Genomic DNA, 144179 nt, shown 5'->3' on the forward strand with positions numbered 1-144179 from the left:
AAATATCATTTATTGTACATTTTAATTTTTGGTTTCTCAGTTAGTAACATGTGGGTTTTCTGTGTGCCTGGAATTGATAATCAATGCGTCTGCATTTCTATAGCCATGGTGATTAACTCTAAAATAGTTTTAGAGTCTTAGCTTTAAAATTAATTGTTTTTTTTTGTCTACATTGGTAGGATTTATGACTGAACAAGATGAACATTAGAAGGTCGCGAGAGGATATATTAAGCTCAACGGAAACACCCATAGCTTAGAGAGGGAGTTGTTTTTAGGAGTTGAGATCTAATTCTGGTATGTCTGTCGTGCAAAATAGACTGGTAATACACTGGCAGAGTGTCAAATGCCAACCTTGTTATTATGTTCCATTCACTTGGAAAATATTGACAAGATCTTACATTTACAACCAAGTCATAGTCACAGGAGTGGCTGTGTCAGTCTCGAATGCCAACAAACACCAAAGCAAAAGCAGACTCTACAAAAGGTTTGTATTGTCATGGAACAGAAGAACAGAAGGAACAGGAGCAAGTCACTTGGCTCCTCAAGTCTGCCCCGTAAGTCAATAAGATCATGGCTGATCTGATTTGGGTCTTACTTCCATCTCCCAGTCTGTCACCCAGTAACATTAACTCCCTTGATGATCAAGAATCTATCTATCTCGTGTTTAGTGTCCGATTCATACAACACGGAAAAGGCCCTTCGGCCCATCGAATCTGCACCAAATTACCTACACCAACTACTCAATGACCCAGCCTCCACAGCTTGGGAAAGAAAACAATTCCAAAGAGGTGTGACCCTTTTGGTGCTGCAGTCACCCAGTTGTTAGCACTGCTGCCTCACAGCGCTAGGGACTCGGGTTCGATTCCAGCCTTAGGCGACTCACTGTGTAGAGTTTTGCACATAATCCCCTTATCTGCATGGTTTCCTCCTGGGTGCTCTGGTTTCCTCCAACAGTCCAAAGATGTGCAGGTTAGGTGGAGTGTCTATAGTGTCCAGGGATGTGCAGGCTAGGTGGATTAGCCATGGAAAATACAGGCTTACAGAAGTGGGGTGTGTCTGGCTGGGATGCTCTTTGGAGGGTTGGCGTGGACTCAATGGGCCAAATGGTCTGTTTTCCACTTAAGGGATTCTATGAAATCAGGAATCCTTCTAATAAACCTTCTCTAAACTGATTCCAATGCAAACTTGTCTCTCTTTCAGTAACATGACCAAAACTATACATCACATTCTGGGTGCAGTCTCACTAATGCTCAAACACAGTTATTATCAGCCCATTGCTAATTTCACCTTCAATGAGTCTCTTTCACTGCAAATAGGCTAGGAAGCTCAGCGTTTTGTAATTATCACACAAAGTGATCAAAACAAGAGTGGAAAGTCCTGTCGAAGGCAAGGAGGGGTCAGGAAAACCAAAAAAGGAGCCTGTGCAGTTTTGGTGTTAATCTCTGCCTGTCAGAATGAAGCAGGTGAAATTATCAACATATTGATACTGTACTTGTAATGACAGTAGCTCAGGATGATATTGCACATTTGATTCAAAGAAGTGCCCCAAGACACTTCACATTATAAACCAAGACTTGGAGCCAAGCCACCCAAAGCAATACTCAGCCGACAGACCAGCAAAGAGGTATGTGATAAGGAGTAAAACAAAAACAGAAGTTGCTGGAAAAGCTCAGCAGGTCTGGCAGTATCTGTGAAGAGAAATCAGAGTTAATGCTGCAGGCTCAGCGACCCTTCTTTCAAAACTGATGGTTGGCAGGAAAATTATTTTTATGCAGAAAGTAGGGTGGGGGAAGGGGTTAAGGAGTCAACGATAGGTGGGGACAGAGCTCAACTGAGCTATGGAGAGAGGCTGAACAGGCTGGGGCTGTTTTCCCTGGAGTGTCAGAGGTTGAGAGGTGACCTTATAGAGGTTTACAAAGTCATGAGGGGCATGGATAGGATAAATAGACAAACTCTTTTCCCTGAGGTGGGGAGTCCAGAACAAGAGGGCATAGGTTCAGGGTGAGAGGGGAAAGATATGAAAGGGACCTAAGGGACAACGTTTTCTCACAGAGGGTGGTACGTGTATGGAATGAGTTCCCAGAGGAAGTGGCGGAGGCTGGTACAATTGCAACATTTAAAAGGCAATTGGATGGGTATAAAATAGGAAGGGTTTGGAGGGAAATGGGGTACTGGTAGGTGGGACTAGATTGGGTTGGGATATCTTTTCAGCATGGACTGAAGGGTTTCCATGCTGTACATCTCTATGACTCTATGACTCTAAGACAGACGGGAGCAGTTGGTCAGACAAAGGAGTGGATAATGGTCAGCCTGGGACAATTAAAGGATGCTAATGGGGACAATTAGTGGCTAACAGTGGGTTGTGTGTAACAACAGACCACGTGATAACAAGGTGTGGGCGTTGGGGTAAGGATATGGGAGAAAGTGCTTCAAGCCCTAAAATTGTCCAACTCGATGTTGAGTCCAGAAAACTACAGAATTCCCAAATGGAAAATGAGGTGCTGTTGTTCCAGCTTGTGAGATTCATTAACACTACCCAGTGTTACCCATTCCAAGCGGCCTCTTTGAGTTGATTTGCCGTGATACTAATACCAGCACTGTCCATATGAAGCCCGCCCCAATGGAGCAGTTCCACCTTTCCCAATGATTAACGGCAGAACTGGGTTGTCCCACACTAACGATGAGTCCTGATCTCATGTGGCCTCTGAGGAGTTAACAAAACCTCCTTCTGTTGCAAGGAGAGAGAGCACCCTGTGTTCAGCAGCTGGCATTCATCCAACCATCTGGATTGGCTTCTCAGCCAAGGTCCTGTCCTGAGTCTGGTGCTGCTGCCCCTGCTCAGATTGGCCATAATACATAGTGCATTCAAAAACTAATAAAATTTCATTGCTTTTAACATCCTCTGCTTTGAATTAGCTCCTGCCATTACTTCCACCCAAACGTGGTTATAAAATAATAGCCATTTACTCGGCTCCGAGTTGACTGTGCGCTAATCCTGTTTCCCTGGCTGAAATCTCAACGCCTTCCGTTTTTCTATCATCCTCTGATCGGCTTATTAAATGATCTTGTTTTCCCAGTGCACAGCAGAACACAAGAAAACGATCTCATATATGGAAAAAATATATATATATAAAGAGACAGAAAGGACCTAATGGATTTTTACAAAGCAGGGAAACTGAGACGAGGCCTAATAAAAACAGATGCCCCTGGGATGTGTTGAAAGGATGAGCTAAAAATGTATAATTTAATAGAGAGCACAACTCTGCTGAGTGATAGATGTGGAGATTTATTTTTATATTAAAAAAAACTGCATTGAAAAAAATATACAGTTCAGTGCTGGGGCTTCCTGAGTCAGCCATTTTGTTTTTCTGTTTACTTCATAATGTTTTTTAAAAAAATTATGTGGTAATTGCAGTAATAAAGAAGCAGGAAATAGTGTCTTTCTGAACCTTGGCACTTTACAGCTAACCGTGCTTTTTTTTTGCAGTCACTGTTACAATGGAGGGACTCCCTACAATGCCAGGATGTGTTCTCTTCAGTAAGGGAACCAAAACTGTTTTCAGTATTCCAGTTGTGGCTTGATTAGTGCTTTATACAGTTTTACCGAAATCTCCCCACGTTTACAAAAGGACAGTTGGGCTCCTTGTCTAAGGAAAACATATACCGTCATTGGAGGAAATCCAGAGAATGTTCACTAGAATGTTCCCAAGTGTGCTTTACGATGAAAGATTGAGCAGATTAGGCCTCTACTCATTTGAATTTATAAGAATGAGAGGTGACCTTGATGAAACATACAAGACTCTTACAGAACTTGTCAGGGTAGATGTGGAATGATTGTTTCCCACCCGTGGGAGAGTCTAGGACCAGAGGGCATAATCTCAGAAAAAAGGGGTTTATGACAGAGATAAGGAGGAATTTCTTCCTTCAGAGGGGTTGTAAATACATTAAGTTTTTAAAACACAGAGGACGATCAAGGCTGGGGCATAAAGCTTATTCAATGCCGAGATACACAGATCTTTAATCTGGAAGGGAATCAAAGATTATAGGGAAAAGGCAGGAAAGCAGAGTTGTGGGATTATCAGATGACCCATGATGTCATTGACAGGTGGAGCAGACCTGATGGGCTGAATGGCCTGAATCTATTCCTATACCTTCTGATGTATGCTGGTCTTTATATCTAGAAGACTGGAAGTTATACTGCAGTTATACAAAACTCCTAGTTAGACTCCACTTGGAGTACAGTGAGCAGATCTGAGCACTACACCTCAGGAAGGAGCTATTGGCTTTGAAAGAGTACACCCAAAGGATTGGAGAGATTTGGACCTCTATTTCACAAATGGCAGTAATGTTGGGTGGATTGTTAATTTTAAATCTAAGATAGGTAGCATTTGTTAAGCGAAGATATTAAGGGATGTGGTCCAAAGGCAAATATTGCCACAGATCAGCCATGATCTCATGGAATGGTGGAATATTTTCGAGGGGCTGAATGGCCTATATCTGCTCCTATGATCTTAAGGTCTAGGGACACATGGCAGCCAAACTGTGCATAGAAAGCTCTTGTGAACAGCTTCTAAATTTGTGATCTGGTCTTTCAAATTGGTGTTATTTAAGGGTTAAATGTTGGGCAGGACATCTGGGAGAACTCTTAGTTTTCTTCAAACTAGTGGGATGGGATCCATCTTCACTGAGATTGCAAGTGGGGCATTGATTTGATATTTGCATCTGGAAGATGACATGAGAATACCAAGTAAAGGGAAACAAAATCAACAAAATAGTGAGGAAGGATATTGACAGGAAAATCATGATGTAGGATCTCTCTGGTTGGAAATAAGGAACACTAAGGGCAGAAAACATTGATGGGGGCTGGCAACACACCCCCAACCAGTAGGGGAGAAGTAAAGGAAAACATGACATAGGAGAGTCGGGACACATGCAATAATGGCACTACCAAAATCATGACTGACTTTAATCTACCTGCAGATTGGACAAACTAGCAATTATACTGTGGAGGAAGATTCCCTGCAATATACATGTGGCAGTATATTTTTAGATCATTACATGAGCTTCCCTAGATTGGGTACTGCGCAACGAGAAATGATTAATTATCAATCTTGTGTGGGGTTAATTTGGGAAGAGCAATCATAAAATGATAGATTATTTTCATTAAGATGGAAAATGTATTAAGTGAAGCTGAACTTATAGTCGTGAATCTAAATAAAGGGCACAATGTGAGTGTGAGGTATAATGATGGATTGTGGAATATTACCAAAAAGGGTTGACATTGGAAAGGCAATGATTAATATTGATGGAGCATAAGCATGAATTATAATTTATTTATTTTTATTTTTTCAAAGCAGAACAGGAACGGTGGCTCAATCATGTTTGACAAAATGATTTAGGTACTAGATCCAAAGAGGAGAGATGTAAAGTTGCCAGAAACAGCAGCAAGCCTGAGGACTGGGAGCAGCGTAGAATTCAGCAAAAGAGGAAAAGAAGATTGATCAAAGTGGAACAGAATATAGGTAAACTTGACAGTTTATCATGCAGAGAGTGGTAGGGGCCTGGAATGCACTGCCAGAAGAGGTGGGAGAAGCAGGCACATTGGTGACATTTAGGGGACATCATGGATGGGTACATGAATAGGGTGGGAATAGAGCGATACAGATAGAATAAGGGCGGAAGGTTTCTTTTTTAGTTTAATTAGGGCATGGTGATCAGCACAGGCAAACAATGTGATAATGGCCACCAATTAGGGGCTCAATGGTGCAGTAGTAGTGTCATTACCTCTTATCTAGGAGGCTTGGGTTCAACTCCTGCCCTCCTCCAGAACATCCCTGAACAGGTTATCAATGGATCTTTGTGATTTTGATTGGGGGGATAAATAGTGGTCTGGAAATCAGAGATAACTCTCCAGTTCTATTTCAAAATAATGCCACAGAATCTTTCAAATTTACCCGGGGCAGCCAGCTGGGCTTAGTTTAACGTCTGATCCAAGAGACAGCACTGCACTCCTTCAGCTCTGCACTGGATGGTCAGCCCTTGTGTTAGTGCACTCAAGCCCCAGAGGAGAATCTTGAACCCTGGACTGTGTGGTTCAGAGGTGGGAGTGCTATCAACTGAGCTGCAGCTGATATATAGATTAGATTCCCCTACAGTGTGGAAACAGGCCCTTCGGCCCAACAAGTGCACACCAGCCCTCCGAAGAGTCACCCACCCAAACCCATTTCCCTCTGACTAATGCATTTAACACTATGGGCAATTTAGCATGGGCAATTCACCTGACCTGCACATCTTTGGACTGTGGGAGGAAACCCAGGCAGAGACAAGGAGAATATGCAAACTCCGAACAGACAGTTGCCCGAGGCTAGAATCGAACCTGGGTCCCTGGCGCTGTGAGACAGCAGTGCTAACCACTGAGCCACCGTGTCACCCCAAATATTCAGTGAGGTGATACAGCACTGGACCAGTTGTGTGAATTCAGCCTTCTGTAAAATACAGTGGGGTGTGTTTGACAAAAAAAAACTACCACAACTCAACAAAGTTGTTGTTGTCATCACAGTCCTGTAGCGCAGTGGCACACAAGAGGCGCTAGAAAAATTCCACCAGAAATGATTCCACCACATTCACAGAACCACAGAACGTGATTCCCTCCCAAAGGGTATTATGGATCTACCTACAGAGGTGGACTGCAGCGGTTCAAGGTGGTAGCTCACCACTACCTTCTCAAGGGGCAACAAGGGATGAGCAATAATTGCTGGGCCCAGCCAGCGACACCCGCTTCCCACAAGTGAATATAAAAAAAACAACGCCAAGCCAACAACCTTTCACTCCCTCCTTAGCCCCCAGCAGCTTCTTTAGAACTTTAGCAGTTCCCCTGGCTTCTCCTGAGGCCTAACCCTGATTCTTCGCTTCACTCGATAGTTTCCAGGGTTTCTCTCAGCCCTCATGACCCAGAGGTGGGGAGTGAATATTTGTGGTAGGTAAAAACAATGACTGCAGATGCTGGAAACCAGGTGGGGCTGGAAGAGCACAGCAGTTCAGGCAGCATCCAAGGAGCAGGAAAATCGACGTTTCGGAATAAAGGCAGAGAGCCTGAAGCGTTTGTGGATGTGATGCTAACCAATCAGGCTGCTTCCTCATGGGTTGTGTCAAGGTTCTTGAGCTTTGTTCAACAGTGATGGCTCCTCTAAAGGACTACCTGAGTGAGTTTCACATGGAGATGGTGGATTGGGCTACTGTGGTGAAGAGCAGCAAAACAGGGGACTGCACGTACTGACTGAGCCACAGGATGGAGCCAATGGACCATCAAGGCCATGTCAAACACACTCAGTCTGAGTGGGCCTTGGCTCAGTTGGTAACACGGCTGAAAATGTGTTGCTGGTTAAAGCACAGCAGATCGGGCAGCATCCAAGGAACAGGAAATTCGACGTTTTGGGCCAGAGCCCTTCATCAGGAATGATGAAGGGCTCTGGCCCGAAACGTCGAATTTCCTGTTCCTTGGATGCTGCCCGACCTGCTGTGCTTTAACCAGCAACACATTTTCAGCTCTGATCTCCAGCATCTGCAGACCTCACTTTTTACACTCAGTTGGTAACACCCGCAACATTCCCATTCTGAGGTTGTGGGGTTTGTCCACCACATGGAACAAAGCACAATCTCTAACCTGACTTTCCAGTTCAGTACTCAACAAATATGTGGCCTGACCTGCCGTGCATTTCCAGCACCACTCTAATCTTGACTCTAATCTTCAGCATCTGCAGTCCTCACTTTCGCCAAATATGCCTCACGCCAAGATTCACCCCCTCAACCAAATTCCTCCAAAACAGATTAACTCATAATTTCGCTCATTTATTGCTTGTAGGAGCTTGCTTTGTACAGATTGCTGCATTTCTCCAGACTGTAACAGTGGTGACACTTCAAAAGTACTTCACATGGGATTTGGGATTTTTAAAATTCAGTTGTGGGACGTGGTCATTACTGGCTGGCCAGTATTGATTGCCAATCCCTTGAAAAGATGGTGATGAGCTGCCTTTTATTTTACCGTTACTGTTCTTGTGGTGAAGATTCACCTACATTTCAGTTAGGGATGGAGTCTGATTGAGGTCATTCCTTATTCTTCTAAACATCAGACTTTACAGGCCCAGTTTATTTAATCTCTTCACCATCCCAGGAATTAGTTTGGCAAATCTTCCATTGAAGTGCTGGTGGGAGATGGTATTACGTACTGGAACAGTGCTTGCATTTCTCCATCCAGCGCACTGTGTTCTTGTTAAGAGTGAACTAATTTGCAGAAATAGCTGATTGCAGATTTGTGTCATTTAGCTCCCTTTAGTGCAGATGAGACTTATCGGCCACCTCAGAAACCATCAAACCCGACTGGAACAGCAGGTCATCCTCAATCCTGGAAGATTGAGTTTGGAAGGTGCCGTCTGAGGAACCTTGAGAATTTCTGGTGGAGCATCAGTGGAGGAGATTTAGATTACTTACAGTGTGGAAACAGGCTCTTCCGCCCAACAAGTCCACACCGATTGTCCAAAGAGCAACCTACCCAGACCCATTCCCCTACATTTACCTCTTCACCTAACATTATGGGCAGTTTAGCATAGCAATTCACCTGATGAAGGACTTTTGCCCGAAACATCGATTTCACTGCTCGTTGGATGCTGCCTGAACTGCTGTGCTCTTCCAGCACCACTGATCCAGAATTCACCTAACCTGCACATCGTTGGATTGTGGGAGGAAACCCACACAGACACGGTGAGAATGTGCAAACTCCACACAGACAGCTGCCTGAGGCAGGAATTGAACCCGGGTCTCTGGCGCTGTGAGACAGCAGTGCTAACCACTGTGCCACCATGCCACCAACTAAGTGGATGTTTCTGAATGTGGCGCCAATCAAACAGACTGATTTCTCCTGGCTGACGTCAAGGTTCTTGAGCGTTGTTGGAATTGCACTCATCCAGTCAAGCAGGGAGTATTCCATCACATTCCTGACTTGTGCTTGCAGTTGGTGGACAGGGAGTCAGGAGGTGAACAACTTGCTGCAGAATTCTGACCTGCTCTTGTAGTCATTGTATTTATATAGTTAGTCCAGTTCAATTTCTGATCAATGTTAACACCCAAGTTGTTGATGGTGGGTATTGTGTGATAGTAATACCATTGAACAAGGGGTGATGGTCAAATTGTCTCTTGTTGGAGATGGTCACTGTTGGGCATTCATGCAGTGCCGTGTTACATGTCACTTATGAACCCAACCTGGATATTGGCTGGGACTTGCTCCATTTAAACATGGGCTGCTTCAATATCTGAGAAGTTGTGAATGAGTGTAAAGTGGCTTTGAATTTCCTCAGAGGCCAACCTGATACATGCAAAGCTTATTTGTAGAATCCCTAGTGTGGAAACAGGCTATTTGGCCCAACAAGTCCACACCGACCCTCCAAAGAGTAACCCACCCAGACCCACTCCCCTACCCTATTACTCTACATTTACCCCTAACCAATGCATCTAACCTACACATCCCTGAACAAAATGGACAATTTAGCATAGCCAATTCAACTAACCTGCACTTCTCGGATTATGGGAGGACACCGGAACACCCGAAGGGAACCCATGCAGACATGGGGAGAATGTGCAAACTCCACACAGTCGCCCGAGGCTGGAATTGAACACTGGTCCCGAGCGCTGTGAGGCAGCAGTGCTAACCAATGTGGCACTGTGCCACCCTCAAGATCCAACTGCGCTGGCATTGTGAAAGTCACTGACTCTTTCTCTTCAATCCCATGCATTATGACAAAAAATTACTGTCCACAAGACATTGAATGTGATCATGCCAAATTTGTTTCTCCTCTATTTTAGTAGTGTTAACCAGTCTGATGGTACACCGATCACTGAAAGTAACTATGCAGGCAGTGAAGAAGGTAAATGGCATGTGGACCCTCAGAGCCCATGGTATTGGAAATAGTACGTAGGCTTAGATAGATAATTGGCTAGAGGGCAAGAAACAATGAGTGTGCACAAGGGAATCTTTTTCAGGTCAGTAACCCATGGTCAGTGGAGTTTCACAGGAATCACTGCTGTGACTGCAGGTGCTTTATACTATACATTAACAATTTGGAGAGTAGAAGTGAACATACTGTAGCCAAATTTGAAGACAACACTAAAGTAGGTGGAAAGGTAGGTTCTGAGTAGGATACAAAAGGTTAACAGAAAGATATCGATGGGTACTCAGAGAGTGGTAAGGGCGTGGGATGCCCTACCTGCCAATGTAGTTAACTCAGCCACATTAGAGAGATTTAAGCAATTCTTGGATAGGCACATGGATGATGATTGGATAGTGTAGGGGGACGAGCTGAGAATAGTTCACAGGTTGGCGCAACACTGAGGGACTGTTCTGCGCTGTATTGTTCTATGTTATGTAAGTGGCCAAAATTCTGGTAAATTGAACGAGTGGAAATGAAAAAAAGTTGCTTAGTTCGGAAGAGAGAACGAAAGAAAATAATATGGTTTAAGTGGAGAAAAGCCACAGAAATCTGCAACACAAAGGGACTTAGGGGGCACTTGTGCACAAAACACAGAAAGCTAGCACACAGGTGCAGCAGGTAATCAGGAAGGCTATTGGAATGTTGGCTCTTATTTTAATGGAATTGGAGTATAATAGCAAGGAAATCTTAATGCAGCTGTACAAAACGCTGGTGAGACCACATCTGGAATACTGCGAGCTATTTGGTTCTCTTATTTAAGGAAAGATATCATTTCATTGGAGGCAGTTCAGAAAAGGTTCAGTAGGATGATGCTTGGCCTGGAGGGATTGGCTTATTAGCAAGGCTAAACAGGTTGGGACTCTATGCACTGGAATTCAGAAGATTGAGAGGTGGTCTCAATAAAACATTTTGGCTTCTTAGGGGCTTGACAGGACAAATGCCAAGAGGATGTTTCACCTCACAAGAGCTTCTAGAACCAGACAGCACAGTCTCAGAATTAGTGGGGCAGGGGGGGACAATTTATGACTATGAGGAAGAATTTATTATCTCAAGAGGATAGGGAGTCTTTGGAATTCCTTGCCACGGAGAGCTGTGGGAAAGAGTCCTTGTGCATAAGGCTGAGATAAACAGATTCTTAATCAGTCAAGGGATGAAGGGTTACAGGGTAAGGGTAGGAAATGAGGAGCATTTGATCAATCATTGAATAGGGCAGAGCAGGCTTGAGAGGGTGAATGGCATTCCCCTGTTTCTATCTCTTGTGGTCTTGGAGAGAGAAGATTCGAATACAGGAGCAGGGATGTCTTGCTGCAATTGCACAGACCTTAGTGAGACCACACCTGGAGTACTACGTGCAGTTTTGGTCTCCTTATCTGAGGAAGGATGCAATGAAGGTTTGCCAGACTGATTTCTGGGATGGCAGGACTGATGTAAGAAGTGAGGAGAAAGTGAGGTCTGCAGATGCTGGAGATCAGAGCTGAAAATGTGTTGCTGGAAAAGCGCAGCAGGTCAGGCAGCATCCAAGGAACAGGAGATTCGACGTTTCAGGCATAAGCCCTTCTTCAGGAATCATTGAAGAAGGGCTTATGCCCGAAACGTCGAATCTCCTGTTCCTTGGATGCTGCCTGAACTGCTGCGCTTTTCCAGCAACACATTTTCAGCTCTGATGTAAGAAGTGAGTTTGGATTGGTTAGGATTACATTCAGTGGATCTAGAAAAATGGGGGATGGGGGTGAGCAGAATTGTAAAGAAATCTTTAAAATTCTAACAAGAATAGATAGGTAAACACAGGAGGAGTGTTCACTATGAATGACTAAACACTAAATGAGGAGACATTTCCTCGAGCGAGTGGTGAGTCCAAGGAATTTTCCACCACAGAAAGTGGTTGAGGCCAAAACATTAAATATTTTCACAAAATAGTTAGTTACAGTTCTTGGGGCTAAAGGGATCAAAGGGAAAATGGGAGTAAAGCACTGAATTGGATGCTTGGGCCATGATCATATGGAATGGTGGTGCGGACCCGAACGCCCCATCCCTGTCCCTATTTTCTATGTTTCTAATCAGAATTGAAACAGCCTTCGTGAAAGTTGGGAATTTGATGCAAACATTGATCATAACATTCCTGCCAGTCATTTAATCTCAGGTGGGAAATATCAAAATGCAAATAAAGCTTTAGTTTTCCACTGTTCTACCCCTTGCTGGCCAGCTGTTTGCACATCTCCCAGATCCCAGGCTCTGGAGCTCAGGTAACCAAGCCCTTGATGCTGGTCATTCCAGTCAGTTCCCAGGAGAACAATTTGGGTCTAAAGTGAAGCAGGGTGGGCAGGTGTGTGTGTGTGTGTGTGTTGGGGGGGGGGGGGGGTGGGGGGGGGGGGTGGTGATTGCTGTCTGAAGAAAGGTTTTCAGTCAAGGCTCCAAACTCTATTTACTGGAGTTAATGCAGCTACCAGTTGAGCAGAGGAATCAAATCTAATGCTGGACTGAGCGAGTGGAGCAGAGCTAATCATTGCTGCCTGATATGATTTGACTGCTTTGAGGAGGAGTAAATGGCAGTTAATGGAATGAGGATGATCTCAGGGAATACGACGGGGGGAAGGAAACACAATTCATTTCTGGCAGAGAGCGATCTGTTCGAGCAGTGCTAATGGAGTGCAGTTTCATTAGAGGCCTATGCTTAATGCCCGCGTGCCAGACAATGGATAGGAGCAGCTTGCGAGAGGCAATGTGGTCAATACATAACTGCATTACAGCCATCGTTCACCATGAACATTCCCACTGGGGAAGAATTCACTTTCACACATGCACATACAGAAGGAAAGAAACAACTTGAATTTACATAGCACCCTTGCAACCTAAGGCCACCCCAAAATGTGACCGGACTAATTCCTGAGGTGGCAGATTGATGAATGATAAGGGACTGGATTGCTTAGGACTATATTAACTGGAGTTCACAATATGGTGAGAGTGGGGATCTTGTAGAACCTAAGAAAGAACTTCTAAAGATCTAATAGGACTTTATAATGTAGACACAAGAAGGATGTTCCTGATACTCAGGGAGTCCAGATCCAGGGGTAATCTAAAGATACAGGTTAAGCCAGTTAGGTTGAAGATAAGGAGGGACTGATGAGCTGTGGAATTCTCTGTCACAGAAAGCCATTAAGGCCAGAGTACTGAATGTTTTCAAGGAGGGGTTGGATATAGTTCCAAGGGCTAAAGGGATCAATGGGAATGGGAAGAAAGTGGGTACAGCAGAGTTAGGAGCTAGATGATCATCTGTGACCATATTGAATGGTAGAACAGGTTTGAAGGACTGAATGGCCTACTCCTGCCGCTATATTCCATGCTTCTATACCTCACAGCCAAACAGGTATTTGTGAAAGGCGTCATTATTGAAATACAATCACGAATGTCATGTCCAACAGCCAATTTCCACACAGCAAGATTAACAATCAGCAATAATGTGTGTTTGATGAGACAAAGTAAACACTATGGATATATTCAGCAGTGTGGTAGTATCAGTGAAGACAGAAATAGAGTTAACAATTCAACTCACTGACCTTTCATCACCCCTGTCCTGAAATGTTCACTGTTTCTCCTCCACAGATACTTCCAGATTGGCACAGTTCTTCCAAAACTTTCTATTATTGCGCCAATTTAGTTTGAGGAATAACTAATCACCAAGGCTCCAGCAAGAAAACTGGCATTCCTCTTTGAAACAATGTCAGGCCAACAGTTATAACCATATGAGAAAGGGCAAATGTCATGCAAGATCTTTGCTCTCTCCACACACTTTTTCCCCTGCTCTTCTTGACCACCTACTCTCCCCTCACGCCTGCTCCCTCCATGCTCCTGTTCTCTCTTCTTGACCTCCAGCTCTCCCCTTGTTCCTACTCTCCCTGTGCTCTTCACGCTCTCCCTTCTTGTCCTCCTGTTCTTCCTCTTTGCGACCTTCTGCTCTCCCCTCCAGCTCTTTGTGCTCCCTTTATGACCTCCTGCTCTCTTCATGCTTCTGTTTTCTGTTCTTGACCTCCCGTTCTCCCCTCCGTGTTTCTGCTCTCTCTGTGCTCCCTTTTTGACCTCCAGGCCTCCCCTTGCTCCCGCTCTTCCTTTGCTGGAACATAGTTCCATGCCCGCATTGGTAATGAGTCGATGCACCATTTCAAAAGGAAATTGTATTGCATCCCGAGGGAAGTGTATTTGCAGGTCTGCAAGGATACGGCAGAGGAATGGGATAGATTCAATTACTCTGAAGAGGGCTGGCACAGACTGGATGGGCTAAATAGCTACCATCTGTGACAATATGACCTTAAGATTGAATTGTGCTAAAACTGACATTTCCTAAAGGGGCTAGCTGAGGTTACTTGAAGGCCAATTGAACATTGAGAAAGAAAAATCACACCCTCGGCCACAATGACTGGAACTGGAAATGGAGTGCGTATTTCATTTTGAGAAATTCTTTGTTGGTGCTTCTTCCTATAGGAGCACATCACAGCCTTCATTATGAGAGGATTTAATAGGAATATTAATTAGGTTGCCTTCTACCCACAGTGAATGACCTCACCCTCTATCTCTGAGATGGCATTGGCCGCAGAGTTCTTATTTGAATAGATTAGTACTTCAGAGACTTAGCTGAATTGTTCATGTACCAAAGTTTAAACCTCATCAAAGGTGCTGGGTAATTTAAATTCTGTTAACAAATCTGGAATTAAAATCTAGTCTTAGGTTCAACATGCAAGTATATTCGAATAAAACAAATCAGGATGGAAATCCACCATCCTGTGTTGGTCTGGCATACACGCGATTTCAGACCCACAGCAATGCGGTCTTAATTGCCTGTGGAGATGGTCTGGCAAATGGTCACTCATATGCATTAAAGGTAACAGTTCACCACCTTTTCAAAGGCACAAATAGAACATGCAGGAATACCCACATCCTGTAAATGAATTAAAACAGACCCCTTCAGTTGTGTGACTTCTGGGATATTAGGGATTCTCTAGTTCTGTCCTTTTGAACATGTCTATCTTGACCACTCGCAGCCATGATTTCAACTGCCTAAGGCTTTACATTCTGGAATTCTCAACTTCACCAGCTCCGTAACAGCTTCCTTAAAAACAGTGTTTTGAAACTACACACCTTATGTCTTAAAATCATCTTTGGTTTTTGCTTCTACCTACTGCTGTCTCATTAAACTCCTACAATGTGCCTTCAACATAGTAACGAGGAACAGGAGAATGACATCCCGCCCATTGAGAATATAATCCTCTATCTGAAAAGCCACATTCCCACTTCTTATCCACACCATTGCTGCGTTTAATATCTAAACATTTATCAGTCTCTTTCTTATATATTCAGTGATTAGGCCTCCCTAGCCTTCTGTGATAGTAAATTCATTAGGCTGACTACCCTCTGAGTTAAGAAATGTTTTAGCCTTGCTAAATTGCCTACCCTATATCATTCGACTGTGACCCTGGTTTTTTTTAGATTACTTACAATGTGGAAACAGGTCCTTCGGCCCAACAAGTCCACACCAACCTGCCGAAGCGCAACCCACCCAGACCCACTCCCCTACATTTCACCCCTTCACTACGGGCAATTTAGCATGACCAATTCACCTAACCTGCACATTTTTGGATTGTGGGAGGAAACCCACACAGTCAGTCACCTGAGGTGGGAATTGAACCCGGGTTTCTGGTGCTGTGAGGCAACAGTACTAACCACTGTGCCACCATGCCACCCAGGTTCCCCAACCAGCGGGGAAACATCCTCCTTGCATTTAGTCCATCTAGCCCTGTTAGAATTTTATATATGCGAATTAGATCCCCTCTCATCCTTCTAAACTCCAGTAATACTCGCCCAGTTGAACCAACGTGTCCTCATACGACAGTCCTGCCATCCTCAGTATCAGCCGTGAACATTCGCTGAATTCCCCCTATGATAGGTACAGCCTCTCCTAGGTAGAGAGATCAAACTTGCAAGATTAGAGTAGTGCTGAAAAAGTGCAGCAGGTCAGGCAGCATCTGAGGAGCAGGAAAAATCGACGTTTCGGGCAGGAGCCTTTCATCAGGAAAGACCCCTGAACTGTCGATTTTCCTGCTCCTCAGATGCTGCCTGACCTGCTGTGCTTTTCCAGCACCATTCTAATCTTGACTCTAATCTGCAGCCCTCACTTTCGCCTAGATCAAACTTGCATGCAATACTCTTGCTGTGGTCTCACTAAGGCCATGCATAACTGCAGCAAGACATCAGAACTTCTGGCTCAAATCCCCTTGCAATGAAGGCCAATACACCACCTTCCCATTTGCTTGTTGCATCTGTCAGCTTTGTTCATCCACACTTGCATTTAAATAATTCATTTTTGTTTCCCACACTGAAAGTACGTAACTTCCCATTTATTCAAGTTATCTGCCATGTTTGTCTGTGCATTTAATTCATCTAATTGTCCTGGTTGAATTCTCCTCACAACCCCACCTTGTTTCGTTTCTACAGCAAATGTGGAAATATTGCATTTTTGTCTGTCATCCAAACTATTTATATATGTTAGAAATAGTTGGGGTCCCAAAACACTGATTCCCTTCAGTACATCATTAGTCACCACCTGGAAAAAGACCAATTTCTCCTCACATTTTGTTTCCAATCTGTCGACCTATTTTCAATCCACATTACTAAATGACACCCAATCTCCGGTGCTTTAGTTTTGCCCATTAGTCTCTTTTATGGGACTTTATCAAAACATGCCAAAACTTTATGTGGGAAAGTTCACTAGACTTGAAATGTTAACTGTCTTTTCTTCACAACTGCCGGTAGACCTACTGAGTTTCTTCAACAATGTTTTTTTTTGTTTCAGATCTCCAGCATCCACAGTTCTTTATTTCACCAGATCCACTGGTGCTTCCTTATCTATTCATGAAGGGGAGGTCATGCCTGATAAATTAGTTAGCATTCTTTGAGGAGGTCATGAGGAGGTTTTGAAAGGTGCTGCAGAACAGTCTGCTAAAAATGAGCCCATGTTGTTAAGGGCAAGGTACTGGCATGAATAGAGATTTGGCTGACTGGAAGAAGGCAGAGAGTGGGGATAAGGGAGTCTTTTTCAGGATGGCAGCCATTTGCTAGCACAGTACGCAGGCTCAGTACCAAGATTACAAACAAAGAACAAAATAAAGAACAAAGAAAAATTATAGCCCAGGAACAGGTCCTTCGGCCCTCCAAGCCTGAGCCGATCCAAATGTACCGTCTACACTTGTCGGTCAATTCTTAAGCACCTGCATCCCTCTGCTCCCCACCTACTCATGCATCTGTCCAGACGCATCTTAAATGAATCTACCGTGCCGGACTCTATTACCTCTGCAATGCATCTCAAACGCCCACCACCCTGTATGAAGTACTTGCCGCGTGTATCCCCCTTAAACTTTCCACCTCTCACTATTCACGTTACACATTAGGGTCTTGATGAAGGGACTGAAGGTATTGTTGCTAAGTTAACAGATGACACAAAGATGGGTGTAGGGATAGATAGTGTTGAGGAAGTGCGAGGGTGCAGGTGGACTTGGACAGGCTGGGAGAGTGGGCAAAGAAGTGGCAGGTAGAATATAATGTGGGCAAGCATGAGGTAGGAAAAATAGGAAAAACTTTGCTTCGAAGAATAGACATAAGAAAACTTTCTAAATGGGGAAAAACTTCTGCAATCTGAAGCACAAATAGTTTGGAAGTCATAGTTCAGGAATCTCTTAAAGGTTAGCATGCAGCTTCAGTTGGCAGGGAGAAAGTGACAACTGCAGATACTGGAGATCAGAGTCAAAAGTGCTGGAAAAGCACAGCAGGTCAGGCAGCATCCGAGAAGCAAGGGAGTCAACATTCCAGGCATAAGCCCTTCATAAGCTTCACCTGGTGGTAAGGAAAGACAAATGCAATGTTAGCATTCATTTCAAGAGAGCTAGAATAGCAAAGATGTACTGCTGACATTGTACACTGATCCAGTCATACATTCAGAACATTAAGATTCATTTTGGACCGCATATTTCAGGGAGGTTGGCTTTGGGGGATCCAGAGTAGATTTACAAGCATGATCCCAGAAATGAAGGGCCTGTCACGAGGAGCATTTGAGGACTCTGGATCTGTATTCTGAGTTTAGAAGGATGAGGTGGGATCTTATTGAAACTTACAGAATATTAAGATATCTGTATAGAGTGGATGAGGAGATGTTTCCGCTAGTAGGAAAGACTAGGACCGGAGGGCACAGCCTCAGAGTGAAGGGATGTCCCTGTAGAACTGAGATGAGGAGGAATGTCATCAGCCAGAGAGTGGGGAATCTGTGGAACTCATTACCGCAGAGGGCTGGGGAGGCCAAGTCATTGAGTGTATTTAAGACAGAGATAGATAGCTTATTGATTAATAAGGGAATCAAGGGTCACAGGGAGGAAAATGAGTTTGAGAAACATCAGCCAGGATTGAATGGTGGAGCAGACTTGATGGGCTGAAAAGCCTAATTCTGCTCCTATACCTTATGGTCTTATTATCTTGGTTACATCTTCTGAAAACTCCAGTAGATTAGTTAAAAGTTTTCATTTCATAAACTTGTTGACTTGATCTAATTATGCTTTCCACCAAGTTTTGCATCATTTGCAAATGTGGTAATATTACAAGTGTGCCCACACTCAAATCATTGATATCATTTTGGGACTTTTACACATTTAGACATAGCTGTGATTATGTCTTGAGTGTCGGCTTCCCACAGCTGAACTTGAGGCTGTCCAAGCACTCACAAGTTGATCAAACATATAAAAAGTGTCTTGTATAAAGTTGACATGAACTAAAGGGCTTACTATCATCCCTTGAGGGTGAGGCGGAAGCAGCATAGTTACAGAGAACAAAGGCTCGAGATCCATGTAATTGAAAGAGGAACAACAAACAGAGGAAAAGGATTGAGAATCTGCAGACTACGGAATTGGCTTGTGGCCATATTTGAACATCTAATAAACACACTTAGCTGCCTTTTCTGGCCCTGCTTTATATTCATTGTAAGGATCTAAAGAAATACAAAATTGCAAGCAAACAAAAGGCTTTCATTGGACACGACAATGAAGGGAGGACAGAAATCAGTTGTAAGATCTTTATAAAGACTCCAAAAAAGGGACACAATCTCTTTTCAGAATATTCGAAATATCCAACAGATGAACATGCATGATTGCCATGCAGACCACTCTGCACTCTCCATCCTCCCTCCCCTCGATTATTTTAGTTGTAAAGTTTACCCATGAAACATCTTAAAAATCAGACCCATATTGCTGGAGAAATTTTTTCAAACAAAATAAACCAAAAAAAAGAAAAAAAATTGTTCAGGTGCCATTTACACAGAGCTATGAACAGGAAACGAAGGGTGACATCTTGAATGCTGAGTTCCCCGCAGCTGAACTCAAGGCTCTTCTGCCTGGCTCTCTTCAGTGTCGAGCTGCAATCCGTGCTTCTCTATGTACTGTCTGTCTCAGGAAGGGAGAAGGTGGTCAGATTACACAAAAACAACACTTGGGCCAGGCCACTGATAGACAGGGCTGCTCTGAAAAATGAACTACTTTTTCTGATCTCCAGCAGCACAGCAATTTATACTGTAAACTTACCTACCAACCACCATACACTACGCCCAATCGCTGCTGATTTATGTGCAGCAACTAATGCTATGCTTCCCACCATATTAAGCACTGAGGTTATTTCTGCCAGTCGGCTGTTTAGCTAACAAGCTCATGCAGTTAAAGGACAGTGAGAGCCTTTTTCCTCAGATAGTGATGGCTTGCATGAGGGGACTTCGCTTTAAATTGAAGGGTGATAGATATAGGACAGATGGCAGAGGTAGTTTCTTTACTCGGAGTAGTAGGGGTACAGAATGTGCTGCCTGCAACAGTAGTAGGCTCACCAACTTTAAGGTCATTTAAGTGGCTGTGGATAAACATTTGGTTGAAAATGTAATAGTGTAGGTTAGATTGGCTTCAGACTGATTTCACAGGTGGGCACAACATTGAGGGCCAAAGGACCTGCACTACGCTGTAACATTCAGTGTTCATTACCACAGCAAATTAGCCCAAAACCCAACTTTTTGGGAGATGGGTGCGCAGCAGGGCAAAATATTTTAACCAGACAACGGCATGACCTGAAATTAACAGTACTTTTTTTTTTAAATTCATGGGGTGTTGGTATTTAAAAGCAAATTACTAAGGATGCTGGAATCTGAAACCAAAAGAGAAAATGCTGGAAAATCTCAGCAGGTCTGGCAGCATCTGTAAGGAGAGAAAAGAGCTGACGTTTCGAGTCTAACTGACCCTTTGTCAAAGCTTGGTATTTATTGCCTGCATCGAACTGCTATTGGCAAGGTGATGGTGAGCTGCCTTCTTGAACCACTGCTGTACATGGGTTGTAGGCTGACCCATAATGCCATTAGGGAGGAATGCCAGGATTTTGATAGCGACAATGTAGGAACAGCAATATATTTGCTGCATATATTTCCAAGTCAGGATGGTGAGTGGCTTGGAGGAGAACTTGCAGGTAGCGTGTTCCCATGTATCTGCTGCTTTGAGATGGAATAGTCATGGGCTTGATAGATAGTAATGTCATTGCTGAATTTCTGCGATGTCCCTAGACAGTACACACTGCCGTGACTGAGTGTCAACGGTGGAAGGTGTGGACACTAGACAAATGGGCTGGATGGTATCAAGCTCTGAGTGCTGTTGGAGCTGCACCCATCCAATCAAGTAGGGAGTATTGCATTCCTGGCTTATACTTTGTAGATGGTTTATGGAGTCAGCGAGTGAGCTACTTGCTGCTGTATTTCAAGACTCTGACCTGTTCTTGCACCCACTGTGTTGATGCGGTGAGACCAGCTGAGTTTCTGGTCAATGGTAACCCCAAAGGTGTTGATAGTAGGTGATTCAGTGATGGTAATGCCATGAGATTTTAAGTGTGACACTTAAAAACAGTGGCAAAAGATCATCCTGAGGTTTAATATCTGCTGTGGTGGGAACTGCAAAGTCCAGAGTTAGGTGGGGATGGCGATGTAGCGACAATGTCATGGGGCTAATAATCTCGAGATCAAGATGATGCTCGGAGAATGTGGGTCCATAGCAGCTGGTGGAGTCCTGGAATCAGAGAGGTCTACAGCACAGAGGAAGGTCATTTTGCCTGAGGAATTTAAATTCAATTCATAAGTCTGGAACTGAAAGCTAATTTTAATGGTCACCATGACAACTATTGTTGTAAAAGCCCATCAATTCACTGACGTCCAATAGGAAAAGAAATCAGCCACCCTTAAGGAACCTGGTTTACATGCGACTTCAGGTGGATTGTAATGTGGTTACCTTTGAAATGGTAGTACAGGGGGAATTAGAAATGGACAACAAATGTTGGCCATACCGGTCATGTCTACATCCTATGAAATAACTGAAGACACATACTTTAATGTATACAGACTGGAGTGGCGAAAAGTTGGAAGGTTGTGTTTGGCTTTTTCAGTCAAGGGTGTATTAAATAAAGTTTGTGAAAACGGATTTATTATTTTATCTGGTGATTTGGGGCGAAGTCTGGAATGCACAAGTTCAAGAAGTACCCATTACCCACAGCGACATGAAGTGTACGGTAGAAGGTGTGAACAAGCAAGCGAAGGCTATTGTACTTTGTAAAACCGGTACTGACCTCCTTGCGTAGGCATATAGAGCTTCTTTCCTTTCCTGTAGGGATAGGTGTCTGTCAACTGGTGATTTCTCAAATCTCGTTTTAGCGACAGGCTTTGGAAAATACGACAAAAAAAAATGACAATGAGATTCAAGGGATGGGCATTCTGTCCATCACAGTTACCGTACCCTGCACAATCTAGATTCAACTCCAACTGCTATCAGAGATTTCCTTACCTGCAAATTAAGTCAATATTGTTCTTTCTGAAATGTGGTAGTTTTTGAAGTAGATGTGGTTTAAACATATAGATTAATAGGAACAGACAGATCCTTTCATACAATAACACAAATTGTGGAAAGGATACTGATGATACTAGGGTAGGTTGATGCAATACTGGACTGTATTGATGGCCAAGGTGAAGCCTATCCAAAATGCAGTTTGCACTAAGTTTCTTTCGCCTATCATCCCTCCCACTGAGCTACTCCGAGATGTTGCCAGGTCAAAGTCATTTTAAAAATTCTCATCCTTGTTTTTCAAATGCCTCTATTCTCCCATTTCTTTCAATTTTTACAATCTCTTCAAGTCCCTGAAGCATCTAAGATCTCTACATCCAGCTTCATGCACCCTCCCCAATTAACATCAATGACTTTGGCTGTTCAGTCTTAACTTTGGAATTCCTTCCATGAACCATGCTCTTCCTTTAAACCACCCCACCTCCCTGATTCCAATTCACCTCCATGGCCCAGCTTTCAGCATTTGCCTTAGCGTGACTCACTGTCAAACTGGTCAAATCACATCCCCCTCTGAAGTGTAACTAGATGTTTCACCATTTCATGGTTGCTGTACATTAACCATACTGTCATAGGTATGCTGATCTCTGATAAAAATCAGTGGGCTTGTTAAGCCTCAAGAGCACTCCCTGGTGTGGAAACTCACACAGCAAATGTGAGGAGGAATGGCATCTGACTGTCCTGCCACTGTGGAAGAGGTCTGCAATCCATCTCCAGCCTCCTCCCCTTCATTTTCAAGAGCCCTGAAAATATTTTGTTTCTCATGATTTAACTAACTCACTTTAACTGTTACAGTCCAGATTATAAACAGCTGCATAACAAATTTCACTGTCTTCTTGGATTCTTTTGCCAGTTATCTTAAACCTACCCATTCTGGTTACCAGCCTCGCTGCCATTAGAAACAAGTTTTGCTTATTTATTTGACCAATCCCTCATAATTACAACCTTCATTAATTAAACTTGCCCTTAGTCGTCTCTGATCCAAAGCAAACAATTGCAGCTTCTGCAGAAAAGAAGCTCCTGAATCTTTGGTACCATTCTGGCAAATTTTGCCTTTGTCATCTTTTTGGAATCATTGCACTGCCAAATCCAATTGTTTTTTTTTTAAAAAGTGTTTCCAGAGTTTTTGGTTTCACAACTCTATCCAGGAGTCCATTCCACTATAAGTGTAAAGAGCTATTCTTGATATTTTATTATCAGGCCTAAAATAGTCTTTTACTGGTTTGAAACTCTTTCTCCTTGCTCCTTTCTTGCAATCTGAACAATAAAGAAGTCTTGTTGAAATCGTCAGGGGCTTTGCTGAGATTCAAAGTGAAGTACTGTGGACAGTTTTGGTCTCTTTAATTAGAGAAGGACATGTTTGCTTTAAGGGCAAGGTGGAGGTGAGGAGAATCCCTTGCCACCCATCAATGATCCATCCTTAACTCCTCTTGCTGTCAGTATGTTGCCTCTGACCCTCAGCCAAAAATAAAGCCGGTTTCCAAAGGTACATTGATGAAACTGAGTTGCATCTCATCACCACCATGGGCAATCTTTCCACTACTTCAAAGTTGGTCTGAGATCATGTCATGGGGCAGTTGAAAGTTTGGGAAGATCCACATCTTTGGTCCCTGTCACAAACTGTTTCCTTGCCCAACAGCATTACCTCACTTGTTGGCAATTGCCTAAGTCTGAACAGGCTCATTCCAACCTTGGTGAATCAGCTTGCGACCACATACCTGCACCAAGTTTGTCTATATCCACTTCTGGGACATGGCCAAAATCTACCCCATTTTGTCAAATCTGCTACTGAAACCCAACCCACGATCTTAGTACCTTCTTTCTTTCCCACCAACTTCATCACAACTTGCATTATCATAACACCTTGGATGTATTGAAACGTCCAAACTTACATCACAGGAATGTTATCAAACCAGAATGGACATCAAGCCTTATATAGAGATATTACGACAGATGACAAATACTTGGTACAGATTAAAGTTGAGAGAGAGGTAAAGAAGTGAATACGTTTAACAGAGAATTCAAAACCTTAGGACCTCAGTAGCTGAAGATTTAACAGTTAAAACTGAGAATACTCAAGAGGACAGAATGGCAGAGCTTTACATGCCTCTGTTAAGATCACCTTTTGGGGATGCATTGCCAGTCTGAAAATTCGGAAGTCAGATATTGACACTAAGAATCATCTTACAGCCATTTCATGTGGATATAGAAAGTCTCCAGTGAGGGTACACATTAGAAAATAACTTGATAACCCTGCTTTCCTCCTCAAGGCAAGTGAATGAAGAGATTACAGTCCCCCAGGAAGCACTTAACTGTGGGATGAGAACACATCCATTTCTTTTTGTAAAAAAAAGGTGAATTGATAAGCAAAGACAAATAAAAAGTTACATGACTTTTACCAATGCTACCTTTGATTTATGGGGTCCATTCAGTCTAGCTTAAGGTGATGCAAAGATTCCAGAATAGCAGCAGCTCTGGTCAGCAGTAGAAGGAAGCTGGGATTAGCCTGCGGGTAGCACTTCTGTGATGTTAACAGACACAATGGACTGACTGCATCCTTCTACATTTGTTATGATTCTAAGAATGTTTTGTTTTAAATACATTCATGGGATCTGGGGGATAGTAGTCAGGTCAGCATTTGTTGCCCATCCCTAATTGTCCTGGGGAAGGTAGTAATGACCTGCCTTCTTGTACAACTACAGTTCATGTTGTGTCGGTGCACCAATACAGCCATTAGTGAGGCTTCACTAAGATTATGACCTAGCAAGTGTGAAGGAACAGCACATATTTCCATGTCAGGATGGTGTATTGCTTGGACAGAAACCTGCAGGGGTTCCAATGTATCTGCTGCCCTTTTCCTGCTGGGCTGTTGGCATTAAAGGTGCTGTCTGAGAAGCCATGATGAGTTACTGCAGTGTATCTTATAGATAGTACACATTGCTATTGTTAGTGAAGAGAGTGAATGCTGAAGGTGGTGTATTGGAGGCTAACCATGCTGGGTGCCCTGTTCTAGATAGTGTCAAACTTCTTCAGTATTGTTAGAGCTGCAAATAACCCATGCAAGTAGAGAGTATTCCATCACTTGAGTTATGCCTTGGAGGGAGATGGCGGCCAGGCATTAGGGAGATCTTTTGTGGACTTAGTAATCCTACTTGAGTGGTATTTGAGAGATGGGTGTGCAATTGTAATCAGGAGCTGCCTAACTTTAAATGGTTGGATCCAGCACTGACATTTACCTTGGCAGTAGATGCGTCCTTTGGTGCCTTCTTTAGAGAGGTAACTAATTTACAAGACGCCAGTTGAGGCTTATTTGATAATGATATGCTGGAAGGACTGACTGACACTTCTTCTGGCGTGAACTGTACCCTTCCCTCCAGCAGATTCGTGATGGTTGTGTCAACACACTTCGTATTAACTGAGGAAGTGGAAAGGAAAACAAAGTCAATGGGCAAGCTTAGGACATGTAGGCTGGTCACTCAAACTTCAAGTCAATCTTCAAAAAGTTGCATAAAAACTATATCACATCAGGACTTCTAACGAATATTTCAACAGAAGATACACAAAACTTCCAAAATATCAAAGACAGTAAAATAAAGAACTGACATTTATGTTGCACCGAGAGTCATCCCACAGCACTTAACAGTTGTAATGAAGCAAATGAAACAATTGGGAACAGCAATCTCCTGCAAACAGCCGTGCTGTAATGACCAGTTAACTGGCATTTTATTGATATTGGTGGAATAAATGTTACCAGGGAAGAAATCATTTTGCTCATTTTTAAAACAATGCAATAGATTTTTTTAAAGCTTCCAGAGAAGACAGATAGGGCCCCATTTTAAAGGTTAATTCAACAGACTGAACAACCACAAGTGCAGCATTCTTTTCAATACTGCATGGAGTGTCAACTGAGATTCAGGTCAATGCCAAACACTGAATTCTCTTCAAAGTAAATATTTATCTTCACTCATCTAGGTTATAAACTAGAGGATTAGCTCACTCATCCTTCAAATAATCTAATATTTTCATCAGAACAAAAAAGGTACAGGTTCTTTAAAGAATGGGCAATCTGTCCGACCAAACTATCACCCAGACTCTGAAGGCAAGAATCAACACTGACGTGAACTAATATTTTTTAGATGTCAAATTCTCTTTCACTTTTGGACTTTAGTTTCAGAATGGCAACCTGTAACTAGTGGAATGCCAAAAGGATCAGAGGTGGACCGCAATTATTTGCATTAATGACTTGGATGTTGAAGATACATAGTACTATAGCAAAACTTTGGATTACATAAAATAGGTGGGAAAGCAAAGGGTAAAGATGACACAAGTTTGCAGAGGGACATAGACAAGTTAGGTGAGTGGGCAAAATCTTGACAAATTGAATAAAATGTGAAAATGTGAGGTCTGCACTTTAACAGGATTAATTCATGAGCTGAATGAAAATGTAAATGAAGAAAAATTGGAGTAAGTTTCAGCACAGAGGGATTTCGGGTCGTCACAATCTAGCATTGTGATTCCATGAGTAAAAGGGAAGGCAAATGGACAGATGGCCTTTTTTTAAAAAAAGGTGGGGATAGAGTGCAAAAACAGGGAGGTCTAAATCTATATAAGACACTTGTAAGACTATATTTGGAATACTGTGGATAGCTTTGGTCCTCTTATCTAAGGAAAGATATCCTGGCATTGGGGACAGTCCAGAGAAAGTTCACCAGATTGAACCCAGGTACGGAAAGATTTTCTTTTGAGGAGAGGTTGTGTACATTGGGCCTACACTTTTAACACTGGAGTTTAGAGGAATCAGAGGTGACCTCACCGAAACATAGAAGATTCTTGGGGAGCGTGAAAGGGGAAATGTTGACAAGTTGTTTCCTCTGGGGGGAGAGGGCATAATCTGAGTAAGGGGTCATCTATTTAAGAAAGAAATGAGGAAGATTTAATTGTCTCAGAGAATAGTAAACCTGGAAATCTTACATGCAAAAGGCTTTAGATTTTGAGTTATTGAGTATATTCAAGGCTGAGACAGACAGATTTTTAATCAGCATGGGCATCAAGAGCAATGGATAATAGGTAGGAAAACTGGAACTGAGGGTGATCAGATTAGTTGTGATCTCACTGAATGGTGGAACAGACTCATAGGACAGAATGGCCTACTTCTGCACCTACATCTTATGGTCTTCATGCTATTGTAATGGTTTAACAAGTTCGAGAACAGAATCCTATCTTCCACGCTTCATGAACTTAAGTAGAGGCAAAATTCGGCTGCCTGTGTCCTAACCTACACCAAATCCTGTTTACTTATCATTCACTGACATTGGAGGCCAGTTTGACTGAGGCTCGATTTAAAAAATATCTTGCTTTTCAAAGCCATCTATGGTATTGTCCATTCCTATTATCATAACCTTGGAGAAAGTGAGGATGACAGATGCTGGAAATCAGAGTTGAGTGTGGGGTGCTGGAAAGGCACATGAGGTCAGGCAGCATCTGAGGAGCAGGAGAGTCGATGTTTCAGGCATGAAGTGATGATGGGCCAATCCTGAAACGTCAACTCTCCTGCTCCTCGAATGCTGCCTGACCCACTGTGCCTTTCCAATACCGCAGTCTCACTATTATTATAATCACCATCACCTACAATCCTCTGAGATCTCTGCACTTCTCCGATTCTGCCCGTTTGACATTTCCAATCGCTTCACTAAAACCTTCAGTAGCTGAGGTTCTCAGCTCTTCAATTCCCTCTCAAAACCTCTCCACCCCTCTCTCTCTCTCGCGCTCTCAGCTTCAGGATGCTCCTTAAAATTCAGGTTTTTGATTAATGGCCATGGCACTTAATATCTCCCAATGTTAAATGTTGCCTGATAGTGTCACTGTTAAGGATACCTTACTACATTGAAGACCCATATAAGTACTGCAGTTATTGGTATTGGAAAATGATGGCACAGTGGTAATATCACTCAACATAATCCAGTGGCAGGGAGGTGAATCCAAATCCTACCATGGAGTTTGAATTTAATTCATAATTTGGAATGGAAAGCTGGTCTCAGTAATAGTGGCTGTGAAACTAACAGCAATTGCTGGCTCACCAATGATCATTTAGAAAGCAAATCTGCCCCCTTTACCTGTTCTGGCGTAGATGTGACTTGCAATGAGATTGACTCAACTCTGAATAGACTCAGCAATCTGATCACTTCAAGGGCATGCGGAGATGGTAACAAAGGCCACATACCATGCAAACAAAAAAAATGCCTCTTTCTATCTGCTTTGCATTCTTGAAAGAATGCCCTTCCTGAAAAATGAAGCCCAATTAAAGCATACAATATTCTCACTGGAGTTGACCTAGTGTTTCATGCATGTTGAGCACGACCTCTTGCTTTTCTATCCAATGCCTTTCTTTCCAAAGTCCACAATCTTATTTGCTTTTGTTAATCTATTCAGACGCCTTCAAATATTTGTGCACGGAAGAAAAAAAAAGCAAGTCAATGCTTGTGGACTGACTTTCAATGTTGTAGCCTGAGAGGTATCCCTGAGTAGCAATGCAATGAGTGAAGGACCTACATCATTGAAGCAACACAGGCAGCCTCTTCTTCCCACTGATTTTCAAACCACATACGTAAATGTCACACTGCCCTCCAATGGCAGGAAATGGACAGTGAACATTACCAGCAAATGCTGGTCTTCCCAATGACATACATTCCACAAAAATATTTTCAGAAAGTATTTTACAACTGAAGAAGCACTGTCGCAACGAAGGAAATGTTGCAGTCAATCTGTGCACGGCAAAGCATTACAAAGAACAAGGTGACAAAAATAGACCATCTTTGGCTTTTTTGCGATGTTGATAGAGGCATAAATATTGCCGAGAACCCTAGTAGAACTCCCCCACTCTGAGATTGTAGCACATAATCTTAAACCTTACTTCAGTGAGCAGGTAGGACTGTCATGTCTCACTTGAAAGACTGCACTGCCTGAAGTAGTACTCTGGGCATAAGAGCCTGGATTATTTGTCCAGTGCCTGAATTGCAGATGTGAACCTAACATCCAATGATGTTCACCACACCAGTGTTCCCTCTAATTTTCCTTCAGGGTATGAGGACTCCAAGGCTTCTGGAAGTAGAAGTCAATGTCGCAATCAGTGGACTGACAACTTTCGCTGTGCCCAATACCTAGACCTCACAGCTCAGAGGGAATGTTGCTCCTGACTCACGCCTTTTAGATGATGAACAGATTTTGGGGAATTAGGAGGCAAGTTATTTGCGAATGTGTTCCTGGCCTCTGACCTTCTCTTGTCGCACTGAGTTATGTGACTATGATGAAGTGGTGCTGGTGTTGGACTAGGGTGGAGTTTAATTAAAAATCACACAACACCAAGTTATACACAACACCAACAGGTTTAGTTTAAAGTACAAGCTTTCGGAACCCTTCTCATTCATCAGATAGCTATTGGGGGAGAATCATCAGACAGAATTTATAGTAAATGTTCAAAATTCTGGGTTTTGCATATTAATCAATTAAAACCTGCATCCCCATTCTAAGTGATTAAAATCTCAACAGTGATCCAGGCTTGACCAATACTTCGCATCAGTTGTATGACAGCTTGATCTTTTACTATAAATTCTTTGTCCTATAATCCTGCTTCACTAGCTTCCTGACAAAGGAGCAGCACTCAGAAAGCTTGTACTTTCAAATAAATCTGTCGGACGATAACCTAGCATTGTGCGATTTTTAACTTCATTTGACTAGTTCAGCTCAGTTCCTGGTCAATGGTATTGGGATAATAACAATATCGAATGCCATGGGCGGTGATTAATTGTCTCTTTGTCAGAGATGGTCATTACCTGGCATTTGTGAGATGCAAATGTTACTTACCTCTTATCAACTCAAGCTTGGATATTGTCCAGATTTTGTTATATTTGAACACAGGAACAGGAGCAGGTCATTTGGCTCTACGAGGCTGATTCACCATTCAACATCATCAAGGGTGATCATCCAACTCAGTAGTCTATTCTTGGTTTCTTCCATGTCCTTTGATCCCTTTCATCCTAAGAACAATATCTACATCTTTCTTGAAAGTCTTCAGTGTTTTGGCTTCAACAGTTTTCTGTAGCAGAGAACTGCACAAGCCTCACCAGTTGCTGCATAAAGAAATTTCTCCTTATCTCTGGCCTAAAACGCCTATCCTCTGATCCTTAGACTGCGACGCCCGATTCTGGAAACCTCGGTCATCGAGGACACCATTCCTGCATCTCCTCAGGCAAACCCTGTTGGAACTGGAAAGGTTTCTATGGAACCCTCACTTCATTAACCCTAGTGGATATAGTGCTGCTGACCGATCCAGTTTCCTGGTACGTCAGTCCTGCCATACCAGGGATTACTGTCGACATGGACTTGAGGGGAGAGTATTTGAGGAGTCACAAATAGTGGTGCACATTAAGCAATATCAGCAAACATTCCCACTTTGCTGCTAACAATGTGGTCTCCTCTACATTAGGGGGATGAAGTGTCGACTGGACAACTGCAGAATACCAGTGTGCTGTCCACAAAACTGACCAAGCTTTCAGTTGCCAGTCATTTCAACACAGCATTATGTTCCCTTGCTGACATCTGTCTTGAGCTTGCTACAGTGCTCCAGAGAAGCCCAGTGCAAGCTGGAAGAATAACACTTCATTTTCCACTTGGGAACTCAGCAGCATTCTGGACTTGATATTGAATTCAATAATTTTAGGGCCTGAGCACCTTCTCCCACATCCTTACCCCAACTCTCTCACTCCAGGCCTGGTCAGTATATGGGCTTCTCCAACAAAAAAACCCACTGTCAGCTTAATGGCCCCCATCAGCAGCTATTCATTTTCCCAGGCTCACCTTTACCCATTCCTTTGTCTGCTCAAGTGTTGTCTTGCTCTCTCTGGGCTTCATCTCCACTTACCATTTACTCCTCCTCCCTCCCCCACCATCTTTAACACATACCAACATTTCCCTAGCTACAATCAGTTCAGGCAAAGGGTCACTGCGCCTGAAAAGTTAACTCTACTTTCTCTCCACAGATGCTGCCAAACCTACAGAGTTTTTCCAGAGATTTCTGCTTTCACTTCTAACAAAAGCAAAACTGGGCATCAGTGAATAGGTTACTACTGAGCAGATGTTGCATGGTTGCATTGATAATGAAGCATTCTATCACTTGACTGGTGATCAAGAGTATACTGATGGCCTAGACTGGACCTCATTTTTGTGCACCTGGACAATTTTCTACATTGTTGGGTAGATGCCAGTATTGTAGCCATACTAGTATAAATTGGTATCTATGAAGCTGGGAATCTCTGAAGGAGGCCAAAATTGATCATGCATTTGGCACTTCTGGCTAAAGTTAATTGAAAATGCTTTGATTTACCTCTTGCATTGATGTGCAAGGCTCTTTCATCATGGAGGATGGGGATATGTGTGGGGCCTCCTCCACCAGTGAGTGTTTTCATTGTGTAACACCATTCACAACTGGATACGGCAGGATAGCAGAGTTCGGACCTGATCTGTTGGTTATTGGATTGCTTAGCTCTGTCTATCACTTGCTGCTTATGCTGTTTGGCACACATGTAGTCCTGCTTGGTAGTTTCACCACGTTGACACCTCATTTTCAGGTATGCCTGGAGCTGCTCCTGGCACGCTCTCTTGCACTTTCCAGTGAACCAGGGCCGAACCTCTGGATTGATGCTAGTGATAGAGTGGGGAACATGAGGATGCAGATTGTTTTGGTCTACAATTCCGCTGCTGTTGATGGCCCATATTGTTTCATGGGATGTCCATTCTTGAGTTGCTAGATCTGTTCAAAACACGGTGGTAGTACCTGCAACATGGAGGTTATTCTCAAAGGGAATGCAGGACTTCATCTCAAGGACTGTGCACTGGTCACTCATTACTGGTACTGCATCTACAGCTGGCAGATTGGTGAGGATGAGGTCAAGTATGCTTTTCCCTCCTTTTGATTCTCTCACCATCGACAACAGATCCAGTATAGCAGCTGTGCCTTTTAAGACTTAACCAGTTCATTCAGTCGTGCTACTGGTTTTGACTGCTTGAAACTATTGAAATCCCCCACCCAGGGTGCATTCTGCATCCTTGCTGCCATCAGTGCTTTCTCCAAGTGTTGTTCAACAACAGGAGGATGGTACGTGGCAGTCAGGTGATTTGCTTTGTGACTCAGTGTCCAGAGCAAACATTAAGGACTCCCAAGGCAACTCCCTCCCAGCTGCATAGCACTATGCTACCACCTCTGCTGGGTCATTCCTGCTGGTGTGACTATATATCCACAGATGGTAATGATGGTGCATGGAACATAATGAATAATGTATGAGTCCATGAGTCCATATGTCAGGCTGTTAGGAGAAAGTGAGGACTGCAGATGCTGGAGATCAGAGCTTAAAAATGTGTTGCTGGAAAAGTGCAGCAGGTCAGGCAGCATCAAAGGAGCAGGAGAATCGACATTTTGGGCGTTCCTGAAGAAGGGCTTATGCCTAAAATGTCGATTCTCCTACTCCTTTGATGCTGCCTGATCTGCTGCGCTTTTCCAGTAACACATTTTTAAGCTATGTCAGGCTGTTACTTGGCGGATCTGTGAGACAACTCTCTCAATTTTAGATCTAGTCACTAGCTATTAGTAAGGAAGAGCCTGCAAGGTCAATAGGACTATTATTGTTAGTTCTCAGTTCTGGTGCCTAGGTAAATGCCAGGTGGTCCATCTGGTATCATCTTTTTTTTGAGACTTTCTAGCAATTGTTATAGCTGAGTGACTTGCTGGCTATTTAGAGTCATAGAGTCCTACAGCACAGAAACAGGCCCTTTAGTCCAAACTGGTCCATGCTGACCAAAATGTCTGCCTACGCTAACCCCATTTCCCTGCATTTAGCCCCTATCCTTCTACTCCTTCCGATCCATGTATTTGTCCAAATGCCTTTTAAATGTTGTTAATGTACCCGCCTCAACCACTTCCTCTGGCAGTGCATTCCATAGGTGTACCACCCTCTGGTGTAAAAAAAGTTGCCCCTCAGATTCCCTTTTATCCTTTCCCCTCTAGCCTGAAACTGATGCCCTCTCAGGGTTAACTAGATTGCAATGGGTCTGGAGTCACATATAGGCCAGACAAGGTAAGGGTAGCAGTTTCCTTCCTTCAAGGACATTAGTGAACCAGATGGGTTCTTTCTCCCCACAACTGACAATGGTTATCATTACACTTTTAATTCCAATTTTCATCAAATTCAAATTGCACCATCTATCATGGCAAGATTTGAACCCGAGTCCCAGAACATTATCTAGGTCTCTGGTTTAATACTCGAGCAACAATAGCACAAGACAATCATCCCCATTTTACGTCTACTACCTCATTAGGAAAAGCTTTTAAAACAGGTACTGCAGCTCCATCAACTTGTTCAGTACGGGTTCCCTGGAGATGATGATATCACCAAGTTCCTTTCTACTTCTAATTCTCCGATTTATGTATTTTTATCCTTTATCACATTGTTAATCACATCCGCCATTTATTTATTATCTACTATTAACTCCCTGTTCTCACTCCCAAGACGACTCTCTTCGTTTTTAGGTATCTATATAAACTCTCGCTAACTGTTTGACATTTCGAGCTAGCTTCCTCTCATGGTCTAATCTATTTGAATAGATTAACTGTTCAGAATAGCAAAACGAAAAGCCAAAGAACTGCAGACGCTGGATTCAAAAACAAAAACTGAATGCAGCTCATTGGATCCGAAACCTTAACTCTGATTTCGCTCCACAGATGCTGACAGACCTGCTGGGTTTCTCCAGCAACATCTGTTTTTGACCCATTTAAACATTCTCTGCCATTCTTCATATTCTGACCCACTTTATGTTTTTATTTAGATCTGTGACATCTGCATCATTTTGTTTTGAAGTTTCCTGCACTAAAGGATTTTTGTGAAGCATTTCTTTAAATAACAATGTATGAATATTGTCATGGGCACCATTTATATTCCAGATTTATCAACTGAATTTAAATTCCACTGGCTGCAATGGTGGAATATGAACCCATGTAGCCAGACTTCTAGCTTTGGTATCTGGAATATTCACACAGTGACATAAGCACTATCTCTCGTTTACTGCATCCTCCCTTCTCAGGTGGGAGAATGATGGGAAATTTTAATATGGAAATGAGAAAAAATGGGAGAGAAAATGGGGCAAGGGAAAGAAAAATAAACTGATGTCCTACCTAAATCCATTTTAATGACACTGAGTGGGATGTGAGGCAGCACTTCTTTGACTTGCTTGGCCATTCCCGTGATCCGAACATCCTCTGCAGACAAACTGCTAATGCTGAGCCCTGGGAGGAAGGTCCGAGCTCGTGCTCCAGATGGTTGACTGTTGGATGCTGAAATAAAATGATCAGATGTCTTAACTTAAATCTCTCCTCCAGTTGTACTCAAACTCTCTCACACTTCACTATGCTTGGCACTAGCTCTACAACTAAGGCCTGTCACAGGCAGTCTGCTGGTCATAATGTGGCCTACCAAGTAGTTCTGAATATACGTGATGTGGAGATGCCTGTGGACTCACATGGACAAGGTCAGAAGTCACAGGATGCCAGTTTATAGCCCAGCGGGTTTATTTGCTCCTTCAACGGTGAATTCACCAGTGCTCCGAAAGCTTGTGATTTCCAATGAACCTGTTTGACTATAACTTGGTGTCATGTGACTTCTGACTTAAATATACGAAGTAGAAGAGAAGCTTCAGCAAGGAGATGCTTTTCTGACAAGAGACTGTTTTCCTTCTGATGCTGATACATACACTATGAAGCTTAGAGGTGCTGAGGGAAGAGATTCTGAGCTGGACAGTAGGTCAAGCTGTAGACAAGGCTCTCTGTCTTTTCTGTATAGCTGCCAGGCCAGTGAATGAGGCAGTCAAAATGGCTGATCATTGTATCAGGACCCAGTCATTTCAGAGGTCATTTTTATTAATTACTTATTCATTCTTCTGAAATTGGTGTTTTCAGTTGTGTTACATGCAACTTTTCTGAAATTTGCTCATTGGTCTCCCAGGTGAGAGAAAAATTGAAATGTGGCCCCACTCACAGAACTATTTCTTATATCAAAATCACAAAAATACAGCATTTGCATCGAGTTAGCTACTTTAAAGTAGCCCAAGCAACTTCATAAGGGGAAAAGCCAATATCGAGTTGGATCACAGATCAGCCACAATTGCAGTAAATGTGGAATAGTTTCAAAAGGCAAAATAGCTTTCCTTGGTCCTAAGTCCCAACGTCCGCTGATTAAATTGCCACTCTGCCTTTTACAAAGATTATTTTAATGCTGCAGCTTCATCTCTCAGGTATTGAACAACTGATTTTGCGAACTTATCATAACCTAACTTGTGTCTTTTTGTGTACAAGGAATTCTCCTGCAGTATGAAAACAGCCACACATTATGTGCAAATTAATTCAAGCAGCAAGAACACAATCCTGACCTGAGCTGGCCGCTTGTGGTGCCGTGTGTTTCATTCTTTTGAGGTATTCCACTTTATCAGACTTGGTATGCTGAGTCGACACTACACCAAGCTCTGTAGCTAAATGCTAAGAAAAAATTACAATTAGATTTAGCAGCATATAGATGGCGACGAGCTGAATGTTGTTTATAGAACCCGCATTAACAGTATTGAATCAACTCTTTCCAGGAAACAAAACTGTAGAGCAATGAAGCTTGACATTCTAGAGTCACAGAATGATAACCAACACAGAACAAAACCAGTCAACCTATAATGCTGGTACTGAGCTCTCCAGTCTCTTGCTTGTTCCCCACAACTCTTCAAACATTTATCCAATTCTCTATCAAAATTGAATCTGCTTCAAGCCATCTTTCAGGTAGTGTGCTCCAGCAAACAATCTGCTGCATGAATGCTTTTAGCTCTTTATGGTGCTTCTTCCTGAAGAAGGGTTCATGCCCGAAACGTCGACTCTCCTGCTCTTTGAATGCTGCCTGACCTGCTGCGCTTTTCCAGTAGCACATTTTCAGCTCAGGTTCTTTTGCCAATCACCTTCAGCGGAGGGTAAACAGAAGGTCAGAGTTGGAGGAACTAAGAAAGCTAGAGTGAAGGAGATTACAGAGATAGAAAATAAAACAAGGACTCTGGAGGATTTACAAGAAAAATAATCCTGTATATTAGCCACCTGTCGGGGTGCATCTGAACGAATGAAGGTCAGCAAGACACGTACAGCTCGCTATCGGAGGTATCAGCATTAAGTTAATGAAACGGCAAAAGCTTCAGAGTTATCTTCAGACTGAGAGGAATGAGCTAACCTCATATTGTGGCAATATTTGGGGTCAAGACTTGGCTGTGGCAAGAAGAAAAAAAGAAAAATAACCCAAGTTCTGGCTTCCAATCAGTAGCCCCAGCTGTGTGGATGTTCAGCAATATAAGGATTGGACTGGTGTGTGATGTCATAGCGATGTATAGTACCCTTCAGCCCAAGTACACAATCTTCACATGAATAAAGGCAAGTTAGCCTTCACCTCAACTGCTTCAATGAATCTCTGCTTCAGTCAGAGCAGAGATTCATTAAAGTACTCTTTTTTTAAATCAATATGAAATACTTTCATTTCTAATATAGAATATGAAGCATTACAAAGTAACCTTAACAGTGAAGGTGATCATTCCATTCAAAATAGGATATTGGAACTCCCTTTCTAACAGCACTGCAAGTGTCCCTATTCCTCAGTGACTGCAACAGTTCAAGAAGGTAGCTCATCACCATCTACTCCAGGGTAACAAGAGATGGACAAAAACTAGACACACCCACATACAATGAATGAACTTGGAAAAAAAAATCAAATTTGTGGTGTTTCAGATTTGTAGCTCAGGTTGAGGTTCTGGAAGTAGGTGAGCTGGAAGGTTTGTTTTCAGGCATTTCATCACCATACTAAGTAACATCTTCAATGAGCCTCCGAATGAAGCACTGGTGATGTATCCCACTCTCACTAGTATCCTTATATACGAATAAGGAAGGACACCACTTCGACCGGGACAACACATCCATTCCAGAACAAGTCAAATAGAAACACCCACAAGAATTCCTAGAAACATGGCATTCCAACCAGAACTCTATTAACAAACATATTGACTTCAATCCCATTTACCTCCCCCGAGGAAAAGAACAGGGAATGACATCACCATAGGAAATGATGTCACTAACCTTAGGAAATCAAACATACAAATAGAAAGTTGGCTACACTACCAATGCTTCCTTCAGAGGCTCACTGAAGATATTATCTAGTATGGTGACGAAACATCTGAAAACTAACCTTCCAGCTTTGAGAGCAAACCTACATCCAGAGTAATGTCTTTTGCACTATTTCCAATACCTCTAGGTCTTTTATATACAATGGAAATGAGAACTATGCAGTCACTAAGGTTCTGCACAAATTTACATGTATCTTCCTGTATTAATTCTCTCTCCAGCAATGAACCCAGTACCTTGTTTGCTTAAGAAACAGAAAAAAATAGTAACAATAAATCATTCAGTCCACTGAGCCTACTCCACCATTCCTCATGATCAAGGCTTATGCTCTCAACATCACACTCTGTTCTCTCCGAAAGCCTTTCGAAATATATTATTTTCTTAAATCCATTGTGTACCAGCTCCCACAACCCTCTATAGCAGAGAGTTCAACAGGTTGTATGTGAAGAAATTTCTCCTCATTTTTATCCAAAAAGGCTCATTGTGTAACCTGAGAACACAAACCCTTGTTCTGGAAATCCCTCCTGGCCGGGAAAACATTACCTCAGCATGTAGTCTATCCTGCCCTGTTTTAGTTTTACCTGTTCCAACAAGATCCCCTCTCAGTCTTCTAAACGGCAGTGAACAAGGGCCTACACGATCCAATCTCTCTTCAGATACAGATTTATCATCCCAAGAATCAGGCTTGTTAATCTTTGATGCACTCCCTCTGTAGCAAGTATACCTTTTCTCCGGTAAGGTGACCAAAACTGCACAAAGTATGGTCTCACCAAGGCCCTGCACAATTGCATTAAGACTTCCTTGCTTCTGTTTGGACTGATTATTCTAAATCACTACCTCCAGTGAGCAGGTAAAAATATGACAACCTAATTATGCTAAAAGTCAGACTTGACTTAATTGGCAATAGAAAACAAAAAATAAAAAAAAAAGCAAAACAAAGGAACTTCAGAAAGCTTCAATGTATAGCACCATGAACAAACCTGGATAAATATCACCCACAACACACATGGACCAAATACTTAACTTCAGAAGCAATCATACCAACATCCACAAACTGAGCTGCATCAAGACATTATTTCAACGAGCTACATCACACTGCAGCACCCAAGAACTACAAAAAACAGAGGAAAAATATCTATACAATGATTTCAAGAAAAACAGGTACCCAATAAACATAATCCGTCGATTCATCATAAACAAACCCCATCAAGCAGACACAACGCAACCAAAAACTATAGCCACAATAGGCATATCAGAAATGACTTCCAGACTACTCAGACCCCATGGCATCATGGTACTCCACAAACCTACCAACACACTTAAACAGCGACTAATGAACCTAAAGGATCCAATAGATACCACCAGCAAAACTAATGTCATTTACAAGATACCATGCAAGAACGGTAAAAAGCACTAAATTGGACCAACTAGCAGGAAACTTGCCACCAGGTTACATGAAAACCAACTGGCCACCAAAAGACATGAACCACTATCACTAGTTTCTATACATACAGACAAAGAAGGATAACACACTCATCCTAGGACAAGCAAAACAAAGACATGCACAAGAATTCTTAGAGGCATGGCATTCTAACCAGAACTCCCGAAACAAACACATCGATTTAGACCCTATCTACTTTCCCTTGAAAAAAAACAGGAGATGACATCACCCACCATAAGAACCAATAGAGAGGTGGGACATTCCACCAGCATTTCACTGGAGATTCTCACTGATGATGTTTCCTAGTATAGTGACGAAATGTCTGTAAACAACTCTTGAAGCTCAGTGAACTAACTAACTTACATACTTATCACCCACAATTTTTGCAAACCTCTGGGTGCAGGATTGCATGAATTGCTTTATATGTAGCCTTTAGATGAATGGATAAGTATAGTGTCAGCAGTCTTTTTGAATCATAGAAAGGACAAGGATTGATCCAATACTTTCTAATTTTTAAGTTTACATTGTAGGCATTGCTGAAAACACAGCCATTTTCTCAAGCAGCTCGTGGAAGATATTGATCACCAATCAACTCACCTCCTGAACTCTGACTGCAAAATCTTCCACTGATTCTTCATCCATTTGGGACATGCTGGGCAGCCACCTACAAAAAACACCGAGAAACACATAACCGTTAGGAAGGAAAGGAATACAGCAACCAATTACAATGAAATTCATACCAAGTTTTGCTTTTCAACCCAAAATATTTTGGTAGCTGATAATCCTAAAACTTGTTATTATCAAAGCCACTGTTAAGACAGCTGTGTAAAGCAAGATTAAATTGATAACTGATTTGCACATTTCCTCAGGGAGCTCCTTCGACAGGGAAGATCACAATTTTGACTGGTACTGACTTAGCCAATCTCAATTCAAGTGTGTTGGTAATTGGCCTTGGTCCTGGGAAAAGGCAAAATGTGGCAAGGTTCCAACTTCCAACAGCTTTATATCCAGCTTGGCAGCAAACTCTACACATTGGGCAATGAGAGCTGGAATGCAATTGAAACCCACTCATAACTTCTCATCATTCACTGTCAACAACCAACTTCTTAACATTGAAGTAATAGGAAGACAAGTGAAGTCTATATTGGATTAGTGTAACAGAGTACACATATGGAAATAAATACAATCAAAAGGCACTTAATGCAGTTGAAGAGAACTTTTGTTTCATTATGAACTGGTTATTAAAACATTGCTCTTTTTTCTTAACATGAAGTCACCCAAACTAATCAGATGGTGCAGATCTGGAGTGACATGTAGGCTAGAAATGCTAGGAATAGGAGTTCCCTTCTCTGAAGGGCAGAGTTGAACAGTTTTCAACAACCTGGCATAGCCGTGGTCACTAATTTGCAGATTTATCGAATTAAATTCCCTAATTTGCTATTGAAAGATTAACCTCTTGCTTGCAAAGTCCAGGACCATAGCCAATCTGCCACTAGACCAGAAAGGGAGATATAATGCAAAGCATGTTTGGATCTTATAAACCTGGACATATGGTAATCAAGAGCAAGAAGTGACAACTTTGCATAAAACCTGCATCAGGCTATTAGTGAGCACTGGCTTTTCAGACGCTCAATTGCAGAAAAGATTGAAGGCATTGAGCCAGTTCTGTGGCTTGACGGGGAAAACCAGAATTGGAAGAGATATTTTTAAACTTGTGAGCATTTTTATATTGGGAAATTGCCAGAACATGAAGAATACAGAAGAAAGTCGTCAGAAGAAATGTTCACAAACAGCACAAAATGGTTGACTATAGGTGACAATTGAGGCAGTGCCTACTGCATTTTTCAAAAGGAAAATTAAATGCATTTGCAAAAAAATAAGGTAAATATGTAACCACAGGAACAGCATGGAGGATTAGGTTTGCTTTATTCTTACAAGTTGCTAGAGCAGACAGTTAAAGATAGCTTCAATTCAAGCTAGCAATTAGTAGACATTAAAAGATTTTAAGAGACTGATGATGTGGTGCCTCAGCATAGTCAGTGTCTTCAGAAAAGGAAGGAGAAATTTAGAAATTTACAGGCACTTGTTTGTCATCTACAGAGAAATATGAAAATCCTTTAAATGTGTATTATTACGTACTGAATGTCTATGGCTCTAAACTCATATCTGACTGAAGTAGGGAGAAATAATACAAATTCAGTTATTGATGATGGAAAAAACTTTTTAACAATTTAACTTCTTCCATGGCATTACATTAGTGCTTAATTGAGTCAAAGTTTTACAAACAATGATGAGATGAGTGACAATCTATCTTTGATGCACAAGGTAGAGGATTGATCAGGACTCCAAAAGACATCCTTGCTCTTTTCCATTTACTTGAGGGGGATGATAGAGCATCTAAAGATTATAGTTTTAATAGGCTATTGTCAGATACGATCATTCCCTGGAATGGGGCTTGAAGCCACAACACTAACTGTTACCATTGACACTTGATTAGTTGCACAATCCATTCTAACTAGACAGTACTGTTTACTGCTCTATTTGAGATCCTCAAGAAACAACCACATAATGTGGATAGTGGTGATTGGTTCCTTGCCCTAGAGGATATTTGGGAACAAGTTGCAGATTTACAATCACCTGACAGTTTTCACAGTAATTTGCTTGCACAGGGCAACACATGACTGAATGGAATTGGAGTGGATGTCCTGATCAGCCGTGATCTCACTAAGTTGGCAAAACACACCCGAGGAAATGAATGGCCCAAACCTCTTACAATGTACTAAATCAATGGTGCAGTGGGTTCAAGGGACTTAACTACATGTGACTGCAGCATTTAAAATTGCAACATCTGGCTTGCCAGGTCAGCATCATAAACAGCAAATCGACTTCTTCAAGGTCAGAATAAAACAAATAAGATGCGATTAGAACATTTGCACATAGGAGCCAAATTGAATCCCAAACACCCTCTTCCTATGCAATGATTTCAACATCATTAAGTTTTAGCTACAAATTAGTTAAGTGTCGGAAGATTCTCTGGAAGAGTAAGATTTGTCGGCAAGATTAACCCTGTAAATAATGTAGTGTTGTCACACTTCCGGTTTCACCGACCAGTTACTGAAATGGATATTCCTGACCTCTGCCCAAACCTGGAGTATTTAGGAGTACATCCTAAATGTTTGCAATGAAGCTGGGCCAACATTTGTTGGAACGGAATATGGAGTTGCAAGTCAAGAGTGTGGTGCTGGAAAAGCACCGGTCAGGCAGCATTCAAGGAGCAGGACGATTGACGTTTCGGGCATAAACCCTTCATCAGGAATGAAGTTGCAAGTATGAGTGAAATATAGCTCTTAAGGCTAAAGGGTTCAAAGGATATGGGGTAAAAGGTACAGAATATAACAATCAGCCATGAATATCTAATGGTGGAGCAGGCTTGAGGGGTCGAATGGCCTACACTTGCTACCATTTTCTATGTAATTGTGGCTTGGCTGAATTACAAGGATATACATAGCAGAGGAAGTTGGATGGCTGGAATGGCCTCTTCACACTTAGAGTTTTAGGTGATTACATTCAAGTTAGGACACTGGAACAGGCAGCTCTGTTGAAGTTCAAGGGCAGATCCTAAAGCCAAGCAAACAGATGAGGATTCGCAAGCCAACAAGCAGTCTCCCAAGAAACACAACAGTGTTGCGTTCAACATTACCATGGGTCACTGCAATCAGACATGCAATATAGAGGTGGGGGACAGCAATGGGCTTATCATAGAGTCAGCCAAACACGAGCAACTTCACTCAACCTTACCGATTGTACCCCCAGTGATAGTTAGCGACAGTTACTACCTTACTTGGTATACGGTGAAGGGAATAAAAAACATCCACAGCAGCTCGGTAACCCAAGAGGACTCGACGACATTCTAAGGGAGAAAGGGGGGAAAATAATAGCATAACTTTTACAAGTGAGAATCCTTTTTGCTACCTTAACAAGGTTGGAAAGCATCAACTGAGAACCGGGAGGGTTCAAGATAGAGGGATATAACCATGTACAGTTCCATTTCAAATCCAGGTTGCTCTCATTAACAAGGAGAATGGGAATCAGTCCCTTATGCATGAGATCATGAGACAGAATTCACACAAATCGCTTATTTCTAGGCTACCCATCTCCATTTAGTGATACGCTTGTGTGTCCCAATATTCCCCTCTTCTACTCCTTCAGATGCCAACTCCAATGATGGTAATTGCTTGGAATAATGGGAAATAGAAAATAAATTGGGCACTGGAATTAATCAAAGTCTGATGAGACATCGCAAAGGGAAGGAGGTACTGGCATAGACACAGTGGTGGAATAGTACCATTTGTACTTAATGTTTCTCATTTTCCTCACAAGTGCAGGCCATTTAACCCTTCCTGCCCTTTTCATCATGCAATGAGATCATGGCTAATCTGCGACCTAATTTCATGTACAAACTTTATCCCACATCCCTTAATGTCTGGTTAACAAATATCCATCTGTTTGAGATTAAACAACTGACTGAGCATCAACTGCAAACTGTGGACTATCTCTGCCAGCCTTTGCATGTAGATGTGTTGCCTAATTTTATTCCTGAAAGATCTGCTTCTAATGTTTAGGCTGTTCCTCTTAATCTTAGACTGCCCAACCAGCAGAAATAATTATTATCTACTCTATCTTACTCCTTGAAAATTTCTATCAAACCACCAAACCTTTCAAATTTAGGGAACACCACCCACATCTGTGCAATCCCTTATGACACTTTAATCCTTAGAGGCTGGGGATCACCATGATAAATTTACAATGCACCCTGTCCCCATCCAATGTATAGATCCTAAGATGAGGTTTCCAGAACAGCTGTCAGTATCAGTGAGGCCTAAGCAAGGCTTTTCATTAGTGTTGCATGACTTCTACCTCCTTGTGTTCTAGATATAAAGTCCGGCACCTCATATGTTCTCAATATATTTTCCACGAATGTTTCTGCCAATTTTGAACCTAAATAAATCATTTCCAGTTACTGCAATGTTACAATCTTCTTGTCAGGCTTTGGGAAGTTACTTGTACTTTATCCAAGAGGTCATTTTCAGACAGCATTTGAAAACAAGACTTCTTATTCTATTTTAGGGAAAGGATAGACTTGCAGTTAAGCGGATCCTGTAACTATCAGCTACAGCTTATCTCAACTGCATTCATATTCTGCTCTCCCACTGATTCATCTCCCTGTGATTTTGTCACAGGGAGTCATTACTCCAGCCAACTGGCACTAGCATACAGGGTATGCGCTTAAAGTTCTATAACCGACACCATTACGACAAACAACTGCAATGTGTGATGAGGCTGGGCAGCTCTTTATTTGGTAGGCAAAGATCAGATGGACAGAATGGCCTGCAACTTTTTAGTACTTTTATGTAGTCAAGTCCCTGTCAAATTGCCCTTCTACAAGGCATATGTATATATACAACTGAATAGCACCTACTTCACAAGCAAATATTTTACCCTACTTTACAAAACCATATTCTCTCAACAGAAACTGAGAGAAACATAACAGAAATATTCTTATTGTTGTCTTTTAGTTGAGTGTGACTGATAAAATACACATTTTTTTTCCAAAGCTTTACGTCTTGGAGTTCTCTGATGTGCTCATCAAGACAATTCACAAGAAATACCAAACTAAACGGAAAACAACATATATACTGTAGAAGAGGAGAGTGCTGATTGGTTGGCAAATGAACTCTGATGGTAGATGCATTTACCACAATGCACCAGTTAATGATGGTTGACAGTTAACAGTAAACCTTGGCTTCAGTTTTAAATGAGACAGATTGACTGGTTGGTCAAGACACTGCCCTGAGGAACAAACTAGAGATTGGCTGTAACTTATTTTGTTGTATTAAAACAGAACCAATATGTGCACATGTTCTTACTTGGCTGCTGGATAGACACAAACACTGCTTGGGTTCCTACTGTACAGTAGCTGCATGAAGCAGTTCAATCGTTTGAGGCACCTCAACTTCTCAGGGTAATTGGAGGTAGACTAGATACTTTTCAGGACCAAAAGTTAAGACCTTAGGTTTGTTCACTATTTTGTACAACATGCAGACAGAAATGTAATACAAATATAGCAATCTGCACATTGTGGCTGTTTCAGCACAACTAAATAGTTGATGAGCATTCTCTGGCTCATTTTACAGGGCAATACTTTGACCAGAGTCAAACTGCCTTGTTCAAAATTTAAACAAAGTATGGCAGATAACTGTCAGCCATCATTAAGTGGTGCATTCTCCACATAAATGATTCTACCAGAGGCCACATGCCACAACCAATACTCTTGCGTTCAGTCTCTTCACATTGGTATTTCTTGCAAATTGCCCTGATGACTGCAAAGTAAACAGCTTGGATAAAATGCATACTTTTTTAGCAATACTTAAAAACATTGTTATGCAATTCCATCCATGCTTTAAACAGATAAGACTTTTTAAAAATGGTGCTCAGCTGGGATCCAGAGATCCATTTATCTCAGAATACAGCTGTCTTTTCCCACTTTATTTGTCCTTGGGAGGTGACAGCAAGGAGCAGTGGGCTGCTGGGAAGGTGAGTGAAGCCATTTTATTTGGGTAGTGGCTGAACCCGAGTGACTACACAGATAGTTTCTCCCACCCGCACTCCTCCTCTTCTATCCAAAGAAAAGGGACTCCCCCATGGTGAATTGATCACGTAAGGATTTTCTATTTTTTTTAAAAGTTAAAAATCTCATAACACCAGGTTATAGTCCAACAGGTTTAATTGAAAGCACACTAGCTTTCGGAGCAACGCTTGTTCATCAGGTGATAGTGGAGGGCTCAATTTATAGCAAAAATTTACAGTGTGATGTAACTGAAATTATACATTGAAAAACTGATTGTTTGTTAAGCCTTTCATCTGTTAGAATACCATGACAGTTTCACTTCTTCCACGCGTAAAGTCACAAAATCTTTTTTCCAAAATGTTGCATTCTCAGGTTAGCTGTTAACAATGGTGATAGCTAGACAATATGTTGAAGGTGTTAGCCCCCTGTGATCTCTGTCTATGCCGTGATGTTTAGATTGATTCTAATCTAAAAAGTGAGATAACAGACAATCAGCAGACAGGAGTGTTCCCTCCCAGTTGGGGAACACTTCAGTGGTCCAGGACATTCGACCTCGGACTTTTAGGTGACCAACCTCCAAGGCGGACTTCGGGACAGGCAGCAGCAAAATGTGGACGAGCAGAGGCTGATAGCTAAGTTCGGTACCCATAGGGAGGGCCTCAACCAGGACCTTGGGTTCATGTCACATTACAGGTGATCACCATTGCACTACACACACACAGATACTCCTACACACACACAGGCGCTCCTATACACACATACACATGGACACACATATACACAGATGTGCACACAGACACCCAGACACACATACTCCCACACTCACACATGCACTCCCTCACAGACTTAAGACACTCCGCACTCACTACACACATACACTTTCTCACATTCACAACCCCCAACCCAGACAGACAAAGACACTCATGCACATATATTTTGTGGGGTGAATTTGTACTTGCAGGGTTATATTGTACTTTGCTCAAAAACTGCATGAATTTATGTAAAACTCCGTTATCTCACTTTTTAAGATTAGAATCAATCTAAACATCACGGCACAGACAGAGAACACAGGGGGCTAACACCTTCAACATATTGTCTAGCTATCACTATTATTAACAGCTAACCTGAGAATGCAACTTTTTAAAAAGAAGGTTTTGTGATTTACACATGGAAGAAGTGAAACTGTCATGGTATTCTAACAGATGAAAGGCTTAACAGACAATCAATTCTTCAACTGATAATTTCAGTTACATCACACTGCAAATTTTTGCTATAAATTCTGTGTGTTAGGATTGAGCCCTCCACTACCACCTGGTGAAGAAGCAATGCTCCGAAAGCTAGTGTACTTCCAATTAAACCTGTTGGACAATTTGTGATATTTTTTAAATTTGTACACCCCAGTCCAACACTGGCATCTCCACATCATGACTACTATTTTTTAAAAATTGTTTTATTGAGTGATTTGGTAAAAACATTCCTTTCTCATTTACCTAAGCTAAGACGAAAGTTAACTTTAAGGTTAAAAATGGCAGGAGATCTCAGACTTGCGTAATGCTCCTCTTGGAGAAAGTGAGGTCTGCAGATGCTGGAGATCAAAACTGAAAATGTGTTGATGGAAAAGCGCAGCAGGTCGGGCAGCATCCAAGGAACAGGAGATTCGACGTTTCGGGCATAAGCCCTTCATCAGGAATGGAGGGCTTATGCCTGAAACGTCGAATCTCCTGTTCCTTGGATGCTGCCTGACCTGCTGCGCTTTTCCAGCAACACATTTTCAGTTCTAATGCTCCTCTTGCTCAACATGGGAGCTTAGGGATACAGCTGATGCCCCTGGCTCCTACACGTGCAGGAAGTGTGTCCAGTTGCAGGTCTTGTTCGACCGCATGATGGCTCTGGATCTGCGGATGGACTCACTTTGGAGTATCGCAATGCTGAGGGGGTTGTGGAGAGCACATTTAGCGAATTGGTCACACTGCAGATTAGGATTGCTGAGGGAGAAAGGGAATGGGTGACCAAAAGGCAGAAACAGCAGGAAAGCAGTGTAGGTGCCCCCTGCGGCCATCTCCCTCCAAAACAGGAATACCATTTTGGATATTGTTAGGGGAGCTGGCTCACCAGGAGAAGGCAGCAGTAGCCAGGTTCATGGCACTGTGGTTGGCTCTGCTGTTCAGCAGAGTGGGAAAAAGATTGGAAGGGCTATAGTCATAGGGGATTCAATTGTAAGGGGAGGAGATAGGCGGTTCTGTGGTTGAAAAGGAGGCTCCCAAATAGTATATTGCCTCCCAGGTGCATGGGTCAGGGATGTCTCTGATCGGCTGCAGAACGCTCTGAAAGGGGGAGGGTGAACAGCCAGTTGTTGTGGTGCACATAGGCACAAACGATATAGTTTAAAAAAAACGGGATGAGGCCCTACAAGCAGAATTTAGGGAGTTGGAAGCCAAGTTAAAAAGTAGGATCTCCGGAGGTAGTAATCTCAGGATTGGTACCAGTGCCATGTGCTAGTCAGAGTAGGAATGATAGAATAAGCAGGATAAATGCGTGGCAGGAGGGAGGGGTTCAGATTTTTGGGACAGTGGGACTATAACAAATTGGACGGTCTCCACCTGGGTCAGACTGGAACCAATGTCCTTGGGGGTGCTTTTCCTAATGCTGTTGGGGAGGGTTTAAACTAATATGGCAGGGGGTTGGGTACCAAATGAGGTAGAGGACAGTAAGGAGGCAGTTACTAAAGCCTGTAAGGAACTAGATAATGAAGTCAGCGTGACCAAAGGGAAGAGGAGGCAGGGAGCAGGTGATGAATGCAAAGAGACTGGATAAACTTAGGGCTTGGATTAGTACCTGGACGCATGATGTTATTGCTGCTACTGAGACGGTTGAGGGAAGGGCATGATCGGCAGTAAAAATACTAGGATATCTATGCTTGAGGCGGGATGGAAGTGGTGGAGGAGTTGCATTACTGGTCAAAGAAAATATCCCAGCTGTACTGAAGGAGGGCACAATGGAGGACTTGAGCAGTAAGGCAATATGTGCAGAGCTCAGAATTAGGAAGGGTGCGGGTAGCAATGCTGGACTGTACTACAGGTCTCCCAACAGCGAACGTGAGATAGAAGAGCAAATATGAAAATAGATCATGGGAAAAATTAAGGAGCAACAGGATGATGGTGAATAGGAGATTTTAATTTTCCCAACATTGACTGAGATTCATTTTGTGTTAGAGGTCTAGATGGAGCAGAATTTGTAAGCTGCATCCAAGAGGGTTTTCTAGAGCAGTATGTAAATAGTCCAACTCGGGAAGGGGCCATACTGGACCTGGTGTTGGGAGATGACCAACATTTGCTGATGTTTTACTAAGGGATTACTTTGGGAATAGTGATCACAATTCCATAAGTTTAAAATAGTCATGCACAAAGATGAGAGTGTTCCTTAAGGAAGAGGTCTAAACTGGCTAAGAATACTAAAATTCGGCAGGAGCTGGATCATGTAGATTGGGAGCAGCTGCTTGAAGGTAAATCTACATTCAATACATGGGAGAGTTTTAAAGTGAGGTTGATTAAGAGTTCATGATGAAGGGCTCTGGCCCGAAACGTCGAATTTCCTGTTCCTTGGATGCTGCCTGACCTGCTGTGCTTTAACCAGCAACACATTTTCAGCTCTGATTAAGAGTTCAGGCGAGGTACAGTCCTGTGAAAATGAGGGATCAAAATGGCAAGGTTAGGGAACCATGGACGACAGTTGAAATTGTGAGACTAGCTAAGAGGAAAAAGGATGCATACATAAGGTCTAGGTGATTGAAGAGAGACAAAACTTTGGAAGAATATCGGGAATGTAGGACCAATCTGGAATGAGGAATTAAGGAGGCTAAAAGGGGTCATGAAATATCTTTAGCAAACAGGGTTAAGGAAAATCCCAAAGCCTTTCTTTCATATAGAGAAAGAGGCGGCCAACTGAAGGACAAAGGAGGAAAGTTATGCATGGTGTCAGAGAAAATGGGTAAGATTCATAATGAGCTGAAAATGTGTTGCTGGAAAGGCACAGCAGGTCAGGCAGCATCCAAGGAGCAGGAGAATCGACGTTTCGGGCATGAGCCCTTCTTCAGGAATAAGGAGAGCGTGCCAAGCAGGCTAAGATAAAAGGTAGGGAGGAGGGACGTTGGAAATGCAATAGGTGGAAGGTGGTTAAGGTGAGGGTGATACGCCTGAGATTCTTAATGAGCAATTTACATTGGTATTCACCAAGGAGACGGACATGATGCATGTTGAGGTTAGGGTTAGATCTTGGGTACTCCAGGTCAAGTCGGCATAAGGAGGAAGTGTTAGATATTATAAAAGGTACTGAGGTAGACAAGGCCCAGGTCTGGATGGGATCTACCCCAGGATACTGAGGGAAGTGAGAGAGGAATTAGCTGAGGCTTTAACAGATACCTTTGCAGCATCCTTGAAGAGGGGTAAGGTTCCGGAGGACTGGAAAATTGCTAACGTTGTCGCCTTGTTTAAGAAAGGTAGCAGGGATACTCCAAGTAATTATAGACCGGTGAGCCTGATGTCATTGGTAGGGAAGCTGCTGGAAAAGATACTGAGGGATAGAATCTATTCCCATTTGGAAGAAAATGGGCTTATCAGTAATTGGCAGCATGAGTTTGTGCGGTGAAGGTCTTGTTTTACAAACCTAATAGAATTCTTTGAGAAGGTTACAAAATTGATTTGATGGGGGAAGGGCTGTAGATGTCATATACATAGACTTTAGTAAGGTTTTTGATAAGTTTCCCTATGGTAGGCTGATGGAGAAGGTGAAGTTGCATGAAGTCCAGGATGTTCTAGCTAGATGGATAGAGAATTGGCTGGGCAACAGGAGACAGCAAGTAAGAGTGGAAGGGAGTTTCTCAAAATGGAGACCTGTGACCAGTAGTGTTCCACAGGGATCCGTGCTGGGATCACTGCTCTTTATGATATATATAAAAATGATTTGGAGGAAGGTATCGGTTGCCTGATTAGCACGTTTGTAGATGACACTAAGATGGTGGAGTAGCAGATAGTGAAGGGCACTGTCAGAGAATACAGCAGAACATAGATAGATTAGAGAGACGGGCAGTGAAATAGCAGATGGAGTTTAATCCAAGCAAATTTTAGGTGATGCATTTTGCAAGATCCAATTCAACAGTAAACTATACAGTAAATAGAAAAGTCCTGGGAAAAATTGACGTACACAGACCTGGGTGTTCAGGGCCATTGTTCCCTGAAGGTGGCAATGCAGGTCAGTAAAGTGGTCAAGGAGGCATACGGCATGCTATCCTTCGTTGGATGGGGTATTGCGTACAAGAGTTGGCAATCACATTACAGTTGTATAGGACTTTGGTTCAGCTTCATTTGGAATACTGTGTACAGTTCTGGTCGCCACATTACCAAAAGGATGTGGATGCTTTGGAGAAGGTGCACAGGAGGTTCACCAGAATGTTGTCTGGTATGGAAGGTGCTAGCTATAAAGAGAGGTTGAATAGATTCGGATTACTTTCATTAGAAAGACTGAGGTTGAAGGGGGACCTGATTGAGTCTGCAAAATCATGAGAGGTATAGACAGGGTGGACAGCAAGAAGTTTTTTCCCCCCGGAGAGTGTGGAACTCAATTACTAGGGGTCATGAGTTCAAAGTAAGAGGGGAAAGGTTTAGGGGACATATGCGTGAAAAGTTCTTTATGCATAGGGTGGAGGAGCCTGGAATGCATTGCCAACGGAGATGGTACAGGTGGGAGCAATAGCATCATTTAAGACAGATCGAGCCCCAACAGTGTAACTGCATCCTTCTTATTTGTGGAGCTGAGAAATAAGAAGGTGCAGTTACAGTGTTGGGGCTGTATTACAGACCTCCCAACAGTGAGCATGAGGTAGAAGTACAAATAGGTAAACAGATTAGGGAAAGATGTAGAAGCAATAGGGTAGTGGCGATGGGAGATTTTAACTTTCCCAACATTGACTGGGATACACTTTACGTCAGAGGTCTGAATGGGGTAGAATTTGTAAGAAGCGTCCAGGTGAGTTTTCTAGAGCAGTATGTCAATAGTCCGACGATGGAAGGGGCCATATTGAATCTGGTACTGGGGAACGAGCCAGGCCAGATGGTAGAAGTAGTGGTGGGGGATATCTTTGGGAACAGTGACCACAGTTCTGTAAGTTTTAGCATACTCATAGATAGTGATCCTAAGGGAAGAGTACTAAACTGGGCCAAGGCCAATTATATCAAAATTAGACAGGAGCTGGGAAATGTGGATTGGACACAGCTATTTGAAGGTAAGCCCACATTTGATATGTGGGAGGCTTTCAAAAATAGGTTAAAGATAGTTCAGAATAGTCACGTCCCGTTGAAGGCAAAGGATAGGAAGGGCAAGATTCATGAACGGTGGATGACAGGAGAAATTGTACAACTAGCCAAGAGGAAAAGGGAAGCATACAAGGTCTAGGCAGCTAAGAACAGAAGGGGCCGTGGAAGAATATCGGAAGAGTAGGACAAGTCTTAAACGAGGAATCATGCAGGCTGAAAGGGGTCATGAAATAGCTTTAGCGAACAAAATTGAGGAGAATCCCAAAGCACTTTATTCTTATATAAGCAAGCGGGTAACTAGAGAAAGGATTGGTCCGCTAAAGGATAACGAAGGAAGGCTGTGTGCTGAACCTGAGAGAATGGGCGAGATTCTGAATGCTTACTTTGTATCAGTGGTCACTGAGGAGAGGAGCATGATGAATGTTGAGACTAGAGATAGAAGATTGTTTACACTGGATTACGTTGACATGAGGAGGGAGGATATGTTGGGTATTCTAGACGTTATTAAGGTAGACAAATCCCCAGGGCCGGATGGGATCTATCCCAGGTTGCTGAGGGAGACAAAGATGAAATAGCCGGGGCCCTGACAGATATCTTTGTGGCATCCTTAAATACAGGTGAGGTGACGGAGGACTGGAGGGTTGCTCATGTTGTCCCCCCTTACAAGAAGGGTAGTAGGGATATTCCGGGCAACTACAGAGCAGTGAGCCTGACGGCAGTGGTGGCAAAGTTGCTGGAGAAGGTACTGAGGGATAGGATCTATTTATATTTAGAAAAGAATGGGCTTATCAGTGATAGGCAACATGGTTGTCCTCCCAACGTAATAGAGTTCTTTGAGGAAGTGACCACGTTGATAGATGAAGGAAAGGCTGTTGATGTCATATACATGGACTTTAGTAAGATGGTTGATAAGGTTCCCCATTGTAGACATGGAGAAAGTGAAGTCACATGGTGTGCAGGGTGTTCTAACTAGGTGGATAAAGAACTGGTTGAGCAACAGGAGACAGAGTAGTAGTTGAAGGGAGTTTCTCAAAATGGAGAAAGGTGACCAATGGTGTTCCACAGGGGGCAGTATTGACGCCACTGTTGTTTGTAATATACATAAATGATCTGGAAGAGGGCACTGTTGGGATGATCAGCAAGTTTGCAGATGACACAAAGATTGGTGGAGTAGCAGAAAGCATAAGGGACTGTCAGAGAATACAGGAGGATATAGATAGACTGGAGAGTTGAGCAGAAAAGTGGCAGATGGAGTTCAATCCAGACAAATGTGAGGTGATGCATTCAGGCAAGTCGAATTCTAGAGCGAATTATACAACAAACGGAAAAGCCTTGGGAAAAGTTGATGGGCAGAGAGATCTGGGAGTGCAGGTCCATTGTACTCTGAAGGTTGCTGCACAGGTGGACAATATGGTCAAGAAGGCATATAGTATGCTTGCCTTCATTGGACGGGGTATAGAGTATAAGAGCTGGCAAGTCATGTTAAAATTGTACATGACTTTGGTTCGGCCACATTTAGAATATTGCGTACAGTTCTGGTCACCACATTACCAAAAGGATGTGGACGCTTTGGAGAGGATGCAGAGAAGGTTTACGAGGATGTTGCCTGGTATGGAAGGTGCTAGCTATGAAGAAAGGTTGAGTAGGTTAGGTTTATTTTCATTAGAAAAAAGGAGAATGAGGGGGTACCTGATTGAGGTTTACAAAATCATCAAGGGTATAGACAGGGTGAACAGAGACAAGCTTCTTCCCAGGGATTCAATAACGAGAGGTCACACTTTCAAGGTGAGTGGTGGAAAGTTTAAAGGGGATTCACGTGGTAAGTACTTCACACAGAGGGAGGTGGGCGTTTGGAATGCGTTGCCAGCAGAGGTGGTAGAGGCAGGCATGCGGGATTCATTTAAGATGCATCTGGACAGATGCATTAGTAGATGGGGAACAGAGGGATACAAATGTTTAGGAGTTGGCCAACAGGTTTAGACAGTGGATTTGAATCAGCTCAGGCTTGGAGGGCCGAAGGGCCTGTTCCTGGGCTATAAATTTTCTTTTCTTTTCATGAATGGGCAGGGAGCAAAGGGTTACAGATCTTTAGAAAACAGGTGGCAGGTTTTGATAGAGGATCTGGATCAGCGCAGACTTGGAGGGCCAAAGGGCCTCTTCCTGTGCTGTAATTTTCTTTGTTTACTGGTTGATTATAGCAAATGTAAGTTGAATAGTCTGTCCCTTTCATCACCCTCCCTCAGCTACTTCTCTTTTCTCCCAGTGTAATTTCAAGGCAGCATGATGCTTGTGGTTGTGAGACAACAGTCACTCAAACTGGCAGAAAACGGTTTGTTGAGAACATCTAAATCCAACAGGATCAAAAAAACAGGTTTCCACTACCTGGTTGCCAAAAAAGGTGATAGAGTATTGGGGAAACAATAGTTAAAAGGTTTGCAGAAACAATGATGTTCCATAAATTTTAAAACGTGTGACTGTCAGCACAAACTGAAGGCTGCTGCTGTGGCTTGGGGCGCTTCCTCTATTCAATGGAGCATTGTTCACTGCATTGCTTATCTGTTTATGACTCGTGAAAAGTATGGGTTGAGAGATATGAGGGCTATAAACTGTACTGCTTTTCTGCTATACACAGAGGTCTGGTGAGAGTCCACCAAGTGAGAGCTTGACTGTTACTTTGGTGTTGACTCCAGACCTCATAAAGGCTATGCTAAAATAAAGAGGTTAATGAAACTTTTGTGCTCTAGGAACATTTTCAGTCAACATTTTAGTGCCGTGACTCGGATCCAAACATAGGCAATGTTTCTCTGGGCTGAATAAGTGACCGAGAGTTTGAATTGAGCATAGAGTGGTTGAGCACCCTGAGGTAATTTACTTCAGACCACTCTTTGTATTCAGACAATCGATCTGTCCCTTGCCCAGTAAGACTGGTACCTTGAAGGGATTGAACGAACCACCCAGACCAGGACTATAGGGAAACAAAGTTTTTTTTAACGAGGTTGATCTAAGTTGCTGCGGGGTGACACTGGCTATTCTGCATTGTTCCTGAGATAGAGAGTTGAGACTGGGGACCGCGGTCAGGGAAGTGGCTGCTGCTACCCAATAGATTCAGTTCAGAGAGCTACCTCCTTCAGATATAGCCGGTTGAAATGATGAGACAATAGAAAAATGAAGGCAGGCTCGGTAAATCTCTCACTCCGTAGTATTGATATGACCAGTTGAAATTTGTTTCTAGTACAGCAAGCAAGTATAATGGGACAATCCCTCGATGTAACTGGAAAGGTGACTCTCCTTCAGTGTGTGCGTGAAAGAATACTTGAACAGAAAAACGATTTACTGAAATTAAGTGCTGCACTTAAACGATTAGGTGACAAAATTTGGTCCCAGGGACGTGGCCTCTTGTGAACTGGAAACTGTGGGAAGAAGTGGAAATCATTAATTAAAGATTGGAAGGATACAGCCGATAGTAAGTGGAAAGATACCTCATTGGTCAGTTGGAGAATAATACATGTCATATAGAGGTATGTACAAAGGATGGAACTCCCAAAAGCTGGGAGATGTTAAAAGCTGAGTGTCAATGGGTAGAAGGAAAGTGAACAGTAGAAACAGTGTAAAGGCACCAAGGCTGAGAAAGGTAGACAGGAAAGTTTAAAGGAACTGCGCTGTAAAAGAATTTAAGTTCTACTTGGGATCCCAAGCCTATGTCTGGCATACCACTCCTGTTTGGTGAAGGGGATAATACTGATAGAGATGAGGAATGTGGATGTTATCCTAGATTACCAGTACCTCCCATAGACCTGCCTGTGGCACTGTCCTCACCGTCGTTTCAGGCTCCCGAGGGATCCAGTGCTGCTGAACAGGTAAAAATAAATCTCAGAAAACAAGTACCATCCAACCTTTGTACCAGGGTTCGTGGACTCCAACTGGTCCCCAACTGCAGTGTCCAATACGGAGTTACCAAATCCCAGAGCCACTGACGTCAATCAGGGACCAATTGAAGTTTATGTTCCTTGGAAGCTCCAAGAAATGACAATGATAATGATAACGATAATGAATCAAGCTCTGGATCATAAGGGAAAACCAGCCCAACACGCCCAGTATATCCAAAGGACTATTCAGATGTTTTATGTCATTCCCCCCCAAGATCTGTTTGCGCTGTGCTGTCTGATTTTAATCGCCTTGAGGAAGTGACTAAATTGAAAGAACAAATGGGTGACCGTGATTGAAGGGGACCAGTTCGAAGTTATAAGGACTTAGAGGAGAGATTTCCCAATGCTGACACCTAAACAAAGCATTTAATTCAATCATTAGAACGAGCCTTACAACAACCTGCAAACATGAGTAAAGTGCTGGAGTGCAGACCCAAACCTGAGGAGTCACACATTTTAAAATTTATGGTACACTGTTGTTTCAGCAAAACTTTTAACTATAGCTTCCCCAGTACTCTATCAAAGGAAGCAACTGTTGTTCAGAACTATGAACTCCACCCCGAAAGAGAATGATTTGCGATGGGCTTCTTTCATCGGCATCAACACTTCAGTGCCTAGAATAAGTCCACATAGGAGTGCTAGCAGCCACTTAGACTATGAATCCATTCTCACCGGCAAGCACATATGATAACTTTGTAATCATCAGCTGGTTGAATACAAATCCAAAAGAGGCTGAAGGATACTGTAATGACGATCCCTAGCTGAGGTAGGAAGCACAGAATGGTCTTTCAAGTGAGGGATTTGAACCTATCACAGTATCTGCCATCTAAAATGGCATGATCCAATAAGGCAAGGAAAATTTGAGACAGGAAACAAATGCTGACTTTGCCAGCAACACTCATCCTATTCACAAGAGGTAATGCATACAAACTATCTCTGCCAGATGTATGTCTATATGACTCTACATCTTCTATTCTGTACAAACCATGAGGTGAGGACAGGCGAAGAGTGGTTATGGACAATGACAAGAGATCCTGCAGGGGATCAGTGAGGGCCCAGCATGAAAAGAAAGCTTTGCATTAACTTGATAGACAAGTGCAACTTACCACAGATACGAAGGGTCTTTTTACAGTTAACACCAGGGGTTGAACAGTACTATCTATAGTAAAAGGCCAGGAGCTAAAACAAAAATGAAAAAAATAGACAAATCATTTATACAGACACATTTAAAGTATAATATAGACTAATAAAAAATAAATGCTTGTTTAATAGAATTTCTTCGCTGTTTCTGTCCAATCTAACTAGATGGAAAATGGGCCCCAACGTCATCTGTGGCTCAGTGCACAGCCCACAAATTCACATCTCACTTGAGCAACCAGAGTACACAATCTAGGCTGATGCTTCAATGGCGATACGGGGGAGTGCTGCACTGTCAGAGATACCACCTTTCAGATGGGATAGTAAACTGACATTCCCTCTAAATGCCTATACGTGTAAAGGATCCACTGCAGTATTTAAACATTAACAGGTACATTCTTGCCAGTGTCCTGTTTAACCCGGATCCCAACACGTAAAACAGATAATTTGGTCGTTACTACAGTTTCCTGATCCCTGTGGAGATCAGTAACTCAAAATGAATCCTGAACTTCCAATTAACACCTGAAAGAATGACACAGCAGGATTTCCCATTTTAAAATGTTTACTGAAGCAAATGTCAATAGCTACAGTGAACCAAATGACAACTTGTAGGAAATTTATATGTTGAAACACAAAACTTCTAATCTAAGATCAAGTGAAACTTTTTTTAGCGTATTTGTCCGTTCTTCCCAGAATCAATTTAAAGGAATTCTAAGCACCCAATTGCTTATTTTCAGACTTTCATTTCAATTATCTGTGAATTTAGCCTTTTAAATCCAAGCTTGAGTTTCTATTCTTAGATCTTTTGAACTTCAGAGGCTCCCACTCTCCCAAATTTAAAAAGACTGCAAAGCTATAGCCTGTGATATTTTGGGAAAGTTTGCAATCTGACCTTTAGAGTAGCTTCCTGTCCATCTTTCCCCATTACAGTTTGGGCCTTATATCTAGGTGAAATACTCATGTGCCAAAGAACTAAGCAGCCAAACTCTCTTAGTTGGGCAGCTTGAAACTGTTTACAACCTGACATTGTCAACACCTTCTAAAAGTTTCACAGTCCCTCAGTATCCAATGTTACCACAGAGGCTTCCGTCATTGTTTCCAAGCAATGGTTCCTTGCATCTTCTTTCTATTAAATGATCCTAAACCTACCTTTGATCTCTTGTAACACAGGGCTTCTCAAAGGGTTGTAAACTTAGAGAGGCAACAACTGTTGCATTTCATTTTTTTTTAATTCACTCATGTGATGTGAGCATTACTGACTGGGCCAGCACTTACTGCCTACCCCTAGTTGCCCTGGGGAAAGCAGTGATGGGCTGTCTTCTTGAACCACTGATGTCCACACGCCATAAGTTGTGGGAGAAGGAAAAACCACTCTGCCTACAGTCCACTTGCTTATAGACACTATGGCTATCTTGAGCCAAAGAGGGCCTACCCATAATGCCACTGCTATCTCAGCTTGGCCACACTCAGGTACAGACAGCAAAAGAGCATTACCTAAGCCCTTGCTGACTGAAGGAACATGTTATCGAGATGACCTGCTAATGAGATTCACTGCCTCACAATGGCATTGCAGCTCCTGCAACCCAAAGGGAGCTCCCTGTCTCCCCAGGAACCCAGTCACCCCACAACGCCCATGCTGACCCAATGGCACCAGGAGACTTGAGATGAATGCTCACAGCCCTATGAAATCATAGCAGCCAGAATGCTGAATATTAGCACCTATTTCCGTAGATTAACTGACCTACTGTCGTTATTGTTAACTGACCAATACTGCCGGACTAGCAGCATTATTCCTATCAAATGTGATTGAAATGGTATTGTCTTTTAATTAACATAATTATCTTGTAACCCTATAAGAACTGACTGTGCCTGGGGCTCAGGGAAGAGGGCTTTTGACTCAGTTATGCAGAGTGTCTGTTTTGCATATGTGCGGTCAATTTCCTTTCCCATGACATTGTGAAATAAACCAGTATTTGTCAATTTCACAAGATTCACATATATGCCTTACTTATAAGTGGACTATTCTCCAACATAGGTAGACTACACTGCTGTTACAGAAGGAATTCCATGATTTCTACCCAGTGACTGATATGGAATGATGGCATATTTCATATAAGGCTGGTGAATGGCTTGAAGCGATCATGCGGATGGTTACGCTCCCATGTATCTATTGCCTTTCTCCCTTGAGATGAAAGTGGTCATGGTTTGGAAGGTGTTGAGCAGCTATCTTGTAGGTGGTGCACACGGCTGCTGGTGCTGAGTTGCGGTGGTGGAGGGACTGGATATTTGTGAATGCGGAACCTATCAAGCAGGCTGCTTTGCTTTGGATAGTGTCAAGCTTGTTGAGAGTTGTTGGAACATCACTCATCCAAACAAGTGGGAAGTATTCCATCACTCATCTGATTTCTGCCTTGTGGATGGTGGGGGGGGAGGGGGTGCTCTCTTCCTGCTGCCAGAATCACATGTGAGACAATCTACTTTACTGAATTTCACTTTGCAAGGGTGTGTTTCTGGGAAGAAACTATATTGGAACAGTTACTGTTTAGTAGTTAAATAATCTACTATTCTGTTAAGTTTTCCAATAGAGTTACGTTGTTCCAAGTTCTTTTTACTTTTGTTATATTTTAACAACAGTGTATGAATAAATATTTTGCTTCAAGACTAGTTGTTTGATCAGTCAAATTGCATCCGGAATATAACACCTGACACCTGCCTTTAAAATAAGAAAAAGTCAGAGTTTAGGCTAACTCTTGAAATGTTTCGAGGTGGTTTGGTGCAATCCACAACACTCCCAAAATAGGTCTTTCATCCATTCACTCTCACAATCCCGGCATCACAGTAATTTTCAAACATCAAAATGGAGTTAAAAACAAAAAAAACGTTCAGGAAGCACTCTCTTCACGAACAAAAACATAAATAAAAGTAAAACACTTTAAATGGTGAAGATATGAAATAAAAACAAAGTGCTAGAGAAACTCAGCAAGTCTGGCAGCATCTGTGGAGAGAGAAACAGTTAAAGATTCAAGTCCAATGACTTTTCTTTGGTACACTGACCCCCAGGTTTACTCTCAGGATGACTTCAGAGCATTTTATATGACAACCTTAATTTCTACCTGAAAGTTAAAGGCCGTTCCAAAACATAACAATTGTGAAAATGCTGCTCCTTGGGAAACCTACTGTATGGAAATTGGCTGTCACTTTCTCTTTGAATAGTCATAAGTCAAAAACAAAAAAGGCTCCTTACTGGTTGCGAAGTGCTCTGGGATGTGCAGAGATTATGAAGGTACTATATAAATGGAAGTTCTCTCTATTTCCCAAAATGAACTACACTCCATACCCCCACATTCTAAATATAATGATTTACGACCTGTACCTGAATTTCAGAAGTCCAACCTTTCCATTCGTAGTTTCATCTTCTGGAAACAGCAGCAAACCACGTGCTCCGTCCAGAGAGCTGTAATGTCTGAGTGCCTCAGCCAAGCGGGTCCGGTTGTCCAACCAACCCAGCTCCAGGTATCCACGGGCCCAGCTCACAAAGCCAGAATGTCCCTCTAGCAAGGGCTAAAGACAAACAGCAAAATTACCTCACATGGAATATTAAACAAAGGGTTTCTTATACCTACAACATAAAGCAGCTAAGGGTTAATACTTGAGATGTCAATTGAAAAACCAGAAACTAAACCACAGACCGCCTTTTTCCCAAATGCTGACTCAACTAATTTTCTTGCAAGATGCTGTTCTGCTCATTATTCATTGCTCTGAAACTGCTGGGATATAGTACTATAAGCAACTGGCTATTATGTTTTCAGGCACAATGCAAGATGTGCTTTGAGTACTGTATAAAGGATGCTGTTTTTCTTTTCAATTTTTAAAGGTATGTTTTGGGGATTAAAGCGATTATATTACAAAGTGTCTACTAAGTGCTTAAAAATCTTTGAAATGTGTGTTACAAGTAAGTAGTTTTGTTTATTCTATTTTATCATTTCCTTTGTTAATAAACTTCTGTCACATTGTTGAAACAAAAGCTGCAACACTGCAAGCTTGTTTCAGTGAAAGACCAGGTTGCAGTCTAGGATCTGACTTGGTTGATTAGATTAGATTACTTACAGTGTGGAAACAGGCCCTTCGGCCCAACAAGTCCACACCGACCCGCCGAAGCGCAACCCACCCATACCCCTACATATACCCCTTACCTAACACTACGGGCAATTTAGTACGGCCAATTCACCTGACCCGCACATCTTTGTGACTGTGGGAGGAAACCGGAGCACCCGGAGGAAACCCACGCAGACACGGGGAGAACGTGCAAACTCCACACAGTCAGTCGCCTGAGGCGGGAATTGAACCCAGGTGCCTGGCGCTGTGAGGCAGCAGTGCTAACCACTGTGCCACCGTGCCTCCCCACGGTTGGTTTTAACATCAGCTGGGATCATAACAATGGGGAACAAGTAATCAATGGGGTTGGAGTTTTGTGATGTGAATGTTTGAATAATCCAAGAAAAGTCTAGAAAGGGATGCCTGGATTTTGTCCAACCAACCTGTAACCACTGGTGTTTAATCACTCATCTCTGGATAATCTCTTAAACCACTGGGAAAGGCGGTGCAGCCTCAAACATGTTGTGGTACAAAACAAGTGATGGCAAGAGAGAGTATGGTACTCTGTAACCATATTTGGTTGTTAGAAGGGGAAAACCATAAATCTGCAGAAACCACTGAACCACATTCCTTTTTTAAAGTGCAAGGAAGATACTATGATAAGACTACACCATAGCCCACTAGCCTCTTGATGTGATACCTTATGAATCAAAATTGGGGCAAGTGGTGTTGGATAGAATATGTCACTCATGAACCCCAAGCCAATGTTCGAGAGAAATTGGCTCAAATCACAGCAAGTAGTGAAATTTGATTTCAATAATATCTAAAGTAGAGAGCTGGTGTAATTGCAAGTACATAACCCGAATCGATTGTCAAGAAGATCCATCTGGTTCACTAAGTTCCTTTAGGGAAAGGAATCTTTCATTCTTTCCTAGTCTGGCCTACATAAGATTCCAGGTCAACAGCAATGTGTAGGACGTCACAGAGTCATACAGCACAGAAGCAGCCCTTTGGCCCACTGAATCTGCACTGATCTATCTACATTAATCCCACTTTCTCAGTGTTGGCTGATAGCCTTGAATATTATGACAACTCAAGTCCTTGTCTTTTTAAAGTTTTGAGCCAAGACCGTTCGTCGGGTGACTGAGCTAAATTGGGGGAAGGCTTATGACAACAGTATTAGACAAGTACTGCAGAAATTAGACTTGGTACAGCTGTTTCAGGGTAAATCCGCATCTGACATGTCAGAGCCTTTTACAAGACAGCTGATCAGAGTTCAGGACCAGAAAGATTAGGCTGGCAAGAGGTGGGAACCCTGGATGACAAGAGATATTGAAAGTTAAGAGAAAAAGGAAAAAAGAAGCATATATATGGTTTAGAAAACTGAAATCTGACAGGCTGTTGAGGAATCTGAAAGGAAGCTGTAAAGAATTTAAAGAAGGGATTTGGAGGACTAAAACTGATCATTAAATTTTCTAGCAAATGGAATTAAGGAGAATCTCAAGGTATTTTACACGTATATTAGAAGGAAGAGGATAGTTAGGGAAAGGAGGGGTGTGGGGTGGGGGTTGAGGAGGTAGGAGAGTTTAAGAGAGATGTGCGAGGCAAGTTTTTCGAGCTGGTAGAAGCAGACACATAGCAAGAAACACTATGTTGAAGACAAGCCTGGACAAATACATGAATAGGAAGGGAATAGAAGGATATGGATCCTGTAAGTGAAGGCAGTTTTAATGTGGAAGGGCAAAATGCGTCAGCACAGACTTAGAGAGCCGAAGGGCCTGTTCCTGTTCTGTAATGTTCTTATTTGTTCCTTGGTGGAATTTATGCAGAGTCAGATGAAGTGGGCGAGATCTTCAATGATAATCTGAATCAGTATTCACCAAGGAGAAAGGCAGTGATGATGGCACAATTAGGAATATATATATTTTGTCATGTTTAAAAAAAAACTCACTGGGACAAATAGAAACCACAAAAGACTATTGCTTTGGTGAATCTGGCCGTCATCAATTATAGAAACAATGTGGTAAGGAGAATGAGAAGGAGCAGGGAGATGTGGCGAGTTGTACTGGACAAGATGTGAGATTTTTGATCAGGCATGTTTGGTGCTGGTACCAGGAACCAAATTAGAGGAGCAAGGAACAGCAGACATGACGACCCGACATTTGGGTAGGTAAGAAAAAAGTCAATTGTTTGAGGAAGTTGTCTCAGAGTACGGGACCTTGATCAAATGGGCCGAGGAGTGGCAGGTGAAGTTCAATTTAGATGAATGAGAGGTACGGCATTTCGCTAAAGCAAACCAGGACAGGATGTACAGAAGACCCTCAATTATCCGAAAATCGGACTATCCAAAGGAGACCTCAAGGTCCCGAGAGAAATATTACATCAAAGACGAGTTCCCAGCATTGATGTTTACAATGATTAAACAGGCACCATCTCCAAATGACTGACCTCTTGCCCTCTCTCTCCCCCCTTACAATTTCCCTGGAGTTCTACAGAGGGGCGCACCCTAAACACCCCTTCCCCGGATAATCTCTCCAACATTGTCCTGTACAGGGCAAATGTGGAACCTATCAAAAAATTGCGGCTGTGGCTATGTGTGTGTGCGCGCACTATTTGGAGACTAACCCAACAAAGGCAGCTGCTGCAGTAGTAGTAGTCGTGTTGGGGGTCGGACAGGTTTGGGAGGCAGGGGGCAGTGTTGGATGGGGGGGATGGGGGCGGGTGGTGTTGGACAGGGTTGGGGACGTGTGGGGGAGGTGTTGGACAGGGTTGGGGACGGGAACAGGTGGAGGACGGTGTTGAACGGGATTTGGGTGCGATGGGCGTTGTTGGACAGGGTTGGGGGGGGCGGGGTCTCACACGCTGTGTACTGCCGCCAGTCTCCTGAACGGGGAGCAGACTTTAAACTGAGCCCCAGAGGAAAGGCATTTAATCGATTAACCGGATAAATTGATTATCCGAACGAAATAGTGCCCGCCCATCTCATTCGGATAATCAAGGTTCCCCTGTATACACTTAATGGTAAGGTCTTGGGGAGTGTTGCCAAACAAAGAGACCCTGGAGTGCAGATTCATAGTTCCTTGAAAGTGGAGTCACAGGTAGACAGGGTAGTAAAGGATGTTTTTGTATGCTTCCCTTTATTGTTCAGTGCATTCAGTCTAGGCGTTGAAAGGTCATGTTGTGGCTGTACAGGACATTGGTGAGATCACTTTTAAATTGACCCGTTCAATTCTAGTTTCCCAGGTTTAGGAAAGATGTTGTGAAACTTGAAAGGGGTTCAGAATAGATGTTGCCAGGGTTTGGGCAATGGGGAGAGGCGAAACATGCCAAGGCTATTGTCCCTGGAGCTTCAGGGGCTGAGGGGTGACCTTGTAAAAGTTTATAAAATTATAAGGGGCATGGATAAGGCAATTCCAAATATTTACAGCACTTTTGGATGTAGGTTTGCTCGCTGAGCTGCAAGGCTTATTTCCAGACGTTTTATCACCCTACTAGGTAACATCTTCAGTGGGCCTCAGGCGAAGCAATGCTGAAAATTCCTGCTTTCTATTGATATGTTTGGGGTTCTTTGGGTTGATGATGTCATTTCCTGTGGTGAAGTCACTTCCTGTTCCTTTTCTCAGGGGGTGGTAGATGGGGTCTAACTCAATGTATTTGTTGATAAGAGTTCCGGTTGGAATGCCATGCTTCTAGGAATTCTTGAGAGTGTCTTTGTTTGGCTTGTCCTAGGATGGATGTGTAGCCCACAAACCCATCAACACACTAAAACTGCAGCTAATGAACTTGAAAAACCCTACACAGACAATGAGCAAAACTAATGTCATTTACAAAATATTGTGCAAGGACTGTAACACAAGCTACATTGGACAAACAGGCAAAATAAAAACTAACCATCAGGACACACGAACATCACCTAGCCACAAAAGACATGACCCTCTCTCACTAGTATCCTCACATACGGATGAGGAAGGACACCACTTCAACTGGAATAACATATCCATCCTCGGACAAGCCAAACAAAGACACGCACGAGAATTCCGAGAAGCATTGCATTCCAAACCGGAACTCGATCAACCATCACAGAGTTAGACCCCATCCACCACCCCCGAGAAAAGGAACAGGAAGTGACTTCACCACAGGAAATGAAATCACCAACCCAAAGAAACCCAAACATATAAATAGAAAACAGGAATTTTCAGCATTGCTTCGCCTGAGGCCCACTGAAGATGTTACCCAGTAGGGTAATGAAACATCTGGAAAAGAACCTTGCAGCTCAGCGAGCAAACCTACATCCAAAACCTTAAGATGAGCTACAAATCTTCTCAAAACTCATTTACAGCACTCTTAAGAACTCCTGAGATGCTGCCTAACCTGCTGTGCTTTGACCAGCAACACATTTGCAGCTGTGATCTCCAGCATCTGCTGACCTCATTTTTTACTCGAAGATTTTCACCCTAGTCCAGACAATATTATATCCTGACACGATGGGGCCCTAAATCTAAACTTACAAGAGAGAAAACATCCTTTCAGCTCATCAAAAATGCTTAGAATTTTGTATATTTTAATATGATCACCCTTCCTCATATTTGACCATTTTCACTCTTGGAAAAAGACTGCATTTCTATCCATGCATCCAATTAAATATACTTCTATCAAGGTCACCCTTCAGGCTCCAATACAGTCTTTTCTCCAGAGTAGGGAAGTCCAAAACTAAAAGGTGAAATGGGAAAAATGTAGAAATTACTCAAGGGGCAACTTTTTCACACAGAGGGTGGTGAGTGTATGGAACAAGCTGGCAGAGGAGTGGTGAGGCTGATACAATTACAACATTTAAAAAATGTCTGGATGGATATATGAATAGGAAGGGTTCATAGAGATATGGGACTAGAGAAATTTAGGATATCTGGTTAGCATAGCCAAGTTGGGCCTGATTTCATGCTGCAAGGGAGATGCAGAGGCAGAGGCAGACAGAGAGGCATAAACAGAGAGAGAGGTATAAACAGAGAGAGACAAGAGAGAGAGACAAGAGAGAGAGACAAGAGAGAGAGACAGAGAGACAGACAGAGAAAGATGGACAGAGAGACAGACAGACGGACCAGAATTATATACAGTATTCTAACAGTGGTCTCACCAATGTCCCGTAAGGCAAATCTTGACATCCCAACTCCAGTACCAAATGTTCTTGCCAAGGACCAAATGCTTCATCCCTTTCTATCTGTGACTCCACTTTCAAGGTGAAGTCCTGAGGTTTCATTCGGCAACATGGCACAGGGACATTTCATTAACTGTATAATTCCAGCCCTGGTGTACCTTACCAAAATGCAGTAGCTCATATTTATCTAAATTAAATGCTAGCTGCTACTATTTGATCGGATTAGTAGGTTTGCCGGTGAGACAAAAAAAATCGGTGAAGTTGTGGATAGTGAGAGAGGTTGTCAAAGGATATAGCAGGATACAGACCAACTGAAAAGTTGGGCAGAGAAATGGCAGATGAAGTTTAATCTGGACTAGTGTAAGGTGATGCATTTTGGGAGGTCAAATGCAAGAGGAAAGTATAAAGTAGATGGCATGATCCTTTGGAAAATTGATATACAGAGAAATCTTGGGATGCAAGTCTATGGATCCCTGAATGTAGCAACACAAGTAGGCAAGGTGATGAAGAAGTTATGCTTGCCTTCATTGATTGGGCACTGAATGTAACCATTGGCAAGTCACGTTTCAGCTGTGTAAAACTTTAGTTAGGCAGCATTTGGAGTACTGTGTGCAGTTCCAGTCACCACAGTACAGGAAAGATGTGGCGACTTTGGAGATGATGCAAAACAGGCTTATGGGAATGTTGCCTGCATTGCAGTGCATCAGTTACAAGAAGAGATTGCACAAACTTGGACTGTTTTCGCGACAGTATCAGAGGCTGAATGATGACCTTGATAGAAGTATATTAAATTAGAGGCATGGATTGGGATGGGGTTTTTTGTTCAACCAGAGGTGGACAAGTCAAATACTAGTTGGTGATCATATTAAAACATACAAAATTGTAACCATTCTTGACAAGCTGAAAGAATGTTTCCTCTTTGGTAAGTTTAGAATTAGGGCCCAATCACATCAGGATATTGTATTGTCTGGACTAGGGTGAGGGGATATTTCTTCACTGAAGAGTGTTGTAAATATTTAGAATTGCGTACTGCTGTGGATAATCAGTGGATGCATTTATACAGTTCAGAGACTGAAAGATGTTTTTGGACAATGGGAGAATCAAGGAACATGGGCATAGTATGGAAAGGTGTACCCTAAGTAGAAGATTGGCAATAATTCGAGTGAAAAGTGCATTAGTTTCAAAGGTCTGAAAGGCTTACTTTTGCTCCTATTTCTGATCTTCAGAAATGCATTGTTACAACCTCAGATTCAAAGCAACATTCTGACCAATCACATCAAAAACTGGGCAAAATTTGTCTTCAGCCAACTTGTCATAAAGTTACAAAGGAAATTGATCAACAAAGCCAAAAGACTCAACTGGTACACTTCAAATTCCAGTGCAGGCAAAATATAAACTAAGAGACTTATGCATTAAGGAATGAAGGTTGAGATGAGGGTACGGTTGAGTGGGGATTATTTTCACCAAAAGGAAAATGTAGAACAGACAAATTGAATAAGGCCAGTGAAACAAACAGGATAATTCACTTCAAAAAATGAGCCACTTCTGTAGGGGTGAGACAACAAATGACCGAAAGATTTTTTAAAAAACTCGTCCTTTCCTGCTCCTGAAGATCATTTTTTGTGATTTGGAAACAAGGATAGCAAGTTCACAGGCTGGTAGAATCAGCTTTTTGTTCGGTGCAAACATCCAGCATTTAGCAAAGGGTTGTGCAAGTACAAATAAATACATTGACAGGCTTGCTTAATAATACTTGAGCTTACCGTGTAACAGGCTGTGAGGAAGTTCAATATGTTGTGGTCAAACTGAGTGATGTGGTTGGAAATGTAAATTTTGATATTTTTATTTCGGTGCCTTGAGCCACGTTGTAAAACAATTACACCCAGAATCGTGCACATTGCCCGCACGATAACCCTGCATGGTAAGAAAAAGGCAGAAGTCATAAACGTCACCTCGAATGTAAATAACAAACAATTTTTAGAGTTTCTTTCTATCAGGGACCCTGCTACAAAACTGGACACTAGGTAGACAAACCACTCAGCCATTAGCCATTCAGAAGTTAAACATTCTTTCCTGGCCTTGTCTTTCTCACTACTAAATACAAGACTGAAAGTGAAAACGCAAATTTTAAAAAAAGGACATTTGCACACCTTTCACAGTGTCTCAAAACTGCTTTACAATCACAAAATACTTTATACAAGTTAGTGTCATAACATAAGAAATGTTGGTAAGCAATTTGTTCACAGCAAGCTTCCACAAAACAGTAATAATTTTTTTGTTGTTTGTTCAGGCCAGGACATCAAGAAGCACTACTGTGTTTTTTGAAATAATGCCAGGTATGCTTTACCCACAAACATGGGCAAGTTCAACAGCCCATCTGAAAGACTATCACTCTGACAGTGTTGCATTCTGTCGATATTTCACTCGGATTAGTAGTTCACAAGGCCATGAATCAATGCGTCACATCAGAGTATTTTAACAGACATTCAGCCCTTTTCACAGAGTCACCTTTCAGCACTTTCACAAATTGAAAATAAGCTTGTCGTTTATCAGATCTGAGAATTATTTTTTGATGAAGAGAAGAGGCTCACCATTGCAAGATTGGAGACTGTAATGGAGAAGAGCAAGAAACAGTGGTTAGATAATACCTTGCTTCATAACCTGCATCTGGCAGGAGAAACGAGGGGGGAAGGAAGGAGTGTGAGGTATTTGGTAAAGAGTAAATTTTGTCCAGAGGCAGTGCTGAGTCCTTATGACAATGCAAACTTGCACAATACCTAACAGGTGAATTTCAAATGTGAAAAATCTTAATGGCACAATATCAGTTCAGATTGTAACAAATAGCATCAGTAAACAACATTGGAGTACAATTGTGGCTTTTTTGCTTTCTTCAGAGATTCGAAAACGAACCACAGACAAGTAATATGCACATACAAGTTGGAACACAATCATTTACTAAGTTCAGTGAACCTAGTCAAAGGTGAGCAAGAACCAAGCACAACTTGTCAGTATTTCAGACAACCTACTCCGACATTTTATTACACGCCTCTGGAACAGTTGGGACTTGAACACTGACCCTCTGGTTCAGAGTTAGTGACACAACCACTGCACCATGAGAACGTAAGCATTATACGTACGATCATAGTTGGTAGAGTTTACTCAAGTTTAGTTACAAAGTTGGAGCAAGATTCCCACCAGCATAAATACTGTCAGTTTCAGCCTGGCTTACACAGTCATGTGGAAACAATAAGAAGATATTCAGCTCCTAGCAGCACACCCAGTCCTCACATCAAATGAAAATTGCACACTAAAAGTAGGTAGAGAATTCCGAGATGTTTAGTCACAGACATTAACTTTAACAGAAAACACCTGCCCATGACATATTTCACGTGGAGAGTTATTTAATAGATTCCACAAATATGCCATTCTACAAACACTTTGCAGTCCTTCCTGTTCGGCAAAATTTAATTAGCTTCACCTTAACGCTTTTCTCATCCAGTAGCTGCTCGTAGCATGCTGACTGTTCAAAGTGACTGTATCTTCCAAACCCATAACCATTTCCATCTAGAAGGACAAGGGCAGCAGGTACTTGGGAACACCACCCCCTGCAAATTCCCCTCCAAGCCACTCACCACTCTGACTTGGAAATATACTGCTGTTCCTTCACAGTTGTTGGGTCAAAATTCTGGAATTCCCTCCCGACAGACATTGTGGGTCAACCCACAGCAAGTGGACTGCAGCGATTCAAGAAGGCAAGCTCAGCACCACCTTCTCAAGGGCAAATAGGGATGGACTATCAATGCTGGCTGCCAGCGATGCCCAAGACCCACAAATGAATAAAAAAGAACAATGACATGCACAATTAAACACATCAACCTCACCTGTTCACCACTCAGGACATGACTGGATATCATTTTCCGTTTGAGCTTGTTTTATTTCAACGAAACTGGATTGGCTATTATAATCATCCCATCTGACCATGCTAACAGGTCAGAATTACAGAAATCCCACACACTGCACAAAGTTTCTGCAAATTCCATGATGCCATCCTTCATCAATTGAGGTATATCTCATTTTTACAGATAACAAATAAAGTGGTTCACCAGCCACAATACATAGGGCAAAGTCAAAGGATGACAATATTGTAGCGTCAAGGGTTGGTTGCCTTTTGGATGAGATATTATACCAATGATTTGGAGCTGCCGGTGTTGGACTGGGGTGTACAAAGTTAAAAATCACTTAAGTTATTGTCCAACAGGTTTGTTTGGAGGCACTAGCTTTTGGAGTGATGCTCCTTCATCCTTGACAAACCACCTGATGAAGGAGCAGCACTCCGAAAGCTAGTGCTTCCAAATAAACCTGTTGGACTATAACCTGGTGTTGGGTGATTTTTAATATTATACCAAGGATGACATCCAAGATTTCATGGCACTATTTTGCAAAGGAAAGAGATCAGCAGGTGACCTGCCTAATATTTATCCTTCAAACAAGGCCTAAAAAACTTTCCCTTAGTCACTGTTTAAAGGAGTTTGATGTGTGTCAGTTTATTGTCACATTTCCTACATGATTGGGAAACACTTTGGGTGGCCCATGGTCCAGGCGGATGCTACTGAAATAGAAGTTATTTCTTTTTATTCATCTCACTGTGACTGTAAAATCTTGCTTAGTATCAAATGATTGTTGCATGTGCTAACATTGCAAAAGAGGCTCTTCAAAAGGTAACTTGTTATGGAAAGCACACTGGGACATCTGAAGGAAGTGGAAGTTACTATGATAAAAAGGATTTGACTACAGCTTCTCTAACATGCTTTAAAAATACATACCAGCACATATCTGGTAGATTCAAAGCTGCCATCAGTCTCCACGTGAACTATGCCTGGAAGCTTCATGCCTCTACGGTATAAACTTATAAACCAAGGACAGAAAAAGCTGAAAATACAAGGCAGACCCATCGGCACCTGAAGACAAAAGACAGGTCAAGGTTTCAGGAGGTCACTAGTTGTCTGAACCTAAAACATTAAGCTGCCGTTTCCTTCACTAGACAAGAACAGCACTGAGCACAGGTCTAAGGGAGACAATGGGTGGCAAAGACACAATGCACCACTTACCCCCACACCCACCCCAAGAATTTAGACAGCTTTCTTGAGCACTTCTGCTCTTCTGTCAGGTTTCCAATGTTTGCCTTGATTTTTCCATACTTGGTCCTCTAATTTCATAGACCGGTGCAAAGAATAAAAATGGATAAGATTTTGAGAATGCCATAGAATCCCTACTGTGTTGACACAGGCTATTCGGCCCATCAAGTTCACACCAGCCCTAACAAAAAGCATCCCACCCAGATTCACCCCTCTACCCCACCCCTGCATTTCCCATGGCTAATCCACCCAGCCCACACATCCCTGGACACTATGGGCAATTTGGCATTGCCAATCCACCTAACCTGCACATCTTTGGACTGAGAGAGGAAACTCATGCAGGCACGGGGAGAATTTGTAAACTCCGAAGGCTGGAATTGAACCCAGGTCCCTGGCACTGGGAGGCAGTGCATGTAGTTGGCTTGATCACATCAATACAGCGATTAATGGTTGCGAGAAACAGCTCTGACAGTCAAACACTGACAAGTTTCTAACCACTTCAACTGTCACATATTTCCAACGATTCCTGTCATCATCTTGTCTCTAAATTGTATGACAGAGTTTGTAAGGATAGTACAGCTGCTACTTAAGGCAGACGTCCATGTTTTCAAGGAAGACAACGTATTCCTGCAGCATCTTTCATGACTTTCTGAGTTTGAAATGAGATCACTTTGATAATTTACAAAATGAGATGTAAGTTATAAGAAGCTCCACAAACACGAATACAACAATACTGGAAGCAACTGACTTGTAGTGATAGTCTGAAGCCATATTGGATGTGAAATATCATTTTGCTGTGATTTTTAGAGATGGTTGAGGTAAATATTGGTCAGGACACCAGAGAAAAATCCATTGCCTTTCTTTAAAACAGTGCCTTGGGATCATATGCATTCAGCTGAGGGCAGACAAGGTTTAGCATCTCCTATAGAAAGACAGCATCTCTGACAGTGCAGCCCCACCTTATTAAGACCATACGACATAGGAGCGGAAGTAAGGCCACTCGGCCCATCGAATCCACTCCGCCATTCAATTATGGCTGATGGGCATTTCAACTCCATTTATCCGCATTCTCCCTGTAGCCCTTAATTCCTTGTGACATCAAGAATTTATCAATCTCTGCCTTGAAGACATTTAGCGTCCCGGCCTCCACTGCACTCTGCGGTAATGAATTCCACAGGCCCACCACTCTCTGGCTGAAGAAATGTCTCCACATTTCTGTTCTGAATTTACCCCTTCTAATTCTAAGGCTGTGTCCACAGGTCCTAGTCTCCTCGCCTAATGGAAACAATTTCCTAGCGTCCACCCTTTCCAAGCCATGTATTATCTTGTAAGTTTCTATTACATCTCCCCTTAATCTTCTAAACTCCAATGAATACAATCCCAGGATCCTCTGCCATTCTTCGTATGTTATTACTGCACTGCAAGGTATAGCTAGAGTTAGCTATATTAAAACAAAGAAGAATCATAATGTTTTCTATTATTTTAATAAACATTCTCCCTTTTTACAATTCCATACACCAAAGTTTGTCCATCATCCATAAGGCAGAAGTCAAGGCTGTGATGGAATACTTCCCATTTGCCTGAGTGCAGCTCCAACAACAGTCAAGAAGCTTGATACCATTTACGACAAAGCAGCCCACTTTATTGGCACCACATGCTCAAACAAACAGTCACTTCCTCCACCCCAACATTCAGTAGTTTCAGTCTGCGTCATCGAAAAGATATATTGCAGAAAGTCACCAGGGTTCCTTAGAGAACAGCTTCCAAACCCATGACCTCTACTATCTTGAATGACAAGGGCAGCAGATACATGGGAAATATACCACCTGCTTGCTCATCTCCAAACCATTCACCATCCTGACTTGGAAATACAACATTCATGTCCCATAAATTAATTTTAAAAGTCCTCAACTTTTGTTCCATTTGTAAATTGAAAATAAATTGAACATTTACTGAAACGGAGATGATATTCTGAAATGAAAAGACTCTCAGTGCAGGACATTGCTCCTGTCATTATTTAACTTTGCCAATTAATTTTAACGATGTTTTAACGTGTGCCCACACTTGAAGAAGAACCGCTTAAGGACACTATCAGTCAGGATACTAGCAAGGACACGTTCCCCTCCAAGTTACTCAACGTCCTCCCAGAAACATGTTGCTTCACTGTTGCTAGTTTAAGATCCTGGAAACCCCCTCCCCAAAAGACTGCAGTGGGTCAAGGAGACAGGTAAAAACAATGACTGCAGATGCTGGAAACCAGATCCTGGATCAGTGGTGCTGGAAGAGCACAGCAGTTCAGGCAGCATCCGAGGTGCAGTAAAATCGACGTTTCGGGCAAAAGCCCTTCATCAGGAATAAAGGCAGTGAGCCTGAAGCGTGGAGAGATAAGCTAGAGGAGGGTGGGGGTGGAGGGAAAGTAGCATAGAGTACAATAGGTGAGTGGCGGGGGGAGATGAAGGTGATAGGTCAGGGAGGAGAGGGTGGAGTGGATAGGTGGAAAAGAAGATAGGCAGGTAGGACAAGTCATGGGGATAGTGCTGAGGTGGAAGTGTGGAACTAGGGTGAGGTGGGGGAAGGGGAAAATGAGGAAACTGTTGAAGACCAACATAGATGCCCTGGGGTTGAAGTGTTCCGAGGCAGAAGATGAGGCGTTCTTCCTCCAGGCATCTGGTGGTGGGGGAGCAGCAGTGAAGGAGGCCCAGGACCTCCATGTCCTCAGCAGAGTGGGAGGGGGAGTTGAAATGTTGGGTCACACGGCGGTGTGGTTGATTGGTGCGGGTGTCAAGGAGACAGTTTACCGCCACTGACTGAAGGATAACTCGGGCTGAGCAATAAATGCTAATGATGCCCACGTTCCATAAATGAACTGGAATTTTAAAAACTCAGCAGCTGTTGAAATAGTGCCAAGGACCCTTCACAACTACCTAAAAAAGGCAGAATGGGCTTTAGTTTAATGCGAGAAGCACAATTAAACATAAGACTGCAAAATGGTGTATGAACCCTCAAGGTATCAGTTAAAACTGCTTTGAGCTTTCACGATTTATAGCATTGTTTGACATGTGAAATCCAAATCCAATGCAGTACTTGGGATCTGCTGACACAAACAAGATTTCTACTAGCGCATGTGTTCTTTATTCTTGAATTATGGATGCTCATCCTGAGTGACGCTTAAGGTGGTGAAGAGCTGCTATTTTGCTCCAATGTTCCTCCAGTACCCATACACATACTACTGGAATGTAAGGAATAAAAGCTGGAGTGTGCGATCATTAAGCCTGCTTCTCTCTTCAATAGAATCTTGCTGGGTTTCTACATCAACTCCAGTTCACTATATCCTGGACTCACATTGTTTTAGACTTGAACATCTTCAATCACATAGCAACTACATCTCTATGAGGAAAAGAAGTGCAAAGGTTTACAATCCAGTGAATGAGAAAAGGCACTCATCTTCATCTTAAATGGGTGCCCCTTTATTCTAGGCTGTTCATCCTAATCAGCCTCTTAAACAAACTATCAGATTTAAGAATTTTATACATCTTAACGAGACCACTGCTTGTGTCTTTTTGAAACCCAGAATGCTGCCTTTACACATATTGGCACGGATCAGACTAAAATAAGTAGACAATGCGTGCACAACATGGAAGGCAATCAGGTAAAGTCAATACCTCAAAGAAAACTGTTGCCTTTCTCTGGAGACACTCAAAACTCAGGTACATTTCAGGAAAAGCGAGTTAAGTACATTTTTGAGAAATGTCCAGAAGGATTAGATTAGATAGTGTAAGGTAGGAGGTGGTTGCATGGTTAGATAAGCTGATAATCTGGCTCTGCAATGCACATTCCATGTAACATCTCCACTCTGTGCGATCGTCAGATATTTCTACCTTTTAAATTAAAGCTATTCTCTTTTCACTTTTTATCTTTCCCACCCAATCCTGGACAATCATCATTTAATGTCTAACTGTTAAAAAGTAAAGAAAAATTTTAAAAACCCTCAAAGCCCCATCTTATCCTTTTCAAATTTCAGTTTACAATAATTGAGGGAAAGGGAGGGGTGAGAAAAGCCTACCTTCTCAAAAGGCCATCTGGAAGAACACTGCTGACTAAAAACACATGAAGCCCAATAAATATCCTGAGAAACATTAAGCAGATGCCAAAAGGAGTATAGAGCACAAGAAGGGCAAGGATGAAGCCATCTGTCGGTAACCTGCAAATAGAAAAGAAACAGACACTCAGGAACATTGCATAAAATCTTCCAGGAAAGAAAGAAGGTGGTGACATTACTGGCAAATTAGTCTTGGAAGCCGAACGCCAGGAGAAGTTCCATCTCTACTACCAAGTACAAAATCCCTAATTTGGGTTTTCCAGTGAACCCAAACTAAATTCCATGTCTGGCCATGCATTTACTTCATTGTTACACTTATCCTCCAGTCATTCCAGTGTGATTACATTCCTGGGTAAAGACAGATTAAGATGTGAAAATGGGAAATTGTGATTCAGTCTTTCGCGAACCAAGTACTTCATTGTCCAGAGGTGAAACAGTCAGGGGACAGGGTCAAAAAGAGCTCAGCAGAATTTCGGTTAAATGTGAAAACAGACAGCAGGGAGAAAGAACATGCCCTGGAAATAAAGTATGTTAAAGTGCACCTACATAAATTGGTACCAAGTAGCATTTGGTCATATAGCTGGTCGGAATGGACGAGTTGGACCAAAGGGTCTGATTCCCTCCTGTATATCTCTCTGACTCTAGATTAAGAATCTGTGTGGACCCTGTGGCCAGTCAGAAGATGACAGTTGAAAAGTTTGCATGGACACTTTGAAGATTAGTGTGCTCAGCGCAGCTGGTTTGAGTATCAGTGTGATATGTTACAAGTCATTGAGATTAGAGTGAGGTTCAGTCGACTCGGTTTGAGGGTCAGTGAAGCCAGCTGGGAGGGCGGCGTGGCCAGCTGGGAGGGCGGCGTGGCCAGCTGGGAAGTCAGTGTGGACAGCTGGGAGGTCAGTGTGACCAGCTGGGAGGTCAGTGTGGCCAGCTGGGAGGTCAGTGTGGCCAGCTGGGAGGTCAGTGTGGTCAGTTGGAAGGTCAGTGTGGTCAGTTGGAAGGTCAGTGTGGCCAGCTGGGAGGTCAGTGTGGTCAGCTGGGAGGTCAGTGTGACCAGCTGGGAGGTCAGTGTGGTCAGCTGGGAGGTCAGTGTGGCCAGCTGGGAGGTCAGTGTGGTCAGTTGGAAGGTCAGTGTGGTCAGTTGGGAGGTCAGTGTGACCAGGTGGGAGGTCAGTGTGACCAGGTGGGAGGTCAGTGTGGCCAGCTGGAAGGTCAGTGTGGCCAGCTGGGAGGTCAGTGTGACCAGCTGGGAGGTCAGTGTGGCCAGCTGGGAGGTCAGTGTGGCCAGCTGGGAGGTCAGTGTGGCCAGCTGGGAGGTCAGTGTGACCAGCTGGGAGGTCAGTGTGGTCAGCTGGGAGGTCAGTGTGGCCAGCTGGGAGGTCAGTGTGACCAGCTGGGAGGTCAGTGTGGCCAGCTGGGAGGTCAGTGTGGTCAGCTGGGAGGTCAGTGTGGCCAGCTGGGAGGTCAGTGTGACCAGCTGGGAGGTCAGTGTGGCCAGCTGGGAGGTCAGTGTGGCCAGCTGGGAGGTCAGTGTGGTCAGCTGGGAGGTCAGTGTTATCCTGAGTGTCTCTCACCTTTTGAACTCCAGCAGTTGCTGCACCTTCGGCCTCTCCATTGCTCCGTGACTTCAGCTCAGGCCCCGATCCCAGCTTCTCCTACTCCCTGTCCCCCAAGAGAGCTGGAAACACTGCCAGTGCCTGTCTGTCCTCTCAGAGGCCGCACCGTCTGCTCTCTGCCACCATCTCTCCTTCTGTCTCGGCCTAGCTCCGGACCTCACCACATCGCCGCCATGTTAACAAAACTGACCGTGGCGTAACGGCATTGGGTCGGCAACACGCAGGCGCGGGTCCGCGCACAACCTGCAGGGAGATGTAGTCCACCGCCGTCATCATCTCGCGGCTGCGTCTCCACCAGAGAACTACAACTCCCAGCATGCACGCGGTGCGACCTGCCAGCACATTCACTCAGGTTCCCCTCGCCCGACAGAGGGTTCCGTTCAGTGCGCATGCGCTCCACAACTACTCTTTTTCACATGCCTCAACTTTTGCTTCTTGAAAGAGTCACAGGGCATGGAAACAGACCTTTTGGTCCAAGTTGACCATGCCAACCAGACATCCCAATCTGACCTGGTGCCATTTGCCAGCACCCAGCCCATATCCCTCTCGCCCCTTCCCGTTCATATACCCATCCAGATTCCTTTTAAATGCTGTAATTGTACCAGCCTCCACCACTTCCACTGGCAGCTCATTCCACACACGCACCGCACTCTGTGTAGAAAAGTTGCCCACTTGGGTCCTTTTCAAATCTTTTCCCCTCACACCTTAAACCTATGTCCTGTAGTTTTGGCATCTCCTTCTATGGGAAAATGACCTTGACTATTCACCCTGTCCATGCTCCTCATGATTTTGTTAACCTCTGTAAGGTTATACTTCAGCCTGCGACCTTCCAAATTCTCCAGTCCTGGCACCATCCTCGTAACTCTTTTCTTTCCCTCTGATTCTCCTCCAAAAACTTACCCATTACTGACATAAGGCTCACTAGTCTAGTTTATTGGCTTTTCTTTGCAGCCTTACATAAACAATGGCACCACATTAGCCAACCTTCATTCTTCTGGCAAATCACCCCTGGCTGTTGATAATATGAATATCTCAACAAAGGCAATATCTTCCCGAGCTTAGAGACAAAGTGTCCTACAGCACAGAAACAGACCCTGGATTCTGGATTAGTGGTGCTGAAAGCGCACAGCAGTTCAGACAGCATCCAAGGTGCAGCGAAATCGACGTTTCGGGCAAAAGCTCTTCATCAGGACCTCCAGCCCAACTCCTCCATGCTGATCAAGCTTCCCAAACTAATCTGGTACCACTTGCGTGCATTTGGCTCATAACCCTCTAAACTTTTCCTATTCATGTATCCATCCAAATGTCTTTTAAATGTTGGAACTATACCTGTATTTACCAATTCCTCTGGCAGTTCATTCTACATACAAACTACCCTCAGGTCCCTTTTAAATCTTTCTCCTCTAACCTTAAAAATATGCCCCCTCAGGGAGTTTTGAGTTCACCTAATCTAGGAAAAAGACCTTACTATTCACCTTATCTATGCCCCTCACAATTTTATAAACTTCTATAAGGTCACCCCTTACCTCTTACACTCCAATGAGAAAAGGCCCAGCTTATCCAGCATCTCCTTATAATTCAAACCTTCCAGTCCTGGCAACATCTGGCTCGGACATCCATAATTATTAAGTGCTTCAAAAGGTTAGTCATGGCTTACATCAACTCTAGCCTCCCAGTCCTCTTCGTTCCCATATAATTTGCCTGCCAGCGCAACATCCAGGGCTATCTGCTAGCTATATACTCATCACTGGAACATCAGGATAATAAGGATACGTTTGTCAGGCTTCTACTTAATGACTACAGCTCCACCTTCAACACGATAATCCCAATCAAACTCCAAAACTTGGATCTCTGATCCATCCTCTGCAACTTCCTGACATACAGACTGCAATCACTGAAAATAGGCAACAGCACCCTCCTCCACAACAATCCTCAACACCAGCACTCTGCAAGGAGGCATACTCAGCCCGCTACTGTACTCCCTGTACTGTCATGACTGTTTGGTAAAATTTCATCCAAACTCTATCTACAAGTTCGCTGACAACACCATTGGTGCAGGCCAGATATGAAACAATGAAGAGTCAGAATACAGAAAGAGATAGAGTGCTTGATGACTTGGTGTAAAGATAGTGATCTCTCCTTCAACGTCAGCAAAGCTAAAGAGCGGATCATTGACTTCATGAAGCGAGGAGGGCACAACCCTATCTACGTCAATGAAGCTAAGGTGGAGATGGTTGAGACCATCACGTTCCGAGGAATGATGATCACCAACAATCTGTTCTGGTCCACCTACGCTGATGCAACGGTCAAGAAGGCATAACAACACCTCTTCTTCCTAAGGAAATTCAGCATATTCATATGAATTCTAACCAACTGTTGTAGATGCACCATGGAAAACATTCTGTCTCGATGCAACGTGACTTGATATGGCAACTGCTCTGTCCAGGATCTTAAGAAACCACAAAGAGTTGTGAACACAGCCCAGTCCATCATGCAAGCTGACCTTCCATCCATTGACTCCACCTACACTTCTCACTGCCTCAGAAAGGCAGGCAACATCATCAAAGACCTTCCCCACCCAGTTATAATGTCTTCAAATGTCTTTCATCAGGCGGGAGATAGCAAAGCTTAAACAAACATACCAACAGGTTCAAGAACAGCTTCTTCCCCACTGTTATTCGACTTCTGAATGGACCTCTGAAATTTCAAATCTAATGTTGACCTTGCTTTTTGTGCTCGGAGAAATTGAGGACTGCAGATGCTGGAGATCAGTCGAGAATGTGTTGCTGGAAAAACACAGCATCCGACGAGTAGGAAAATCGATGTTTCAGGCATAAACCCTTTATCAGGAATGAGGTTGTGGGCCAAGGGCTTTTGTGCACCTTGTCTGCAGCCATTCAATCACTCTATGATCTTTATATGATTTGGTGATGCCGGTGTTGGACTGGGGTGTACAAAGTTAAAATTCACACAACACCAGGTTATAGTCCAACAGGTTTATTTGGAAGCATTAGCTTTCGGAGTGCTGCTCGTTCATCAGGTGGTTGTGGAGTATAAGATTGTAAATCACAGGATTTATAGCAAAAGTTTACAATGTGATGTAACTGAAATTATACATTGAAAAAGACCAGGATTGTTTGTTAAGTCTCTCATCTTTTAGAATGAACATGTTGGTTTCAGTTCTTTCATATGTAATTTGCAGAACATTTAAAAGTTACATTCTCAAGTGAATTTTAACAATTGGTGACATGTTGGCCCGATAATGCATTTAAGGTGTGAGGTATCCTGTGTGAGATATCTGTGCCACAATGGTCAGACTGATTCTAATCTAAAAAATGGATGCACAGAATCTTACATGGATTCATGCAGTTTTTGATCAAAGTGAAATGTAATTCTGCAAGTACAAATTCACCCCACAAACTTTGTGTGTGTGTGGTGGGGGGGGGGGGGGGGGGCGAGGTCATGAGTGTCTTTGAGAGAGTGTGTCTATGTATGTAAAGGGGTATGAAAGATGATAGACTTAACAAACAATCCAGGTCTTTTTCAATATATAATTTCAGTTACATTGCACTGTAAACCTTTGCTAAAAGTTCTGTGTCTTATGATCTTATACTCCATAACCACTCGACGAAGGAGCAGCACTCCGAAAGCTAGTGCTTCCAAATAAATTTGTTGAACTATAACCCGGTATTGTGTGATTTTTAACTTCGACCTTTATATGTTATGATTTGCACGATAAACAAACTTTTGATTATACCTGGGTACATGTGAAAATAATAAATCAAATCAAACAACCTGGTAAATCTTTTGTGAATCCACTCCAATTTAATAATATCCTTCCATTAGCAGGGCGACCACAAGTGTACACAGTAATCCAAAGTGGCCTCATCAACATCCTGTACAATCTCAACATGACATCCCAACTCCTATACTCAATGGTCTGAGCATTGTAGGTGAATGTGCTAAATGCTGTCTTAACCACCCTGTCTACCTGTGATGCAACTTTCAAAGAACCATGTACCTGAACACTAGGTCTCTCTGTTCGACAATACTACCCAGGCCTCTTCCATTAAATGTATAAATCCTGCCCTTATTTGTTGTACCGAAATGCAATACCTCACATTTATCCAAATTAAATCTATCTGCCACTCCTCAGTCCAATAGCCCAACTGTTCAAGATCCCTTTGTAATCTAAGACAACCTTCTTTACTGTCGATTACACCACCAATTTTGGTGTCAGCCGCAAACTTACTAACCATGCCTCCTGAAGTCACATCCAAATCATTTATGTAAATGACAAACAAAAGTAAATGCAGTGTTGATTCCTGTGGAACACAGTTGGTCACAGGCCTCCAGTCTGAAAAACAGTCCAAACCACAAATCTCTGTTTTCTACCATAAGGTGGAGGAACCGGTATTGGACTGGGTGCACAAAGGAAAAAATTCACACACATCATTTCAGTTGCATGATATTGTAATATTTTGCTATAAATTCTGTGTCTTATGGTCCTGTACCACGCTACCTGATGATGGAACAGCGCTCTGAAAGCTGTGCTTCCAATTAAACCTGTTGGTCTATAACTGGTATTGTGTGATTTTTAACTTCTACCATAAAGCCAATTTTATTTCGAATTGGTAAGCTTTCCCTGAATCCCATTTGATCTAACATTTGATCTAATTAGTTTACCTTAAAGAATTTTGCCAAAGGCTACACTAAAGTCCGTGTAGATAACATCTGCCATTGTGTCCTCATTTTCCTTTTGGTTCAGTCCTCAGAAAACTCAATCAAGATTGTGAAACATGATTTCCCACACACAAAGCTATGCTGACTATTCTTAATCAGTCTTGGCTTCTCCAAATGCATGTAAATCCTTTCTCTCAGAATTGCTTCCAACAACATATCTGATGTCAGCCTCACAAAGTCTATAGTTCCCAGGCTTCTCCTTATGGATTTTCTTAAACAATGGCACATTAGCCACCCTTCAGTTCCCTGACACCTCACCTGTGGCTGTAAATGATACAAATATGTCTATCTGGGCCACAAGATTTTCCTGCTCCTCGGATGCTGCCTGAACTGCTGTGCTTTTCCAGCACCAGTCTAACCTACACAATTTCTTCCCTAACTTCCCACAACAGCCTGGAATACATTTTATCAGGTCCTGAAGATTAATCTACATTCATGTTTTTTAAGACCTATAGTACTTCCTCTTCTGTAGTGTGGACTGTTGTCAAACATCAATATTTATTTCCAAGTTCTCTAGCCTCCACTTCTCAATAGTAAAAACCAGCGCAAAATATTTAATATCCCTCCCATCTCCTGAGGTTCAACACAAAGGTAACCTAATTGATTTTTAAGGGATTCTACTCCCTCACTCGTTGTTCTGTTGCTCTTAATGTATTTATAGAATCTTTTTGGATTACTTTAACCTTATCAGCCAAGGCTATCTCATATTCCATTTGCCCTCCTCATTTTGTTCTAAGAATGCCCCCTTACCACTTATACAATTCAACACATTTTCTTATCCCAGTTGTCTACACCTAATGTATGACTCCTTCTTACTCTGGCTTGAGAAGTTGGTGTCACCTGCAAACTTACTAACTGTACCTCTGATGCTCGCCCCCAAATCATTTATGTAAATGACAAAAAGTAGAGAACCCAGCACTGATCCTTGTGGCACTCCACTGATCGCAGGCCTCCAGTCTGAAAAACAACCCTCCACCACCACCTTTGAGCCAGTTCTGTATCCAAATGGCTCGTTCTCCCTGTATTCCGTGAGATCTAACCTTGCTAATCAGTCTCCCATGGGAAGCCTGTGTTGGAACTGTATGGGATAGTTTGATGAGGGATGTGGACAAGTACCATCCATGATAGTATCAGTATGATACTACAGCACATTACTTTTATGGAGATGAATTCCCATATTCCCATCCTCCATTGTTGTGTGGGACTATCACCACTCAAAATGGGGCAGACTTCAAACAGACCCAGCAACTTAATACAGGGTATCCACGAGGTGCTGTGGGCCATCAGCAGCAGGATAATTGTATTCAAATACAATTTGCAATCCTATATCGTACACTCAAATATTACCATAACAACAGGGAATTAAACCTAGTTCACTCAAGTACAAATGAATGAAGAGTGCAGATGGACATGTGGGAGCAGCACCAGACATGCCCAGAAATGAGGTCAACCTGATGAAGCTCCAAAACAGGACTTCTTAATGTTCATGGCATGTGGGCGGCACGGTGGTTAGCACTGCTGCCTCACAGCGCCTGAGACCCGGGTTCAATTCCCGACTCAGGCGACTGACTGTGTGGAGTTTGCACGTTCTCCCCGTGTCTGCGTGGGTTTCCTCCAGGTGCTCCGGTTTCCTCCCACAGTCCAAAGATGTGCGGGTCAGGTGAATTGGCTATGCTAAATTGCCCGTAGTGTTAGGTAAGGGGTAAACGTAGGGGTATGGGTGGGTTGCGCTTCGGTGGGTCGGTGTGGACTTGTTGGGCCGAAGGGCCTGTTTCCACACTGTAAGTAGTCTAATCTAATCTAAAAAAAAGTGTTATGAAAATGTGGGTGTACTGTACCTTTTAGAGAGTTAAAAGCTAGCAGAACTACCTGACAGCACCAAGTGTTCTGAATAAGGTACAATGTAATATGTGGTCCAGCTACTGGGTAGCTAGGGTAGCTGGTTGCCTGGAGACAATAAAAAAATTGAATTAGGCCAATCAGTGAAATTATACCCCCAAAAATACCAAATTCCAATCAAGTTTTAATTAAATATATTGATAATCTTAAAAAGCCAATGACACAATCTGATGCTTTGGGGGTATAAGACTGGGGAAAATTGACCAGTTGGGAAGAGAACAGCCATGCCACCAGCATGTAGAGATTGTCTGAAAATAACTCTCTTAAAGGTACCTTTATTGATCTGTGACTTTTAAAGCATAATCCCTAAGAAGACAAGAAGACAGAGGAAGATCCAAATAGAAGATTCGACAGCTGACTGGTTTTGAAAACTTGAATTTTTGATAAATCTTAATCGGGGTGTTTTATTGGCCTGGTATTATAGAAGGGAAGATAAAAGATAGGTTAGAGGAAGGAGTTGTAAATAGTGGTTAGTTAATTATTCTGTTATACTGTAAGAAATAAAATTGTTAATTTTTACTTTATGTAGTTCTTGGCCCCTCGAATTTTCTCAGATCACTGCACGGGATAAATCTTTTCTGTGTTGCTGGTGTAAATTAAGCAGGAGGTTTTGCCCCATGTCGTAACAAGAAGCAAGTGACAAACAGGGCTAAGTGATTCCTCAACCAACAAATCAGGTCTAACTAAATTCTTCAGTTCTGCCACATCCAGTTGCAAATGGTAGTGGACAAATAAACAACTCACTGGAGCGAGAGGCTCCACAAATATCCCCAACCAGTGCTTAGCTTCTGAGCGCGGGATCTGCCACTCATGGGCTCATGTGATGTGACTGGCTGCCTATTATTGTCTTCACTGCTCGCTAATCTTTTTTTTGTTTTAGCTGCCCTCGGGGCTCCTCCTCGGGGATGGGGCCCCACTTATCTCCATCCCCGCTCCACCTTGGGTGGTAGCACCGAAAGATGAGCCAAGTCCCATCAGTCAATGTCCAACATTGGAGAAAGCGCAGGACCCATACGGCGTGACCATCTCCAGCTCAGAGACAGTGAACATGAAAGTGAAGGTGGAAATAGGAAAGGAGCACATTGCAAGGAACCCGGGGACAATGTCGGATGGCGCCACCTGAGAGCAGAGAGGCTGAAGTCTACGGAAAGGGAGAGATTAACTTTTGAAGATGTTTCAGTTTCATAACATCAATTTAATATCAATTTATTCAGTAAGTCATTCTGTAATTCAAGACAGTGCCTGGGCATGGCGACATTATCCGTTTTTCTGGGCACCAATTACAATATTAAATAAATTTAAATCAATCTAAATAAATCTTCAATAATAGGCAGGTGTATCACACTAGCGAGAAAGGTAAGGTGGAAGCATTTGCAACAATCTTCAGCCCAAAGTGCTAAATGGTTGATCCAATTTGGTTTCCCCAGTATCCCACAGGTTCCAATAAAAGGCCCTCAGATTGTTTTCTCGTGGCACACTATGATTTCTGGCAATTTCCAGCAGCAGAAGTCAATGTGTCAGCATATGAATAAGCATACACAAAATCTCTGGGGAATGGCAGGATTCTGGTCTCCAGTCAATTCAATTCACTCCACGTGATACCAAGAAACGGTTGGAGACATGGGATACTGTAAAGGCTATGGGCCCGGACAACATTCCAGCGATAGTACTGAAGACTTATGCTCCAGAACTTGCCCCTCTCCTGGCCAAACTATTCCAGTACAGTAACAACACTGGCATCTACCCAACAATGTGGAAAATTGGCCAGGTCTGTCCTGTATACAAAAAGTAGGACAAATCCAACCCGGCCAATTACCACCCCATCAGTCTACTCTCAATCATCAGTAAAGTGATGGAAGGTATCATTAACATGCTATCAAACAGCTCAGTTATTGCTCAGCAATAGCCCGCTCAGTGACGCCCAGTTTGGATTCTGCCAGGGCCATTCAACTCCTAACCTCATTACAGCCTCAGTTCAAATCATGTGGGGCATAGATAAGGTGAATAGCGAAGCCTTTTCCCCATGGTCAGGGTGTCCAAAACTTGAAAGCATAGATTTAAGGTGAGAAGGGAAAAGGGACTTGAGGGGCAACGTCTTCACACAGAAGGTACTGTGTATATGGAACGAGCTGTCAGAGGAGGTGGTAGAGGTAGGTACAACTAAAACATTTAAAATACTTTTGGACAGATACACGGAGAGGAAAGGTTTAGAGGGATATGGGGCAAATGCAGGAAATTGTGATATTCAGTTTAGGAAACGTGTTGGGCATGGACAAGTCGGGAAGCAGGGTCTGCTTCTGTGCTGTATGACGAAGCAGCTGAGAGAAGGTGGTATGAGATGATCAGTAGCATTCTTTGCCCATGTTTGACCTGATGCCACGAGACTTCATGAGTCAGGTCAGGTCTCCCCCATTGTACCAACACCTCTGCTGGATCTGTCCTGATGGTGGGCGAGTACATACCCAGGGATGGTGATTTCATTTTGTAGGACACTATCTGTGAGTATAACTCTGTCTGATGTTGCTTCAGTAGTTTGTGAGACAGCTCCCTGCATTTTGGTACTAGCCCCTAACTGATGGTGAGGGGGACTTTGCTGAGTTTGCCGTTGTCCTTTCTTGTATCCAGGTTGGTGCAAGGTAATCTGGCTTTATTTTTTTTTCCCAGTTTTCTTAAAAATCATTTTGAATATGCTGGACCACTTCAAAACCACATGTAAGGATGACACAAGATAATTAGCAAAGCAGATGGGTTTTTTATGACAATCACGTTTCATGGTCATCATTTGACTTTTAGGTCCAGACTTTCTTTGATGGGACCTGAACCTGGGTCCCAGAGTATTGTCTGTAACTAGTCCAGGGTTACTAGTGCAGCAACAATACCATTTTACTACCGCCTCTACCTGAACACAAGCACTTGGCCGAAGATCTTAATCATTTGCCTCTCTCCATTCTAAGTACTCAGTAAGAATGTTGACCATTTCCCACACCTTGGAAATCCCTGTTTGAAGGAAGGTAGACACAGACGATCATCATCACCTCCACGCTGCCAGCTCAGCCTGCAACCATTTGAGCACCAGGGTCTCAAATCGAAGTTAAAAGTCACGACTTACTGGGCAACAGTGATCTCCAGGCCCGCACATACTTTAAAGACCTTTTTTGATTTGATTTATAACGTACCTAGGTCCAGTGAATGAGAGAGTGAGGACTGCAGATGCTGGAGATCAGTCGAAAAGCTGGAAAAACAGGTCGGGCAGCATCCAAACATCAGGAGAGATGAAGTTCTGGGCATAAGCCCTTCATCAGGAATATGGGGGGAGAAAGAGGGCTGAGAGATAAATAGGAGTGTGGGGAAAGGTAGCTGGGAAAGCGATTGGCAGATGCAGGTGGGGGTGATGTTGATAGGTCGGTGGGGAGGGTGGGGTGGACAGGTGGGAAGGAAGATGGGTAGGCAGGATAGTTCAAGGCAGCAGGTAAGGGTCAACCACACTATGGTTCTGAAATTACATGTAGGTCAAGCCAGGTAAAGCAACACATTTCCCTCCCTAAATAGATATTAATGAACCACTTGGATTTTTACAATGATTAATGATAGCTTTGTGGTCACCATTACTGAGACGAGTGTTTTTCCAGAGTTCTTTCTTGAATTTCAATTCCCCCAGCTATCATGATGGGATCTGAACCTTGTCTCCAGTTAGACCCTTGTTTTCCATCATCTCATTCATTTGCCCACCACAGACATTGAAGCACCCACTTTATGTAGAACTCGTTCTTGGCAGGTTGTGTGAAGAAGGACAATGGAAACGCTTTAAGAATGTCCTCAGGTCACATCCAAAAGGTCAAACAGCCTGTCGGCACTCCTAGAAGTCCTGATTTGTGACCAACACTTGAGAAGATTATTCCAGGTTGGCAGCAATCACAGGCAGAGAATACAGCTGGAGCTTGCAGAGTAAAGCTGAGGTAGTGAAGGGTGTGCACAAACCTCCAAACAACCGATTTACTTAACCCTTCAAGCACCACTGGCATACGGCAAAGTCTGCAAATTATCCATTGGATTTATCAACAATCTCAGAACACATTGAACTGGGATACAGACAAGTCACCCTTAATCCTGAGGGATCACCCATGAAAAATTCAGTTCCATCCAGCTCTGAAGGTGAAAATACAGACTAAGCTGACACTGTGCTAAAACAGTGATACTGGCATCAATAGGGTGAAAAGCCAAAAGTCTTTTTTCCAGGGTAAGGGAGTCTAAAATAGAGGGCATAGGTTTAAGATGAGAGGGGAAATATTTAAAAGGGATTTTAGGGGCAACCTTTTCACACAGAGGGTGGTACATGTATGGAATGAGCTGCCAGAGGAAATGGTGGAGGCTGGTACAATTGCAACATTTAAAAGGCATCTGGATGGATTTATGAAGAGGGCCAAATGCTGGTAAATGGAAAGAGATGAGGTTAGGCTACCTGGTCAGCATGGACAAGTTGCACTGAAGGGTCTGTTTCCACGCTATACATTTCTGTGAGCCCATTTGGAATGGCATAGCAAATTAGGACCCTTTTTATCTTTCGACCCAGAAGTGTTATCACTCACAACTGAGTGACCTTCCACCATCAAAATCACTGTGACATTTTCTATGTAAACTACTAACCATCATAAGTTATAAATCACCTGTGTAATCGATTCAATATTCACATGCAAAGCCTTTTAAGGCCAATGCAAACCATCAAAAGTGAAATCTTTTTCAATTATATTTAATGCATACCCAGATTAAATGTGCCTTTTTGCCTTATTATGTTACAGGTACTGTAACATAAACATTTACTGTTGTATTATTGATACAAGGCACACCCAGACCACAAACTGAGTTGTATTTATTGGCGCAATTCAGCTCCAGCTTTATGAAAGTAGATTCACTGTTGCAGAGAATAATCAGGGGAGCTTATAAGTGAATTGATTGACTTTAAACTCTGAAAAAAAAACTAGTCCTATACATCCTGAAAACAGCTCTTTTGGACAGTATGAAATAGACATGTCCAATTGGGATACATTTTTGAAGGTGCTACGTTTTGCTCGATTGCTGGATCAGGATATCCCTCAACCAAGCTAAGTTGATCAACCTATTGTACAGTTTGTTACTGTTTGAAGGCATTCACACCTTCCCTCCTAATTTCACATTAATGACGCCCCAGTACCAGCCACTTCAGAGAAGTGAGCTTGGCAGAACAGTGCAGGGTTCAGATGAGGTGTCTGCTCAGCCGTGCTGTGTGGTCTGCTGCTTCACGGGGCTCCTTATGATCCGGCCCTCCGTGTCAATGGCAAAGTTGTAATTTTTTGGATTGTCCAGAGCTTCTGCTATCCGTTGATCCAAATTTTCTAGCGTGATGAAATTCTTCACCTCCTCCTGTGAGACAGGAAGACAGAAGGTGAGATAATGATGACCTCATCAACTTCCAAACTTGCACACCACTTTATATAACCCCAGGGTTTACATTGCACAGCCTTTTTCGATCTAGGGCCTTATGATGCAGTAGTAGCGTCTCTACCTCTGGGTCAGGAATCCAGTGTTCAAATATCTGAAGTGAGCCATAATATGTCTGAACAAGTTGATTAAAAATATCTGCAATCTCTGGATGTTTTGGATAGTTGGACACTTCTGAAACTGTCAGAATGCAGAACATTAACAGGCAGCTGGATGGGTATATGAATACTAAGGGTTTAGAAGGATATGGGCCAAATGCTGGCATACACAACTAGTTTAGGATAGCTGGTCGGCATGGATCGAAGGGTCTATTTCCGTGCTGTATATTTCTAGGACTCCCTGTGGCAGATAATTTGTAAACTGCATATATTATCACCATTTTTGAGATGTTGATTCAAAATAGAGAGCAAGGGATTCTGGCCAGTCCTATAATGTTAATGGATAAAATATTTATAGTGTTGAGTTTATAACAGATAGAATAAACATTTTAAGGCCGTTATCTTAGTTTTGACTTCAGGTTAGAAGGCTCAGGTTTCAGAAGAACTCAAGACTTCTGTTTAAATGAAGAGACTCTTTCTCCTCGAGGAAGCAGGTTTGTCAGTTCAATACAGATTAAGATTATGGCTGAAAATGTGTTGCTGGAAAAGCGCAGCAGGTCAGGAAGCATCCAATGAATAGGAAATTCGACGTTTCGGGCATAAGCCCTTCATCAAAAAAAAGACGCCAGCTCGCGGACACCTCCTCCTACTGCCCCCCGACCATGACCCCACCTCCCACCACCAAACCATCATCTCCCAGACCATCCATAACCTCATCACCTCAGGGGATCTCCCATCCACCGCCTCCAACCTCATCATCCCACAACCCCGCACCGCCCGTTTCTACCTCCTGCCCAAAATCCACAAACCTGACTGCCCCAGCCGACCCATTGTCTCAGCCTGCTCCTGCCCCACTGAACTCATCTCTGCAAAAAAAAAAGTCTGCAGCCCTCACTTTCTCCTCGAAGATTAAGATTATGGACTGCAGCACTTCAAGAAGGCAGCTCACCATCACTTTCCCAAGTTCAATGAGGGATGGGTTGCTCAGCCAGCCACATTCAACTCACGAAAGAACAAGAAATAGGTTATCTCAACTGAAGTGGTTTTCAATCTCTGGATATTCCAAGCCAGGAGAACGTGCGTGGAAACGTTTTGGTTGTCAGAAGTGAGAATATTTAGGACATCAGAACTGTGAAAGGTTCATGGCAGCGATCTTGGAAATGAACAGGTAAAATCAGCCTTGCCGAGGGAGAGGAACTGGAAAATGTCAGTTATACAGATACATGGAAGATAGGAACAGGAGGCTGCCATCCTGCCCTTGAGTCTGCTCCATCATTCATCATGATTGTGATTGCTTGTCCAACTCAATAGCCTAATCCTGCTTTCTCCCTATAACCGCTGACCCCATTAGCCCCAAATGCTAAATCTAATCGCCTCTTGAATACATTCAATGTTCTGACATCAACTACTTCTTGTGGTAATGAATTCCACAGGCTCACCACTATTTGGGTAAAGAAATGTCTTATCTCTATCCTAAATGGTCTACCCTGAATTTTCAGACTGTGACCCCTGGTTCTGGATGCATCCACCATCGGGAACATTCTCCATGTATCGACCTTGTCTAGGCGTGTTAAGTAAAGATTTAAAAAGTTTAAGAGGCTTATTTCTCTGGAATTTGGTTTCAGTAATGGATAGAGCTGGAGATAGATTGACACCTTGTTTTGAAGTTTGTGTTAGAATGTTTCTAACTACCTTCCATATACATTATAATGTTTGTCCTATTCTGTGTCATAAACTTAGGTCCTGTTAGAACATAGAACAGTACAGCACAGAACAGGCCCTTCAGCTCACGATGTTGTGACGACCATTGATCTTCATGTAAGGTAAACCTCAAATTTCTTTGACTATATGCATGTCCAGCTGTCTCTTCAATGTCCCCAATGACCTCGCTTCCACAACTGCTGCTGGCAATGCATTCCATGCCCTCACAACTCTCTGGGTAAAGGACCCGCCTCTGACATCCCCTCTATACTTTCTGTCAAACAGCTTAAAACTATGACCCCTCGTTTTAACAATTTCTGTCCTGGGAAAAAGTCTCTGGCTATCAACTCTATCTATGCCTCTCATTATCTAGTACACCTAATTAGGTTCCCTCTCTTCCTTCTTTTTTCCAATGAAAAAAGTCCGAGCTCAGTCAACCTCCCTGACTCCATTTAATCAAGCCATGTTCTTCCAGATGGTCATAAATCCTATTCCTCAGAATCCTTTCTAACACCTTGCAGACGACAGATGTGAGACTGACTGGTCTGTTGTTGCCAGGGATTTCCCTATTTCCTTTTGTGAAAAGAAGAATTACATTTGCCTCCCTCCAGTCCTCAGGTACGACTCCGGTGGTGAGCGAGGATGCAAAGGTTTTTTTCACAAGCAGTGAAACAATCACGTTTCTCTCTTCCCAAAGCAGTCGAGGAGAAATCTGGTCTGGCCCTGGCGACTTGTCAATCTTAATGTTTGTCAACATTTTCAGCACATTAGCTTCCTCAATCTCTATCCGTTCCAGCATGCACACCTGCTCTTCAAAGGTTTATTTCGTAAAGACAGAAGCCAAAAACTCATTTAGGGCTTCCCCTACCTCCTCAGACTCCACACACAAATTCCCTATGCTATCCCTGATCAGCCCTACTCTTTCTTTGACCATTCTCTTACTCCTCACAGACGTGTAAAATGTCTTTGGATTCTCCCTAATCCTTCCTGCCAAGCCTTTTTCATGCCCCCTCCTTGCTCTCCTCAGACCATTTTTGATCTCCTTCCTCGCCTGCCTGTAATCCTCTAGAGCTGAGCTTGCTTCCTCCACCTTACGTAAGCTGCCTTCTTTCTTTTGACGAGAAGCTCCTCCGCTCTCGTCATCCAAGGTTCCGTTATCTTACCCCTTCTTGCCCGTCTCAGAGGAACACATTTGTACATCATTCTCAACAACTGTTCCTTAAACCGTCTCCACATGTCTATAGTGCCCTTTCCATGGAGCAATTGCTCCCAGTCCATGCTTCCCAACTCACGTCTGATAGCATCACAGTTTTTATTTCCCCAATTAAATATCCTCCCATTTTGCCTAATCCTCTCCTTCTCCATAGCTATGTAAAATGTGAGGCAATTGTGGTCACTATCACCAAAATGCTCTCCCACTGCAAGATCTGACACCTGCCTCGGCTCATTGCCAAGCACCAAATCCAAAATGGCCTCTCCCCTCGTTGGCCTATCAACGTACTGAGTTAGGAAACCCTACTGAACACACCTTACAAAAACAGCTCCTTCTAAATCATCTGCTTGAAGGAGGTTCCAATCAATATTGGGAAAGTTAAAGTCACCCATTACAACTACCCTACTACATTCACACTTTTCCAAAATCTGCCGAACTATGCTTTCTTCAATCTCCCGACCTATGCTTTCTTCAATCCCCCTGCTGCTATTGGGGGGCCTGAAGTAAACCCCTAATGAGGGGACTGCTCCCTTACTGTTCCTAATTTCCATCCATACTGACTCAGTAGGCAGACCCTCCTCGACAACGGTAACTTCTGTAGCTGTGATACCCTCTCTGATTAGCAGTGCTACACCCCCCTCCTCTTTTTCCCCCTTCCCTATTCTTTTTAAATGTTCTAAACCTTGGAACATCCAGGAACCATTCCTGCCCCTGAGAAACCCACGTCTCTGTTATGGCCACAACATCATAGCACCAGGTACTGATCCATGCTTTAAGCTCATTACTTTTATTCCTGATACTCCTTGCATTAAAGCAAACACACTTTAACCGATCCTTTGGTTCTTCCCCAGGAAATTCCTTCCCACAGGCTGTGCTACCTCTTGCTATTACCTCATCTCCATCAACTCTCACCACCGGTATACAGCTCAGGTTCCCACCCTCCTGCCATACTAGTTTAAACCCTCCTGAACCACTCGAGCAAACTTTCCACCCAGGACATTGGTCCCCTTCCAGTTCAGGTGCAACCTGTCCTTCATGTACAGGTCCCATCTTCCTCAGAAGGCATCCCAATTATCTACATATCTGAAGCCCTCCCTCCTACACCAGCTGCGCAGCCATGTGTTAAGCTGCGCCCGCTCCCTGTTCCTCATCTCGCTGTCTCGTGGTACCGGGAGTAAACCCGAGAACACTACTCTGTTCGTCCTGCTCTGCAGCTTCCACCCTAACTCCCTGAAATCACTTTTTATATCCTCAATCCTTTTCCTGGCTATATCACTGGTGCCAATATGTAACACGATTTCTGACTGTTCACCCTCCCCTTTCAGAATCTTATACACCCGATCGGAGACGTCCCGGACCCTGACACCAGGGAGGCAACATACCTTCCGGGAGTCCCGATCCTGGCCACAAAATCTCCTGTCAATTCTCCTAACAATCGAGTCTCCTACCACGAGTACTTTTCTATTCTGCCCCCTTCCCTTCTGGGCCAGTGTCAGGCTCAGTGCCAGAGAACTGACCACCATGGCTTTCCTCTGGTATGTCATCCCCCCCAGCAGTATCCAAAACAATATAATTATTGCTGAGGGGAATGTCCACAGGGGATTTCAGCACTGTCTGTCTGTCCCCTTTCCTTCCCCTGACTGCAACCCATCAATCCTTATCCTGAGCCTCAGGAGTGACCAACTGCCGGTAACTTATCTCAATTACCCCCTCAGCCTCCCGAATGATCCGCAGTTCATCCAGGTCCAATTCCCTAACACAGTTTTCAAGGAGCTGAAGTTGGGTGCACTTCCTGCAGATGTAGCCAGTGGAGATGTGTGTCCTGTTGTGAAAGAACTTCTGCCTTGCGTGAATTTCTTCTGGCGATTAACCAACTAATCAATTTACAGCATATTTGCATATGATCTATTAAGCCATGGGATCTGTTTGCAGAGTTACCATCAAAACAGCACAGCAAGATCCCATAATCAACAGTTTTTTTTCAAAAAAGTTCACTCGTGTTGCGGCCGGGCCAGCATTTGTTGCCCACTACTGTTTGCTCGAGAAGGTGATAGCGAGCAACGTTGAGTTGAACAACTTTTGGCTTACAGATTAGATTAGATTACTTACAGTGTGGAAACAGGCCCTTCGGCCCAACAAGTCCTCACTGACCCTCCAAAAAGCAACCCCCAGACCCATTCCCCTACATTTAACCCTTCACCTAACATTATGGGCAATTTAGCATGGCCACTTCACCTAACCTGCACATCTTTGTGACAGTGGGAGGAAACTGGAGCACCCGGAGGAAACCCACGCAGACACGGGGAGAACGTGCAAACTTCACACAGACAGTTGCCTGAAGTGGGAATTGAACCCGGGTCTCTGGCGCTGTGAGGCAGCAGTGCTAACCACTGTGCCAATGTGTCACTATGAGGTCACAAATTAGTGAAGTTCGATCCAGCTTTTGGCACAAAGATTGCCAATTGCATGAGTTTTTGGGACTGCACACTTCCTTGAAGACAGACAAATTTTGGCTGGAATGGCCAGCTTTATAGCAGATTTCCCAAATCCAGGGCTGCCTAACCACAGCAGAAGGAATGATCATTGGTAGGTGTCAGGGAGCACATGGCTTCAGACTCTCCCCCGCTGAAACATACACACTAGGAACCAGAGTAAACCATTCGACCCTTCAACTGATGGGTGATCTTCCATCTCAAAAGCTACATTCCTGCTTTCTTCCCATTCCCCTTGGTGCCTACCTCTCTGTACTTGGTGGAAATAATTAATCAGGGAACAAAATTGTCTGTGGCAAAAGCAAAAAATGCTCAGCAGGTCAGTCAGCATCTGGGCAGTTCTGATGCAAGGTCACTGAAATGTTGACTCAGTGACTCTGTGCATAGGTACTGTACAGAAATCTGGATCAAACTAACTTGTCATTCGGCAAAATCTAGACCAGGTATTGTCATGTTGATGAAAATAGCAAATCAGCTCACCCCAATGAGCAACATTACTGAACGCATAATCTGATCATTTAGCTGTAGAAAAGATGTCGTGAAACATGAAAGGGTCCAGAAAAGATTTACAAGGATGTTGATGGGGTTGGAGGGTTTGAGCGACAGGGAGAGGCTGAATAGCTGGGGCTACATTCTCTTGAGCATCACAGGTTAAGGAGTGACCTTATAGTGGTTTATAAAATCAGGAGTAGCATGAATGAATAGTCAAAGCCTCTCCCCAGAGAAGAGGAGTCCAGAACTCGACAGCGTAGATTTAAGGTGTGGGGGTAAGATTTAAGGGTCTGAAGGGTCAACTTTATCATGCAGAAGGTGGTGCTTCTTTTATCTTTATTAATTTATGGGATGAGGACGTTGCTGACTAGGGAGAATTTATTGCCCATCCCTAATTGCCAAGATTCAACTACATTGCTGTGGATATGGTTTTAGATTAGATTACTTACAGTGTGGAAACAGGCCCTTCGGCCCAACAAGTCCACACCGACCCGCCGAAGCGCAACCCACCCATACCCCTACATATACCCCTTACCTAACACTACGGGCAATTTAGCATGGCCAATTCACCTGACCCGCACATCTTTGGACTGTGGGAGGAAACTGGAGCACCCGGAGGAAACCCACGCAGACATGGGGAGAACGTGCAAACTCCACACAGTCAGTCACCTGAGGCGGGAATTGAACCCAGGTCCCTGGCGCTGTGAGGCAGCAGTGCTAACCACTGTGCCACCGTGCCGCCCAATTTTTTATACAGTATGTTGAAGGGATAATATGACGCAAGTTGTTATGACCATAACACTGGAAAACAGAGTCATAAAGCAGCATAGAGCTTTCACACGACTGGTCTAATTGGCAAACCAGCTGTCTGTGGAGAAACTTGAAGTGAAATTTTGAAATATCTGTAATGATTATTGATTATAACATAACTCCAACAATGATTAATTAATACAAGTACACTTTCAGTGGCAAATGAGAGATATATTTCTTTGGTACAATCTATCTGGCAGCACATTTTAAATCCAAGAGTTTGTGCAGATAAAAAATTGTCATACGTAGGCCAGCCAAGGTAACGATGGCAGTTCCCTTCCCTTAAGGACATTAGTAAACTAGATGGGCTTTTTTCTGATAATCAAAAATGGATTCATGGTCATCGTTAGATTCTTAATTCCAGATATTTATTGAATTCAAATTCCACCATCTGCCATGGCAGGATTTGAACCCGGGTCCCCAGAATGTTATCTGGATCACTGGATTAACAGTCCAGCGAAAATACCATTAGGCCATTGCCTCCCTGTATGGAATGCATGAATGAGCTGCTGAAGGAGGTGGTGAGGCTGGTACAATTATAACATTTAAAAGGCATCTGGATGGGTTCAGTAATCAGAAGGATTGAGAGGAATATGGGCCAAATGCTGGCAAATAGGACAAGATTAATTTAAGATATCTAGTCAATATGGACGAGTTTGATCAAAAGGTCTGTTTCTGTGCTGTACAGCTCTATGACTATCTCATTGCAGCATCCATGGAGTTTTGATGCAAGGTCATGGATAACTCGGTTTCTCTACAGATCTGCTGAGCACTTCCACTGTCTTCTGTTTTTATTTAAGATCTCAAGCAGTACGCAACATTTAAAGTATCTGTAGCAGTTCTTCTGGAACCATAACCATCTTCCATAGGCTCCATGTCTGTACAACTCCAACTCTTGTGCTTTCCCCACCTCCTTTGCTCCATATCTTTATCTCTTAGGACACAAGCTCTGGAATTACTTCCCTGAACCTCTCTTCCCATTTCCATATTTGACCAGGCATTAAGTGCCTTGTTCTTACATCTCTGGTTTTAAAGCAATGTCATTGTTAATCTGATTATGTTCCTGAAAGGGTTCCTCGTGATGCTTTCCTATGTTGAAGGGATAATATGACGTAAGTTGTTATGACCATAACACTGGAAAACAGAGTCATAAAGCAGCATAGAGCTTTCACACGACTGGTCTAATTGGCAAACCAGCTGTCTATGGAGAAACTTGAAGTGAAATTTTGAAATATCTGTAATGATTATTGATTATAACATAACTCCAACAATGATTAATTAATACAAGTACACTTTCAGTGGCAAATGAGAGATATATTTCTTTGGTACAATCTATCTGGCAGCACATTTTAAATCCAAGAGTTTGTGCAGATAAAAAGATTTCCTTTCTGTCTCGCAGCTTCCCCTGAACTTGAAAAAGTATGAGAGAACTCTGTGAAAATAAACTGTCAGAATTTGCAACTGAACCAAGGTTAGGCAATGGAAAGTGCAGTGACCAAATAGACAGAATGCTTACTTCTCAATTCCCCTTGGCTGAGCATAGTTTGATAGAACAACATAGTGGATGTTTTACTGTGTATCTAACACCTTTTACCCACCTTATCAATGTTTGGTACAAGGGTAAAGGGGGCTTTACTCTCTCTAATCTCACACTGTACCTGCTTCAGAAGCATTTGATTGGGACAGTGTAGAGAGGGCTTTACTTTATAGCTAACCCTGTGCTGTACCCGTCCAGAGGATGTTTGATGGGGGCAGTATAGAGAGAGCCTTACGCTGTACCTAATCTGCTTCTGCCTCTGTCCTGGGGAGTGTCTGATGGTCCAGTGTAGAGAGAGCTTTATTCTGTATCTAACCCAGTGCTGTCCCTATCTGGGGAGTGTTTGAAGTGACAGTGCAGAAAGAGCTTTAGTCTGCATCTAACCCCATGCTGTCCCTGTTCTGGGCGTATCTGATGGGGACAGCGTAGATTGAACTTTTACTCTGTACCTAACCCAGTGCTGTCCCTGTCCTGGGACTGTTGATGGGGACAGTGTGGTGGGAGGATTACACTATATGTGTAACAATAAAGCTGTTTGTCGCACCCACTCTCGCTGTTTACCTGAAGCTGTAGCACTTCCTGTTCCTTCTCCTTTAGGAACTCAATCTTTTTTTTTTCTCTGCTGATGGCTGCCTGGAGTTTCTGCTCCTGCTCCTCTTCTGCCTCTCTTTGGAGTCGCTCCTCACTGTCACACAAAGACACAAAATACAAAGGCAATTATTTAAATATATTTAGGTGTTACTTTGCCTCATTGATTTGCCCTTTCTCTCAGTTTTAAATTGAAACAAATAAAGAAAGTGCCTTTAATACCAAGCCCTTTCACTGCCTTGAGGTAACTTAAAGCACTGTGATTTCACACTTCTCCATTAACAACCTTTTTAAAATCATGAATGATTTTCCATTTGTGGGAGACAGCACAATAACAGACCAGCCAGAAACAGTCACAAAGAAATCAAATCAGGAATTCAGACGAAACCTCTTTACCCAGAGATATTGAACATGCTAACATAGAATAATACGTGCATAACAGGCCCTTCGGTCCTCAATGTTCGGCCCTAACACAAAACCCCTACATAGTAGAAGCAGGCCATTTGACCCAACAAGTTCACACTGACCCTCTGAAAGAGCATCCCACCCCCTACTTTATCCCTACAACCCTGCATTTCCCCATGGCTAATCCACATGACATGCACATCTTTGGACTGTGGGAGGAAACCCACGCAGACACGGGGAAAATGTGCAAACTCCACACAGGCAATCTCCAAAGGCTGGAATCAAACCTGGGTCCCTGGCACTGTGAGGCAGCAGTGCTAACCACTGGGCCACTGTGACACCATGGAGCAGTAGTCATGAATTAAAAGGAAGCTCAATAATCACAAGATGGAAAGAATGGTCATACTGATAGGATGAGATGACGAATGGTGGGAAGAGATTTGTATGGAACATCAAGTTGGCAGAGATTGGTTGGACTGAATGGCCCATTTCTCTGCTGTGAATTCCCAGGAATAATGAGGCTGTGATTGAATACTGGTTCGTGAACTCCAAGGCTCAACAACAAATTATATTTATCTAGTTGTTTTGACATGAAGAAATGTTCCAAGCCCTTCAGGAGAGCATTATAAAACAGTCTGATATTGAGCTGACAAGGTGATACAAGGGTCAAATGCTTGCTCAAAGAAGTAGATATTCAGAATTGCCTTAAAGGAGAATAGCAACAGAGAGGCTGAGAGCTTGGGACATAGGTGACTAAAGACACAGGCACCCAACAGTGGAGTAATTAAATGCACTGAGTCCAGAATTAGAGAACTGCAGGTATGATGGAGGATAGGTGTCTGAAAAGAGATTGTGAGGGGTACAAAAACAAGGATGGGAACTTCAAAATCAAGACATTGCTTGACCAAGGTAAAATTGCACAAGGGTGACGGGGAAATGAAACATGCTGTGAGTTAAGACACAGGCCACAGAGTTTTGGATAATGATAAAACACTGGAGATCAGAAAAAAAAGAGTCATACAGCGCAGAGGAAGCTCACCAAGTCTGCATCAACCTATTTACCTTAGTCCCACATTCCAGCATTTCGTCAATACTCTTGAATACTAGGACTTTTTAAAGACTGTGAAGTCTTGCATCCCAACTACCCGTCCCGGGTAGTGCTTTCCACACCCTCAGCATCCTCTAGGTAAAAATGTTTGTCCTCAAATCCCCTTTAAACCACCTGCCTTTCACTTGTATCCCCTTGTTACTGATCTTTCAACTAAGGGCAACAACTCCTTCCTACCTACCCTGTCCATGCCTCATAATCTTACAGACCTCTATCAGGTCTCCTCTCAGCCTTCTCTGTTTTAAAGAAAACAACCCAAGCTTATCCTGCCTCCCTGAGGAACTGAAATGCTCCAATCCAGACAACATCCTGGTAAATCTCCTCTGCACTTCCTCCAGTGCAACCACATCATTCCTGGAGTGTGGTGACCAGAATTGTACATACTACTCCAGCTGTGGCCGAACAAAAGTTTTGTCAAGCTCCAACATGATTTCCCTGCTCTTATAAATCAATGCCACGATCGATTAAGGCAAGTGTCCTGTATGCTTTCTTAACTGCCTTATTAACATGTTCTGCCACCTTCTGGGATCTGTGGACAAGCTCCCCAAGATCTCTCTGTTCCCCTAAGCTTCCTAGTGTCCTGCCATTCATTGAGTACCTCCTTGTCTTAGTCCTTCTTCCAAAGTGCACTGCTTCATACTTATCAGGGTTAAATTCCATCTGTCATGATCTTCTCAACTGACCAATCCATCTCTCTTGTCCTGTAACCTAAGACCGTATTTCCTCATTATTAACCATCTGGCCAATCTTTGTGTCATCTGCAATATTACATATCACTGCCCCCTCATTCTCATCAACATCATTTATAAATATCATAAACTTTAAGGGACGCAGCACTGATCCTTGGGGTATGGTACTGCACACTGGAATCCATTCACATAAATAGTGACCACTTCTGCATCTTATTACTGAGCAAATTTGGATCCAATTTGCCAAGTTACCCTGGGTCCTATTTGGGACCTTGACAAAGGTTTTGCTGAAATCCACATAAGCTACATCAACTTCATCGGCCTCATCAAAACACCTAGTCACCTCCTTGAAGAATTTAATCAATCAATTTGTTAGGTATGATCTCCCACTGGCCATGCTGACCATCTCTGATCAAATCCTGCCTATCCAGTAGAGATTAATTTTTTTCTTTCAGAACTGTCCTCAATTGTTTCCCTATGCTAGAGAAACTCAGCAAGTCTGGCAATATCTGTGAAGAGAAAAACAGAGTTAATGTATCAAATCCCATATGACTCTTCAGAACTCAGCTGTGGGTGACCTCAGAAGTGGAACGTGGAAGACGAACTTGGAGACGAACCTGTGACGCATCTTTCAAAGAGCTATTAACCTCAAACCCTAGGTCTCTCTGTTCGACAACTAAGCAGTCTGATAATCTTGTAACTCAATGCTGAAGTCATACCAGACTCAAAACGTTAACTCTGTTTCTCTTTCCACAGATGCTGCTAACTTTGTCCACAATTTCAGCAGCAAATGTATGAGACAGGTGAGGTTGAGTAATGTTACAGAGGTGGAACTATACAGTATTCAAAATGGCAAAAGCAAGAACTTGGAAATTCACATCAAGAACAAATGTGACACCAAGACTGTGAACAGACTGGCTTAATCTCAGACTGCCACCAAGGCGAGGTCTGTATTAAGGAAAAGAGACTGGAAATGAGGATTAAAAAAAAGTTTCAGTCTTCTCAATATTTAACAGGAGGAAAATTCTGCTTGTTCAATACTGGAAGTCAGAGTCATAGATAGAATCATACAAACACTTCAATCCAACTCGTCCACGCCAAGTTTCCTAAACTAAATTTATCCTTTTAGTCTGAGTTTGCCTACATCCCTCTAAACCTTTCCTATTCATGGGACCTGTATAAGTGCCTTTTAAATGTTCTAACTGTACCTGCGTCTACCACTTTCTCAGGCAATTTATTCCACATATGAACCACTCACTGAGCAATAAAGTTGTCCTTCAGGTGCCTTTTAAATCTTTCTCGACTCACCTTAAAAATAATGCCCCTAAGTTTTGAACTCCCCCACCCTATTTTGCTATTCAATTTATCTATGGTCTTGATTTTATAAACCTCTAAGGTCAGTTCTTAATCTCCCACACTCCAGTTTAAAAAGTTCCATTTATCCAGCCTCTCCCTATAACTCAAACACTCAAGTCCCAACAACATCCTGGTAAATCTTTCCTGACCCCTGTCCAATTTAATAATATCTTTCCTCTAGCGGGGTGACTAGAACTGCACACAGTAATCCAGAAGTGGTTTCACCAATGTTGTGTATAACCTCAGCATGACATTCCAACTCCTACACTCAACGGTCTGAATAACGAAGGCAAATGTGCAAAATGCCTTCTTAACCACTCTGTCTACCTGTGGTGCATCTTTCAAAGAACTATTAACCTCAAACCCTAGGTCTCTCTGTTCAACAACTAAGCAGTCTGATAATCTTGTAACTCAATGCTGAAGTCATACCCAGACTCAAAATGTTAACTGTGTTTCTCTTTCCACAGATGCTGCTAACTTTCTCCATCATTCTCCATGTTGTTGCATTAAAGGACGTTTAACTCACCGGATTTTTTGGAGTCGTTCATTCTCTAGTTTATTGAAAGCCATGAGCCTCCGATGTTCTTCAGCTTCTAGTTGTGCTCGTTCCTCAGCCAATGAGCCCACCTCCTCTTCATAACGCTTCCGCAGCATTTCCTCCTTAAACTCAGCCCTTCCATTCCAGGGGTGAAAGAGAAAAATGGTCAAATTTTACTTCCTTGACCTTTCAGATGTGGATGTATAAAACTCACCACCAGGTCCCAGCGGCTCAAGCCCAATCTTGCAGCTTCCAGTTCCCTGACATAAGGAACGAACAGCATCAATGGTGGCTGACTGGGTAACAATGTGTCAGAATGTGTGGCTATATAGCCCCATTCCAGAGACACGAGGAAAACATCTATACGGACACGACAAGAGCAACACTGATGCCCGAGTGCTGCAGTGATGCAGACTTCATGTTTCAAGTAATAAGTGAAACCAAAGCCCTATCTACCCACCCATAGGTGGAGGTTAAAGATCCCATTGGAATATTGCAAAGAGCAAGGAAGATCCCTGGGTTATCATCAGCTTTTGTCCTCAAGAAACAGAAGATCTGATCATTATTGTATTAATATTCTTATAATGATCTGTATGACCTTGTGGAGTATGTTGAATTTCCTTTGTGAAAAGTATGATCAGGCTTTAGGGAAACAGAAAATAGGAATGTGCATCAGCCATTGTGTCCAAACTTGCTGTCATTCAATATAATCATAGCTGACCATCCAAATCAGTATCACATTCAAACTTTCTCCCCATATCCTTGATACTTTCAGTCCTAAGAAGTATATCTACATCCCTCTCGAACATCTATTATTGACAAGGTCTCTACCTCACCACCCCCATCCCTGTCTATTATTGACCATGACCCCACATCCTCATCTCTTACTGATGGGGTCTCTCACCTTCCAACACATTGCTGTCTATCATTGATAGGGAACTGCCAACCCCGACCAACCAATCCTCCACGTCCATGACAGATGGGGTCTCCCCCACCTCTCGCCCATCTGTTAATGATGTTGTCTTCCCCCTAACCCCTACCTATTGTTAAACGGGGTCTCCTTCCACACAACCCTGCCCTGCCTATTACTGACAGGGTCTTTAAACCCATCCCCCCTTTAATACTTACGGGGTCTCTCTCCAATCCCTTCCCCCCCCCCCCCCAACAACCTTTAATACTGATGGGGCCTCTCCCCCCTCACCCCCTTTAATACTGATGGGGTCTCTCCCTCCTCCATCCCCCCCTTTTAATACTGATGGGTTCTCTCCCTCCCCCCTTTTATATTGATGAGGTCTCTCCCTCCTCCCCCTCACCCCCTTTAATACTGATGGGGTCTCTCCCTCCTCCATCCCCCCCTTTTAATACTGATGGGTTCTCTCCCTCCCCCCTTTTATATTGATGAGGTCTCTCCCTCCTCCCCCTCCCCCTTTTAATACTGATGGGGCTCTCCGTCATCCTCCACCCCCCCTTTAATACTGATGGGGCTCTCCCACCCACCCCACTCCTTTCATACTGTTGGGGCTCTTCCCCCCACCCCCTTTAATACTGACAGGGTCCTCCCCCCCACCCCCCTTTAATACTGACGGGGCCCTCTCCCCACTGTCCCCCCCCCCCCCCGCTTTAATACTGACGGGGCTCTCCCCTCCTCCCTTAAATACTGACGGGGCAACCCCCCCCACCACCCCCCAATTGAATACTGACCGGGCTCACCTTCACCCCCCCTTTAATATTGACCGGGCTCTTCACCCCGCCCTTTAATACTGACGGGGCTCTCCCCCACCCCCTTTAATACTGACGGGACTCTCCCCCACCCCCTTTAATACTGAAAGGGCTCATCAACCCCCCCCCACCTTTAAAAATGACAGGGCTCAACCCCCACCTTTAATACTGATGGGGCTCACTGCCCCCTTAAATACTCACGGGGCTCTCCCCCCCTTTTAATACTCACGGGGCTCTCCCCACCTTTTAATACTCACGGGGCTCTCCCCCCCTTTTAATACAGACGGGGCTCACCCCCCTCCTTTAATACAGACGGGGCTCACCCTCCCACCCCCCTTTAATACTGACAGGGCTCCCCCCACCCCTCCTTTCATACTGATGGGGCTCTCTCCCCCTCCCCCTTAATACTGACGGGGCTCCCCTCCCCCCTTTAATACTGACAGGGCTCACACCCGCCCTCATCCCTTTAATACTAACAGGGCTTACACCCCCGCCTCCCCCTTTTAATACTGACAGGGCTCACCTCCCACCCACCCCCATTTAATATTGACAGGGCTCACACCCCCCCTCCCCCTTTTAATACTGAGAGGGCTCACCCCTCCCCCTCCACCCTTTACTACTGACAGGCCTCCCCCCCCCCTTTAATTCTGACAGAGCTCACACCCCCTTCCCCCCCTTTAATACTGACGGGGCTCGCCCCCCCTCCCCCCTTTAATACTAACAGGGCTCACACCCCCCACCCTTTAATACTGATGGGGCTCACACACCCCGCCCCCCTTTAATACTGACAGGGCTCACCCCCTCCCCGCTTTAATACGTACAGGGCTCACCCCCCCTCCTTTAATACTGATGGGGCTCACCTCCCCCCTCCCCTCCCCCTTTTATACAGACGGGGCTCACACCCCCAACCTTTTATACTGACGGGGCTCACCCCCCCCTCCCCCTTTTAATACTGACGGGACTCACCTCCCCTCTCCAATACTAACAGGGCTGACCCCCAACCCCTCCCTTTAATACTGAAAGGGCTCACCCACCCTCCCCCTTTAAATACTGACAGGGCTCACGCCACCCACCCCGCCCCCCCTTTAATACTGACGGGGCTCACCCCCCCCCCCCTTTAATACTGACGGTGCTCACCCCCCCTCTCCCTTTAATACTGACAGGGCTCACCACGCCCTCCCCTTTAATACTGACAGGGCTCACATACCCCTCTCCCCCCTCCAATACTGACAGGGCTCACACCCCCCCCTTAAATACTGACAAGGCTCACCCCCGCTTCCCTTTAACACTGACAGGGCTCACCCACCCTCCCCCTTTAAATACTGACGGGGCTCCCCCCACCCCCCTTTAATACTGAAGGGGCTCACCCCCCCTTTAATACTGACAGGGCTCGCTTCCTCCCTTTAATACTGAAGGGGCTCACCACCTCCCCCCCCCCCCCTTCATGACAGGGCTCACCCCCAACCCCTCCCTTTAATACTGAAAGGGCTCACCCACCCTCCCCCCTTTAATACTGACAGGGGTCACGACCCCCCCCTCTCCCTTTAATACTGACAGGGCTCACCACCCCCTCCCCTTTAATACTGACAGGGCTCACACACCCCCCTCCCCCCTTGAATACTGACAGGGCTCACCCCCCTTCCCCCTCCAATACTGACAGGGCTCACCCCCCTCTCCCCTTTAATACTGACGGGGCTCATACAACCCCCTCCCCCTTTTAATACTGACAGGGCTCATACAACCCCCTCCCCCTTTTAATACTGACAGGGCTCACCTCCCCCCTCCCCTCCCCGCTTTAATGCTGACGGGGCTCACCCCCCCGCTTTAATACTGACGGGGCTCACCCCCCCGCTTTAATACTGACCGGGCTCACGCTAACCCTCTCCCCCGTTAATACAGACGGGGCACACCCCCCATTCCCCCCTTTAATACTGACAGGGCTCACCCCCCCCCATTTAATACTGACGGGGCTGACCCCCCACCTTTTATACTGACGGGGCTGAACCCCACCTTTTATACTGACAGGGCTCCACCCCCCCCTTAATACTGACGGGGCTCACCTCCCCCCTCCCCCCTTTAATACTGATGGAGCTCACCCCCCCCCTTTTATACCGATGGGACTCACCCGCCCCCTTTTATACTGACGGGGCTCACCACCCCCTCCCCCCCTTTAATACTGACAGGGCTCACCACCCCTTTAATACTGACGGGGCTCACCACCCCCCCTTTAATACTGACGGGGCTCCACCCCGACCCCTTAATACTGACGGGGCTCACCCGCCCCTCCCCCCTTTAATACTGATGGGGCTCACCCCCCTTTTATACTGACGGGGCTCAACCCCCCCGCTTTACTACTGACGGGGACCACCCCCCTCCCCCCTTTTATACTGACAGGGCTCACCCCCCTCCCCCCTTTTATACTGACGGGACTCACCACCCCCTCTCCCCCCTTTAATACTGACAGGGCTCACCACCCCCTCTCCCCTTTAATACTGACGGGGCTCATCCCCCCCCTTTAATACTGACGGGGCTCACCCCCCCTCCCCCCTTTAATACTGACAGGGCTCTCACCCCCCACTTTAATACTGACAGGGCTCACATGGCCCCTCTCCCCTTTAATACTGACAGGGCTCACCCACCTCCCCCCTTGAATACTGACGGGGCTCACGACCCCCCCACCACCTTTTAATACTGACGGGGCTCATCCCCCCTTTAATACTGCAGGGGCTCACCCCCCCTTTAATACGGATGGGGCTCACACCCCCTCCCCCTTTAATACGGACGGGCTCACCCCTCCCTTTATACTGACGGGGCTCACCCACCCTCCCCCATTTAATACTGACAGGGCTCACCCACCCTCCCCCCTTTAATACTGACAGGGCTCACCTTCCCTCCCCCCTTTAATACTGACAGGGCTAACCCCCCCCCACCCCCGCTTTAATACTGGCTGGGCTCATCCCCCCTCCCCTTTAATACTGACAGGGCTCACCTCCCCCCTCCAATACTGACAGGGCTCACCCCTTCCCCCCTTTAATACGTACAGGGCTCACACCCCCCTCCTTTAATACTGACGGGGCTCACACCCCCCTCCTTTAATACTGACGGGGCTCACCTCCCCGCTTTAATACTGACAGGGCTCACCCCCCCCCCTTTAATACTGACAGGGCTCACCTCCCCCCTCCAATACTGACGGGGCTCACCCCCCCCACACTTTAATACTGACAGGGCTAACCCCCCCCTCCCCCATTTAATACTGACAGGGCTCACCACTCCCTCTTTAATACTGACGGGGCTGACCCCCCACCTTTTATACTGACGGGGCTCACCCCCCCCCTTTAATACTGACAGGGCTCACGACCACCCCTCCCCCCTTTAATACTGACGGGGTTCACCCCACTCCCTACCCCTTTAATACGGACAAGGCTCACCTCCCTCCTCCCCCCTTTAAGACTGACGAGGCTCCACCCCCCCTTTAATACTGACAGGGCTCCACACCCCCCCCTTTAATACTGACAGGGCTCCACCACCCCCTCCCTTTAATACTGACAGGGATCCACCCCCCCCCTTTAATACTGAGGGGGTATACCCTCCCCCCACCTTTAAGACTGACGGGGCTCACCTCCCCCCTCCATACTGACGGGCTCACACCCAACCCCCCCTTTAATACAGACGGGGCTCACCCCCCTCCCCCCCTTTAATACAGATGGGGCTCACCTCCCCCCACCCCCCCCTTTAATACTGACAGGGCTCCACCCCCCCCCCCCCCCGCTTAATACTGACGGGGCTCACCTCCCCCCTCCCCTCTCCCTTTTAATACTGACGGGGCTAACCCACCCCTCCCCCCTTTAATACTGATGGAGCTCACCCCCCCCTTTTATACTGACGGGGCTCAACCCCCCCCCTTTACTACTGACAGGGACCACCCCCCCTCTTATACTGACAGGGCTCACCTCCCTCCTCCCCCCTTTAATACTGACGGGGCTCACCCCCCACCTTTAATACTGACAGGGCTCCACACCCCCCCCCTTTAATACTGACAGGGCTCCACACCCCCACCTTTAATACTGACAGGGCTCCACACCCCCACCTTTAATACTGACGGGCCTCACCTCCCCTCCCCCTTTTAATACTGACGGGGCTAACCCACCCCTCCCCCCTTTAATACTGATGGAGCTCACCCACCCCTCCCCCCTTTAATACTGATGGAGCTCACCCCCCCTTTTATACTGACGGGGACCACCCCCCCCTCCCCCCTTTAATACTGACAGGGCCCACCTCCCTCCTCCCTCCTTTAATACTGACGGGGCTCACCTCCCCCCTCCCCCTTCAATACTGACGGGGCTCACCTCCCCCCTCCCCCTTCAATACTGACGGGGCTCACCTCCCCCCTCCCCCTTCAATACTGACGGGGCTCACCTCCCCCCTCCCCCTTCAATACTGTCGGGGCTCACCCCCCCCCCCCACCTCCTTTAATACTGACAGGACTCACCACCCCCTCCCCCCCTTTAATACTGACAGGGCTCCACACACCCCCCCTTTAATACTGACAGGGCTCCACCCCCACCTTAATACTAACGGGGCTCACCTCCCCCCTCCCCTCCCCCTTTTAATACTGACGGGGCTAACCCACCCCCTCCCCTTTAATACTGACAGGGTTCACCCCCCCTCCCCCCCTTGAATACTGACAGGGCTCACGACCCCCCCCACCTTTTAATACTGACGGGGCTCACCGCCCCTTTAATACTGCAGGGGCTCACCCCCCCCTCACCGCTTTTATACTGACAGGGCTCACCCCCCCCCCCGCTTTAATACTGGCCGGGCTCATCCCCCGCCCCCCACTTTAATACTGACAGGGCTCACCCCTTCCCCCCTTTAATACGTACAGGGCTCACACCCCCCTCCTTTAATACTGACGGGGCTCACCTCCCCCCTCCCCTCCCCGCTTTAATACTGACGGGGCTCACCCCCACCTTTAATACTGACACGGCTCACCCCCCCCTTTAATACTGACAAGGCTCACCTCCCCCCTCCAATACTGACGGGGCTCACCCCCTCCCCCCTTTAATACTGACGGGGCTCACCCCCCTCCCCCCTTTAATACTGACAGGGCTTACCCCCCCAACCTTTAATACGGACGGGGCTCACCCCCCCCTTTAATACGGATGGGGCTCACACCCCCTCCCCCCTTTAATACTGACGGGGCTCACCCCCCCCCCCCTTTATACTGACGGGCCTCACCCCCCCTCACCCCTTTTATACTGACAGGGCTCACCCCCCCTCCCCCTTTTATACTGACGGGGCTCACCTCCCCCCCCTTTAATACTGACAGGGCTACCACCCCCCAACCTTTAATACTGACGGGTCTCACCCCAACCCTCCCCCCTTTTAATACTGAAGGGGCTCAACCCCCCCTCCCCCCTTTATTACTGACGGGGCCCACGCGCCCTCCCCCCTTTAATACTGATGGGGCTCACCCCCCCTTTTATACTGACGGGGCTCAACCCCCCCTCACACTGACGGGGCCCACCCACGCCTTTACTACTGACGGGGCTCACCCCCCCCCCCCCCCCCGCTTTAATACTGACAGGGCTCACCTCCCTCCTCCCCCCATTAATACTGACGGGGCTCACCCCCACTCCCCCCTTTAATACTGATGGGACTCAACCCCCTCAATACTGAGGGGGCTCACCCCCCTCCCCCCTTTAATACTGACAGGGCTCACGGCACCTCCGCCCCTTTAATACTGACTGGGGTCATCCCCCCCCCAACCCCCTTTAATACTGACGGGGCTCACCCCCCTCCCCCCTTTAATACTGACTGGGCTCACCTCCCTCCATTAATACTGACGGGGCACACCACCCCCTCCCCCCTCCAATACTGACGAGGCTCACTCCCCCTCCCCCCTTAAATACTGACGGGGCTCACCCCCCCCCCCGCTTTAATACTGACGGGGCTCACCCCCCCTCCCCTCTTTTACACTGACGGGGCTCACCCCCCCCCCCGCTTTAATACTGACGGGGCTTACCTCCCTCCTCCCCCCGCTTTAATACTGACGGAGCTCACCTCCCCCCTCTCCTCCCCACCTTAATACTGACGGGGCTCAAGCTCACTCCCCCCTTTAATACTGACAGGGCTCACCCCCACTCCCCCCTTTCTTACTGACGGGGCTCCCCCCTCCCCCCCTTTAATACTGACAGAGCTCAACCCAGTCCTCCCTTTAATACTGACGGGGCTCCCCTCCCCCCCCTTAATACTGACGGGGCTCCCCTCCCCCCCCTTAATACTGACGGGGCTCACACCCCTCCCCCCTTTAATACTGACGGGGCTCACCCCAACCCTCTCCCCTCCTCCCTTTAATACTGACGGGGCTCACCTCCCCCCTCCCCTCCCCCTTTTTATACTGACAGGGCTCACCCCCCCTTTAATACTGATGGGGCTCACCCCCCCCTTTAATACTGACGGGGCTCACACACCCCCCTCTTTAATACTGACGGGGCTCACCCCCCCCCCTTTAATACTGACGGGGCTCACCCCCCCCCTCTTTAATACTGACGGGGCTCACCCCAACCCTCTCCCCTCCTCCCTTTAATACTGATGGGGCTCACCTCCCCCTTTTTATACTGACAGGGCTCACCCCCCCTTTAATACTGACGTGGCCCCCCCTTTAATACTGACGGGGCTCACCCCCCCCTCTTTAATACTGACGGGGCTCACCCGCCCCTTTAATACTGACGGGGCTCCCCTCCCCCCCTTTAATATTGACGGGGCTCACCCCCCCTCCTCCCTTTAATACTGACGGGGCTCACCCCCCCTCCTCCCTTTAATACTGACGGGGCTCCCCTCCCCCCCTTTAATACTGACGGGGCTCCCCTCCCCCCCTTTAATACTGACGGGGCTCCCCTCCCTCCCTTTAATACTGACGGGGCTCACCCCCCCCCCTCTTTAATACTGACGGGGCTCACCCCCCCCTCTTTAATACTGACGGGGCTCCCCCCCTTTAATATTGACGGGGCTCCCCCCCCTTTAATATTGACGGGGCTCCCCCTCTAATATTGACGGGGCTCCCCCTCCCCCCCTTTAATATTGACGGGGCTCCCCTCCCCCCCTTTAATATTGACGGGGCTCCCCTCCCCCCCCCTTTAATATTGACGGGGCTCCCCTCCCCCCCCCCTTTAATATTGACGGGGCTCCCCTCCCCCCCCCCTTTAATATTGACGGGGCTCCCCTCCCCCCCCCCTTTAATATTGACGGGGCTCCCCTCCCCCCCCCCCTTTAATATTGACGGGGCTCCCCCCCCCCCCCCCCCCTTTAATATTGACGGGGCTCCCCTCCCCCCCCCCCTTTAATATTGACGGGGCTCACCCCAACCCTCTCCCCTCCTCCCTTTAATACTGATGGGGCTCACCTCCCCCTTTTTATACTGACAGGGCTCACCCCCCCTTTAATACTGACGTGGCTCCCCACCCCCACCCCTCCCCCTTCACTATTACTGACAGGGTTATCCCCCCCACTCCGCCCTCTATTGCTGGCGGGGTCCCCTCTGCCTCCCGGTGGCACTGACCTGAGGGCCCCGATCACAGCCACGTGCTGCCGGTACCGCTCCTTCAACACCAGCAGCTCCGCCGGATCCACCGGGGTCGGCACCCGCCGCCGATCGGCCTTGGATTTGGCGGGAGGGTCGTTGCGGGACTTGCGGCCGCGGTGCGGGATGGAGAGGGCGGGCCGACAGCGGCCGAGCAGGAGGGTCCGGCACTGGGCCCACATCCTCCGAGTGCGGAGGAACCGCGCGTGTGTGTGTGTGTGTGTGTGTTCGAGAGTAACGGCCACTCACATGGGCGCAGCCATCTTACCGGAAGCCGGCGAGTCACTTCCGTTTGGTCGAGGGCCTGAAGACTGCCTTCCCCGAGCCTCGCTGCGGAGCGGGGGGGGGTGTGAGGGGGGGAGAAATATCACCTTGACAACCGGGAGCGGGACCAACAATGCCCTTGATTTGAACCGCCTGCGCGAGCCAGCGACCGTTACAGGTGAGCGCCGCGAGAACACGCGTTCCATCAACGCGGATTCGGCTTTAACGCGATCGCTGAACGGGCCAGCTCCCCTCACGAGCGCCCGTTTATGAACACGCGAATTCGGCTGCAACGCGACCTGTGAACGGCTGGGCCTTTTCTTCCCGCAACGCGATTCCACCCTCCCTCTTCGCCCCAGCAGTGGCAGGGGAGCAAAATCCAGCCTCACCTTCCTCTTGTCTTGCAAAGTACAAATTCAGATCTTCACAAAAAACAACTGTCTGCCAAAATCCAGCTTCAGGATCCCCTTGTCTTGCAAAATGTAGATTCTGTGTCAGCTGCAGATCTTCACAAAATCTGTGTTCAGTGTGCTCAGTTAAAAAAAAATCACACAACACCAGGTTACAGTCCAACAGGTTTATTTGGAAGCACTAGCTTTCGGAGCGCTGCTCCTTCATCAGGTGGTTGTGGAGCAGGATCATAAGACACAGAATTTATAGCAAGACATCTCTGTCAGGCAATGAAAGCGATATATTGTACAAACCCACATCGCTCTTAAGCCTTTCATCTTTTAGAATGGGTTGCAGGTTTCGGTTCATTAATATGTAAATCCCAGAACTTCTTTCAAATCACATTCTCGAGAGAAATTAAGGTTTTATTAAAAAAAAAGTTCAGACAGTACCTGAAAGGTGTGAGGTTAGAATCTGTCTGAATCCCAACCTTCAGCCAGACTGGTTCTGTTTCTAAAGTAGGAGTTGATAAAATGTTCCATGGCCTCTCTGCATGCACTTTGTGTTTTTTTTAACAAAATAGAGTGTATCTGCAAATATAATTATGCAAATGCAAATTCACCCGATAGACTTATGTGTGTGTGCATGTGAGGGAAAGAGATCCCTCTCTCTCTCTGACAGACTCCAACCTCACACCTCTAATTCATTGACTAAGCTGTTTTTTTATATAAATCTTAAGTTATCTCAAAAAGATGATTTGAAAGAAGTTCTAGGATTTACATATGAACTAACTAAAACTTGCAGTAAAAAATGAGGTCTGCAGATGCTGGAGATCACAGCTGCAAATGTGTTGCTGGTCAAAGCACAGCAGGCCAGGCAGCATCTCAGGAATAGATGCTGCCTGGCCTGCTGTGCTTTAACTAAGTAAAAAATGAGGTCTGCAGATGCTGGAGATCACAGCTGCAAATGTGTTGCTGGTCAAAGCACAGCAGGTTAGGCAGCATCTCAGGAATAGAGAATTCGACGTTTCGAGCATAAGCCCTTCATCAGGAAACTTGCAACCCATTCTAAAAGATGAAAGATTTAACAGCAATCTAGGTTTGTTCAATATATTGTTTTCATTGCATGACAGAGATGTTTTGCTATAAATTATGTGTCTTATGATCTTGCACCACAGCCACCTGATGAAGGAGCAGTGCTCTTAAAGCTCATACTTCGAAATAAACCTGTTTGACTATAACCTGGTGTTGTGTGATTTTTAACATTGTCCACCCAACCCAACACCGGCATCTCCACATCACAGCTAAAACAGGGATGTTCAGGTATCCGTGTTGGACAAGGTCAAAGCTCAGTCCACACCAGGTCACAGTCCAAGGGGTTTCCAAATAAAGCCTGTTGGACTACAACCTGGTGTTGTGTGATTTTTTTTAACCAGCTAAAATCAGAAATTCAATCAGTTCCGCAAGCCTTGAAACTGGGGATTGTAGCCGACATTTAGAAGGAACTTTACCTCAAACTGCAGGAAGAATCTTGAGGAGGACTGATATCAGTGAGTTTAGTGAAATTACTGTATTGGTTGTTAAAATGTACCATTTAAAGATTTATCTAGACTGTGCTGTAGTTTGTGTTAGGCTAACAACTATTTTTGTTTTGACTTTTACTGGTATTTTTGGTGATTCGCACCTTCCCCCCCCCCCCCCCCCCAACCCTGTTTTTCCCATGGGACCCATCTTTATATTGCGCGACTTCTTATATCGCAATGTCACACAGGAACACAACTGCCACGTTACAGGAGAGTTACTCGTATAAGTTTGTCCTGATATAATGCAATAGAGCTATTCCCACGTGATCCCGCATTATAGGAAAATTGCATTGTAGCACCATTTAAATCAATATGACCAGGATCATGTTCTAGCCAGTACAGGTAAAGAAAGTTTGCGTTCTACAAATAATGGTCCAAATTTTTCAATCGTCTTATAGCCAATTCGCGTTGAAAAAATGCACGGAATAGCAGAATCGAGTGTAGGTGAACAATGTTTTTAAAACATGAAATTCTGCATGTGAATGGTGGCTAATATGTGATTCCACTCCCAGCAGTAGGTATCCTGATGCGTAGAGGAAGACAAGTTAGCTCTGTTATTCGGCCCAATTAGTTCAACTGGCGGAGCTATTGTGTGATTTCCTTACAGCGCGAGAGTGGAACTATTGCATTATAACAGAACCGAATTGCACTCAGTAACTTTCATTCTTGTTGCAGTTCTTACTGTGTTTGCTGTAAATATGGGAGGACAACATAACAAGAATGTCTACAGGAAGCGTCCAGGTGAAAGAATCGTGAGTGGTGACCGTAAAAGAAAGGCTATAACACTTGAAGAAAAGCTAGGTGTTATAAAGCGTTTTGAGCAGAATGAAAGAACATGTGATATTGCTCGTGCAACAGGAATAAAGGAGTCTACATTACGCACCATTAGAGACAATGCAGAAAAAATTAAAGCAAGCTGCATTGCGGGGACAAGCCTGAGTGCTAGCAAACTGGTGCGATCACGGCCAAAGGAACTTGAGGAGATGGAGCGGCTTCTGTGTGTGTGGCTAGAAGATCAATTGAAAAAGCAATCTGGGACCAGCTTTATCGCAATAAGACAGAAGGCCTTATCAATTTATGAGGGCCTGAGGAACAAAGCTGAAAATCCTGCAGATGTGCCCGCCTTCAGTGCTAGTAGTGGCTGGTTTGCTGGATTTAAGAACCGCTGTTTTCTAACCAATAAATTATGTGGCGAGGCTGCCAGTACAGATGAGGAATGTGCGATGGTATTTCCTCACATGGTGAAAAAATTTATTGAGGAAGAAGGCTACACCTTAGATCAAATCTTCAATTTGGAAGAGACAGGTTTATACTGGAAGCGAATGCCATCAAGGACCTATATTTCTAAGAATGAAGCACAGGCTCCAGGCTTTAAGGTGGCAAAGGATCGTATGACGGTGCTGCTGGGTGCCAATGCTAGTGGAGACTTAAAGCTTAAGCCTGTGGTGGTGTACCACTCTGCCAACCCGCGAGCCTTGAAAGGTTACCTTAGGTCCACTCTAGGTGTCTACTTTAGGTCAAGCAAAAGAGGTTCGATGACAGGGCAAATCTTTTCTGACCTTATTGTTGACGTTTTCAAAGATACTTTTAGAAATTATTGCAGAAGAAAAGATTTGGATTTCAAGATTCTCCTCATTCTGGACAATGCACCAAGCCATCCTCCCACTGTTGGTGAGCTTTCTGAAAACATTAAAGTGCTATTTCTACCTCCAAACACAACCTCTCTCCTTCAACCCATGGACCAGGGTGCAATAGCAGCTTTTAAAGCTTACTATTTGAGGCGCACATTCAGGAAGCTGATTGCAGCTACTGAGGGGGATAATAAGGACAGTGTTCTTCAATTTTGGAAGAGTTTTAACATCAAGAATGCTATTGACATTATTGTGGAGGCCTGGGGAGATGTCAGTAAGGACTGCTTGCGTGCAGTTTGGCAGAAGCTTCTCCCAGATTTTATTCATGATTTTAAAGGAATTGAACTATCAGAGGAGCTCCCAAGAATTAAAGAACACTGCATTGCTCTTGCAAAGCAAGTTGGATTTGAAGAAGTGGAGAGTGAGGATGTTGAGGAGGTGCTTGAGTCCCATTGCGTAGACCTATCTACAGCTGATCTACAACAACTTGAAGCTGAGGGGAAAATGGAAGCTGGAGATGAAGAAGATGAAGCCCAGGATGCAGCACCTCGAGAGCTTTCCACTTCTCTCTTGTCTTCTATCCTGAGGGAAGTTGAGAAGCAGTTGCAGCTCTTAGAAGATAATGACTACAATGCAGAACGCAGCGGGATAGCAGTTCGTGGCATAAGGTCTTATTTGGCACCCTATGAACAGCTTCTTCATGAAAGGAGAAAGATAGCACAGCAGCAAAACCTTTTTAAGCCAGTCCCCAGGAAACAGTCTGAGGACAATGAACTAAAACCATTCATTTCTGGACTAAATATTTTTCGGCATAATCCTGCATCCGGAATTGTACCTAAAAGTGATGATGATGATGATGATGACCCTCAGCCCTTGTCTTAATACAGTTAACTCAAAATCCCCATCAAGTTATCTTCAAAACTTTCAGGGTAAAGTGGTAAATTTACTGTATTATTTCATGAAAATATATGAATTTAACATATTTAAACTGTGCTATCCTTTGTGTTAGGCTAATTACGATATTTGTTTCGATTTTGAGTGATATTTTGGGTGGCCTGCCCCAACCCTATTTTTCCCATAGGCTGTGTTATTTCTATTCCGCAATTTTCTGTAACGTGAGGTTACATAAGAACATAGCTGCCATGTTCTAGCAGAACCGACTGTACTTTGAAAACAACACCTCGTTGTCATGGATTTCAAATTAGAATTGCGCACTTATAAAGTGCAAACTGTGTAAAGGTAAACTTGCATTTTCATAGAAACTGAGACAGCTGGAGGAATTCAGCAGGCCTGGCAGCATTTGCGTGGCGACAAAGCAGTTAACTTTTCAAATCCATTGACCATTGTTCAGACTCAAAACGTTAACTCTGCTTCTTACTCCACGGATGCTGCCAGACCCACTGAAGTTTCTCCAGCTAGTTTAGTTCTCCTTTCAGAATTCCAACATCGACAGTTCTTTGTCTTGTTAAGTTGTTGCATTTGTATAGCGTCTTTCTCCAATCACGACACCACTTCACACCCAATGGTACACATTTTGCAGTGAAGACACAATTGTAATGCTGGAAATACTTACGCACAGTGACGTCCTAATAATCTGATTATTGATTGAGGAATAAATGTTAGTCCATGCAAGGTAGGAAATAAAATAACCTTTCTCTTGATGGATAACAAACAAGAGAGAGTTTGGATCTTGATTAAGCCTCTCATCTGAAAAATGCTTCCTCTGTACTGCTCTCCCAAAGGGGGAAACCATAAAAAAAACTTGGAAATGAACATACGCGTTATGCCAGAGTCCCATTTTGAAGTACACAAGATGAATAAAACTGGCATAGAAACGTAGTAAATAGGAGCTGGCCATTCAGCCCTTCGACCCTGCTCTATCATTCAATATAATCATAGTCCATCACCCAAATCAGTGCATGATATTTGCAAGTTTTACTGCTTTTATCTCAGGTTAGGATTATCATCCTCAACTCTGTGCTGAGATTTCAAAACCCTATTTGTTACAGTGTGAAGATGGAGGCAAATTTGAACCATGGCCAGAATACGAGGAGACTCAACCATCACAAGGTCAATGTCAGAGTGAATATTAGTTGGGAAGGAAGGGTCTCTTGGACTATTTCCAATCAGCTAATATTGGAAAGAGAAGTAAATCTTAAATATTTACCTTACAGTTATGTCTGTATTTCTTATAGCGTCATATAGCATGGAAACAGACCCTTCACTCCAACCATTCCATACTGACCATAATCCCAAACTAGACTAGTCCCACCTGCCTGCTCCTGGCCCATATTCCTCCAAACCTTTCATTTTCATATATCTATCTAAATATCCTTTAAATGTTGTAATTGTATCCACATCCATCACTTCCTCAGGAAGTTTATTCTGCACATGAAACTGTATAAAGTTTTGCATCTTAAGTCTTTTTAAAATCTCTCTCCGTTTACCATAAAAATGTGCCCCCAGTCTTGAAATTCGCCAACTTAGGGAAAAGACAACTACCATCCACTTTATCTATACCTGTCATTATTTTATAGACTTTTATCAGGTCTACCTTCTCTTAGGAAATAGGGCAGGAGAAGTGAAGGAGGTGACAGTGGGGGAACACTTTGGGACCAGTGACCATAGTTCTATTAATGTTAAAATAGTTATGGAGAGGGACAAAACTGGTCAGTAGGTTCAAGTTCTAAATTGGGGCAAGGCAAATTTTGATGGAATTAGACAGGAGCTTGCAGGGGTTGATTGGAGTAGTTTGGTTGCAGGCAAAGGGATCTCTGGCAAGTGGGAGGCTGTTAAAAATGAGATAGCTAGATTTCAAGGTCTATATGTTCCTGGGAGGAAGGGCAAGGTTGGCCAGAATGGACAACACTGGATGACTAGAGATATTGAGGCTTTCACTAGAAAAAAGGAGGAGGTGTGGCTCAGGTAGAGGTAGCTGGGATCAAGCGAACCCCTGGAGGTATATAGAGAACACAGGCATTTATTGAAGAAGGAAGTCAGGTTGGCGAAAAGAGGACACGAGATAATCTTGGCTGAGAAGATTAGGGTGAATCCAAAGAGGTATTTTAAGTGTATTGAAGGGAAAAGAATAACTAGGCAGAGAATAGGGTCTGTCAAGGACCAAAGTGGTCATGTATGTGCAGAAGCACAGGAAATGGGTGGGGTTGTCAATGAATATTTCTCCTCTGTGTTTACCATGGAGAAAGACATGAAGCCTTAGGAACGTAGGGAAGTTAGTGATGATGTTTTGGGGACAGTCCATTCACAGTTGAAGCAGTGTTGGATACATTAGATTGTATGAAGGTGGATAAATCTTCTGGTTCTGACTGTAAAAGTCTAGAGAAGAAACTGTGGGGGCTTTGGCTGAAATTTTTGCAACATTGTTAGCCACGGATGAAGTCCTGGTAGACTGGAGACTAACGAATGTTGTGCCATTATTCAAGAATGGCTGCAAGAAAAAACCTGGGAACTAAAGACTAGTAAGCTTAACATCTGTAGTGGGTAAATAACTTGAGAGAATTCTGACAGATAAGGTATACATGAATATTGTTATGACACGGAGTAAACCCCTCTGCTAATTTAAACCTGATACACAGAGAAACTTACTTCGTGCCGAAATCTGTTAAATTCCAAGAGGCAAAGAACTATCCCAGATCTCACTATTTAAAATTAAAATTAACAATTTTATTCTTTAGATCCAAAAGAGATAATTAAAACAACAACTATTTACAACTCATTTCCCTTAAACCTATCTTTTACCTCCCACTCTACATTACTAGTCTGATTTTTTAAAAATCCGATTAAGATTTACAAAAAAAAAAATCACATTTCAAAACCAGCCAACTGTCTATTCTCCTCTGGAGATTTTCCTCGGTCTTTTCTTCGGCCTTCTGCTGCACAACTTTTCTTGTGGACAGGTACCTTTCAGAGAGCTATAAGGCTAGCAATCTGCACTTGTTGATACTCTTTGCAGTTCTCCTCCAACTGTTCAAAATGTCCGATTTTATACCCCAAAACATAGATCATTTCATTGATTTGATGTCATCCCAAATAGTAAAATTCAAATTTGATTGGATTTTGATATCTGGGACATAATTTAAACTGATTGGCTGAATTTAAATTTATCTTTGTTCCATGGCAACTCAACTCCAGCTATTGTTTCAACCAAATGTTATGTTGAACATTCAACCCAATCTGTGCTTTCAGTCAATCCTTGCTAGCTTCCTCTCTTTCTTAAAGGTACAGTACACACCTCCACCTTCATAAGACCTCACCCCTTAAGAAAAAAAAGTGAACCAGCATAATCAAAAGATGGCTTAATTTTTTTTCTCTATTCCTTAACCACATTATCATGACGTACACATGACTTTAATCTAAGTTCATATTAACTTCTTCCCACATGTATAAAACATTGAATAAATACTGATCTCATCAGTTAAATCAGTGATAATGCATTTGTGATTACATTCTTATGATCTGCAACATGTACGATTTGTAAATTAAAAGTTTGTAACAAGACTCCAACAAAATAGTGTCATATTCTTGTCTTTAAAGCATTCCAAGAATGTATGAGGTGTGTGATCTGTGTACACAACCGTCTCTGACACATTGTTCGTGACATACACATTAAAATGTTGTAAGGTCAGTACCAAATTCAGTAGTTCGTTTTCAGTTGTGGAGTATTTCCTTTGGTGAATGTTGAGTTTCTTCAAAAAGTAACCAACTGGCAATTCAATCCCATCATCGTCTTCCTGTTGCAGTACAGCTCCAACTCTTGTGTCACTAGCATCAATGGCAACTTTGAAGGGTTTCAAAAAGTTTTGTGCAGCTAAAACTGGTGCGGTGGTTAATATTGCTTTAAATGGTCAAATGCCTCCTGGCATTGTTCTGTCCACTGGACGTTAGTGCAGGTAACAGTGCCACAATACCGTTGAAGTTTGTAACAAACCTCCAAACTTAGTCCCAAGAGTCCAAACCCCTTCTTTCTTCGAGGAAATTCCTCGATGGCCTTCATCTTTGCGTTCAATGGGGTCAACCTTCCATGACCGATGTCATGTCCCAAGAATGTCACCTTTGGTTTTGCAAATTCAGTTTTGTTTTAAGTTTATGACCAGTTTTGCTTCTCGTAGTCAAAGAGTTATGCCAACTGTACCATGTGATCTTTCCAGGACTTAGTGAAAATCACTACGTCGTCCAAATTGCACAGTTTGTTAACCCAGCCACAACTCTGTTCATGAATCTTGGAATGTGGCGGGTGCATTCTTCATTCCAAAGGGCATCACTTTAAACTGATATAGCCCATTTGGGGTTACAAATGTAGAAATTTCTTTGCTATCTCTGATAAAAGTACCTGCTAGTAACCACACAGTAAGTCCAACTTGGTGATGTAACTGGCTCATCCAACTTCCTTGATACAGTCGTCCAATCCCGGTATTGGATATGAGTCTGATTTTGTAATGGCATTGACCTTCCAATAATCCATGCAAAATCATTGAGTCCTGTCAGGTTTGGGAACTAAGTCGAGTGGCAAACTCCACTCACTTGACTCAGTTGGATGATAGTGGTGCTGGTGCTGGAAAAGCACCACTCTAACCTTGAATCTAATCTCCAGCATCTGCAGTACCCACTTCCGCCATGGTTTGATGATATCCTTGTTGAACATGGCCTCCATCTCCTTGTGGATCTGTCTGGCTTTGAAAGGATTATGCTGATAGGGGTGTTGTTTATTGGAACAGTTTTCCCTACGTCTATTTTATGTACAATTGCATTAGTCCTCCCCATCTGATTTCTACAAATGTCCTCATACTGCAGTAACAAACCTTTCAACTGCATTCTTTGCTCCTGAGACAGATAGTTTACTAATCTATCCCACTCCTCAAGGGCGTCTTCATTTTTAACATATTTTGAGGCACATCAAAATCCACAACATCTGGATCTGATTCCTCACTCTGCGGGGCAGTAACGACACCTTTTGCTCCAGTTCTTTCTCTCTAGTATAACAACCCTCAGGAATATCCTTTGCACCCTTTTCGGAGTATGCATCAGCATGTATATCTTTTATTGACTTGTCTCTCTGTTACAAGTCCATTCGCCTTTCAGTACTAAACACTTCTGTCTGACCTTCTGCCTGTTCAGGATTTACCTGCACCATTATGTCAAACAGGTGTCCGCTAACTGAACCTCAACTCCTTAATCTTTCTCTCTAGTTTTTGCTACTTGCTGTGACTTACGATAGTGTGATCTTGTTACTGCCCAGTCTGGGAAAATACCAGAATATTTTTCTCTGAACTCCTCAGTTTCATGGTCTTCCCTGGGCTCACTCCTACCTTGGACCCTGCTAAATCGTTCCCAAGAACAAACTGGATTCCTGGAACTGACACTCTGTCAATCACTCCCTCTAACTTCCCCAGTCTTGAGTTGGCACTCCGACTTGATCTTATGTAGGAAAATGCTAAATCGTTGTCCATCTATCCCACAAATTACCACAATTTTGGGTAACAGATCAGAAAGAGTGCAAATTTGCTCATCTCTTACTATTAGAGACTGATTAGATTCTGTATCTCTCAAAATTATAACTTCTTGCCCGTCCCCCTGTTCTTTCTGAGTAAAGTTTACCCACAGAAGTGAATTCTTTGTCGAGATAAGGAACTAACTCCATACCCAGCTCTTGCCTAGGCCATGCACTCTCCTGCAGCTCCTCGGCTCTTCTTGGGATTTCCTTTACTGCATTCACTAAGGCCACTGACTTGGCTTCTTTTACCACATCCTTTCCCACCGTGTCTTTCTTTAACGACCAGCGCTGTGACTTTACGTGTCCCACTTTACCACAGTGGAAACAGCTGAGGCCTTTCACCTCCTTTCCACCTTCTTGGACTTCTTTTTTAACCTGTGGTAAACAGTGTTCTCTACTCTGTGTTTCATAATGTAGGATCTCCCCTTCTCCCAACCTCTATCCCTCGGAGGACGAAATTCTAGCCACCAACATGTACTCATCTGCTAATTCTGCTGCCCTTCTCACTTCCTGAACCTTCTGTTCCTCCACGTGAATTCCTATCATCTCTGGAAGTGAGATTTTAAACTGGGGCAGAAGTTTTCTAGAGCAGTATGTCAATAGTCCGATGAGGGAAGGGGCCATATTGGACCAGGTGTTGGGGAATGAGCCAGGCCAGGTGGTAGAAGTTGCAGTGGGTGATTTCTTTGGGAATAGTGACCACAATTCTGTAGGTTTTGGAATACTCATAGAGAAAGATGAGATGCTAAGGGAGGAGTACTAAACTGGGCCAAGGTCGTTTATATCCAAATTCGGCAGGAGCTGGGAAATATGGATTGGGGGTGGCTATTTGAAGGGAAGTCCACATTTGAATGTGGGAGGCTTTCAAAGATAGATTGAAGATAGTGCAGGATAGGCATGTCCCTTTGAAAACAAATGACAGAAAAGATAGGATTCATGAACGGTGGATGACAGGAGAATTCATGCGACTCGCCAAGAGGAAAAGGGAAGCGCACATAAGGTTCAGGCAGCTAAGAACAGAAGAGCCTTGGAGGAATATCAGGACAGTAGGACCAATCTTAAACAAGCAGGCTCAAAGGGATCATGTAATAACTTTAGTGAGCAGAATTAAGGAGAATCACAAGGCATTTTATTCATATATAAGAAGCAAGAGGTTAACTAGAGAAAGGGTTGGTCCACTAAAGAATAAGGAAGGAAGGTTGTGTGTTGAAACTGAAAAAATGGGTGAGTTTCTGAATGATTACTTTGCATCAGTGTTCACTGAGGAGAGGAACAAGATGAATGTTGAGATTATAGATAGAAGTTTGTTTACTCTGGATCACATTGACATAAGGAAGGAAGGTGTCTTGGGTAGGCTCAAGGATGTTAAGGTGGACAAATCCACAGGACCGGATGGGATCTATCCCAGGTTGCTGAAGTGGGCGGGGAGAGGAAGTAGCTGGGGCCCTGACAGATATCTTTGCAGCATCCTTAAACACAGGTGAAGTGCCGGAGGACTGGAGAGTTGCTAACATTGTTCCCCTATTCAAGAAGGGTAGTAGGGATATTCCAGGTAACTACAGACCAGTGAACCTGACGTCAGTGGTGGGAAAGTTGCTGGAGAAGGCACTGAGGGATAGGATCCATGTACATTTGGAAGGGAATGAGCCTATCAGTGATAGGCAACATGGTTTTCTGCAGGGGAGATCATGCCTTACCAACTTAGAGTTCTTTGAGGAAGTGACCAAGTTGATAGGTGAAGGAATGGTCATGTTAAAATTGTACAAGATTTTGGTTCAGCTGCACTTAGAATACTGTGTACAGTTCTGGTCGCCACATTACCAAAAGGATGTGGATGATTTGGAGACAGTGCAGAGAAGATTTACGAGGATGTTGCCTGGTATGGAAGGTGCTAGCTATGAAGAGAGGTTGAGTAGGTTAGGATTGTTTATCTGAGAAAAAAAGGAGATTGAGGGGGGACCTGATAGAGGTTCACAAAATCATGAAGGGTACAGACAGGGTGAATAGGGATAAAGTTTTTTCCCCAGAGTGAGGGATTCAGTAACAAGAGGTCATGCATTCAAGGTGAGACGTGAAAAATTTAAGGGGGATACACGCAGAAAGTACTTTACACAGAGGGTGGTAGGTATCTGGAATGCTTTGCCAGCAGAGGTAGTAGAGGCAGGCATGGTAGATTCATTTAAGATGCTTCTAGACAGATGCTTGAGTAGGTGTGGAGCAGAGGGATACACATCCTTAGAAATTGGGCGATAGGCTTATACAGTGGATTTGGATTGGCTCAGGCTTGGAGGCCCTGTAAATTATCTTTGTTCTTTGTTCTTTTATCTCACTTTTTAAAGTAAGAATTCACAATTTTATTCTTTAAATCCAAAAGAGATTATTAAAACAACAACTATTTACAACTCCTTTCTCTTAAACCTATCTTTTACCTCCCACTCTACCATACTGGTCTGATTTTTTAAAAAAACCTGATTAAGATTTACAAAAAAAAACCACGTTTCCAAACCAGCCAGCTGTCTATTCTCCTTTGTAAATTTTCCTCTGTGTTTTCCTGGGTTATCTTTTCTTCAGTCTTCTGCTGCACAACTTTTCTTGTGGATGCGTTCCTTTCAGAGAGCTATTCAGCTAACAGTCTATACTTGTTGGTAATTCTTTGCAGCTCTCCCCTAACTGTTCAAAATGTCCAATCTTATACCCCAAAACATCAGATCATTTCATCACTTTGATGTCATCCCAGACAGTGATATTCAAATTTGATTGGATTTTGGTATCTGGGGCATAATCTAAACCAATTGGCCGAATTTGCGTTTGTTTTTGATGTATGGCAACACAACTCCAGCTACTGTTTCACCCAAATGTTACATTTTTAAATTGTTCAGCACACTCTGTGCGTTCAGTCAGTCCTTGCTAGCTCCCTCTGCCTCTTAAAGGTACAGTACACATCTACCCCTTCATGACAATTTGGTAGGAAGGGTTTGATTAGGAGCAGTCAGGTCAAAACAATGACTGCGGGTGCTGGAAACCAGATTCTAGATTAGAGTGGTGCTGGAAGAGCACAGCAGTTCAGGCAGCATCCAAGGAGCAGTAAAATCGATGTTTTGGGCAAAAACCCTTCAACAGGAGCAGTCAGCATGGCTTTGTGAATGGGAAATTTTGCCTCATAAATTTGTTACAGTTCTTTGATAAAGTGACCAGGAAGGTTAACATTGGCATAGTTTATATGGATTCTAACAAAGCCTTTGATAAGATTAGATTCCCTACATTATGGAAACAGGCCCTTCGACCCAACAAGTCCACACTGATCCTTCGAAGAGTTACCCAGCCAGACCCATTCCCCTTCCCTATGTTTACCCCTGACTAATGCACCTAACACTCTGAGCAATTTAGCCAATTCACCTGACCTGCACATATTTTGGATTGTGGGAGGAAATTGAACAAACTCACACAGACATGGGGAGAATGTGCAAATTCCACACAGTCGCCTGAGGCGGGAATTGAACCTGGATCCTTGGCCCTGTGAGGCAGCAGTGCTAACCACTGAGCCACTGTACCACTCCCAAGGTTCCACATGGTAGGCAGTTCTGGAAGGTTGGATCGAATGGAATCCAGGGTGAGCTGGCAAATTGGATACACAGCTGGCTTGATGATAGGAAGTAGAGGGTAATAGTGGAAGGATGCTTGTTCGACTGGAGGCCTGTGATTAGTGGAGTGCCTCAGGGGTCAGTGCTGGCCCCTTTACCGTTTGTTATCTGTATCAATGATTTGGATGAGAATGAACAAGGCATGATTAGTAAGTTTGTTAATGACACAAAAATAGGGAGTATCGTGGACAGTGAGGAAGATTATCAAAAATTGCACCAGGACCTTGATGAGCTGGGCAAGTGGGCTGAGAAATAGCAAATTAAGTTTAATATAGATATGTGTAAAGTCTTATATTTTGGAAAGTCAAATCAAGGTAGGAGGTTCGTGGTGAATGGTTGGGCCTTAAGGAGTGTAGTGGAACAGAGGGACCTTGGAGTTCAGGTTCACAGTTCTCTGAAAGTGGAATCACAGGTAGACAGCGCAGTGAAGACAGCCTTTGGCACACTGGTCGTCATCAGTCAGGGCATTGAGGATAGAAATTGGGAAGTTATGTTGCAGTTATACAGGACGTTGTTGAGACTGCACTTGGATTATTGTGTTCAGTTTTGGTCACTGGTTATAGGAAGGATGTTACTAAACTGGAAAGAGTGCCGAAGAAATTTACAAGGATGTTGCCTGGATTCAATGGTCTGAGCTATAGGGAGAGATTGAACAAGCTAGGACCTTTCTCTTTAGAGTCATAGAGTCATAGAGATGTACAGCATGGAAACAAACCCTTTGGTCCAACCCGTCCGTGCCGACCAGATATCCCAACCCAATCTTTAGAATATAGGAGACTGAAGGGGGATGTCATGGAGGTATATAAGAGGGGATGTCATGAGAGGCATGGATAGGGTGAATGCAATCAGTCTTTTTCCCAGGGTTGGGGAATCGAAGACTAGAGGGCATCATTTTAAGGTTAGAGGGAAAAGAATAAAAGGGAACCTGAGGGGCAACTTTTTTTACACAGAAGGTGGTATGCATATGGAATGAGCTGCCATTGGAAGTAGTTGAGGTGGGTACATTAACAACATTTAAAAGGCATTTGGACAAATACATGGACAGGAAAAGCTTAGAAGGATATGGACCAAATGCAAAGAAATAGGGTAAGCATGGACGGTTATTCTGGTCGGCATGGATCAGTTTAGGCTAAAGGTGCTGTCTCCATGCTATAGGATTCTACAGCTCGAGTTCACCTCTCAACCTCCTACATTCCAGTGCAAAAAGTCCCAGCCTTTGTTTATACCTTAAACCTTTCAGACCTGGCAACGTCCTGGTAAATCTCTCCAGCTTGATAATATAACTGGGTGACCAGAAATGGACACAGTATTCCAGAAGAGCCCTCCTTAGAGACATCTTAGAACCCAGAGTTTGGATTTGGAGCATATTTTTCATGATGAATAAGAGATCACAATTGTCAGAGGTGATGGCCCAGTGGTATTGTCATGAGACTATTAACTTAGAAGCTCAGTTAACGTTCTGGGAGCTGGGTTTAAATCCTGGCAGATGGTAGAAAGTGAATTCAATATATAAAACAAATCTGGAATTATGAATCTACTGATGATCATATTGTTGGGAATGGGCTCACTTGAAAGGAAAACTGTCATCCTGGTCTGGTCGACATGTGACTTCCACACCCCAGCAATGTAGTTGACTCTGAAGTGACCTCTCAGTTCAGAGGCAGCTAGGTAACAAGTGCTGGCCAGTTACCAGGGTAACTGGTATGTGGGTTAGTTTGATCTTAGAGTAGGATAAAATGTCGGCACAACATTGAGGGCCAAAGGACCTGTACTGTTCTATGTTCAATATTCTATGAATGTAAGTTGAAAAGCCTCACCACCCCACTTTGTTTTCAGTGTATTAATTCTACAGTGGTGCCTCGGAATCCGAATTTAATCCGTTCCAGCAGGCTGTTCGGATTGCGAAAAGTTCGGATTCCGAAACTATTTTCCCCATAGGAAATAATGGAAAGTGAATTAATTCATTTCTGGACCCAATTAAAATACATTTCCAAGACAATTTTAACTGCAAATTCACATGGTTAAGGTAAAATAAGATGAGTAAATGACCTAAATATCAAGTAGTAATAATAAAAACAAGAAATAAATGTACTAACATGAGAATAACTTCATTTGCCTTAGTGGGGAGTGCTAATGGTGCATGTGGAAGCTGGAGAGGAGGAAGGAGGGAGAGGGTTTACTGCTTGGAAGGTGAGTTACCTTCCATAATAACATCAGGTAACTGTGCTTCTGGTGTTTGCTGTCTTTGTCTCTTCATTCTCGTAACACTAAGACCACTTGTAGAGGGCTGGGGCTCACTGGACTGGCTTTGTTTAGAGAACCACCTTTCCAAAATTGTCTGGTGTTGGCAACTTTTCTGAATTTTTCTGAAGTGATCAATCACATTGTCATTGAACATATTTATGCTCCTATTGACCACTGCCTTGTTAGGATGCCACTTTTCAACAATGGCCTGTATTTTAGACCACAGGAAGCACAGTTCCTTAATTTCAGCACTGGAAATGTTCCCACTAGCTCCCTCTTCCTCCTCTGAAGAAATTTTCTCTGTCACTTCTTCTTGCTGCGTCTTGTGGAGGTGCTGAAGTTTTTCATTCTTGTGATCCTCTACTAACCCCTCCACATCCTCTTCACCCACCTCCAAGCCCATGAACTTGCCCAGAGACACAATAACAGGCACAACAGGTGGTTCTTCGAAGCCTTCAAAGTCTCTCCCTGCAACACATTCAGGCCAGAGTTTCTTCCAGGCAGGGATCATTGTCCTCAGAGACATTTGCCTCCATACTTTGTGTATGATTCGTAAGCAATGGAGGATATTATAATGATCTTTCCAAAAGTCTCTTGAGGGTCAGTTCAGTCTCGTTTGTCACCTCAAAGCATTTCTGGAACATAGCCTTGGTATATAGTTTTTGAAATTTGAGATAACTTGCTGGACCATGGGCTGGATGAGAGGAGTGATATTGGGGGGGGCAAAAACTTCACCTTGATGAAGTTATATTCGCCCACCAAATCTTCTCCCAAGCCTGAAGGATGAGGAGGAGCGTTGTCCATCACGAGAAGAGTCTTCAGGGGTAGATTCTTTTCCTCAAGATAAGCCTTCACAGAAGGGGCAAACTTCTCATGAATTCACTCAGTGAAGAATTGCCTGGTAACCCATGCTTTCATGTTTGCCCTCCACATAACATTAAGCTTGCTCTTCATAACATGGTTCTTTTTGAATGCATGTGGATTTTCTGAGTGGTACACAAGCAAAGGCTTTATCTTGCAGTCTCCACTAGTATTACCCCACAACAAGAGAAAAAGCCCGTCTTTCATTGGCTTATGGCCTGGTAACGACTTCTCTTCCTTCGTTATATAGGTCCTCCTTGGCATCTTTTTCCAGAAGAGGACAGTCTCATCACAATTGAAGACCTGTTGTGCCACATACCCCTCAGTGTTCACAAACTCACTAAATTTCTTCATAAAATTTGCTGTTGCATCCACATTCGAACGAGCAGCCTCTCCATGTATAACAATACTGTGGATCCCAGTTCTCTTCTTAAAGTTTTCAAACCACCCCTACGAGCCTTAAACTCATCACTATCAGCATTACTTCCAGGCACGTCTTTTTTAAGGTCAGCAGACCTGGCATTCTCACAAATTATGCCGTCAGAGATGGGATCACCAACCAACTGTTTTTCATTTTTCCACCTCCTCTATAAACTTCGATCTCTTAGAGGTCAGAGTTGTAACACCTTTTGCTACATCAGCTGCTTTTATCACTTCTTTATTTTTCAGAATCGTGCACACGGTTGATTTCGGTATCTCAAACATGGCAGCGAGATCAGACACATGCGTAACGCTCTCATGCTTAGCGATGAGTTCTTTCTTCAACTCCACTGTCGTTTTCACGGACTTCCTCTTACTTTTATTTGCTTCACTCCTCTTCTTGGGTGAATGCACAAGGGTGATCATTTAAAAAAACAGCACAAATCAAGGTGAAAACATGAGGTAAACTAATGATGGACACACAAGAGATGCTTTCACGACTACTTCCGGAGACGAACTGAACAAACAAGGTGTGGCCTGAATGGTACGTGGTGTTCGGATTCTGAAACTATGTTCATATTTTAGGGCAAAATTTCTCGAAATAATTGTTCGGATTCCAAGTTGCTCGAACAATCGGGTGTTCAGATCTGGGGTCCCCACTGTATTGTCACATATGCTAATTTGAGTAGTGAAAGGTTTGTAAGTCTACACCTTCAAAAATACTAAACTAGAACTTCTTTAGTTACAGATTGGTTACAGAGCAATAATGTCAGCAAAACACGGCACCATCTTAGGTACAGAGTACAGGTCGTTCTGCTATAATGCATGTTTCAACACAAATTTGCTGTGATGTGATTGACAAGGGGACGCTGTTTCTAAAGTTTTAAAACATGTGTTGGCGAAAATGCAATTAAATCGCACACACTTTAAGCGCTGTTTCTAAAGCACCATTTTTCTATAACATGGGGTTGCACAAGAAAGAGACCATCGTTTTATCGAAGAACTGACTGCATCAAGTACAATCCTTAGTGACAGAAGAGAGAAATGAGGAAAAGAAAAACATTGCAGCTGTACGCAGTATAATCATAGACCAGAAAAAAACAAGAATCAAAATTAAAAAGACAAACATCACAGCTTCTCCAAAGGTTCTCCACAGCAGACCACTCCAGGAGGCCTCCATGTGCTCTGACTGCTGGCTGCTGCCATGCTCCACACTGTTATTCCACACAATCTTTCAATTGCAGGGTATCTTCTGAATGTCACCTCCAGGTGGCACAAAGTAAGCTCATGCTATTCTCAAATGGTGGGAGCAGCCACCTGTGATGGGACTGCAGAATGTGCAATAGGTTACCCTGCACGGGTGGATACTCCCCTCCCCCATGCCCCAACACTCTCCCTCACCCCCATGCTCACACTCCAGGCCAACCTTATACCGTTGCTCCTGGTTACTATCCCTTCATTCCCCGACACCCCACCTATTTCCCCCGTGCCTCCAACCCCTGGTGCAGGCCAACATTCCTCCACACTGCTCCTTCAACATCCCATCTGACCTTTGCATTCCCACCAACCCCCCTCCCCCCCCACGCCTCTGCCTGACCTCGCCCTCTGACATCTCATTGGTGGTGCCATCACTGGGCACAGATCATGGTCACCATTGATGCAGATGCTTCTCCTGCCTCTGCCCAAGAGCTCACTGGCTGTGTCTGCATGGTTGCCATTTTGTGACATGGATAATCACTCCAGTTATTTTCAATAAAACTTATATTTTTAAACAAATTGTATTGCCATTCTAGGAATGGCCTCCTCATGTGCCACAAGAAGTAAGCTTTTACACTCATAGAGTCACAGAGCTGTACAGCACGGAAACAGATCCTTCGGTCTAAACTCGTCCACACTGCCAGATATCCGAAATAAATCTAGTCCCATTTGCCAGTATTTTTAGACCTTTAAATTCTTATTCATATACCTATCCAGATGCCTTTCAAATGCTGCAATTGTACCAGCCTCCACCACATCCTCTGGCAGCTCTTTCCATACATATACCACCCTCTGTGTGAAAACGTTGCCCCTTAGGTCCTTCTTAAATCTTTCCCCTCTCAACCTAAACCTATGCCCTCTAGTTCTGGACTCCCCCACCTCAGGGAAAAGACTTTGTCTATTTACCCTATCCATGCCCCTCATGATTTTCTAAACCTCTATAAGGTCACCCTCAACCTCCGACGCTCCAGGTAAAGCAGCCCCAGCCTTTTTAGCTTCTTTCTATAGCTCAAATCCTCTAACGCAGGCAACATCCTTCTAAATCTTTTCTGAACTTTTCAAATTGCACAATATCATTCCCATGGGGGAGACTAGAATTGCACACAGCATCCCAAAAGTGGCCTAATCAATGTCTTGTACGACTCATGATCTCCCAACTCCTGTACTCAATGCTCTGAACAATGAAGGAAAGCGTACTAAACAACTTCTTCACTACCCTATCTACCTGCAACTCCACTTTCAAGAAACTATGAACCTGCACTCCAAGGTCTCTTTGTTCAGGAACACTCCCCAGGCCCTAACCATTAAATGAATAAGTGTATAAGTATACAGACTCTTACAGCCCAGAATGAGACCATTCGACCCATCATGTCTGCACTGCTCACCAACAATCTTACCATTTCCAGCTGTTGGCCCAAAGCCCTTGTGGCTATGGTAACATGAGTGAATATCTAAACAACTGCTTAAACATTAAAAGAGTTTCTGACTCAATCATTCTTTCTGCCAATGAGTTCCAAACTCCTAAACACCCTCTGATTAAAAAAAAACTTCAGCTCTTCTAGCTTTCTACCTCTTTCTTTAAGTCGATGCACTTATTGACCTGTTTGCTAATGGAAAAAGGTGTCTCCCTATTCACCCTCATAATGTACACCTCTGTGATGTATCACCATAGTCTTACCAGACCTCAGGCAAGGGAAGAGGTTGAGAAGGAAAGTCCTTCATGGTCACCTCAAGCCAGTGATGGGAATTAAATCCACACTATTAGCATCACACTACCCTGCAAGCTAATGATCCAGCCAGCTGAACTAAACCTGAGGCTGGAATTGAACCCCAGTACTGTGATGTAGTAGTGCTAACTACTGAGCCAATGTGCTGCCAAGTTACTGGAGGAACTCAGCAGATTTGACACCATCTGTGGAAAGAAAGCAGAGTTAACCTTCCCTTCTTCAGAACACCACCCTGGCCTATTCAATTTTGCTCATAGCTCAGATACTTCTTGAGAGTGAAATGGGGGGGATGTGGGCTTGGGATGGAACATGCTGAGTTGGTATAGTTGGATTGTGCACTGGTTGAATGGGAACTGATGCAGAAGAGGATACTGGCAAAAACCAACAGGGGGCAAGGTGGAGAGGGAGCCACAGAAGTCAGGGGAAGTAACTGTGTGAACTGAAGGTGGGCTATGTGTGACAGAATGCATATTATAGCTAAACAGCATTATGTTTTTCATTTACAGCATTCTCTCTGACTCATATTCTTCCCCTATTAGAAGACAGTCAATAATTAACACACTTCTTGTTGTGTTGTGTTACTTGATTTTTCCTGAATTGTGACTTTGCATTGGTAATTGGATTCTATATTTGGGGACACTGGCTGAATATCTTTAGTGAATAAAAATTGCACTTTAAATGCAAGGAAAATCCCAGGAGACTTTACGGCAGTGACATCTTGGATTAGCGAGAAAGTGGAGAGGCTTTTTTTTATTTGTACCTGGGCTGGGGGCATTGCTGTCTAGGCCAACATTTATTGCCCCTAAGGGCAGTCGAGAGTCAACCACATTACTGTGGGCCTGGAGTCAGATGGAGAAGGGCTTATGCCTGAAACGTCGATTTTCCTGTTCCTTTGATGCTGCCTGACCTGCTGCGCTTTTCCAGCAACACATTTTTAAGCTCTGATCTCCAGCATCTGCAGTCCTCACTTTCTCCTGGAGTCATATGTAGACCAGATCTGGTAAGGATGGAAGATTTCCTTCCCTGAAGGACACTAATGAATCAGATGGGGTTTTCCCAAACAATTGTAATTATTTTAATTCCAGATTTTTATTGAATTTAAATTTCATCTGCTGTTTGGATTCAAACCCAGGTCCCCAGAACATTACCTGGATTAAGACTCTAGTGATAATACTACCAGGCTCTCTGGTTGCTCATTTCTAATTGCCCCTGAACTGAGTAGCTTCATAGAATCATTTCAAAGGGCAATTAAGAGTCAACTGCATTGCTGTGTGAGTTGAGAGTCACAAGTAAGCCTGACCAGGATAACGGCGACAGATTGCCTCCTTTAAATGACATAGCTGAGTGTGACGGGTTTTTAGAACAATTTATTAAATACAAATGCCAACAGCTACCATGTGAAAATCAGCACACGTTAGTAATGCCATTAGTAGTATTGGGAATATTGGGAATACCCCCTGCAAGTTCCCCTCCAAGCCACTCACCATCTTGACTTGGAAATATAGGCCCATTCCTTCACTGTCGCTGGCTCAAAATCCTGGAATTCCTTCCTTGACATCATTGTGAGTCAACGTACAGCTCACAGACTGCAGTGATTCAACACCACCTTTCTGAGGTGGGCATGTATGTTGGACCAGCCGGCGACTCATGAGTAAATTAAAATGAATGTACTGTTCTCTATTGTGGAACTCAAATCTCTGCGGTGAGATTTAATGCACTCACTTTCTGACTCATAGAGAAGAATACCCACTGAGTCACAGCTGATATTTCCTTACTGAACTTTTTTATTTGTGGTAATCCTACAGCTTCGTCAATGAGACCTACAATTAGCTTCCTCATAACAAATGAATTGACTGGACTGAAATTCGGAACTTCCCTGAATCTAAATGCGATAAAATCTATTTCCAGCGGGGGGCAGCAGATACACTCAATCCCTTCTTTCTTGCATTGGGAATTTTAAAGCCTACAATCAAAATCAGCATCTGCTTTGAGTTCATTGTCACTGTCATTACAGCCTTACACAGGCAAGTTTACAACTCGAGTTCTCAACACTCCCTAACTGTTTGTCCTTAGGTTGCAAGGGTCAGCCCTGGCTCAACATTCAGCGCTCAGGCCACAAGGTTTTAAAGTCATATGTTCAACTCCCACTCTGCGCATCTTAGCGCAAGATACAATGAAATAGTCTTTTCATTTTCAGGGCTCTTGAGACACACTGGTAGCAACCCTTCCTCTGGGCAAAAAGTCCAAGTCCCACTTGCTCTGGGCCTGTGAATAACTGAACAGGTTGACAACAGAAACAATCTATAATCTGGCAGCAGTGACAATGGTCTGCTAAACAGTCAGAGGGATCACCTTTTCCAATGGCATGTTAAAGCGAAACCTCACTACTATTTCTGCTGGAAATAAAGGAGCTTGTATTTATTACCGCCCAACTTGACTCTTCCAATGTATTCCTGATAGCCAGCTATTTCAGGAGGAGATTGGCATATGTTTAATAGGGAGAAAGTGACCACTGCAGATGCTGGAGATCAGAGTTGAAAAGTGTGGCGCTGGAAAAGCGCAGCAGATCGGGCAGCATCGGAGGAGCAGGAGACTCAACACTTCGGGCATTAATCTTTCATCAGGAATGTGGAGGGGGGGAAGGAGACTGCGAGATAAATAGGAGGTGGGCATAGGGCTGGGGGGAAGATAGCTTGGAAAGCAATAGCAATATACAGGTGGGGGCTGATGGTGGTAGGTTGGAGAGGATGGTAGAGCAGATATGTGGGAAAGAAGATGGACAGGTGGGGCAGTTCAAGAGGGTGGTACTGAATTGGGTAGTTGGATCTGGGATAACGTCGGGGGGATCTGGGATAACTTGGGAAGAAAAATGAGGACACTAGTGAAATCGGCACTGATGCCATGTGGTTGGAGATCCCAAGGTGGAAGATGAGGCGTTGTTCCTCCAGGTGTCAGGCTAGGATTTGGCGGTGGAGGAGGCCCACGATCTGCATGTTCTTGGTAGAATGGGAGGGGGGGTTGAGGTGGTCGGTCGCAGAGCAGTGGGGTTGTTTGGTGTATGTGCCATTGAATCTCAGCCTTCCAACCACAACATGGATAGAACCCCCTGGTCCTCACCTTCCGCCCCACCAATCTACAGACACAACAATTCATTCTCCACCATTTCCACCACGTACAGTCGACCCCACCACCAGAGATATACTTTCCTCCCCATCCCTATCAGCATTCCGCAGAGACCATTCCCTCCGCTACTCCCTCATTAGTTCCACGACCCCCACCAACCCACCCTCCACTCCCGGCGCCTTTCCTTACCACCACAAGCCCTGTAAAACCCCTGAGCCCACACTTCCCCCCTCACCTCCATCCAAGGCCCCAAAGGATCCTTCCACATCCGTTGCTCTTGATGTGGTGTCCTCTACATTGGGGAGACAGGACACCAACTTGCGGAACGTTTCAGAGAACATCTCTGGGACACATGCTCCAAAGAACCCAACCGCCATGTGGCTGACCACATCAACCCCCCCCCACCCCCCCAATTCCCATTCCCACTTCGCTAAGGACATGTATGTCCTGGGCATCCTCCACCACCAAACCTTAGACACTTGGCGCTTAGAGGAATAATTCCTCATCTTCACATTGGGATCCTCCAACCAAATGGCATCAAGATTGATTTCACCAGTTTCCTCAACTCCCTGACCCCCACCTCATCCCAGATCCAACTCTCCAACTTGACACCGCCCTCTTGAACTCTCCCACTTGTTCATCTTACTTCCCATCTATCCACTCCACTCTCCGCTCCAACCTGTCACCATCACCCTCCAACCTGCATCTACCTATCACCTTCCAAGTTACCCTACCCCGAGCCCCAGTCCCCCCTCCTATTTATCGTTAAGCCCTTCCCCCATCCACAGTCCTGATGAAATTTTAATTAGTAATGGGTTGGAGGGTTATGGAGATTGGTCAGGAAAGTGGAGTTGAGGCCAAGATGACATCGTCCATGACCATATGAAGTGGCAGAGCAGGCTTGAAGAGCTTAATAGACTGCCCCTAGGTCTTAAATTCGTACTTTCTATCCTGCATTAGTTTGAGGTCATATTGAAGTTACATGGCACCATTACTGATGCTGGCCTCACGTTCTAGTTTTAGTAATTGTGTTTAAAGTGCACCAGCTTCCATTTTAGGATTTGAAACCATATTCTCCGAGGATTAGCTTCTGGATTACGAGTCTGAACTCCACGAGGGTCAGTATCCTGTGGCTTACTCACCTTTTACTTACATGTGCATTATACCTGACACTGATCCAGCTCCCTCAGAGCCAGCTCTCAGAGTGAACAGAACCTCTGACACTCCTGTTTATATCTGTCAGCCAGGGCTCCCTGATTGGACAAGGTTAATAGCCCCAGTCAGGGAACTCATATTCACCACGTGCTGAGCTGCTGCTGTTTGGAATTCTTTATCGTACTGTAATATAAATCCTTTTCACAAAGTAAGAACCACCTCATTCCCAGACACTGAAAAGTAATGCTACTGCTTTCCTTTTAATCCTGTTTTGTGTAACAACACTATTTTTTTTACGCTGTAAGATTTGTATCCAAGAGGGCGTCACTAAAAGGCAGCCATTTCACTGCATTCCTGTATGTTTATACCGGAGTACAAGTCACAATAAATACATTGAATACATTCAATATGAGATCCAGCCTTGTTCCAGTCATTACAGAGCCCATGTGCTGGCATCACTTGTACACCAATATCTGCTTTTGTCCTTGAGAATGTGGCTCCAAACTGCTACCTTGAATTGCCAGAGTCCATATGGTGTGGGCTCACCTTCAATGCTGTCAGGGATTGGGCTCCAGGATTTTAACCCAGCGACAGCTTCTTCCTTGAGTTGGTACAAGTTGTGGCTTTGGAAGGAGTCTGGATGAGGTGTCTGCAGTGCATCTGGAGGAAGGCTTTACTAGCAAGGCCAGAATTTGTTGCCCATCTCTAATTGCCTTGGGAAGGCAGAGTTGAGATGCATTCTTGAAGTACTACAGTCCTTGAGAGCAGGGTATCTCCGTAACGCTGTTCAGAAGGGAGTTCTAGGATTTTGACGGAGCAGCAGTGAAGGAACAGCGATGTGGTTCCCGATTGGGGTGGTGCTGACAATCTGTAAATCAACACTGACACATTGTAGGGGAAAGAGGAAATCTGGAGAGTCAACAGCTCATAAATAGCTGCTGTTCCTCTTCCACATGTGACCCTTCTTCACCCTCATGTGCAGTATCAAGTCACTCCTTATGCCATTTCACCAGCTCCCTGAAGCCCAGACTTTTACTAAGTCCTTTGTGATAACTTCAGCCAGTGCAGGAAATGTGCCTGTACTGTTGGTAACAGTTTGCATCACAAACTGTTCCAGCCAATTCGTTCCATCCAACGAAACGAATCAACCCACTAACCTTATATCTCAACACAAGGTACCTTGATATTCCCTCTCCCTTCTCGTATCACCCCTTCCCTCACTTTCACTGTCTCCTCTTCCTTCCTTGATCCTCACCTCTTTCTCCCCTCCCTCCCCTCTCCCCTGAGATATTTCTTGATATTCCTGCAGGGACCCAAACTGGGATTGCACTGTGACTAAAACACTTTCATTCAGTAGGATCTGACATTGATTCATTTTTTTCAAACTCTTCAAAAGAAAATTTTTAACTGTAGTTGTGATTGTAATAGTAGGCAAACTCAACCAATTAGCATACAGCAAGGTCCACATGTTCTCTGCCTTTCCTCCTTTACTTTCCCCTTCCCCCATTTCCTGTCCTGTCTTGCTCCACCTTACGCTCCTGCCTGACAGAGGAACAATGTGATAACAACCATATGTTACAACATAGAACATTACAACACAGAAACAAACTCTTTGGCCCACTATATCTCTGCCAACCATGGTGACATTCAAAACTAATCCCATCCGCCTGCACATGGTCCATATCCTTCTATCCCCTGCCTGTTCATGTGTCTGTCTAAGTGCTTCTTAAACATTGCTATCATATTTGCTTCTGGCAGTGTACTCCAAGCACCTACCACCCTTTGTGTAAAAAACCTGCCTCACAAATCTTCTTTAAACTTTCTCCTTCTCATTTTAAACATATGCTCGAGTATTGCCAACCTTGGGGTAAAAGACACTAACTACCCACCCTACCCATGCTTCTCATAATTGTATATACTTCTATCAGGTCACCCCTCAGTCTCCAATGCTCTAGTGAAAACAATCCAAGTTTGTCCAATCTAACCTTCCAGTTAGCAAACTCCAATCCAGGCAATATCCTGGTAAAGCTCTTTTGTACCATCTCAGGGGAGAGGGGAGGGAGGGGAGAGAGAGGTGGGGATCAAGGAAGGAAGAGGAGACAGTGAAAGTGAGGGAAGGGGGGATATGAGGAGGGAGAGGGAAGAGGGTAAGGAGTGGGAGGGCAAAGGGGAGACACTGAGGAAGAGGGAAGGGGGTAGATGGGGAAGGAGAGGGAAAGGGGAGTTGGGGAGGAAGAGGAAAGGAGGGGAGACAGGGATGGAGAAGGAAGGGGGAGAGGGGGAGAGAGGAAAGTGGGGAGGGATAGATGAACACTGGTGTAAGGGTGAGCAGGAAGTGGGGAGGGGGAAAGTAGAGGAAGGGATGTAGACACATGGGGTATGGGATTAGGGATGAGGAGGGGTTAGCTGTGAAGGAGAAAGAAAGGGGGAGAGGAAAAGGCGGAGGTGAAGGGGAAGAGAGAGGAAAGGAGGGCAGGAAGAGAGAGGGAAGCAGGAAGGGGAGAGGGGAGGATGAAGGGATATGGAGTAGAGAGAAGATCGAGTGGGAGAGGTGAGAATGGAGGGGTTAGTTGAAAGGGAATGGAGGGGGCAAGGGGAAAGAGAAGGGGTTGTTGAGGCAGGCAAGGGAGGAAGTAAAGGGTACAAGGAAGAGAGAGTGAGGTGAGAGGGGATGGGGAGGGTTCGGAGGAGAGATAGGGTGCAATAGTAGTTGTGGTGAAAATGGTGAGAGTGAGGAGAGGGAGACAAAGAACAAAGAAAATGTACAGCCCAGGAATAGGCCCTTCAGCCCTCCAAGCCTGAGCTGATCCAAGTCCACTGTCTAAACCTATCGCCTAATTCCTAAGCATCTGTATCCTTCTGTTCCCCACTGACTCGTGCATCATTCCAGACGCATCTTAAATGAATCTACCATGACTGCCTCTACTACCTCTGCTGGCAATGTGTTCCAGGTATCTACACCTCTATGTGAAGTACTTTCTCCCTTAAACTTTTCTCCTCCCACCTTGAATGCATGACCTCTCATTATTGAATCCTTCACCCTGGGAACAAACATAACTCTATCCACCCTGTCCATACCCTTCATGATTTTTTGAAATCAATCAGGTCCCCCCTCAATCTCCTTTTTTCTAATGAAAATAATCCTAACCTACTCAACCTCTCTTCATAGCTAGCACCTTCCATACCAGGCAACATCCTCGTAAACCTTCTCTGCACCGTCTCCAAAGCGTCCATATCCTTTTGGTAATGTGGCGACTGGAACTGTACACAATATACTAAATGTGGCCAAACCAGAGTCTGTACAATTTTAACATGACCCGCCAGCTCTTATACTCAATGCCCCGTCTGTTGAAGGCAAGCATACCATATGCTTCTTGACCACTCTATCCACCTGTGCAACCAACTTCAGGGCACAATGGGCCTGGACTCCCAGATCTCTCTGCTCATCAACTTTGCCCAAGGCACTTCCATTTAGAGTATAATTTGCTCTAGAATTCTCCTACTCCAAAATGCATCATCTCATATTTGCCCGGTTTGAATTCCATCTGCCACTTCTCCACCCAACTCTCCGGTCTATCTATATCCTCCTGTATTCTTTGACAGTCCCCTATGTTTTCTGCTACTCCACCAAACTTTGTGTCATCTGCAAACTTATTGATCAGACCATCAATGCCCTCTTCATTTTTGTACTTCGTAAACAACAGTGGCCCCAGCACCGATCCCTGTGGAACACCACTGGTCACCTTTTTCCCTTTCGAGAAACTCCCTTCAACTACTACTCTCTGTCTCCTGTTGGTCAACCAGTTCTTTTCCCACCTAGCTAGAACATCCAGCACGCCATGTAATTTCATTTTCTAAAGTCATCTACAGCCCTTCCTTCATCAATCAACTTGGTCACTTCCTCAAAGAACTCTATTAAATTGACAAAGCACGATCTCCCCCATACAAAACCATGTTGCCTATCACTGATAAGCCCATTCTGTTCCAATTATAAATAGATCCTATCCCTCAGTACCTTCTCTGGCAACTTTCCCACCACTGACATCAGGTTCACTGGTCTGTAGTTACCTGGAGTATCCCTATTACCCTTCTTGAATAGGGGAACAACATTAGCAGCTCTCCAGTCCTATGGCATTTCACCTGTGTTTAAAGATGCTATAAAGATATCTGTCAGGGCCCCAGCTATTTCATCTCTCACCTCCTGGGATAGGTCCCATCCGGTCCTGGGGATTTGTCCACTTTAATATTATTTAGCCTACCCAACATATCTTCCCTCCTTGTGTCGATGTGATCCAGGGTAAACAAACTTCCATCTCTAATCTCAACATTCATCATGCCCCTCTCCTTAGTGTACACTGATGCATAGTAATCAGTGAGAGCCTCACCCATTTTCTCAGGTTCGACATACCACCTTCCTTCCTTATCGTTTAGTCGACCAACCCTTTCTCTCGTTACCCTCTTGCTTCTTATATATGAATAAAAGGCCTTGGGATTCTCCTTAATTCTGCTTGCTAAATTTATTTCATGACTACTTTGAGCCAGCTTGATTCCTTGCTTAAGGTTGTCCCTACTGTCCGGATATTCCTCCGAGGCCCGTTCTGTTCTTAGTTGCCTGGACCTTATGTACGCTTCCTTGTTCCTCTTGGCTAGTTGCAAGATTTCTCCTGTCATCCATGGTTCACAAATCTTGCTTTTCCTATCACTTGTATTCAAAAGGACATGCCTATCCTGCACTACCTTCAAAGGGCCTGTACTGTGCTGTAACGTTCTATGTTCTATGAAACCCTCCCAAATCTCAAATGTGGACTTTTTTCAAATAGCTGCACACAATCCACATTTCCCAGCTCCTGCCGAATTTTGATATAATTGGCCTTGGCCCAGTTTACTGAAACTTACAGGGTGAAAACAATGACTGCAGATGCTGGAAACCAGATTCTGGATTAGTGGTGCTGGAAATCAAGTATTCCTGATGAAGCTTAAAAATGTGTTGGTGGAAAAGCACAGCAGCTCAGGCAGCATCAAAGGAGCATGAGAATGGGCGTTCCGGGCATAAGCCCTTCTTTTAAGCTCGGATCTCCAGCATCTGCAGTCCTCACTTTCTCCTCTTCCTAATGAAGGGCTTTTGCCCGAAACATCGATTTTACTGCTCCTTGAATGCTGCCTGAACTACTGAAACTTACAGAATTGTGGTCACTATTCCCAAAGAAATGCCCCACTGCAACTTAGATTCATAGAGTCATAGAGATGAACAGCACAGAAACAGACACTTCGGTCCAACTTGTCCGTTCCGACCAGACATCCCAATCGAATCTACTCCCACCTGCCAGCACCCAGCCCATATCCCTCCAAACCCTTCCTATTCATATACCCCCATCCAAATGCCTCTTCAATGTTGCAATTGTACCAGCCTCCACCATTTCCTCTGGCAGCTCGTTCCATACACGAAACGCCCTCTGTGTGACAGAATTGCCCCTCAGGTCCCTTTTATATCTTTCCCCTCTCACCTCAACCCTATGCCCTCTAGTTCTGGACTGCCCCACCCCAGGGAAAAGACTTTGCCTATTTACCCTATCCATGCCTCATAATTTTATAAATCTCTGTAAGGTCACCCCTCAGCCTCCACCGCTCCAGGGAAAACAGCCCCAGCCATTTTTTTAGATTAGATTAGATTAGATTACTTACAGTGTGGACACAGGCCCTTCAGCCCAACAAGTCCACACCGACCCGCCGAAGCGCAACCTACCCATACCCCTACATTTACCCCTTACCTAATACTACGGGCAATTTAACATGGCCAATTCACCTGACCCGCACATCTTTGGACTGTGGGAGGAAACCGGCGCACCCGGAGGAAACCCACGCAGATACGGGGAGAACGTGCAAACTCCACACAGTCAGTCGCCTGAGCTTGTTCAGCCTCTGCCTATATCTCAAATCCTCCAACTCTGGCAACATCCTTGTAAATCTTTTCTGAATCCTTTCAAGTTTCGCAATATCTATCAGCTAGGAAGGAGACCAGAATTGCATGCAATATTCCAACAGTGGCCTAACCAATGTCCTGTACAGCTGCAACATGACCTCCCAACCCCTGTACTCAATACTCTGACCATAAAGGAAAGTATACAAAATGCCTTCTTCACTATCTTATCTATCTGCAACTCCACTGTCAAGGAGCTATGAACCTGCACTCCAAGTTTTCTTTGTTCAGCAACACTCTCTAGGACCCTACCATTAAGGTCCCAAAATGCAGCACCGTGCATTTATCTAAATTAAACTCCATCTGCAACTTCTCAGCCCATTGGCCCATCTGATCAAGATCCTGTTGTAATCTGAGGTAACTTTCTTCACTGTCCACTACATCTCCAATTTTGTGTCATCAGCAAACTTACTAACTATCCCTTTTTTGCTCACATCCAATTCAATGATATAAATGATGAAAAGTAGTGGACCCAGCACCGATCCTTGTAGCACTCCACTGGTCACAGGCTCCAGTCTGAATAACAACCCTCCACCACTACCCTCTGTCTTCTACCTTTGAGCCAGTTCTGAGTCCAAATGGCAAGTTCTCCCTGTATTCCATGAGATCTAACCTTGCTCACCAGTCTCCCATGGGGAAACTTGTTGAACGCCTTACTAAAATCCATATAGATCACATCTACCATTCTGCCTACATCAATCCTCTTTGTTACTTCTTCAAAAAACTCAATCAAGTTTGTGAGACATGATTTCCCAAGCATAAAGCCATGTTGACTATCCCGAATCAACCCTTACCTTTCCAATCACATGTACATCCTGTCCCTCAGGATTCCCTCGAACAATTTGCTCACCACCGAGGTCAGGCTCACCGGTCTATAGTTCCCTGGCTTGGCCTTACCACCTTTCATAAACAATGGCACCACGTTCGCCAACCTCCAGTCTTCTGGTATATCACATGTACCTACTTCTACCACCTGGCCTGGCTTATTCCCCAACACCAGGCCCAATATGGCCCCTTCCCTCATTCAACAATTGACATACTGCTCTTGAAAGCTTTCCCAGCTACTCCTCACAAATTCTGCCCCATCCAGACCTCTGACACAAAATGTGTCCCAGTCAATGTTGAGAAAATTAAAAATCTCCCATCACTACCGCCCTGTTGCCTCTACATCTTTCCATAATCTGTTTACCTATTTGTTCTTCTACCTCATGCTCACTGTTGAGAGGCCTGTAATACAGCTCCAACAGTGTAACTGCACACTTCTTATTGCTCAGCTCCACCCATAATGCCTTTCTGCTCAAGCCCTGCGTACTGTCCTCCTTTGGGTGGGAGGGAAATGGGAGGAGAAGGGTGTAGGGGAAATAATGAGAGGGATAGAAGGAGTGAAGGTGACTAGAAGGGTGAGAAGAATGATGGAGGTGGATGAGAGAAGACGGAATAATGGGAGAGAGTAGGAGGAAAAAGGATGGGGTGGAGGGGAAGAGGGAAAAGAGGGGAGAATGAGAGAGGAGGTGGGTGAGAGAGGAAGGGATCAGCATATTGAGGAGAGTACATAGGGGAGGAATACAATAAAATAGAATAGAATAGAATCAAATCGATTCAAATAGCCTTTATTGCCGCATGCACGGGAATGAGTGCAGTTTGTAATGTCACCCCTCAGCACCACCTTAGGTACAGGGTACCTCTGTACAGATACTTCAAGTGTTTATTACAGAATTGAAATCGTTATAAAACGAATAGACTAGTGTAGGAATATTCAGTTTTAAAAGTCCTTGAATTACTCAAAGACCAGAATAAGAATGAAAAGTATCTTTAAAAAATACTCAAATTGTAATCCTTTTCACTGAGTTCATGCCCGCCAGGCTTCAGAACACAAGGCCTTGCTTCCTCCTACTCCATGTTCCGGCCTGCAACCCCACCCCCCCCCTCCCCCCCACCCCCCTCCAGGACTTGGACTGCCTCCCGCTCCAGGCTCCAGGCTCCGGTCCGTGACTCTCCTCTGGGACTATGACTGCCTCCCGCCCTGGACGCCGGTTTGCAACTCACCTCCAGGACTTGTCTCCCAGGCCAGCCTGGGCTTGGATTACCTTACACTCAGGCCCATAATTCACCTCCATTCTCCACTCCCCTCCCCGTTTAAGAAGCTAAAAGTTGGGGTGCGGAGAAAAACTGCAGAAAAGGGAAGGGAAAAAAGAGAGAAAAATGAAAAGGAGCTAGCAAAACAGAGGAGCTCCGGTTGGAGCATCCTATCCTGCAGCCA

The 144179-nt window shown here is 44.1% G+C and overlaps 3 protein-coding genes across 4 annotated transcripts; 1 reads left to right on the top strand and 2 right to left on the bottom strand.

Moving 5' to 3' along the window:
* Nucleotides 1-19069: 19069 nt before the first annotated feature.
* aup1 (AUP1 lipid droplet regulating VLDL assembly factor) lies at nucleotides 19070-76893 on the bottom strand. Of its 2 annotated transcripts, XM_060828200.1 has the most exons (12): nucleotides 76650-76893; nucleotides 75043-75180; nucleotides 67608-67758; nucleotides 59971-60158; nucleotides 56567-56639; nucleotides 42435-42508; nucleotides 39196-39262; nucleotides 35390-35495; nucleotides 34140-34298; nucleotides 25156-25334; nucleotides 21651-21742; nucleotides 19070-19450 (listed from the first exon to the last, which is right to left on the bottom strand). In XM_060828200.1, the coding sequence occupies exons 1-12, from the start codon at nucleotides 76688-76690 to the stop codon at nucleotides 19387-19389; spliced, it is 1332 nt and encodes a 443-aa protein (XP_060684183.1). In that variant the 5' UTR covers nucleotides 76691-76893; the 3' UTR covers nucleotides 19070-19386. The 2 variants fall into 2 exon arrangements, with proteins under 2 accessions (XP_060684183.1, XP_060684192.1); XM_060828209.1 differs by lacking the exons at nucleotides 75043-75180; nucleotides 76650-76893 and adding an exon at nucleotides 70668-70789.
* Nucleotides 76894-84523: 7630 nt separating this feature from the next.
* Nucleotides 84524-111610, bottom strand: mrps26 (mitochondrial ribosomal protein S26). Its single transcript, XM_060838198.1, has 4 exons — nucleotides 111116-111610; nucleotides 101824-101970; nucleotides 97713-97836; nucleotides 84524-88730 (listed from the first exon to the last, which is right to left on the bottom strand). The coding sequence occupies exons 1-4, from the start codon at nucleotides 111316-111318 to the stop codon at nucleotides 88581-88583; spliced, it is 624 nt and encodes a 207-aa protein (XP_060694181.1). The 5' UTR covers nucleotides 111319-111610; the 3' UTR covers nucleotides 84524-88580.
* Nucleotides 111381-119532, top strand: LOC132823912 (tigger transposable element-derived protein 1-like). The gene is made up of 3 exons (XM_060838066.1): nucleotides 111381-111578; nucleotides 114048-115932; nucleotides 117013-119532. Exons 1-2 carry the CDS (start codon nucleotides 111386-111388, stop codon nucleotides 115883-115885), a joined length of 2031 nt encoding a protein of 676 aa, XP_060694049.1. The 5' UTR covers nucleotides 111381-111385; the 3' UTR covers nucleotides 115886-115932; nucleotides 117013-119532.
* The last annotated feature ends 24647 nt before the right edge of the window (nucleotides 119533-144179 follow it).

This window comes from Hemiscyllium ocellatum, chromosome 1 (genome assembly GCF_020745735.1).
Source record: "Hemiscyllium ocellatum isolate sHemOce1 chromosome 1, sHemOce1.pat.X.cur, whole genome shotgun sequence".
Lineage (NCBI taxonomy): Eukaryota > Metazoa > Chordata > Chondrichthyes > Orectolobiformes > Hemiscylliidae > Hemiscyllium > Hemiscyllium ocellatum.

Excerpts from the sequence above, each read along its gene's own strand:
- LOC132823912 (XM_060838066.1), top strand. The coding sequence starts at position 111,386 with ATGGGCGCAGCCATCTTACCGGAAGCCGGCGAGTCACTTCCGTTTGGT. Across the intron at positions 111,579-114,047 it reads CGAGCCAGCGACCGTTACAG|TTCTTACTGTGTTTGCTGTA; the intron begins GTGAGCGCCGCG and ends TTCTTGTTGCAG.
- mrps26 (XM_060838198.1), bottom strand. The coding sequence starts at position 111,318 with ATGTGGGCCCAGTGCCGGACCCTCCTGCTCGGCCGCTGTCGGCCCGCC. Across the intron at positions 101,971-111,115 it reads GCTGTGATCGGGGCCCTCAG|GGCTGAGTTTAAGGAGGAAA; the intron begins GTCAGTGCCACC and ends CTGGAATGGAAG. Across the intron at positions 97,837-101,823 it reads GAACGACTCCAAAAAATCCG|TGAGGAGCGACTCCAAAGAG; the intron begins GTGAGTTAAACG and ends TTTGTGTGACAG.
- aup1 (XM_060828200.1), bottom strand. The coding sequence starts at position 76,690 with ATGGAGAGGCCGAAGGTGCAGCAACTGCTGGAGTTCAAAAG. Across the intron at positions 67,759-75,042 it reads CCAGATGGCCTTTTGAGAAG|GGTTATCGTGCGGGCAATGT; the intron begins GTAGGCTTTTCT and ends CTTACCATGCAG. Across the intron at positions 34,299-35,389 it reads ACCACAAGCGGCCAGCTCAG|CATCCAACAGTCAACCATCT; the intron begins GTCAGGATTGTG and ends ATTTTATTTCAG.